The sequence below is a fragment of the Ammospiza caudacuta genome, chromosome 9 (genome assembly GCF_027887145.1).
Source record: "Ammospiza caudacuta isolate bAmmCau1 chromosome 9, bAmmCau1.pri, whole genome shotgun sequence".
NCBI lineage: Eukaryota > Metazoa > Chordata > Aves > Passeriformes > Passerellidae > Ammospiza > Ammospiza caudacuta.
This window is the reverse complement of record NC_080601.1, coordinates 10,648,949-10,793,127: the sequence shown is the minus strand read 5'-3', so window position 1 is coordinate 10,793,127 and position 144,179 is coordinate 10,648,949. Positions and strand designations below refer to the sequence as shown.

General features: G+C 41.4%; 2 protein-coding genes across 5 annotated transcripts; one reads left to right on the top strand and one right to left on the bottom strand.

Moving 5' to 3' along the window:
* Nucleotides 1–37,023: 37,023 nt before the first annotated feature.
* On the top strand, nt 37,024–91,914 carry PHYHIPL (phytanoyl-CoA 2-hydroxylase interacting protein like). Of its 3 annotated transcripts, none has more exons than XM_058810565.1 (5): nt 37,024–37,142; nt 81,067–81,263; nt 86,090–86,264; nt 87,202–87,319; nt 90,667–91,914. In XM_058810565.1, exons 2-5 carry the CDS (start codon nt 81,099–81,101, stop codon nt 91,199–91,201), a joined length of 993 nt encoding a protein of 330 aa, XP_058666548.1. In that variant the 5' UTR covers nt 37,024–37,142; nt 81,067–81,098; the 3' UTR covers nt 91,202–91,914. The 3 variants fall into 3 exon arrangements, with proteins under 3 accessions (XP_058666548.1, XP_058666546.1, XP_058666547.1); XM_058810563.1 differs by lacking the exon at nt 37,024–37,142 and adding an exon at nt 52,239–52,427; XM_058810564.1 differs by lacking the exon at nt 37,024–37,142 and adding an exon at nt 60,728–60,931.
* FAM13C (family with sequence similarity 13 member C) lies at nt 91,713–139,598 on the bottom strand. Of its 2 annotated transcripts, XM_058810561.1 has the most exons (15): nt 139,537–139,598; nt 134,666–134,722; nt 132,186–132,384; nt 127,499–127,620; nt 119,956–120,019; nt 114,237–114,387; nt 108,443–108,653; nt 107,342–107,480; nt 105,946–106,027; nt 103,901–104,112; nt 99,270–99,353; nt 96,913–97,008; nt 95,491–95,687; nt 94,422–94,523; nt 91,713–93,648 (listed from the first exon to the last, which is right to left on the bottom strand). In XM_058810561.1, the coding sequence occupies exons 1-15, from the start codon at nt 139,596–139,598 to the stop codon at nt 93,525–93,527; spliced, it is 1,902 nt and encodes a 633-aa protein (XP_058666544.1). In that variant the 3' UTR covers nt 91,713–93,524. The 2 variants fall into 2 exon arrangements, with proteins under 2 accessions (XP_058666544.1, XP_058666545.1); XM_058810562.1 differs by lacking the exon at nt 99,270–99,353 and having other exon boundaries at nt 95,491–95,690.
* Nucleotides 139,599–144,179: the final 4,581 nt, after the last annotated feature.

Below are 144,179 nucleotides of genomic sequence, written 5' to 3'. Positions count from 1 at the left end.
GAAAGCCTTGCTGGCTTTCTTTTTTTCCTGCTAGATAATGAAAGTTTGATTTTATTTTCAGGTTGAGAGTTATTCAGACCAGTAGTTGATAATTCAGCATGTCCGCAAAACATCCCTGACAGAAACAGAGGTTCTTCCCTGGAAGATGGGCACTGGGTACTGGTAAAGAGGGTGAAATTCACTTTGTGGTGCTGGCAGGATGGTAATCAGTAGAGGGGAGCTCCCCTGAAGCCACTTTAGGATTTCAGAATCTAAGCAGTAATTGCAGCAGAATCAGTGGAGTCCTTTCCACCTGGTCACTGTGTACTGCATACTCTGACCTACCAAAGTGCCAATTACATATTTTGCTTTATCCAAAAGTTTTATTTTAGTTCAAACCTCTCCCCTGATAAATCTGATAGCAACTCTCCCACTCAGCTTTTTTCTTCCTGTAGAATTTTAATATGAATCCTTTTGGAGTTGGAGATTTTAGAGCTCTGTGCAAGCTCCCCTGTGAAATGAGCACTCTGCCCCAGCCTTGGAAGCAGGGCAGCCCACACAAGCAGGGGACTCACTCTGGTTTGATTAGAGGACTCTGGAGACAGGAGAAATCTCAGAGGTCCACAAAGCTTGTCTTGGGTCTTGATCTAAGGAACATTGGGGGTGCATTATCTCCTCCCAGGAGGATCTCTGTGGACACACACACTGCACAGTCACAGGGCAGCTGATCTCTCTGTGAAACGGGAACACTGTTGGGGCTGCCACAAGGGCAAGGATGAGCCACCTTTTGTGCAAACCAGCCCAGCCTCTGTCCCCTGCTGCCCAGCTGCTGGGCACATTGCATATTTTGTTTAGGCTGGGTGCCTCGTATTGCCTTGTAGGATTCATTCCTCTTCCCTATGGCTGATACCACTTTGCTCTGAGACTAAACCTGTCATCCTCCTGCCCCTTGACAGCTACATGTCCTTCCTGAGCAGGAGGACCACTCGAGAAGAGGTGTTCCAGGAATACTCTTGCTTTCCAGGAGTAAACCACAGCCTCAATCCAAATATGCTGTAACATTGCTTAGGCTACTCCCTCCCTCTGTAGGCAATAAGTAAACTGCTCACTGAGGTGATTTTCTACTAACAAGTTTGAATAAATGCATCATATTCTGCTTTGGGTTTGTTACCTTATAGCTGGGATCCACAGGTGGGTAAATGTGGCAAATAAATTACTGACAGTGCTCATGGGCTGTAACTGCAGGTCTCTCTGTGCGTGGGCTGACAATGCCACCTGGACAGGGAGCTTGTTTATGAGGAGCTGGATGATGGAGCTGCAGGAGGGAATTCGATTCAATGTCTCCCATACCTGTTAATTGAATCAGGCTGGGGTGCTTGCAGTGAGAGTTCCCTTAGACAACATCAGGGCTTGATTTGCATCCGTACAGCCCTGGCTGAAAGCTTGAGCTGTGCCTGTGAAATCCCGAAGGCAGGTGATGAATGAGCTCCGTGCATCCCTCGCAGTGTCGGTGTGTGCTCCGCAGAGGGGCTCTGCCCGGGCCCCGCTCGGCGCTGCAGAGGATCGGTGCAGCACGGGCTGGGGGCGGTCACGCCTCTCCCAGGACCCAGGAAAGCGCAGCAGAGCCGCTTCTGCAAGGTCACGCTCTCCTGGGACACAGAGCTGTCAGCCCCATTTAGGGTTGTGCCGGCAGATTGGCTCTGTGCATGGTAGTGCATGAGCTCCTGTAGAAATCCTTCCCTGCCAGGGCAGAGAGAGCATCCATCTCTGCCAAAATTAGCCCGAAGAGAAGGGCCCTTAGTGCAGAGCACCAGTGGGACGATCAAGTCCTTTGTTTTCAGGAAGGATATGGCTGTCATCTTATAATTAACTTCTGGAAAATGATCTGCATCATTAGATGGAGGTTGTAGTGAGGACACAGGTTTTTTGATCTTAAATTTGAGTACATTTAAGCACATGTGAATAATTTGTAAACAGCTGTTAAATACAAATCCTTGTAAAAAGGCTTAATGTAGTAATCATTAAAACCAATATTAGGTTATATGCAGAAAAATCTATTTGTGTGGCAATAGCTTTCTGGTTTTATTTTGGCATTCTTTCTTACAATTATTTTTGGTTTACTCTTAACCTGGAACACTAAACTTGATATTCACAAATGTAAATAACATTGTATAAGACTTGGAGAGACTGTCTGGAGAGCCTTCAGTACAACCTTAAGACAACCTATTTACCTTTGAGAAATAGTGGTGTAACCTCTTCTTAAAACCTTATACAGAGTCCCTCAACTATCAAAAAAGAAAATAGTGTGTCAGGCAAAATTGTGTGTCAGGCCCTGGACTGTACTTATTCCAACTGAGACCTTACCAATGTTGAAGAAAAAGGAATAACAACCTGCCTTATTAATGCAGGCCATGAAATCTGCCTCCTGCTCATTGGCATTGCTTTGCAAACTTCAAGATGACTCCTAATCCTTTTCTATGTATTGCTGCTTGACTAGCCATCACTGACGTTGTACAGCATATTTGATTTTTGTCTTCCTTGGTGTAGGGATTTGCATGTGATAAAACACTTTGAATCATGTCAGACAGAAAAGATATATATCAGAAGCAAATATGGCTTTGAAAGTCAATGTAGTTTGTAACACACAGTCAGTTACTCAGTGATGGCTGCTCCAGTGGCAACAGAGGGATTTAATTTCCTTTCAGTAGGTGCTTTGTGTTTTGTTTTTAACAAGAACTGCAGCAGATTCATTTTCAGTAAGCCAGGAAGCAACTGTGACCTGTTGTTATTCCCAGTACACACCTGAAGGTGGATATATTCATATCCCAAACCATAGCAAGTTTTGTATATTTGTTGGTACAGTCATTTGGGGGTTTGTGGCATACAGGACAAGCCCATGAGACAGGTTATATTCTGATTAGCAGTGTCTTCTAATCAATTGCAACTAGCTAAAGTAGTTTTCATTAGTTTTCCTGACATAAGCTTCTATTAATACTAAAACTTGAGCCAAATGACATACAGATTTGTGACACAAACCAGGGGAGAGAAATTGCAGTGAACATGGAGAAATATTTTAAATGTGATTGAAAGATATTTCCAACACTTGAGGAAACAACATGAGATAGTTTCAGACTTGCTTGAATTTCTTGATATGATCTCCATGCATGGAGCTTTTGTTCTGGTTTTGGGTGTAAAAACACCCTGGTAATGTGCAGATGTGGGTGTTAACTTCAGCCTCAGACAGCTGCAGTGATAGTAAATAGGAATAGGATGGGCTACAATAATTTATCAACAGTCTTGTTTTCAGTGTGCTGTTGCAGGCTGAAGGACCCCTTTGTGCAGCAGCATAATAACCAGCAGGCAGATGACTTTGACTCTCTCACTCTCAGGGGCACATGAATAAGTCCTAATGAAAATAGCTGGGAGACAGAGCGAGAGCTGCCTCCTGCTGCCAGCAAAGCCTGGCCCTTCTGACACCCCACACATCTGTAACAGGCCACGTCTACAGCACAGCACACAGAGCCAGCAACTGTAAACAACGGTGCTGGAACACAGTGTGGGCTGTATGCATGTTTATTCCAGATCAACTAACACAGGTCTGTTCTTCACTGCAGCACAGAAAATAAAGCAATTCTTTGTCACTTTGTAACAGCCTGTTTTAAAAACAGAAGTTTTAACCAAACAATTTTAACCAAGTTTTAATTTGAAAATTAAACAGTAGTGGTGAGGAGAGGATCTCCCAGAGTTTTATATTTTATTGTCATCCTTATTTCCTGGAAAGATGGAGGATATCTAAATATGCCACTCATGAGAAAGGCAAAGGGACATTGACAGAAGTAGATCCAGTCAAAATTTTTGGTGATCATGTCTTTATAGTCTCTAGCAGAAATGTTTAATTCCCTGAAATATTTGCTTTTTTGCTCAAAAAAGGGATGGTCTGCTATCATAGTTAAAACCTACAGCCAATATTAAGACAAATAAACTGAGGAAATCCCTCCCTAGCAAAATAAAATGCCTTTAAAATGCTATGTTCAGTCTCATAGCTGAACTCCAGCTGAATGCATCACAGTCAATGGAATATTTGCCTGATAGGTCTCACCAGCCACTAGCACAAGCAGACACAAAACTTGCAGTATAAATTACAAAATGTAAGTGCAAAAATAGTTCAGTTTTACAGAATACAGTTGTGATAAATGTGCAGTGTGATGACAGTTTATGCAAGAGTTATCCTGGAAAAATATATGGTGCCTTCATCACCCAGGTACATGAAAGGTACATGAAAGAGGATGTGAAACAGGATTAGGTGTGAGGTAATGATGAACATTACCTCAGGTGGGGAGTATCATATGGGAGCAAACCAGAAGGGCTTAATTTGTGCAACTTGGAAAGGGCAAGAAGAGCTGTGATCACCTTAAATTAGATGAATCACAGAAAGAATCACCATGGAAAACTATTTTGGTTCAAATAAAAAGCCATCATGAAGAGAACTCAGCATAAGGTAGCCACATATATAAAATGGAAATAAAATCATGATTTTCAGCCTTCACAAAAAAAATTGATGAGCAAATAAGAATTTTTAAAGCTTTTATGAACTGGAACAAAAGGCATAGTGGGAAAAAACCTCAATAGCTGTTCTTTGTTAAGGAAAACTTGAAGACTTTCTGTACTTTTAAAAAATAGTAGGTGCAGCAGTTCTTGAAAAACATTCACAGTGGTTTGAGTAACATTCATTGCTTATTGAAGAACCTTTTGTGCTCAAGGGACCAATCTGCTTAATGTTAATAGGTCTGCAATAGCAGAGCCTTTGCTTGTGTCACGGTTCACGCTGAATAACAACCCTGCCACTCTTTGAAATACGTGGGAAAACTTCCACTGGCTGTGCTCGCAGTAGCCCTCCGCTGGGAATTAGGGAACAGAGCATCCATCCCTGTCGGCTCTGCAGCCTCGGCTGCGTTTGACAAAGTGCTCAGAGCAGGCAAACACGGAAGGGCTGCGGCTGCTGTGGCAGGGCCTGGCAAAAAATCCATAGGAAACAATCTGTTCAGCTGGTTTTCCTCCTGTTTATTGTGATCAGATGGTTCTAATGAATTAATTCAGCCTTCAGAATTCCTTCTTAAATGCTGTATAGCAAAAAATTGCAAGTCTGAAGCATTTGCTTTGACTTTGTCTTGACACTCATCCCAATGGTTTGAGCCCCATCTCTGTGTCCTGGTGAGGAAGACCGGAGGACTGGAAGTGATGCTGCAAGTTACAGCCTAAAGGCAGAAGAGACAAATGTTGCAAGCATCATGGTCCCCGTTTCCATGTTTTTGGGAGACACTCCCATACCAAATTGGACTATACATTACCAAAGCCTCCATGTAAAGCTCAGTTGTGCACAGTTTGAAAAGCAGCAGTAGTTATGCTAAAATTAACTGAAAATATCAGCTACACAAGCAAGCATATGCTGTAGTTGTCTTTTGATGCTACTAGTTTTTATGCTCCTGTAAAAATTTATGGTTGCATTTAATTCCATTAAATTAACAAAAATTCAATTTCACTAAATTAATATGTTGATTCTAGCAAATATTTCATAATTGTAGTTAATTTACTTTAATCACTAATTTGATTTCCTTATTCTTATATCAAGGACGTTTTAGATTGAGGTAGCTTTCCAACAAAGAAAAATACCTTTAGCTTTCCATCTAGTCATCTCCTAGAAATTAAATTAGTGTGTTCTGAATAGACACTTTGGAAGTAAGTATTCAAAGCAAATTTGTCAAATTATTGTTTTCACAATCCAGGGACCAAGATGCTAATTACTTTTCTTTTGCTATCAAAGCTGTATCTGAAAATTGAGCAATGCATTTATACACAGGTTTTCCCCCACACCCCACAACTAGAGGAATATCCAACATAACTTGTGGAAGATGATTAGCATGCAGGGAGTCACCTTCCCCTGTGTTAGCACAGTGCTCAGAACAATTAGGCACCTGAGCGCTACTATAGCAGGAACGAGTAGCAATGGTGTGATAAGTAGCCCATTAAAATGACAGTTGATGCCATATGAATAATTTCCTTCTCACTTGTCACCAGTCGCTGCAGGAACTTCTTTGTCAAGACAGATCCCCCGGAGATCTTGCCTGGATGCAGGGCCCCGAGAGCAGGTTTGGGCTGCAGCGAGCATCTGGCAGCAGCACTGCTGCGCATCCAGCCCTTGCAGCTGGCCGGGGCCAGCGTGCCTCCCTTGAGTCGTTTTCTGTCTCTGGCGTCTCGGTGGCACTTCTGAAAGCGATCGTGGGTCAGCCTGCTCCTGCTGCACTTCATGTGTTTGTGTGTATTTAACAAACACGGCTGGGAGTGCGAGAGAATGATGTGCCATTTCCTGCTGGCCTCTGGGAACGGTCTGCTGATGTGTCGTGTAAAAGCAAGAAGAAAATGGGGGTAACTTGGTGCGGTTTACAATCCCCACGCCTAGGCAGAGTGCAGGTCTGTTTCTGTGCAGCTCTGCACACCTCACCCCCATCCCGGGCTGAGCACAGAGCACCGGGGCTGTCTTTGCCCCTGCAGCTGTGCCGGGCTCCGGGCAGCGCTGGGAGCGGCCCGGGGTGAGCGCGGTGCCCGCTGCGCTGCGCCGAGTGCGCGGCGAGCTGAACCAGCCCAGCGGCTCCTGGGCTTGCCAGGGGCACGCTCCTAAAGCCAGGCTGCTGGAAAGGTGATTATTACTCTGCAGCACAGTAAGAGCGCCTGCTCCTTTCCCTCCGTGATTTGGGTGCTTTTTACCAACGCAGTTAGGCTGGCACAGGTAGGGACTGGAGTAGGAATCATGGTAGGCGAGAGATAATCCCTCTGTCTGTGCGTGGTCCTGGTGGAGTCTCAGCACAGCATTCGGGGAAACCTGTGGAGTCTCCCCAAAGGTTTTGTACATTATGTTCCTGATGTGTACAAAACTCGGAGATAACAGCTGTAAGGAGACCCTGACTCTCCGCAGTTGTTAGCTCTGGAAGAAGTGGGAAACCGTAGTCCAGTTGCTGTTTGACATCTTATCTTAGCAGAATCTCTTAACACGTAAGGTTTGGCAGGAGCCTGGCTGCCGCTGCTCGGCCCCACGGGCTCTCTGCTGATAACTGCCCAGAGCAATGAGGCATCGCTGGTACCCACACCTGCATTCCAGACAATCCCAGACAGCCCCACCCTCCTCAGCCAGTGCTCGACAGGTGCAGGATACAGAGGCTGTGCAGCCTGGGAAGCCTCCGGATTGCAATTTATGTGCAAAGGTATATTTTAGTTCAGGGAACCGGTACTTATCTATTGATTACAGCTCACAAACACGCAATCTCTCAGCCATTAATGAAGCTATGGATGCTTGCTGCTTGATTTAAACTTTGAAAAAAACAACTGGCTCTAAAGCCTAAGCCTATATTTTGCAGAAATAAAGCACCCTTCCTCTCAGAGTTCTTCAAAAGTACTAATTGTATAATTTGCCCCAGAATTACACAACATTAACCTTTTTTTGCCCCAGAAAGGAGGGGTAATTATGTGAACATCCAAGGGAATTAGTTGAGAGAAATATGTCTTGTAGCAATATAGAAAAACAAATATTGTCCTGCCTTGATGTAATGCATCAGTTCAGAAATTGTAAAGCAATAAATGTATCAGGCTTTGGATCTAAAAGGGCTTAGTGGGAAAAATGAGGCTGTTAGAGTCACAGTTCTAGAACTGTTAAATTTTTCTCAGATACCAACAGGAGAGAACTCAACAGAAAATAGAAACAGAATATTGATGTTGCATGCCAAATAATTAAGAAATCAATAACAATACTCAATGGTATGCCAAGCTCAGCTGCTTCTGACATTTCTAGGACCTGAGACTCCAAACTTCTATGTAAACCTGGGGTTTTATTCATATCAGCATTATCGTTGTTGTCAGGGAGACAGTCGCTCATGTATCGTTGCCACACAGAGCATTTTAATCATCCCTTCTGCAGACAGAATTTCTGTGTTTAAAATAGCAGACAAAGGTTCCTTTCCTCACTTACTTTGCATCTAGATATTGCAGTTAGACAAAAGTCCTGCGTCAGATTATGTGCAAAGAAGGGAAAAGTCATTTCAGAGAGAAAAGAGGCACCATTATTAGTGCTCCCAAGACACACTGTTGTAAGAAAAAAAAATTGATTTTTTCATTCTTAATACATTCTATGCCATTGCCCATTATTTTAGTAGTTAGCTTTTCACATTTGCTTGACTATTTTGTTACATTTCTATTACAACTATAACCACCTATTACCAAAAAAAAAAAAAATAGATTTAGGAAAAAAAAAAAAAAAGACAGGTAGAATGTCTTTTGAGTCTCTCGCTGAATTCAATAGAAATTTCCAAATACTAGAATGTCACAGAATTGTGGGAACCCTGACTGCTGCTCATGTGTTTTTAGTATTACTGAATAATTTATAATTTCAGGGAAAATGTGAGGTCTTTGTCACCTTTCATTTTTGTCTTCTCTATAAATTTAAATTTCTCAATGAGACAGTGTGTAACTGCCAGGAATATAATCAGAATTATACCATAATTTCAACCCTCACAATTTAAAATTCGTACCCTTTAGTGCAGAATAATTGCTTCTCCAAAGACTATCACAATTCACCTGCAAGCTCAGCCTTTCACAGCCCCACCACTGACTCCCAAAGGCATGTGGGCTGGGATGAGGCTTGGCATAATTCAGGGCTGAAATAAACACACAGAAATACTCCGGAATGGAAGGATTCTGCCGTGGCTGTGCACTGTGTCAGTACAAGTCAGTACATTACTTGTCTTGTGGGCACATCCCAATGGTTGTTTAGCTAATACATGTGAAATGTTTTGAATGCAAAATGTGTTGGACAAGAGGCTGTTTCTTTCTCAACTCTGTTTTCTGAGGTGACTAGAAGCAGATATTGGGAGTGTTTTTTCAGAGCTATGCAGTTAGAACAAATAGCTAGATTGTGTGCATTTACAGTTTGGATATTTTTGTTTCCTTTCCTGCCCCAAGTTATTTGAGTAAGTTCTCCAGGAGGATGACAAAGAAGGGAGATTTGAGAGTCCCACAGGAAAAGCTTGTCCAAAACATTTAAGAAAACTGGGCTAAACCCCAGTATCAATGTCAATATTTCTTTTCAACGTTGTTTTGGAAAGAAGGAATTGCAAGGATAAATGCTTTAATTTTTCTTTCAGGGGAGAATCTGTAGGAAAAAAAATTGTTTACTGCCTTAAAACTATAAATTGCATCATTTTAAGCTCATATACAATGTTGCTCTATAGAACCATACCAAAGAGAGAGGCTTGGCTGGTGTACCAAAGTGATCTTGGGGGCACAGTGGATCTTGTCCACTGAAATGTGCCATATATGCCAGTTCCCCATAGAATATAGTCATTTTTCCTTGTGCCCACTGTGTTTATCAGACTGTAGGATTTTTCTGACGTAAACTCCCTTTCTGCCTGTTTGGCGTTTAAGACTATAATTTTCTACTGTCCAGTAACCAGTGCTTATCTCTGCTCACCCACCTTCAATCTGGCAAATTGGTGCCACAATTAATGCCAGGGTCCCTGTTGTAATCTGCTCAAGTACATGATGGCACTCTTGGCAGAAGAAACCCTTTTTCCCTGGGCAGTAGACTTTCTTGATAACAAGGGTCAGGAAAAAAAAAACAGTTGTGCATAAACAAAGCTGTCTCCATGTTTAGTTTGGATTTGATTCCTTGTATAAGGAGGGTTTTGGGCTGAAACTGTACAAATGAAATGAACTTTTGTCTTTCTTTTAGGGAAGTGTTCAAATGAAAGGCAAGGAAAGATCTCATAAGGAACAAAAGCTTGATATTCCATTTCAGGTGAAGCAAAACATTTCAGGCCAGGCAGGCATCACAACCAAAAGAAAAATTTTCACTCTACTTCTTATTTTCTCTTTTGTCTTCTTCTTAGAAGTAAAATTTTCATGGTGTGGCACTCTGGCATAACTTTTGCAGAGTATCCATTTTGATTATCACCTCTGGGCAGACTTGTCCCCAGGTTCCAGGTGTAATTTATTGCTCAAGCAAGAAGAGAAACATGTTACCTGCAAAATGCAGAGCTGTTCTTATCCTAAGTGTAATTCATCTCATTGCAAGGCAAAACTTTCATGATTCTGAAACTAATAATATAGTCATCAAAATGTCTTCCAAAGTACATGAAATGGCAAATGTCTCTGCAGATTCAATACAAACTGAGATTACTTTCAATAAAAAGCCACCAGAATTTTCCAGGCCAGTGGGGACCCACATACTGTGTAAAAGTGTAGAATGTCAATAAAACAAACTTGACAGCACCATTACTTTCCATTCCATATAAAACCTGGTTCTGCTGATTAAGGAGGTCAATGAGGAATTCTGAAGTCTCCAAACAATTGTATTTTTTGTCTTGGCTGTTTGTCTCAGTTGGTAACATTGGCAGACTAGGAAAAGCTACTTTGTACCTCATCATGTAACTGCATTCTAAAGTGCAGCCTAAGCACTGAATTTCTCAGTCATGTTGTATTTTATCAAGCTAGATTATCCCCCTAATTACACCAGCATAAACAGTTGTAGCTTAATTGAATTAAGTCGGATTGGATAATTGCTGTAAGAAAGCAGATCTCATTGAAGTCACAGTCCAAATTAATGTTTTAAAACCCAACCCAGTACACTCAGAAGTTATGCAAAGTGCTGAATGTTCTGAGTTCCTGTAGAAGTTCAAGAAACTTGCATTACATTGGTGACAAGTCCTCATTTGGAGCACGTTAGTAACCTGCTAAGTCAACTGTGCATTTTTATGTGATATTCTATAAGCACTAGAGATGTGTGGATATGTTTATAAATCAGATTAATTTGCTCATCTACCAAGAGAATTTACTCCCCTTAATTCTTCTGAGAAGCACATTAGACCATGCACTGCTACAAGAGATTCAGGAGCATGTAAGGTATAAAGTGTGCAGCTGGAACCTGATCCTTTGGGGTAGCCAGCTCTGGATATGGACTTGTCCTCTGTTTTCAGAGAGAGCTCTTGGAATAAAACCTGTCCCAGTGAAGGCCAACACAGCATAGTGATAGACACAAAAATGCATCATCAGTCAAAAGGTAAAGGAGTAGCAGGCAAATCAGTAGGCTGCAGCTATAATCTTTCATGCAAAGGGCTTTAAAAACATTAGTTCAGACTCACAGCCTCCCTTGAGGAGTGAGGAAATACAATTATGTCAGAGACAGTTGCTCCTTGTTTAGGATCATACACTTAGTGGCAAAGGGGGGACTAGAACTTGGAACCCCCCCCCCACACACACAAAATGCTTGAGGATATTCCTGGTAAAATAGCAATGATCTGATTTAAAAAAAAAAAATCAAATATCATAGAACTGTGTGAACGACTTTTTAACATTCCATTGAGATGCATCAAAGTGAATGTGAAAGATGAATATGATACAAGCAAACCTTACCCTTAGTGGATAAGGGTGTTGTTATTTTTGTTATTGTTCACTCCCTCACAGGCTCACCCGAGGCACTGAGCAGAGCTGGCAGGATGCTGAAGTGTCCTGGGGAACATCCCAGCACACAGGCAGCTGTGCATGCTCTCCTAAAAAAGCCTCTCAACAGGCACTGTGTTCCCTTCTCAGCTGCCCCAGGTGCAGCAGGAACCAGGGCTGCTCTCACAGGGCTGTTGAAACCCCTAGCAGGGGCTAGACATGCTGTGCATGCAATCAGCTGCCACTCAAGTTTGCTCATAGGACATCTCCTGTGGAAATAAACAGATAAATTATTCACTGTGCAGGCAAGATGATACTGAATACCATGGCAGCTAAATATTGTAGTTACACTAAGTTCTTGTGAATAGGACATAACTTATTCATAGTCAGAAAGTGCAAGAACTCTTTCACAAGCTAGATTTTTGTCAGTCATGATGATTTTCCATGTGTTCTGTACTATAGGAAGTCCTCTTTGAAAAGGGGACAGTAAATAATTTACTGTGCAGGGAGGATGATCCTAAATGGTACAGCAGAGAAACCATGTAGCTGCAATGAATTCACATGAGCATGATGTGCTGCTCACAAACCATTCTTTTAGCCTGCCTTCCATGCCAAACTGGTGATCACTGACAGTCCATGAACGCTTTCCAGCTGGGATACAGAGCTGCCTTCTGGAGAGCAGGCACAGGTTAGCCCTTCTAAACCTGTAGCACCTTCACATCTGAGCAAAAACAAGTTGCTCTTGCCTGTGTAAATCCCCAGGAGGTATCTAAGTCATTATGGTGTCTCTTGGTAGGGCTCTGCTTTTTAATTTGTTGTCATCTGGGGCCAGACCCTGCCCCTGGTGGCCAGAGGCTTCATGGAAGGTGATGTATGTGCTGCTGGGTGCTGGCTGAGGGGCACGGTGCTCTCAGGGGCTGTTTTGAGCTGGAATTGAACCCTGCAGCTCATGTCCAGCACACTGTGTACATGGTACAGGCTGCCACAGACACTGATAGAAGGTGACATTGTTAACCAGAACTACTGTTTAGAAGGAGAATGAGAAAAATACCAGCAAAGACAGCAGATGGCATCTTGAATACTGAAGCGAGTGGACTCAAGTGCTCATCCACTCTGATGGCAGAATATTCATTTTGAACACCAGATTCTCAAGCTGCAAAGGCTTGTTGTCATCAAAATAATTTTCCCTTTGTTTAAATAGAAGCATTTTGAGGTATCTGTGAGAATTATTGTGGCTCTTGCACCATGTCCCAGGGCACCTGGAGCCTGGCTCAAGGAGGAAGCTCTCCTTGCTGCAGCCCCTAAGCCCGTGCTTTTGTCCCTCAGTATGGCAAGAATATGAAATGTCATTGGTCTCAACATTTTTAAAGAATGAAACAAGGGAAATTCACTTTCCACTTTCTCTTTACACTTCTTCTGATTGAAGGACTTCTGCATCTCCTGCCTCTAATTTGTGTTGTGCTGGTACTAATTTACTTGGGAGGCTCAGAGCTCCCATCTCTCATGCACAGACACAAGAGGTGGCACAGGGAAGCTGAGCAACACAGCTAGTGATTATCTCTGGTGACTGGACAAAGCACCTTTCCCTCTAGTACTGCTGAGGAAAAGGACTTGTCACCCACTTTATAATTTATTGTAGATAAAGCAGTGTGAGAGTCAGTGTAAATGCAAATGGGAGAACATTTACCTGCAGAGAGTTAAAATCTGCTTGTCCCCTTCATTCATGTAATCCTACATATAAATGTGTTTGTTGAAGATAAATTAGCTATCATAGTTAATTTATTCTGCATGCTTCTTATTAGCTATGTTAATTCCCTTAACTCATCCCACCACATTTCTCCTCTTTGCATCAATTCTGTTTTGATTTTCTCAGCACTGGTTAGAATAGGTTTTACAACATGACTGCTGTGTAAAGTACTTTCTAGAAACATCCCTGTGCTTACTCTTACCTGTGTAGCTTTACTGTCTTACAGCATGGAGGTTTTACTTTTTTTTTTTTTTCACTACATGGACCCTCTTGAAAACATAGTGTATTCTGGTTTTCCCTTTTAATTTCTGGAAGCACTTGTATTTGCATGCTTGTCAATTACTTTTATACAATAAAAGCCTACACTGAGGCCCTGAGCCCAATCTCAAGGGACTGTGCAGGCATTTCTAGGATGCAGCAGGAAGACAGGTGCCTTGCTGAATAACTGTAAGAAAAGGTGCCATTTCAAGCAGATTAGAAGAGTGTATGAAACAACATTGGAATAATTTAATGAGTGCTAAGACAGCACTGCAGTCCATGCAGTATAGTTAGGGAGACAGCATTCTTCTCCCACTTTGGAAGTGGTAAGGGGATTTTGCACGTGTGCTTGTTGTTCTGTTTTTGACTGAATGCCTTGTACAAGCAGATTCCTCCAGGAGATTTCTGGGGAGCTATGTGCTGCTCACTCACCCTTGGGTGCTCCTGTGTGTCTGCTGTGGGATGTCTCCCCAGGTTGTGTCCCTGTGTGGTTTTGCAGTGCGACTCCACACCTGGGAGCTCTGGCTACCTTCCCATGGGCTGCAAACCATTTTGGAAGTGAGGCTGCTTCACCTGTCTCAGGGAGCTCCTTAAAGCCTTGCATTATGGAGTTGTTGGCTAAGTGCTCCACTGTCAGAACCTAATTGCTGTAACCAGGCAGAGCTAAGCTGTGGCTGTCCCTGCAGATGACAAGGCTGCTGGCAAGGAGGTCACCCTGGCAACGCCGCTTGTGGCTACCTGCTGGGGATGGCTGATGAGGCCTTGCCAGGGAGCTCCTGCACAGCAGCAATGGATTTTGCTCTCTTAGGTTATATCCAGTATCTCAGTGACAAACCCAGAGAGGCAAGGAAATCCTGCTTTCCTAAGACTGTCAGACCCTCAGGGACTAGGAAAGCAAAGGAGACTTAGTGACAACACTGCTTTTCCAAAGAGTGTTGTTTCTGACCTGTCCTTCCCTTGGTAAAAGCTGTGACACATTCAAAATGTGTGAAAAGTATTTTAGTTCTCAGCTATTACAGATTTTCTACAGATTTAGCTGGAAACCAAAATCATCCTCCAGTGGGAAGAGGGCATTAAAGCATAGCAGGGGTCCAAGACTCAGCTGGGGCACAGCCCTGTGGGGATGCAGCAACCCAGCACCTCACAGCAGTTTGGTGAGGGACTGAGGCTAAATGCTCAGCCAGTGCCTCCACAGCAGCAAGTGCAAGTCTCTCTGCTGAATACCTGGACAGCCTGACCTTTATGAGCTGTAGTTTAAGATTTTATAGCTGTATTTCAGGGGCTTTGTTCTGCCTATTTTTTAGCCACATAGGTGTTTATTTCCCATTTTTGCAAGGAGGGCGCAAGGTTTCTGATGCCCTTTCCATGGGAAAAGAGGATTATTTCATAGCTTTGACCCACACAACACACTGTTATCTATTCAGGTAAACATCCTTCTGGTCAGTTTGAGTCTCCTGTAGTGCAAAGGTGTTAACCATGATCATTCCATGAAGGACATTAGACAGCCTTTCAGCACAGCAGAGCTTTTCAGCTCTTTCTCTAGAAACAGTTAAACCACTGCAGGCTCTCAGCATCTGAATAGGGCATCTGCATAGCTGCTATTTCAAAAGCATCTTCAGCTTCAGAGCAGAGATCACAGATGGCCCAGTGAGACACTTCAAGGCAAATCTGCACTGTGGAGCAAAGCTCTGCTCCTCCTTCAGATCAGGAATCTGCCCCTCTTTCAAGTCTGCTCTTACAATAAGCTAGAAAAAGCCAGTTGGGGTGTCAATTCATATTTGCAAAATATTTCCATGAGAAGAAAAACAACCCAGGAAAAGAAGCAAAACCAGTCAGCCCTGTGCCTGTCAGGTGCAAGTGCTGCCTGAGTATGTCAGGTGAGGGGAAGATGGGGCTGCAGGTAAATTTTCACAGGTACCATGTCACCTCTGCTCAGCTGGCACATGCAGGTGCACATCTCTTGCCACTTGGCTGTTCTGAACATGGCCCTCTGAGATCTAAAATCTCTTGCTGTGTTTAATTTACAAAACTCTTTGCTGATATTATCCCCAAATGCTTCTAATGGAATTACTTGAGCTTCAGTTTCACAGATTGTGATCTGTCTGTAGAAATGCAGCTTGAGAGATAATTTTGCAACACTGGAGGTAAAACCCACTGGCTTGATTCTAACGTGTATTTCCAAGCAAAGTGAGTGGTACTAACAGCTCTGGTCTATATAGTCCTTAATTTAAACACCCTCGAACATAAACTTTGATAGGTAGATTATAAATGACAAGTGCCATATTTTAATGAATTTACAAGGTAGAACTAAAGACTGTTTGGGTAAACTGGAAGTCATTGCATTCATAAAAAGCATGAACAGATTAACAGATTTTTTTTGTTAATGAGATCAAAACTGATATATGCTAGAGGCTTTCTAATTTCACTGAGGAAATACATTTTGATCCACATCCCTTGCACATCCCTTCTTAAAAGGCTAGGCTTTTAATCAAACCTGTAGGAGCAAAATATTGTCCACATGGATATTTAGAAAGGTTGTATTCTAATAGTTATACACTAGACAGGACATGGTATTGATGATACCCTTATAATTATTTCTCAGAAAGGTAACAATATCATAGTTTTCAACGGCTGAATATTTATCTAGACAGGGTTATGCACAGACCCCAGCAGAATAACTCTCTTCTGTTATTATGAAAAAGAAAATAAAACTGTTGTGTGCTTTGATTCATGGGCAGAGTGGGAAAGTTTCAAAACAGGCACAAAGCATTGCAAAAATTTAAATTGAGAGAATCGCCTTGCAGGCTCCAGTTTTCACAAACAACACAATCTAGTGAGTTGGAGCAATTAGCAATTGTGTGAGGATGTCCTCATCTTTAATGAATCTCTGATAGCTGCTGCTTATCCACAAGAGCTCATTAAAGACTTGCAGGCTTGGAGCTAGGAAGAGCTTGGCTTTTTGGGCTGGAGTCTTTGTGGGTCCTTGCCAGATGACCGGCTGCTCACACCCCAGTGAAACAAGCTGTCATTCACAGGCAGAACTGACAAAACAGAGCAGGGTGTACCACCAACACACTGCTCAACCTGCCAAAAGGGAACAGAAGAGGACAGAAAACAGTGATGTTTGGGGTCAAGGCATTTACCAGAAAACTGTCAAGAGATGTGCAAAAAATGCTGTCTTTCCCTTGTGGGTGCAGAACAAATTTATTTGTGTTACTAACACAGCTTTTTTATTTTTTTTCTCTGGTGTCATGGGAGGCTTTTTCAGAAATTCCTTTTCTGCTGTCCATCAGGAACTAGCCTGAGAGCAGGAGTTTGTTTCTGTTCCTTGCAACGAGTGCTTACTTGTCATGCCTGCAGCTTGTGAAAAGAAATCAGCTTTTTCTTCAGATAGCATGAGGGCTAGAGGAGGTTGGGATTCAAGACATCCTGCCTAAAGTTTGTCATGTCAGTTACAAGTGTCCAGTTCAATTTAAAAAGTCATAGCTGAAAAATTTCTGCAAACAGCCAAAAATAATAACAGCCTTGAAAATCACTCATGTAGCTTGTTTTAGATTGACTGTGGACCATAGAGAAGAGTGATATCTCTGCTAATCACTGACTTCTAAAAGGAAATATGCTTCGAGTATTGCCAATTACAGCACAGAAATTTCATCCCAACTTTTGATCAGAGCATATATTAAAAGGAAAAAACCAAACCCCATGTTTATTTCACCTTATATTTCCTCTCTGGCTAATACATAAACAAGGTTTGGGAAAGGTGGAGGGTTAAAAATTAGATCAGATATCTGTCTGCTCCAGCACATATTTTGCTGAACCCTGCTTCTTAGGACTTCCAATTTGTTACTTTGGCATGAGTGCTTCACCATTTTATTGAATTGAATTGTGGTTTCCCAACTGAAATGCAGACAGCACAGCAGGCTGAAAAATACACGAGAACCTCTTTGCTGTGACTTTCTGTGGCATACATGAGTAGAAAACTTGATTTACTTGTCCAGGCATGCAGTCATTTGTCAATGTCATTCCCTCAAGATTCCTGGTGCAGGGCAAAAGTGCTGATACAGTGATACAGGGATTTCTGTCTGGGTACATCCCTAATGTCTAGGGTACTTCCTCTGGTATTCTCAGGGCCTCTTTATTTGCCAATGTACTTTGCTTACACATATTTTAAGTAATATCATTTTAGTTCTTGCTTCCTTTGGCAATTTTTGCTTCCAAACTTCTCCTGCAGGCAGCATCATTAATCTTGCATCGGGTGCTTATACCTTTCTTGTCATGGCTCTCAATGAGTTCAGCAAATCTGCAGTCACAGTCACTGGGCTGGTGTTCCCTCACTGCTTTTTCTGCTTCAGTGCAGATGCTGGTTCCTGTTCATTGTTAGCTGTAATAAAATCATCTGTCTCCTATAATGTTTTTATTATGGGTGTTCAGCTCTTTCTTTGCCAATTTGCTGCATTTTATGCTGTCAGTTTAACCTCTGACTTTAATCCCATGATGCAGCTTGATGACATCTGTCCTTGTCTGAAGGCTTGATTACATCAGGTGTTCTGAAATGGTTTCCTGGTTGATGCAGTCTCCAGAAAAACAAGCTCTGGACATCAGGCCTTGTGTCCACCCTGCTTACCTGTCTCATCTGAAAAGCAGGTAATTCTCAGTGCATTTTTTTGGTGGTTAAACACTAAGCTGCTTTCAAACACAAATCACCCTCAGTGCTCATCAGGCAGCATGGTCTCAAAGCACACAATGATTTCCACTGTCAAAGCTGGACAACCCCAGCTCTCTCAGCCTGCCTTTATGGGAGAGGTGCTCCAGCCTCCTGATTACCTTATTGGCCTCCTCTGGGCCCGCTCTTACAGGTCTACATCTTTGCTGTTCTGAGGATCCCAGAGCTGGATGCAGTGCTCCAGGTGGGGTCTCACAAGGGTGGAACTGAGAGGTAGAATCCCCTCTCTCAACCTGCTGGCCCCTCTCCTGATGCAGCCCAGGACAGAGTTGCTCCCCCTGGGCTGTGAGTGTACACTGATGTGTCTTGTATTCCCTGCTCTCTTCAGTGCATGTTTATCAGGTCTCTGTACACTTGCTGTCACTTGGCACTGAGAATGAAAGAAGAAAATTACAGACGGAAATTACATTCCTAATAGATCATATTGTCTCCCTGATCTTACCTTCACACACTGATCTGAGCCTCCTTCTCCTCTTCATGTTAGCTCTTCCCTGGGATCATTGTTTCCTTTGTTGAGCTTCCAGAATAACCTGCTTGAAAACTCAGCTCTCTTGTGTTGTATGTGAAGCTGTACCAACACATTTATATAATCTGTCAGCTGAAACAGGGAACAAAAATAGAAATAGTCACGCAATGTACTAGTCATTCATAAAATGAACTGCACAGCTTTGCAGCAAGGCAGTAAAGAGAAGTTCCCTGGTGGGCTCTGGCTTAGCAGTTTTCCAGTTGCACTTCACTTGTGCAAAGAGCCCTGACCACAGGTGGGGGCATGGCTGCCTAAGCCCAGCAGGCTGCTGTGCTGTGCTATGCTGCCAGGGAGGGAAACAGCAGCTGCCCTCCCAGCTTTAGCTTGTGCAGGGAATTTTCTCTTTACCCCAATTGCATAAATAACCAGGAGACCCAATTCTAGCTGCTACAATTGACACACATGTGGATTTCCTCCAGGAAAAAAGTCAAATTCCTCTGTAATCTAACATGACTTTCCAACTACCATAAGCAGCTTATCTTTTTCTTCTGTGACAGTGTTTCTAAGTCATAGGATTTTGCAGATAGGATTTTAAGCCATGAAGAATAGAGCTATCTGCACTGAGGTAGCTGGAACCATTTAATTTGCCAAGTTTATCAAAAGCCTTTGGTTTGCACAGAGTTCAGATAATATTTTGGTAAAATTAGGAGCCTGGAAGGGGATGAATCTGAATGAGTTTTCTGATGATGCACGTGTCTGCTAATTGGGTATTATAGAGACCTTTGCTTGTATTAATTACATTGGTGAATGAGAACAGATTAGTTCTGATTCAAATGCATTACTGCTGCAAAGCCCATCAGAGGGTACTGGTGGAGAACCTTTTGTGGATGATAAATAAAATGAGAGAACATGATTCATAATTTCCCAAGTTCTTCTCCAAAATGTGGTGAAAAGATCAAGGTTTACAGGGGAAGGCCAGTTTGACCCTTAAGCTTACATATCATAGTTCTTAGGCACCTAAAGTGGAGCATTATTAAAGTTCCCAATTCTAAAGGCATATTTCTATTTCAAAATTTCTTTATCTTTAAACACAGTAGCTGCAATTGGAGTCTAATTTATATGGAGTAAAAGGAGTCGTTTGGTGAGCCAGAAATCAGTGTTTACAGAGAAGCTGATGATCATGTCCTGATTACATCAGTAATGGATATGATCCAGTGGAGAGAGAACCAGTCCCAAGCACTGACGTCTACAGTGACTGACCCCAAGGTCTGCTTTATCAGGGCTGAACAAAAATAATGACAACTATGACGTGTGTGCACACAAAACATCAAAGAAATCTCAAAGATCTCTGAGTTTTCTAGATGGACAAAAAGCCAGTTTTTTGGCTACATGAAAATGTTGTTCTACCTAAAAGCATATTCTACTTTATGAGAAAACAAAGTAAGAAATTACAAACATAGAAAGTAAGAAGTGGGGGGAAACTAAACAGCATACATTAAAAGTTTTGAAATGCAAAAGAATAGCAGAAGAAATCACCATCATTGTGTAAGATCAGGGAATTTACTTAATGACATTTCCATAAAAATTGTATAGTTCTCATTTTGCATAGAACAGCAAGAAAAATCTTAGGAAAAAGATTTCTGACACTGAGAGAACTGAAGTCTAACAGTGTAATTCTTGTGGTCAGACAAAGCTGATTTCAACCTCTGGGTTAAGTTTACTTTTTTACTGCAGTGTATATTTTAATCATCATAGCAAAATCAAGCCTGTAAAGTGCACCTCACTGCACAGGTTCAATGGGAGGTGCAGTTTCTCCATAGTCTGAAAGTAAGCATTAAAAATGGCATAACACGGTGACTGGTAGAATACTAAATAACAGGAGGAGCAGAGTGTCAGGCAAATATCTGAACCACTTCCTAAACTGTTTGAGTGATTCAATGGAAAAAATCATCTTTAGGAACAAGGATTGGCTGCTACAGCTGTGGAAAGGGGTGCTGTGTCTATTGTTGGATGTATCAGGCAACTGAGACAATATTTCATATGTAACTGCTAATATGTATTCAGCCCTGGGGAAAAAATGCCCAGATGGCTGAAGGAGGCATAATAATTAGGAGAAAATGTGTGATATGGTTTTGTATATTCTTGGTAAATTGGTATTGGGGAAGATGGTCTGATCAGGGTTTTAAAAAGAGGACAAATTAAAAAAAGAAAACAAATAAAAAGGCCAGCTGTTAGGAGGCAAGCAGAGTCATGCAAGTATTCCCAGACTCACTTGAGGGCTAGAGATAATGCCTTCCAGGGAGAGATTTTTTAAGGTGCTCAATCTATGCAGTACATCAGGAAGATGCTTGAGGGGCAACTTGATTACAGCATATAAATACTTTAATGGTTTCTAATGGGCTCTTGAATCTAGTGGAGAGAGGCATGAGGAAGATCATCAGCTGGAAGCTGCAGCCACATGAATGCAAATGGTAAGACAGGACTGTTTAACAGTAACAGTCACAACTGGAAAAAGATATCCAAGAAAGTGTCATATTCTGCTATCCAGAAGTATCCAGTTCCTTACTGGCTGCCTTTCAGCATAGCATTCATCAGTCTGACAAAAAGTCACTGGATTCAGTTCTGGAGCTTTCCATAATCAGGTCTGGCTATAATGTCTGCTTTTATTCCCATCTGGCCCTTTGTTTATATCCTTCTAATAGATAGATGAGTGTATAGATACACTCATACTGAGTAAAGAACACTGGAAACATCACTGACCATAATAATGAGCTCCAGCACATTCATTATTGTATAATATGTTGAACTGATTGGAACATGTGTTTATTTTTCTGTTAAAAGGAAAAACCAAAATCTTGTAAAGCTAGAAAAATTTGTACCTGCCTTTAAATATGCTTCTGATAAATTCCTTCTCCCTCTCCCAAAAGCTGCAGTAAAAATGGGGTGCCTTGTGTACTGAGGGTTTTTTTAAAGTATTTTCAGAGCAAAGACAGTGAATAGGATCTTGAGTGATGCATTGGGGAATCTCAGACAGCTCATGATGCACCTGTGGCATATGGCAAAAGAAATTTGTGGTGTATAGATTCTCACATTTCAATTTTGGGATTTGTGCCTTCTGCAAAGCCCTGCATTCCCAACCCCAAAGCCAGATCACCCGAATCGTGTGTGTTTGCAGAGCAGCTGCTCTGAGTAAGCAACACTGTAGGTTATCCAGTGTTTCTGTCCTGACCACAATAAACCTCCCATTGCACTGCAGAAACTGGCAAGGCAGGCAATAATTCATGTTAATCGTGATAAATTTCTGTGTCAGTGTTTTAAATGAGGTGGTCTCAAGCAGCGCGCTGTGCTCCACGAGGCGCACACGGTGTGTGCAGACGGGAGCTCCCCTTGCCGCCGGCTGCAGCTCCGGGCTGGGGCTGGCCCTGCCCCTCCCGTGCCCCTGCCGGGCTCTCAGGAGCGGCACAGCAGCGTGCAGCCTGAGCAGCGCTGTAAATGCTGACTTTTGTTATGTACACTGGGAAACGAGTGCCTGCCGCTGTGAACGCACCGAAAAATTATTCAGCTGAACCAGGCAAGCTGAGTTTAAAGGCTCTGACTTACTGTCCTGGCTCAGTTCACTACAAAATGCCAAAGCACACCTGGGAATGTGGGGAGAGTCAGTCCACAGGCTGAAGTCCATCCAAAAATGGATTTTGTTTTTGTTAGAAAAACCTGAACTCCATTTTTGTAAGCCAGACATATATTAATTTACCAGCCATTCATCTAATCCAAATCTGCTCCAGAAGTGAACAGGAAAACACTGTTCTTGGATAAATCAGTGTCAGAGATTCATGTGCTTAAAGGCTGAAATGGATCTCTTCTGAATAGGCTTGGGGTATGGGCCTCAAACCTGTTGGGATTTCATTGCAAGGCTCTGGTGCTGGAGGTCAGCCTGTTTGCACAGCACAGTACTAAATTTGCTAAGACTGATTGGGGTACTTAGGTAAACACGAATGAGTATAGAAATTTCTGGAGTTTGAACATTAGGCAGAGTCTTCCTGCTAATAAAATTAATGGTGAATAGTTAGCTTGTGCAGGAAAATGCATGTTAAAGCCATTACAGGACAGTAGAGTAAATGTCTACAGAGGTTGCTGGAAAAATCTGGCATTGATATCTTGCTCTGCAGAGCAGGCATTCATGGTGAAACTGTAGCAAAGTGATCTATTTAATCTGATTTATATGTATTTTCTGCTTTAAAAAAAGGCAACGAAACTATGAGTATGATTAGAATCAAAATAAATGCTAAAAGGGCAAATATTTATATGGGCTTCAAGTCAGAATTTTAGCTGTGATGAGGCCAAAATGAACACAGTCCAAGAGCCAGAAATTCTAATTGTATTCAGAACAATAGTTTTAAACAAAATAATCTGATCAATTTACTGTATAAAAGCCCCAGGGTCTATCTGTGCCAAAATTTTATGCTTGAAGAGACAGCATGTTTTCAAAGTACAAAATAATGGTTAGTTTTTCAAAAACATCCTAGCAGTGAAAATGAGGACACAGAGCTGTCCCTTTGCAGGCAGAGGAAGGAACTCAGCAGTATTTATGAAGAATCAACCATGGCTGAACTCTAGAAACCCAGAAGCTCTGATTTACTGTGAGTGCAGAAAATGGCTGCCTGGGTACATTTGGTACCTCTTGCACACAGTCAAGACTTTAGATGAAAGGTTGTGGGGACAAGATAGAATTTTGTCATTTTTCCCATGTACAAGCTTTCTTTTTGTTGGAACAGAGCCATGGAGGGAGATGGCCCACTGTGCAGGAAAGGACAGAGCTGCAGCTGAAGCACAAACACTCAAAACAAGAAAGCAGGAAAACCAATTGTGTCAGCAGGGTAGCAAACATTGCTTTGAACTCAATTGAATCTACAAAGCTTTTTGAACATCCCATAACCTGTGGTGACAGGTGATTCCTCTCCTTTTAATCTTCCTTTGATTTTTATTGTTATAATGAGCAAAACACCTCTAGGTTGGGCTAAATTTTCAGGTTAGGCTGGTTAGGGGCTGTCAGTTCTGGGACTTCCCCCAGCACATAAGGCAAAGTTCCTGCCTTGGTGAGGGTGAAAAAGGAGATACTGGGCTCTTTCACCTTAGAGTGCTGCCTGGACAGCCTTACAGCCATCCTCTGCCTCCCCAGCTGCAAAGCAGCAGCTCCAGCTGAGCTCCTGAAGCTTTAACACATTTCTGATTTGTGTTTGTTTAAGCTTCTCTTTAAACACTGCAGTGTTTCTTTCCTGGGTCATTTATCAAGGACTTTGCTATCCCTGCTGTTAGAAACACTTTTTTTTTTATTTGTAAAGTTGTGAAGTGCAAGGTTGAAAGTGTGTGAAGTGACTAAAGGTGGTTTCTGACAAAATTTTTCTCCTAATGTTTTTGCACATTGATCTAAGAACACAGAGTATCACTCCAGGATTTGAGGGTTATTCCTCAACAATCTCAAGAAAGTATGAAAGGCAGCTTCAGAGCAGAAATAAAACCCATCCTTGGCTCAGACTTCCTGTCCTGTGTCTGAATAATTACAAGCCAAAATTCACATGTTCCTGATGCACAGACACAAACCACAAATAGCACCATTCAGGAGTTTTGTTACTGTCTGGGAAAAAAAAATGCCACAATGCCCTCAGTGGTTTTGGGGTATTTTTCCTAGTTCTGCTTCATGATAAAGACCTTGTACATTAAAACTGACACTTACTCTGGGATACCATTTGATCTGCAGTTTTTTTCTTGTAGACTATGGCAACATTCTCAGGCTGAGCAGTGATTTCTTGCCAGAAAAGCAGCCAAAGTTAGGTTTAAGCTTTCATGGCTTGTCTGTTCCTATTTTCCACCAGTTGCTTGAAACTGAAACAAAAATACTGACCACCCAACTTGAGTATTTCTAGGACTGCTGTGCCTTTAAAAAATAATGCCAAGAGCACTTTATGTAAACCACAGTTTAGTAACTGCTTTTTATTTTTTCAACCACATGTATAAAACATATTGACCTCACAATATTCTCTTACCAGCATCTCGCTTTTTCATACTACTTATCTTCTCTTGTGTTGGGTGGGAAGGGAAGAGGTCATAAACAGACATTTTAAGCACAGGGCTCAAAAGGCTGAGAGTGCCCTACAGGTAACTTCAGGTCCGAATAATTTCTTTGGGTCTGCTCAAGCTCAGCAGGTAGTGCAGCTTCTTTGGTAGGTTATGCCAGCATGGTGCTCTGGGATGAACCATTCCACACAGTTCTTCTATAAACCAGAGAGCAGTTATTCAGAAATGTCTTATAGTCAGCTGGGTTTTGGTGTTCCTTTGAGTCAGCAGGAGGATTGTACAGCACCAAGGACATCACTGTCTGCCAGTCAATGTGGATTTGGCACTTCCCTTCCCGTCCTCCTTTCTGAGTGCCCAGGAGCTACAGATCAGCAGGGCCAGCATCTGCCGTGCTCACAATTCTGCCTCAGCAGTGAGGTGTGTGCAGGTGAAAGCACTGAGGGTTTCTGTGCAGGCTTTCAGGTGGTGCTGATGTTGCTGGGGTGCCCTCAGTGCAGCCAGGGTGACCACTGGCAGCTGAGTGGGCACAGTGTGTGTGCCAGGAGGATGTGCCTGGCTCTCCTGCCCCGCCACTGCAGAGCCTCCCAGGCTGAGGGGTCGACTCTTGTTGTGCTATAATCAAGAAGCTCCTGTTCATTGGTAGCTGAATGGTCTTGCTAACACTGCATGTTAAATATCTTTCAAACCCTTTGTGACAAGAGATGCTGTACAAATGTGGCAGACTGATGCTTCCTGTACAGATCTAATTCTTCTCCCTTAATGAGTTCTCTCACTCCAGTGGGAGCAGGGCAGGACAGTACTTCTGAGGAGCATTTCTTGTTATCCATTGTGCTTGTGGAATAACACTGCTTTGACCTGCTCTGTTTGTGGAAAGAAATGTATTTTTTACCTTTATTCATTTGCTCTGAAAATGCTTTTGCTTTACCTTAGCAATGCATATTTGAAATTTTACAAGAACTGCTGCCTTTGTATTAATTGTTGCCCTGGCTGTGGACTTGGACCTGGGTGGTTCCCTTCCAACTCACACACCATGACTGTCCTTACATGGCAGCTGGGATTCAGCTTTCCTTCCCCCTTTCCTAGCTGTGTGTTTTGAATATCCTTTTGTCTCTATCCTTTCACAACACCACCACCAAGCTGAAGTCACATTTTACATCTGAATGCTTTCCTCAAACAACTGGGTCCTGTTTTCCCTCCCAATTCCACAAATGAGTAGAATGAACTTTATCAAGCACTATTTATAATGATTCCCTTTTAAAGAGCAAAATGTTTTTTCTGGCTCATGTTTGTGTAACTCCTGGTGGCTGAAAGATCTGTAAAGTCTCCTCCTGTGGCAGGCTCTCTCTCAGTGGGATGTTTTAGCAGTTTGGATGATGTGAACAGACATGTGCTGTTTTCCAAGGCAAGCACCCATTTGTTAGTGAGAGCTGCTCGCTCTCCTCTCCACAGGAGCCCTTCCCCACTGACCTTTTGAACCACCAGAGCAAATCGAATTATGTAGCTCTACAAAATGGAAACCGGCATTTGGGCTGTGTGAGGGAAGTGTTCCAGCTTCAGTGCAGTTGCCCAGGGAAGCAAAGAGCTCAGCACATTGTCCTGGATGAGCAAAGAGCAAGGACCTGCTAAACAAGTTTTGTCTCTCAAGTTTGTATTATCTTCCTTGTGTCGTCTCTTAGGCAAGACTTCATAGGCAAGATGATAATTTTTTTGCAAGATTTTTCATGTTTGGCTGTGATTGATGTAATCTGTGCAGTACCTGCTCATAGAGTTTCCAGGACTGGTGAGATAGCGGGAACCAGTGCCAGAAATAACAGTTCTAAGTGCATAAAGGCCATATGAACTTTCAGTCTTGTGACAAAGGAATGTACCAGCTCTTGTAAATGGGACACCTGTGCCCCTCCCAGCTTCCCAGGCTCTGAACACACCTCCATGTCCCAGGCAAGGGTTGTGTGCCACCCTGGGAGCCAAGCAGCTCCTCTAGATGCATCAGGCAACACATGGGGGCACAGCCAGCAGCCACAGAGAGGGGAGGGGGCCTTGGAGCAGGCAGGGCATCTCTGGGCTCCCAGGGAGTTCCTCTCCTCCCCTGGCTGTCCAAGCAGCTGGTATGGCTGAGCAGAGGAGGACAGCAGCAGGGGCTGGTACCCAGCCTATGACAGCCATGCTGTGGGGTTTCATATGAGCACACATTCATCCTGATAGGTCAAGTTCAGTGAAAACTGGAGGCAGGGAAATAAAGTTTCCTTTAAAATGCAAATAATTAAAGAAATTGATCAATCTGCTATTGTTGAAACAAACTCTTAAAAATATTACCATGAAACTTAACTTCCCTTTAGTGTGTGTTTCAGACTTATCGTTTCCCTAAAATGGACTTGGAATGATCACACCTTTCCTCAGAAATGCTGCATGACTGGAGTTGTAATTCAAAAGGATCCTGACCAGAGGATTTCCATGGCCAAGCTGAATTTTAAATTGAATTAACAAATACTTCTTAGCTGATCTTTGGTGAATTTCTTTTCCAGTAATGCTGTAGGTCAGATCTTGTTGCATTTCAAGTCTGTGTTCTTCAGAATGACGTTCTCAAGCTTGGGAGGATGGCACTGATTCGAGCAGGCTCATCTAAAATGCCTTCATCTTTCACGGAAAGATGCTTACAAGCTTACACAACAGCAGTGAGTCATTCACATGGGATCATGCCTTTATTCACACAGCAAAAGCAAAACTCTGGGTATTCTCTGTCCCCAGCTTCAGCTCTGCTAATATGCAGGAGACATATGATAGATGTACATTATGCCCTGAAAAAATGAATTTTTAGTGGCTAATGATGCCTCCTTAGTGGACAATCATGCTGTCATTCATAAGTATTAACTTATATTTCATGTTCTTTTTCCCTTTTTAAAGGAGAAAGAAATCTGAATGATATTTCTGCGCTTCAAGGAAAGGAGCAGGACAGGTCAAAGGTGCTAAAAGCTCCTCTCTTATGTTAGAGGAACTACAGCTGTCAGTTTGCTCTGTCCTTAATACTGTGTTAGTTAACCCCATTGAGAATGTTATATAATTTATAGGGTTTAACAAGTGAACATCAGTATTTCTTTTAGACTGAGGACATGATTCAGCAAGTCCCTTTTGCTTTTGCCTGTCAGTAAGAATGCTCTAATCTCACGGAAGTAGCCTGTAATGCATTGCTGAAGGGAGGCACTGGGGCTGGGTCAGACCTGTGAAATTAAGCAGAGTTGATCTCAAGTAAAAGCAGCGGTTTTCACTGCAGCTGGGACCCATATCTTTTGTATCTGGCTTTACAAATTTCAGCTAAATAGTCAAGGTGAGCTGTGTAGGTGGAGCTAGTCCCTGGACAGGACACCAAGCTGGGGATGGAGTAGAATGAGGTGCCTTTCCTGCTCCTTGGACTGTGGAGGGAGCCTAGGCAGTTGTCAGACTGAATCTCTAACATGTGCATGCCTGTACATGGCCACTGAGGTGAATACTACCTAATTCCTGACTCTGGTGATAAGCTTATGTCAGATGTATAATTGGACCATATTGTTCAGGAATACAAGAAGAACAAGGCATATTAAACAAAGGATATATGACAGCACAGTATGTGGGCTTTTTCTTTGTTTTAAAAAAAACAGCTCTTTGCTTTTTTCAACTAATTATCAACACCACAAGATAAATTAGCTTTTAATTTTAAATCATTTAAATATATCTAGAAATAGGACATCATGTTTAAATCAAACAAACAGGCATTTTATAAATCCCCACAGAGCAAGGACATTCAGATTTAATGCTTTTTCAGGGCTCCAACTTTGCACTCAAGTAGTCATCTTTGCATATTAAAAACTCGAAATTATAACATAAATGTGTCCTATGCCAATATCTTTCCCTAATCATCTTCCTGATATTACTCTGGTTTTGTACTGCATGACATTTGGATCTACAGATCTGCTGCATTGACTGTAGACAAAAGAGAAAACACGTGTGCTAAAATTTGATACACAAATCAATAAATCGTATGTCCCTTTAAATATAATGAAAGTAAAAGCTCACATTGATCTATATCAACTCTGATTAGAGCTGCCTGGTATTCTCTTTGGGAAAAAAAAAAAAAAAAAAGCAGAATAGCTGCTGATGAGTGAATTGTAGGCATCAGACATTACATAGCTGGGTTTCACTGCAGTCAGGGAGAGAAAGCAAAACAACCAGGGAGCCCCAGACTTTACCAGGTTCTATAAAATGGCATCTGTTTGAAAGTGGGGGTCTGCAATGTATTTTTTACAGCTCAAGTTCCTTAAAATTTTCATCAGTAAGGAAAAGATTAAAAAAGGAAACCTAGAAGAGAAGCCCATCTCTGAGCTGAAGAAATACTGGCGTACGTTGCCCATTGATTTAAGGTTTTGATTTTAGGGAAACTTGCCAAGTGCACAATATCATGCTGCCAGAACATTCAGAGCAGAAGTAAAACTCTTCCCAAGATGCATCTATCTTCACTTCCCCATGACACACAATTTTAAAAATGAGGTATCTAAGTGCTTTGTACACTTCCGTGCTCTAATTTGCTGTAAAGTGCTGCTGTTTCTGCCCATTTTCCTGTACCTGCCCTCTGCAGCCTTCCTTCAGCCCTCCCTGTGCTGGACAGTCCTGGTAGGTAAGGCAGCCTCTGCCAGCTCAAAAGCTTGTCAGCTGCCAAGAGATCAAGAAAGGCAAAAAGTCAAAAATCCTCTGGCTTCCTTCACAGCTTGTTAATTCATACTTCATTTTTATTTTCTGGCTTTGGCTTGAGCAGGTTACATATCCAGATTGTTTGGGTTGGGAATACCTCATCATCAAAACTCACTATTGATACAGTGTTGCTTTGCCCTTGACTGTAGGTTTGTTTGATTGCCATCCCACATTTTGTATCATGCTTTTTCCAAAGTGATGTTGCCAAGAAGACTGGAACAGAGAGGAGCCAGTCTTCAGACTTGTAGGGCATGTAACACACTCCCCTCTATGTGAGGAGGGTCTCTGGAGCTGGGGATGCAGGGCAAAGTGCCAGCCCTCTCTGGGGGCTCAGAGTGCCTGCTTACCTGGGAAATTCTCCAGCTTCTGTATCCCAAAAAATCTGCAAATGCCTCAAGCATGTCCTCCTCAACCTGGCTATCTCGTACTTACGATGAGGATAGGGAATGCTGTCAAAGAATAAACAAAAGCCTGGTGAGAAAAATAGGGAAGACAGTGGTTGAGCAGCACTTATTTCTCTCTTCATTTGCTCTCTTTTGTAAAGTAACAACCCTTTCCTATGGAAGTGAGTGCTGCTTGGACCTGATAAGTGAGCTGAGGTAGCAATGAACAGCCCTACATGCAGTTACACAGATTCCTGGTGCATCCCATCAAGTAATTTACCATCACTACTTCTTGTGACTACTACTAGCATTCTTCAGAAATTGAAGACTGCCTCTTCCCACAGACCAAACTTCTCCAAATCACAGAAACACAGAATATTTTGGGTTGGAAGGGATCCACAAGGATCATCAAGTCCAACTCTAAAGTGAATGGCCTATACAGGGTCTGAACCCACAGTTCAGTCAAGATGACTGAACTCACAAGATGAGACGTGGGTAGAAAGCAGGTGAGTAGCTGAGCAGAGCTGGCTGCAAGTTTAGAACAACCTTTCCTTTGGAAGAAAGCTACCAGAGCCAAGTGTGTCTCTTGAGCGTGCTACACAACCCTGAGGAGGATGAAGCATTGCTTTCCTCCATCTCACCCCTTCCCTTGCTGTGAATTTAGAGAAGCAACAAATTTCTGTCACATGTAGTACCCTCACTGCTAGGGTTGTGCTAAGGGCCTTAGACTTTCTCCCAGCCCTGGTGTCTCACACAAATTCTTACTGTGTTAGTCATTAGGCAATACCATGGCTCAGTGCAAAGTGCTGTGCTGGGTTAACTGTGGTGCCACCAGTGCATCTTGCTCTTGTTGATTTCTGTGGAAGCTCTGATTTCATGTTGCCTGTTGTCAAAGGATATCAGGTAATCCTTTACACCCAACTTTTTCACAAGTTAAATCAGTGCATTTTTTCAAACAGGAGCAAAAGTCTCATTTCCTTGGCATGCCCCAGCAAAACTGCTTTCCTGACAGGATGCAATTGAAAACATTTGTAAGGATGGAAATGTTCACTGGTATATTTTATTGGCTTATTTGGAGCTTGAAATGGAGGAGCATGCAGAAAAGTAGGACACCAGTGGCTCATGCTCCTGCCTGACATCGATACAGAAAAACACTTTGGGATTTACTTTAGGAATGGACAATGTGAGTAGGTCTCTTCTCTGTCCATGAGAGTACAGCTGAGGAATTCTGTACACTTCATTCTCTCCATCTTCAGATTTTACTCTTAATCCTCTAAAAAATGTGGGGAAATTGATTAATAAAAGCTGCATTTTGGAAACACTACATCTTCTCTTCCTTATCAGAGATAATTTTTTCTTACCATATGTTCAAATGTGCTAGAAAATCCATGCTTTTGTATTGTCACTCAGTGTTTGTGTTTATTATTGAATTCTTTTTTACACTGATTAAGAAGTACTGGCTGCCCACAAAAGATTAAGAATCCATGTAGGTGGTTTATCTAAGCTCAGATCTTGTATACAATTAAAATCCTTCTGCAATTTTCTCTATGCTTTGAAATTCACATGATTAAGAGAAAAGCCCCTTAAGCAGATGGCAGCCAGTTAGATATTTTATTGTATATAAATTGTAAGTACATGCTTACAGACAGATATGCATAATGTGATAGTGTATTTTGCTTTAGCAGAGTCATGTGTGGATTGAGAAAAGTCTTCATTTCCAAACTAGCAGAAAGTTGCACAGGACCTCTCCCTGTGCTGTATATAAGATCCGTATTGTGGCCTTGTTCTTGAAAAATCACAGATCCCCACTGTTTGTTTAAACTCATTACAGAGGCTGTGCTTCATGTCTCATAGCCTTCAGAGCAGCTCACTGGAGTTAAGGGGTGGAATGCTACTGAAATTCAATAGGAACTGGGCATCTAGATCCTTCAGACCCCTTGGAAATTGCTGTCCAAATGTAGAGGAATAAACAGCTGCAAAACAGATTATAACTTTACTTGGAACAACATCTGAATGTGAAGTATTCTGAAGGCCCTTCCTGTCCCGACTCTCCCCTGTCATTCAGTGCTAAACTCATCCTCAGCTCTGTGGACCATAAAAACCATCATGTTTTAATGTATAGAAGAGCCCTTTTTTTTGGCCCAGGATTGAAGCTAACTTCTCTGGGGCTTTGAATCAGTTTTTGTTTTCAAAAAAATCCTATATTTTAATGTAGACAGCAGGCTGGAAATGCCAGCTGTCTCAACCTATTCAGCAGTATAAAACTTCAGAATAAGTCCCAAGACAGAATGGTTACTGGCCAGAGAGTAGAACAGGTATTTAAAGATATTTAATAGGTGCATTTAACAAATAGCTCTGTGGTTTATCACTTAACTCTACAGTTTATCACAGGAATATCACTTCCAGGCATTCCTGGCTGTGTATATAATATTCATGCTAGCCCTGGCTTGTATTTTTTTTTTTTTTCTGCTTGAATATAATGTTTCATGGGAACAGCAAAACCTGTAGAAGTCAGAGATCAAAGCTGAATGTTATTTCCAAAATACCAGTGATACACAGAATGCTGTCATGGAAACCTTCCTTACAGACCCTTAGCTGTATAATGGGCCATCATCCCACGCTGTGCTGGGGAACTATTCATCTGTCAGCACACCAGAATATGTGGTCTGTAAACTGTAGTCACAATAAAAATACAGATAGCATCTCATGATGCTGCTTTTCATGGACAATCAGCAGAGCCTGCTCCTCATGCCTGGATATCTGTCTGTACATTGCAAAGATGTGGGATCAGATGGGCTTTGTTTCCTTAAGAAAAGTGGAATTTATTCTTTCCTCTGAAACCTAATATTAAAAGAAGATATGAAGTTTTCCAATTACATAACAAAAAAGATTATATTGTGCCAGCCAGACTCATTTCCAAGCCACATATCTCAGAGAAAATCCAAATTCTTGAATGAGAGACTACAAAGCTCTGCAGATAGATAAGCTCTGAGAATGCAGGCATCAACTTCCTCTGGGTTGGGATATTTAGGTGAGAGAGACAATGCATTCAGTATGGTTTTAGTTGTGTCTTCAGTTTCCAGGTGGATTAAAAAGACTGAATCCAGACATTTGGCACTTATTATAGGGAGGAAAGAGGTAAATCATTGATCTTTTCTTGGTTTCGATTTAGATTGTTTCCAGTAGCTGATTCCTACAACATGTAAGTGAAATTATTTCTTTTTTTTTGCCTTTCAATGCCTGTGGTTCAGTGCCTAAAGAGCATTGATGAATATTTAAACAGCTTGCACTAATTATACTGCATGTTAAACACAACCCTCAAATCCCTCAAAATTTATATGATGGAAATATAGTCTTTGTTATCAAACATGATCAAAGAAAAATAGAAATACATATGCTTCTCTATGCCCATATAGGCACTGGAATTAATCTCTGTCCTTTACAGGAGCTGCATCTTCTCAAACAGTCTCAGGCAATGCTGCAAGTTATTGTAACCTAAAATTTTGTTGAGATTGTCCATTATTGTAGGTCTGTGTCAAAATAAAAAGTGAAGATTATGTCAAATATTGGCTTTCTCATGCAGCATGTTCACAATCAAGTGTTAGGAATTTAGTCCTATAAAGTATCCAGTTTGGTGTGGGACTTTCCGAGGTCTCACTGCACAGTAAATAAGGGCTGCACAAAAACAATGACCATACAAGGTCCTAGCACAAATTAGTGTTCTGTGAGCTGGGCTCCAGGGAATAATCAGCTAAGAGTAGGAGATAATGGTCTAGGGAAATCTCTTAGCAGTTAATGGTACTTATAACACTGTGGTATCAGCTAAGCTCTGTGGCCTTTTATAGAAATTGTCACACAGGAGGGACAAGGAAGGAGGCGTCATCTCTGGACTAGTGGGGAGCACAGCAAAACCTGCTTTTCACTTTCTTTTTTCTTTTACTTTCTGACATTGCATTTGTGACTGTGCCTCTTTCTCAGTCTAGGAAATCTGGTTTCAGGTGGATGAATACTACCAAGATTTGTGCTAAAGGTGTGAGGTGATAAGTTTCCCTTGTGTTTCTATACAAATTGAACTAAGTGAATCTTGAGAAGAATAAAACTCCTAGTGTGCTTTCAGGCTGAGCAGGCATAGCTGTTCCGTTCTTACTTCATGCTGTTGTACTTACTCCTAAGCACAAACCATTTTTGATTACTCAGCTTGGAAGATCTCACTAAGCTGACTGACCACTGACCCATATTATCAGCTTCTGATTTACTCATGTTATGATAATTCCAAGAAAATGAGATTTAAAAAAAAAAAAATTAAGTAATTTGTATGAGTTTCCCCTGATTTTGGAGGCTTTCCTCATTGTATCAGAGAAAACAGTTGTTCTACCTGACTTAAAGCTGTTCATGGGATGTATTGGGAAAAAATGTCTCTTTCTCAGATCACAAACAAGAGTTTCTGACTTTCTAGCCAATATTTAAACTACTCAGAAGTTTCAGTAACTTTTGGAAGAGGTCTTCTGCCTTCTGCTTGCATTTCCTCTTTTAATAGGAAACTTTGTTCCTGCATCTGAAAGTGAAGAAAAGCACACTTCATTTAGCCTGCAATTGTTTAGAACTCAGAGGTGTGGGTTGATTAGCAAACACTCTACAATAGCTCTTATAGTGGAGAGCTTTAAATAAATGGGTTTTAAACTATTCTTACAGTTTCTAGTGCTCTTTATACAGTCCAAACATGCTGTGTACACTATTCTTTGACTCTGCTGTGTTCCTGGAGGGGAATGAATTAGAATATTCTGAATGCCTTATGTAATGTATTTAGAGAACTTTTTTGTTTGTATCTTTGTTTGAATTTCTTGGACGGAATTAATTAATGGCAAAGTATAAAGGCCAACTTTGAAATCCTAGCTGACTTATACACTAGAGCTCAATTTGTATTCTACATCAAGGAAATGTTTGGATTTGAAAGAAGGACACCATTATCAAAAAGATTTCTGTAGATGCGTCTGTTCATCAGAGTGCCATCACTTTGCCACAGAAGCAGAATTCAAACATTTGTAATTCAAAAGGAAAATAATTTTTTGATCAGGATACATATTTAATTTCTTATTAGGAATTAAATGCAGAGCAGGAAATAGCAACTGAATTGGGATAGGAAAAATAATAAAGATTGCATTTGTTTAAAACAACATTAATTTCAGGTGAAAGGTAGAGAGAATAAAGTCTGTAGCCTGAAGACTTCTACATTCCTGTGGAAATCTGATGGGGTAACAGCTTCTAGGAAAGAGAAAGATTCTTTTTCTTTTCATTTTCATATTTACATTTGTAGCTGTATTTCTTTGTCCAGTTGTACATCACTGCAGTAATACATAAGGATTCGTTTCCTAGTGGGTGTAAGTTTGTCTAGTTTCATTGAAGTCAGTGCAATAAAGATAATTTACATGCATTTCCAAAGAGTTTAATCAGCTGGTCTCTGCAGCGTTAGGGAAGTCAGCAGCAAAATCCTGCTTTTGTCTTTGTGGAAAAGAGGTTATTCATGAAGTGCCATGTTGTGATGCAGACAAGTGAAGCAGCAGCTGAGAGTGTTCCTGTGTGTGCCTCACCCCTCTGCCTGCTGCACTGTGGGACAGGCAAAGGGGAGCAGATGGAGGTCCTGCCTGCACACCTATGCTTTCCTAAATACCACATGCTGCAGACAGGAAACGGCTTTCCTTGGGCAAAGCAGCTCTGCCCAAGTGGTAACACAGAAATGAAAAAACCCCACATCATCTGGGGCTGTAGGAGGTACACCAGCTTCTGTTCAAGCTGCTGGAATTTCCCCCATTCCCTGTAGGAGCAACATGAGCTCCTGCTCTGTATGTGGTGGGGCCCAGGGGGAGGTGGACACCCCATGTTTGTGGCAGACTGGACCAGTGCCTGTCCAGCTGGGGCTGAAGAGGCAGAAAGATCAGCAAGGAAGGCCAGAGGGTTTCAAGTTTGTGCATTAAATTCAGGAAGTGCAGTGGAATTTATTTCCAGCCTAGAGATCTCAAAGCTTGGAGAAGACCAGCCTTGATGGGGTTTCTCTGATCTATTTCTTGTGTTCTCAGGCCTGGAAATTTGTGTGATCACACAAATCCATGCAAAATCAGCATAATGGTCCAGTATCTCATAGAAGTAGCTCATATACAGTGCCTAGCCTGTAGGGTACTAAGACTTCTAGGTAGATGAAAGATCTTGTCTTTATGTTTTACAGAATTATTCTCTCTGTCAAAGAGAAATTGGACAGGAAGGAGTAGAGTATTGATAACACAGTTTATGCTTTTAAATATTTATAGTGTAGGGAAAGGAATGGTTGAGATTTTATTTTCTAGTTTCGAAATAATTTTTCTCCTCACACTAACAACTCACTTTTTTCTTCTCAAACATTATTTTTTGCCTCAGTTATATTTCTCTGTGGCACCTTGGCATGGTCTTGAGGAATGTTAGACACTGGCCAGTTTGAGTCTTTAGAAATAGTGGAGCATTAAAGAAAATGTTGTAGCATCAAGCCCTGAATGAGAATATCACAGTAACATCATGCTGTCCTATTTCTCTGATACCAGCAAATTTCCACATTCCTACAAGAGTCAGGGTATTAGGATAAGGACAGTAGCTGGTGTACAGAAAGCCCAGCCTCTCTGGCCTATTTGACACTGGGCAATCATGGATTTCCTCCAGAGCTGTTGAGAGCACTGTGGACAAGCCTGTGTTTATACTCCTGCAGTACAATGTGAGCAGTGGCACAGAAATGCTGCTGGGCTCCTGCCAAAGGGCCACACAAAGGCAGCCAGATCATCTCCCTGCAATGCAAATGCGATGACAGTGGCAGCAGGGGAAGCCAGGCTGTGCAGCCACCTCCTCCTCTCCCTTGCTCAGCCTCCCCAGCTCTGGTACTGGGAGGTTACCAGGAGTGCTGCCTGCAAAGAGATTTTGGTAGGCACAGTGCCTTCAGAGCTCACAGGTCATGCCCATCTGCCTTTGGGACAGGAACAGTAATATCCCAGATCCTTACTGACCCTTCCCTTCAGGTGTCTTTGGAGTCTGGCAGGTGGCCAGAGTGGGCAGGACCATTCCCTCATGAGGCCCCAACACAAGTTTGAACAAAACCTCTCTTCTCTGAGTCCAAACTAGGGGCTGGCAGGAGCAGGGGGAGGAGCAGCAGCAGGGCAGCGCGGAGCCCTCGGTGACGGGAAGGGCCCAGGAGAAGTTTCCATCTCCAGCTGGAGTGAGTGACGGCAGCTCCCCCAGCCAGGATCCCACGGGCACCCTGAGCACGAGGTACAGCCCTGCTGGGGCACTGCGAGACAGGTGAGCAGCTGAGAAAGGAACAGGCTAAAGAGAGCAGAGAAACTGGGATGGAGGGGCTTGGAAGAACCTGACCCACTGCCTGAAGGGAAAATAAGATTCAATGGGATGCTCATATATGCAGAAGCTAGGGAGTGCTGATCCTATGGGGAGCAGAAGCAGAATTTACTGTACAGCTAAGGGTTTGATGCAATCCTGAGTATGCAGTGACTGAGGGACTTGAGTGGGAATACCCATGTTATGAAGACAACTACGATATGTATTTTTTTTCAGATACATGACTTAAATTTATTTTGTCTGATTCCCACTTATCTCCAGAATTTATCAACATACAATTGTATTTTCTACATTATTGATCTTCTCCCAAGCCATGAAGTCAGAAAGCTCTCTAAAACCAACTTTAAAAATCAGAAATATCTCTTCCTGAAATCAGCAAATAAGGGATTCACTGCATCCCAGTCCATCAGGTTTCCCATCTGTTCAAAAGAATATGGCTGTTTCCATGAAATGCATACTTTTCAATATTTATTTTTGGAAGAGGGGAGAACATGTATGTGATTTGGAAATAAGATGTAAGAGATGGTGCCCTCTTCTGAAGGGATGGTTAGACCTGCTCTTTGGTATTTGTACAAAGCTCAAATATGGTTTGTTTTCTTGGACTTGAATGTCTTTGGATCACGGGTGCTCTAGGATAAAGATTTACTTGTTTGCTTGTTTGTTTGTTGCTTGTTTTCTGAGTGGAAGTTCATATTTTTATTTATATATGTGCAAAATGCTCTGTTCTACAAGGAGGGATGTCAGACACCTATTTTAAGAAATAGGTGCTTTTACTCTGCAGCTGAAGTGGTTTTGCTTAAAGTTCCCTTAGCATTCAAAACCCCACCAGAAACTATAAAACAAATAGTTTTATAGTCTACTTGGCTTTATAAATTTCATAAATATAACCTTCCATTTTCATGTATCTCACATGGGTCAGCATGCTTGGATTTACTGGGTTTTTTCCTTCATTTTAATTCTTATTGGAAAATTAGTTATGTGGAGTATTAAGTCCCAGCTGTCTTTAATTTGATACAAGATTATTTACTGCTTGATTAAGAAACTTAAGAAACATAGACACTTTAAGAAACCAGGGTCTCTGTTCATGGCAGAATACTCTCTATGCAAAATGCAGTATTTCCCCAGTGGTATTTGTCCCAAGACTTGTTTGGTGTTTGGAAGGCAGGCTGAGGACAGCTGGCCAGCACAGCCATGGCTGCAGCCTTATCTTGTCGTTATCAAACACACAAACCACGCAGCAGCATCCACAGGACAGATGTCCACCCAGGGACTGGCTGCAAGCCAGGCCTAACTCAGCAGGTAGGATCTGCTCAAAAAGAGCTTTCTGAGCTGGAGCAGCAGCCATGGAGATGGATCTCAGCCCCCTTTGGGCAAAGAGTGAGTGCACAAATTCCTGCTCTTCTTGGGGCACTGGAACACCACAGGAGAGAGCAGGTATGAGATTCATCCCTCAATTTCAGTGCTGTCCCACCAGTCCAGTGATGGCAGCATGAGGCTGCTCTTCCGCCTCTTGGGTAAATACAGATGAGGCAACAACAAAATACAGCCTTGCTCTTCAACTGGAAGAGGTGACTTTGCAGAGTGCTCAGGTTCCCCACTCCTCTGTCCCTTTTGGAGAAGATCCAGACCCATCCCTGTGAGCTCTTCACTGCTCTGTGATGGGCTGACCCCATGCTGGCAGGAAAAAATTATACTCACCTCTGCCTTAGCCTTTCTTGGCCACCTGCTGCTAAAATCAGCCTGCTGATGTCTCACTTTCCAGAGCAACATTTCAGGATCTTCATTTCCATTTAGAGGGTGCTATTTTATGCTTGGGTTTTGCTGTGAGGCAGTGTTGCTGTTTGATATCTCTCTACAACTATAAATTTCAAGTTTTTAGGCTTGAGAGATAGGGTGGAGAAAGTATCTTCCCTTTTTGTGTGCTTATGCCAATAACTGTGAATGTAAATAGCTGCATTAATGAGGCTTGTTGAAAGTGTTTTATTAGGAAATGTGAAAGTCACTAGCTTTTCAGTAAGAAAGTGTAAATGGCCCTTCTTATATTTGCATGTGAAACTATCAAACTCAATTTCCTATGCATACAAGAGATTTTTGTCCATCATAGAACCCAAAGCACTTTAGTAAGGCATTATGTCATTTTAGTTTGAAGTAGCACTGTCATTTAATACTGTCTTTTTTCCTACACCACCTTACATTCCCAAATCCTTTCATAAAAGACAGTCTATTGCTTATGCCAATGTGAAAATAAATGCATGGGTGATGTTCTGTGGGTAGAATCCTCATTTTGTTGGCTGGTTGGAGAGTGAATAGGCATCATTAAAACTGAATGGAAAATTTTCTCTACCTGTGTAGCCAGTTGATTTTACAAATGATTTGCTTGGACACTTTGTTACATAGTATATATTTTGAATTTTCTACAGCTCTGTTTGTTTTACTTGTATCTATAAATCAAGATTTTTGAGTCTTCACAGACAAAAATTCTTTAAAATCTCAGTGGGTTTGATTCTTCAGAATGATGACGTTTCAGTTGTTGATGTCAAGATAAATTTTTATTATAGAGAAATTTCTTCTAAGGGAATGCGGCTGTGGGATTTACTCAGAATTAATAGTTGTGTAGGGATGACAGAAGAGTAGCAGTGGTGGACAGAGGCAGGGGAAGAAGGGTTTTGAAGAGGTGGAGAAAGGGAGGGGCACACTCCTCACAGAGATAAATGTCATGACAAAATGAAAAAAAACATGACTAGAGGACAGAACCCTAACACCAGGTTTTTTCCCTATTAAAAGAATTTAGTGAATCATTGTTAAGTGTTGTAGAAAATCCACAGGAGGAAACCTCATGGCAAGAAATATCTGTAGAAAAATACCCCAAAAGCGTCTAGTGCCATTTTTATCTATAGTATCATTTTTGCTGTTTAACTGCAATAGTTACAAGTTCATGTGTAACAGAAACAATTTCCTTGGTCCTAAAATAATAATTTTAATGTCCTTCCTATTTCTAACAGAAAATAAAAAAAAAAAGCTGGAAATAACTTAAGTGCCTTTGTGGATGCACAAATACATAATACAGAATCCAAGTCACTTAGTAACAAAAATAGTCACATGCACTGGACAACAGGCCTGTGTATTTTTCCTTAAGGCCTGAATCAGCTGAGAAAAAGTGCCATGTTGAACATTACACTGTTTTTCTCCAGATAATTCAATGTGTGAATTATTACATTATTATTTCACTGCTTCCCTATACACTTCATTTCAAGAAAGCAATTTTATGTCTACAGTATTTAAGCACACATGAAGGCCTGCTGAGATTTGTTAGGATTACACTTAAAATCCTGCCACAGATACAGAGAATACTCAGCTTCTTCCTCCAAAAGGCTAGTCACATCTTCACATATGGGGAGATATTTATTGAGTGCAACGTTAACAGCTACCATATTGCTGTACTCCCACGTTGACACAAATGTTGGCAAAAGCTACTGTGCCAGCTGCCCACTTTACACACTCTAGTGGCACCTTTTCTCCTCCTCGAATCCACAAATTGCCATTATCATCCAATTAATGCTTAAACAGTGATATTTTTGCTGCCTCACATGTTTCTTAGAATATAAAGATGGATAGGCAGGAGTCTGTACACCAGAACAAACCCAGCAGCTAAGACTTGTTTGTTGCCAGAAAATACCCTGGAGTCCTCTGTGGGAATAATATTATAGAGAACCAAGGATTAGTGTAGAGATTGAGGAGATTAAAGCTTAATTAAAATGAGCACTTGTGCACAGAACATAGAGCAGACAGCCATTGTTTTAGTTGTAGTGGAGCAGGTCTCCCTGCAGCTGCCCAGCTCATCCCTCCCATCCTGCCCAAGGGGATGGGTTCCTGCAGTGGCTGCTGGAGGACACATTGTTTAGGGCACTACAGAGACACACCGGGCTCCTCCAGCCATGGGGCTGCTTTGCAACAAGATGAGGTGACTTCCATAATCAGCATTTGTACCTAAACTGCACACAAGGCTTTTGTCCTTCTGTTCATGGACTGTGCTGCTCCAGCCCATGATGGTCTTTTCACTAACAAGACAAAGCATGGGAGCTGCATTTCCCTCCTGAGTGCACAGAACTGGAGGTGAGGATCATTTCTAATAAATTTTCATCTTCAGATGTATTTATTTCAGATCTAAGATAGTCTCTGCCTGCTTGCCTCCAAAATATGCTGCAAGGGTATATTCAAAACTTAAATTTGTGTCCCTTTTTACTCCTAAGGATGTTGACACAATTTTCTAATGGAGTTATATTTCTCACATTTAAAAACCAAATAAATCAACCTAATTTAGAGCATATAATTTCTGTGATTGCATAGTAATTTTTCCCTGTTCCTAAGGGATTTTGTATTCCTCAGACTTGTGATGAATAGGAAACATATAAAGATCATACTGTAGTTTACTAATCATCAAAATGTGAGGAAAAAAGCTTCAGCTCTTTATGTGCATTCTTTCAGAATTTAATGATCATTTCAAATACTTTGAAATAGAAACACAGAATACAAAAATATATCTAAATCGTGTATCAGCATCTTTCTAAAATGCCACCAGTACCATTCTTATGTGGAGTTTGGGTATAGTGTCTAAAGGAGTTCTTCAGGAGTGTCACTCTTTGAATGCTTTCAGAACTCCTGATGTTGTAATCTACTGTTATCCAGTATTTTATTACTCTCAGTAGGACATTTACTGGAGAGATGAAACCTGAGCAGGGCACAATTAATCCTTTCAGCAGCTCCTATTGGGTACTCATGGCTATGTGGAACTATTTACTTTTGAGTGGAGCCCTGGAGGATCTCTGTATTGTCAACATTCCCTTCTGACCTAATCTGTGTTTTGGTGTCATGTTATTATAGGGACATATTTGTTAGCTTAGAAGAAATGTATAGAAACAGATATCAACATGTACATCTCTTAAAGCAGAAGGGCTTCTGCTGCTCAGACTCTCTCATAACTTCATTCCTTGAGTTTATTCTGGGTTTGCTGCACTAAAAGCATTCATCCAGATAATCACCAAATTATTTGTTTATAGCTTCAGGGCATATTGTTTTTTAATTACTTGAGGTGGTGTCATAACAGGTATAAAGTAGTATTGGTTGTTGTTATTATTAGTATCATCATTATTGTTGAAATACAGTGCCATCAAATTCCAGATCTATTTATAGAATGTTTTCCTGTGAGAATCCTTTTTTTACTTATCCACCAAGTGTATTTGAGCTGAATCTCTCTGTTTCATCTCATGTGTTGGAGTCAGTGAACTTCCTTTGTGCTGTCACTCTGGGAAGAAAGAACATAATCTCTGTCTTAGGTGACTTCATAGGAGATTCATCTTTACGGTTTTCCTTACCCTCTATTACTTGGAAAATATTTAGGTGTTATATATAAATAAAGAATAATTATATTGTGTATGCTATGTCATTAGATGAATGAATTTAAAAGACAACTTGGCAAAAGAGGTTTGAGAGGAGAAGTAGAACTATGACCTCAGTGCAAAAGGAAAAGCAAAAACTTGGCAGAACCAGAGAAAAAAAATCTTCCTTCAGAATTTTAGTAAGCACTATTAGTAAATTTTAAAGTAATAGTGTATGCTGGGGTATGTGCATAGGAGCACTGAGAAAGCTCAGCTATCTGGTGACCACCAAATGACACTGCTCTGCAGCCACTGCCTCCAACACAAACAGCCCAGCTCCATCTGGGGAGCCCTCCTGGAGCAATCAGTCACATACAGAACACAGCAGTTATAAATAAGGTCTGCACTTGATATACATTCAGTGGTTTTTGCAACTAAGCTGTATTTGTGTCCAAAACAAATATTTGGATGACTTAATGTCTCCCTCCTGGGAGTGGAGGAAAAAAGAGTGCACATTGTCAGCACAGGTCAAGAAATAAGTGAAACTCAGAGTTGTATGCCTGGATGCATTTTGTCTTCTGAATCAAAGCATTGCCACCCTGCACAACCTTCTGAGAGCTGTTGGTGCCTTAGGCTTAAGTACCTAATGTCACAATGAATGAAGAGAGCCAGACAGCCAACTTACTGCTTAGCATGGAAAACAACACAGCAACTGGAAGGAGGAGCAGCACTGGAAGAACCTTATGAAAATTGCAGAAATAGTTTATAGAAAATTGTTAATAGGAAAGATAGATTTGAGAAAAAAGTTAGCTTCTTGAAATTCCCCTGGCTCTGTGTTTCTGTGTGATGAGAGCAAAATAGTTTTTAAACATATTGGGGTTTAGCTTTGGTTTTGTTTGTGCTATCATTGTCTGCCTCACAAAGAACACTTCTTTTAGAAATTGCAGATAAGCATGTTACACTATGATTTAGTTACCAGCTCTCCAGAACTACCTTGAGGAGTCTGTCTAAAGAATGATGAACTTGGATGCCAGTGTAGCACCTGTGAGAGACATGAGCAGGTTCTCTTGGTGGGCACAGCCCAGCAAAGCAGACTTGCAGCCCTGGTGTGTGCAGTGACAGCACAGAGCAGCAGGGACAGAGCCCAGTGGGGCCCGTGCCATCAGCCACCGTGCTCACAGGGCTGCTCTCATTTACTGCTCTCATTCAATAACAAGCACAGGAAACTCTCAGTTTTTAAACTGACTGGATCTAGAGATTATCAGTGGGTCATTACTCCTTTTCCACCATGAAACAAAAATATGCAATAAATTTTCCCCTAGTCTGGAGTTTTTTTCTTCCTTACTCTCTCTCTTTTTGGACATTTTCTCTACCAGAGCCATTCTGCAGGGTATGCAGAGAAGATGGCTGCATCTATGGTATTAGGATTTTTTATGTCTGTGGTTTTTTATTGTGAAGTCAATGTTAGGATCTTTAACAATTTTTTCCTAGAGTTCAGTCTTCATCTTACTGCCAAGAAAATGTACCTCAACCAAGATTTTGCATTTTAAGGAAAAAACAGAAACAGAAAAGCAAAATGAAAAGTTTTTGATAAAATATGCATGCTTAGGCTGTGTTTTCCATTTGAGAGACTGATCAGGTCCAGCAGGGAAAACATTTTAATATTAAACAATTTCAGAATTACCACTTTTAGAATAGGACAAAACCCTCTGTGGATAAGGCCTTTTGTTTATATCTAGTGCATCAATGGGGAAGAGATGAAATTTCATTAGTTGCCTCTGTCTTTTAGGAATCCACTCTTAACCAATGCATTATTCCAAATCCTTCACTGAATAATTTGCATAATGATTGCACTGGCTATGAGTCTCATCACCAGCATATTTGTTCATTAGAATGCATATGAAGGACAAACAGAGCTAAACTGAATTCATTTAAAAGTTTGAGCAAATGCTGGTGGAGGGTTTTTCCAGTATTTCCTCAGCTCTCTTAAGAACTCATACAACTCTCATCTAAAAGCAATGAAAAACTTCCATCTCCTGAGTTCTGTAAATCTGTGAGCCCTCTATCCCTCATGCTCAGAGGACAGGGCAGACCTTCTCCTGTTCGTGACCTTTTTTCCGTAGACATGAAATTTCTCACATTATGCAAACAGCCCCCACCCGTGAACATTGTTCATCTCTTTGGCATTTTCAGGTCCTGCATGTGTTGGCCCTTTGCCCTTGTATCTGAGCGCAGTGTTCTAAAGCTTGCAGTATGCCACATGATACAGCAAAGAAAGATAAAGGAAGGAACAGAGCAGACAGTAATCAATAGGAATGAAAAGGACAAAAGAGCCTCTCAGCATTTTCCACCCATTCTGCTACTTTCACTTTTTTTCCATTCTCTTTATCTTGTTTTGGTTTTTTACGTTCCTCACTCTCTTCCACCAAGATTTTAAACAATTTAAGCCAGTCCCTCTGTCTTTACTACAAGCATAAGTTATGAGGAATGAGCAAAAGGAGCTACAAGCAACACACAGCAGGAGTTGCTAATGCTGCACATGAAGAGACTGAATGGAATATCATGGCTTGAAATCATAAATCAGCATGCAAAAAGTCTCAAAATGTGTGTTTCACCATGAGGTAGCTGGTTAGGAAGTGCAACATGGTTTTCTCCAACCTAAACCTAGGAACAATCCATTCACAATCTCTAAGCTCCAGTTTTGAAACTTTTTCGTTCAGTTTTGTTGATTTTTACTTAGATTAAAATTGACTTGCTTAGTTACCTCACATATTATTCACTGAACATCTGATTAGTAAGTACCACATAGTGGCCTAACACACAAGGTTCTATGGTGATGTGCAACTCTTATTTAAGTTTCTTGTATATATAAGAGGGTGAACTTTATTTCTGTTGGCTTTTTATTAGCTTGGAATAGTCAGAAAATACTTTCAAGATGTTGAGCTCCAGATCCACTGCTGTTTTGATGTTCAAATTCTGCACTTCACGTGTTTTCTTTCTCAGTCCTTACGTAAGAAGATTACACAAGAGAAGACTGTAATCTCCAAAATCATTCACCATATTAAACAGCAGCTACCACCAGTGGATCTTTATCAGCAGCCTGGAGCAGAAAGGAGACACGTGGCTGTACATATGGAAACTGGTCATTTACAGTACTCATCAATGTGTGCTGCCAGTCGTGGGCAGATGTCATCAACAGTCATTACTCAGCTCTGAAAATAGAACCAAACTTGACCTGGACAGGTCCTCAAACAATTGATAAACTGCCTCTGAACAATGGAAATATGTGGAGTCCACTCTTTCCAGCAGCCTCTTGCTGCTCAGTCATCCTGCAGACCCAGTGCTGTGGCAGGGTGGGGAGGGGACACTCAGTCAGGATGTGCACGGCAAGAAGATGTCTCTTGACTCCTCAGATTTAGAGTTTCTCTATAGACAAGGAGAGGAGTATCACTACCATGTCCTGGCTGGTGTCTGGAAATGACAAGTTTTATTTGCCCATTGCAGTTTTTCCTTTTTTTTCTTTTCCCTGAGAACCACTGGTAAGCTTAGTGAGTAGGAGAAAGCACTTTGGGAAAAAAAAAGGGCAAAGTGATTTTAAGAGTGGGATCTTAACATTTAAGAGTGCAGAGCCAAGAGCCAGACTTGATGATCCTTGTGAGTCCCTGCCAGCTCAGCATTTTCTGTGACTCTGTGAGAGCACCTCTGCCCTGTGTTTACATCTTTGTCTGTCCAGGCACTGTGCTATGCCCTAGGAAGGGAAGGAACAGCATCAGGATGCAGAGGGGTTCCTGTGCCTCCACCTTGCTCACTTTCCCAGACTGTGTGAACTCTGCATGGAGAGCTGGTGCCATGGCCCTGACAGCACTCCCTCAATTCCTGTGTTGTGTGGAAAGGGACAAGCAGCCATGGTCTCACATTCACACACTTTCCTAAACCTGGCTTCCTCTGCTTAGCTCCCACGACAGGATAAAGAGTATGGGGGAGTTCCTTCCCCCTCCCTTCCCTGCCCTCAGCCAAGGCTTGAGAGGAACACTGGCTTCTGGTTTCCTTGGAGCAGGGCTGGCGAGCACAGGCTGTTACAGAGCACACACACAGTCCTTGGCAGCACCAGTGGTCAGCTGCCCCCGTGCTCCTGTTTGCTTGCTGGCATGTGGCAGAGGGCATGAGAGAGAGGAAAGCAGTGCTGCACTTCTGAGATGAGCTCTAGCAAGTGCTGTGTGCCTGCAGCTCCAGCCAGCCTGCCAGGGCTTGTCTGCTTGTTAGTTAGCAGGTAGAACATTACAAGTGACTTGCACTTAGCTGCTCCCCTGTGCCAGCCCCTCTGATCTCCAGCAGGACTGGAGACATGATTGAAGGCACCAAGAAATGTGTTACTTAGCCTTTGTGGAAGTGCACAGCCAGTGTTTGTGCATTATCTTTGAAACACAAAAGTGCTTTGTAAAGGCTACCAATACTGCTACATGTAATGACAGCAAAAATAATTTTTAACGTGTCTCTGGCAGAATGAAAATCTGATTGTCAGAAATAGCCACCAGCCCTCCCCCAATAAAGCAGGAGGAGCATCTCTTTGCTCCTCCTTTAGTCTCTAGAAGGGTGTGTGCATAGGGGCTTTTATGTTTGTCTATGTCCCAAAACAAAGAGGACACCACAGCAATAATCTTTTGGTGACAGAAATGACTGAATCAAACTTTTTTATGCGCTATACAGCAGAACATGTTATGCTGTATCTGTGCAGGCAGTGATCTCTTTATTTAGCAGAAGTTGCAGCAACAAATTTTTCTGACTATGGGTTTTGTTTTTATCCTTTTCCAAGCATTTTTCCTTTTGATTGTTCTTGAAGTTGTGATATGAGATCAGGAAAGCTTAAGAGCTTAAGTGACTTCTTAGAGTGCCATCATTTCAAGATGAATAAGCATTCATGAAGACAGCCTGTGGGAAGTGAATTGATGTAATATTTGAATGCCCTGACTTTATAATTCATACAAAACTCTCTCTGCAGGAGTGTGCCCAGTGCTGAAAACTTTGCCTTAGGGTTCAGCTGGATCAAGCAGTAATAAGACTCCATCAGTAGTTGAGGGGGAGGAAGAGGGGAAAACAACTTTAAAGCAGTGAAAGAAGATACCCATGATCATTGTTGTAGCAAAGCTTTTGCTCCCACAGTCTGTGGAAGCACCACATAATAGGCTGGAGAACTGACCCTGCTCTCACTGCCTGCCTTGCAGCTGCATGTGGTATTGCAACCTTGGTCTGGGAACAGCTGGCTCAGGCAAAGGCAGCTAGCTGCCCTGCTCAGCTGGGTTTTGAGATGAGCTGTTTTCTGTTGAGGTCAGTGGCAGTTTGACAGTATAAGGAGTTCAGACCACCATCCCTCGAGAGGATGGAGAAATCCAAAATGAGAAAATAGGGATAAGACTTGTTCTCTCTAAAACTGGTTGCATGATCTATTTCAGCCTGAAAAGTGCTTTTGCTAGCAAGATACAGGAAGGAGATTTTACTCCAGGATGAATTCACCATTTGCATAACATTTCCATTTAGACAGTGCTGTCAGGCAGTCATTTTAATGAGTGCTCAAACCCCCAAAGTGACTGTAGTCTAAGCCCACTGCTTGTTCCCGTGTCTTTATTGACACTCCTCTTAACTCCCTGTATTTGCCTCCTGCAGCCAAAGAGCCACATTTGGAATGAGCATTTTGTCCAGACTGACTGTGAGTTCATAATGCTTCCTGACAGCAACTGTTTCCAAAAGGGCTGCATGGCACCATTTCAGCTGCAGAAACTCTGCACCAAAACAGAACCAAGACCCAGAGAGCTTGTGTCTCCCCACCTTGTCCATCATGATCACTGCACTCTTTTTAATCATTTTCTACAAGTGTTAATTATAAAGGCAATTTTGAACTCTCTGGTGAGAGCAGGCGGGGGGACCAACCTCTGCTTTGACATCTGGGCTTCCCAATTTTTATCTTATTTGTCACTGAGCATCCCTCATTCCCTCATGCCTCCTAAGCATGGGAGGAGGCCCTGAAGACATTAAGGAGTGCTTTTCTGTCTTTTGTCTCTGAATTATTTGCTGCCACATTTTTGTCAGACATCACTGCTCCTGTGTTAGGACTAGAAAGGTATGTTTGCAATTCAGGTGGAGGCCAGTCATGTGCATTTTCAGGGTTGTGATACCTCTGTAATTAACTCCTGAGGGCATAAGGCTTAGTGGTCAGTTTATAGATAGCCTATGGATCTGATAGCTGCTAATCTCATTAATCCTTGAATTTAGCTTAATTTATACCTCATTTGTTTCCCCTAGTTTATAGTAATATATTACTCAACTTCAAGAAAGAACAATAAAAAAGTGGTAATGATTTTTTTCTCAGGCCTCAAACTGTCTGCAGAGAGTGGAGGATTTGGCACTCATTTCTATTGCACTATTAAACAAATGAAAACAGTCATTGGTTAGTGATAAAATATTTCCATTTTCAATCTCTCCTTAGGCTGACTCTGTGTAATATCTTTCTTTTCTGAATACTTTTGCTTCATAAATTTTATGAATGCAAACACATATGTAGTAATACATTTCTAGAGATTTTAATATACGTGAACATTTGGCTCTCCTCCAAAAACCCATACAGGGCTCAGTACTGCCTTAATACCAGGTCTACTTCATTCCTGGCAGGAGCAGTTTGGTGGTACACAGAAATTAAGGGGGAAGGCTGTCTTTAGATTTGGTGAACTGTAGCTGTGTCACTGTAGGGGTGTGTATAATTAAGCTGGTGCAACCTCTACATTAATTTGATGGAGCTACAGCATTAAAATAGCTTTAAAAATATAATGACTGTTTAAAAAATGCAAGAAATTAAATTGCAGTAGTCTAGTTTTTGCCCACACAAAATAGTAGGGCTAATCTAGATTGGTATTTAAGGTACAAAACTGTAAAGCTCCACCTCATACCCTTACTTCTGTTGCTGTGCTCGATATGGTATTAGAAAACTTTACTGTCACTTATGTGTACAAATTAATACTTCCACAGCATGACAGGCAATGTGTTATAAGATTGATAAAATCCACACAGACAACTTTCTTGCCAACTGGCAGCTACTGTAAGTAGCTTGCTAAAGACCAGAGACCAGAAAATTTTTGTAGTGGGTTGACCCAGGCTGGGTACCAGGTGCCCACCAAAGCTGCTCTGTCACTGCCCTTCTCAGCTGGGTAAGGGAGAGAAAATGTAATGAAAGGCTTGTGTGTCAAAATCAGGGCAGGGAGAGATCACTCAGCAATTACTGTCATGGGCAAAATGCACTCAGCTAGGGAAAATTTGTTTAATATATTACCAATCAAACCAGAGTAGGATAATGGGAAATAAAAACTAAATCTTAAAACACCTTCCCTCCCTCCTCTCCTTTCTTCCCCATCTTCCCTCCTGATCTTCTCTATTTCCTTCTCAACCTGTGACACAGGGGAATGGGAATTCTGGATTTGGTTGGTTTATCACACATTTTCTCTGGTGCCCCTTCCTTCTCAAGGGAGAGCTGCTCTCTCTCTTCCCTTGCTCCAGCATGGGGTCTGTCCCATGGAAGGCAGTTCCTCTAGAACTTATCCAACATGAGTCCTTCCCACAGGCTGCAGGGGAATCTCAGCTCCAGAGCTTGGAGCACCTCCTCCCCCTCCTTTTCCACTGACCTTGGTGTCTGCTGCATTGTTTCTCTCACATATTCCTCCCTTCTGATTGCTCGTGCACAGTCTTTTCCCTCTTCTTACATCTGTTATCCCAGAGGTGCTGCCACCAACGTGGGTGGGTCCACCTTGGAGCTGGCTGGGTTGGGCTCCATCAGACCTGGGGGAAAATTCAGCAACTTCTCCCTGTAGCAACCAAAACTTTGCCATGCAAAGCAAGTAAAATTAAATTTCATTAATTAAAATCAACTGCTTCAACACAGAAAGCAACTTATTTTGCTACTTTTTACCTCATTTTCCCTCCTCATCCCAGAAATAACCAGGTGGATGTCATGTGATCAACCCAAAAATGTACAGTCAATGGCTAAATTGAATTTATGTGGAGATGCATTAATCAGAAGCTGGCTCTCAGACAGGTGGGAGTAGGGGAGGTTAGACTGAAAATGGATAAAATAAGAACAGAGAGAATCAAGAAGAAAAATACTGGTATGTGAAAGAAAAATTAGATAAATAACCCTAGCAAATTTGATTTTAAAAACCAATGCAAGATATTGGGTTAGCAGTTAACTTATTTCTATGGAAGAAATAGAGGAAATCAGAGGAAAAGAATTTCCAAATGATGAGCATTTGATGTGGGTTCAGCAGGTCTCAGATAAGCAGTGATCAGACAAGTCTGAACACAGCCCCACATTCCATCACACAGGAGCCACTGTCGGACCTCTGTCATCAGGCAACAGCTGTGCTGGATAAATGAACACTTGTTCTGCTTTGCAGGCAGCCCTGTCCCTATCAGCATGTGGAGATTAAGCCCCCTGAACCTTGGAGAAGAAGCTGAAGAGCTTGTGTCAGCCCTGGAGAGAGAGTTTTGACAAATTTGTTTGCTGCTCTCATTTCGCACTCCAGAATACAGTGCAGGTTATCAAAGATGGCTCTTGCAAACACACATAGGAACAATTTAGAGGGCATTCACAAAGACTAAATTTAGCCTCAGAAGGTTTTTCTCCCCCTGCTTCCTGTAGGATCAAGAGGAGGCATTTCCTCTGGAGCAACTCTGAGCACCCACAATGAACTCCCTTTGAGACACAGGTGAGGATTTTTCTACTCTCCACTGACTGCAGAAAGATCCTAAGGCAAATAAACTCCTTAGGCTAAAGATGGCCTTTGCAGTTATCCTCCTGTGCAGCCTGGTTTAAGAAGCAGGAGCAGTGAATCAGTCACTAACAGATTTTGAGTCAGTTCTAAGATTTTCAAGCTCACAGAAAGCCACAACTCCTCCACTGACTTTAAACACTCCAGGGCACTGTGTATGTACAGCAACTGGAAATCTGTAAGGATTGCTACACTACCAATAAGTAACATACTGCAGGGCTGACATATATTCAGAACACAAGTAACAGCAGTAGGACATAATTCAGAGCACAACATGGTTTAATTAAAATGCTTGTGGATGTTGTTAAAGAAACAGTGCTACAGACAAATGCTCATTTTATTGTTTATTTCTTTATTTAATCTGCCTGTATGTGGGTGCAAAGAGGACATGCATTCCTACCAGAGAAAACCTATGGAAAATACAGCTCTTCATTGCTGTTTTTAATGTGAAATTATTTCCTGTGAAATTTTGTGACATTTTAATTGTGGATCACATATTGCATTGGGTCTGTGTAGCAAGGCTCTGGTAGCAGGGAGGGGACAGGAGTGGCTTAAGGGAGCAGCTGCTGGAAGCTTCCCCCATGTCCAACAGAGCCAAAGTCAGCCAGCTCCAAGACAGACCCACTGCTGGCCAAGGCCAGGCCAGACAGAAATTGTAGTAATACATCTGTGATAACATATTTAAGAAGGAAAAAAAAAAGTTATTGTGTAGAAATAATTGCAGACAGGGAAGGGAGGACTGAGAATATGTGAGGGAAACACTCTGCAGACACCAAGGTCAGTGCAGGAGGAGGGGCAGGAGGTGCTGCATGTGCCAGAGCAGATTCGCCTACAGCTTGTGGTGCAGACCATGGCAGGGCAGATTGACCCCCAAGAGCTCAAGAAAATCCTCAGGGAAGAAGAGACCAGCCTGCAGCTCATGGAGAACCATGCCAGAGTACAGGAAAGCCCTAAAGAGCACTGTGAATCTGTGGCAAGCCCATGCTGGAGCAGGTTCCTGGGAAGGACATGTAAAACAGTGGGGAGAGGAGCCCACGCTGGAGCAGGTTTGTTGGCAGGGATTGTGAGCCCACGGGGGGCCCATGCAGAGCAGACTGGTCCTGAGGGACTGCATGGGACAGTGCCCACTCTGGAGCAGTTCAGGGAGCACTGTAGCCTGTGGGAAGGACTCACACTGGGGAGGTCTGTGGAGAAGTCTGTCTCCTGTGACAGGGACCCCGTGCTGGAGCAGGGAAGGACTCTTCTCCCTGAGCAACAGCAGAAGCAATCTGTGATGAACTACCCATATCCCCATTCCTGATCTCTCTAGATCACTGGCTGGGGAGGCAGTGCAGCCCAAAATGAGGGTAGGATGGGGTGGGGGAAGGCGTTTTTAAGATTTGCTTTACTTCTCATGATCTCACTCTAATTTTGGTTGGTGGTAAATTCAATTCATTTCTCTAAGTCCATTCCATTTTGCCCATGACAGTCACTGCTGAGTGATCTCTCCCTGCCCTTATATCAAGCCACAAGGTTTTCTGTACATTTTCTGTCCCCTGTCCAGCTGAGGAGAGCAGTGACAGAGCAGCTTTGGTGGGCACCTGGTATCCAGGCTGGGTCAATGCAAAACATGCATATAAATAATCATAGATCTGAAAAACAGTATGAGAGCTTCTAGTAAGTGACTGAACCAAATGAAAGAAATTTAAGATCAGTCTCACTACTCATCCAGTCTCTGGGCTAAGGAGTGGGAATGCCTTGGTGTTCCTGCTCTCACTGATTTAACCCAATCTTCCTGGTGTTTCCTCAGTGGTTAACTGGCTGTGTTCATGGTAGCAGTGGGGGATGAGGCAATGGTGTCAGTCCTGTGTTGCCACATCAGCTCAGTCACAGCAGATTGTGGTGGTACAAAAGCAGTGACATCAACCTAGATCCCATTTTCTGTGCTTATGCAAAATGCTTATAGTTCTATAGTTAGAAGAAAATGACATCATGAGATGACCCTCAGGAACTAATCATTTAGACTTTCTTCGTTATCTTTATTAATGTACATTCTTCTTGGCTATCTGAAGAGTTTTGGTTATCCAGTGAGAGGGTGCAGTATTATGAGGAAAATCTCATTCACAGGATCAGTTGAGAGAGTTTCAGAAAAGGTTTTGTGGAAAGGGGAAGGGCAGTAGGGGGAACATGAGAGGATACTGTCAGGAAAAGCCAGCAGAAATGTGTCTAGTTCCAATGAAAATGGGAAACATTGAAGAGAGAATGGGTCACTGTGGGCTATTTAAACAAGTAAAACTAAAATATGAACTGTGCTAGAAACAGAAAATTGGAGGGTCACCAAAACAGGGTTTACGTTCCAAGTTTAGTACACAGGAGAGAAACAGGGACAGCATGAGGATACACTGAAACAGCTGCCAAGAGGTTAAAAATAATAGGAAAAGACTGTGTTATAATTCTTGAAGGCACAATAACATAAAATTACTTGACCAAGAAAATATTAATTGTAATTAATTTGTAATAAGGAGATAAATTTTGAGACCAGTTCTTATTCTCCCTAAGACTAATTGGACTTTTGCCATGAAGTTTATTGGGAAGGAGATTAAACTTTAAATAATGGCTTGCTTAAGAAATCATTGATGTAATTATGAACTGCTGGGGAAAAGTAACTAAGAAATACATAATGAAATATCATCACTTGAACAAATGCATCTGAGGTATCCCTTCAGATATTTAAAGAACTGATGGAACAGCTAGTTGCTAAAAAACCCCACAGAGAATTGAGGAAGTATCAGGAGACTAATAAAGTGTCAGCATGCCAGAAGTCTTAAAAAACTGAATTAAGAGTAACTATGGAAACTATTGTCCTATAGGCATGGCTCCAAATTTTAACAAATACTATAAATAGTGAAGCTGAAGGGGGCAATGTATTTACATGGAGGTGAATAGTGTAATGAGACCCTGCTAGGGCCCAGGTGTGCTGCAGCACACCAAGGCAGGCCAATCAGAATGTTTATCCTCCACATCTTTTACAATGAAGCCACAAGATAAGCAGAGGACAGAACAGCATCAAGACTTTACAAAGGCATTTGATGCTGTGCCACATAATATCTTAAGGAAATTACTGAAACAAGTCAGCTGGGGCTAAAATTCACTTAAAGGTATCAAGGCTGGCCACTGAACTGTAGACAGAAACTAAATCTGAATAGCAGTCAGCATGGTCAAGGTTAAGCAGACAGTAGTATCCTTTAAAGGTCAAGATATGGTCCAATGTCTGGAGGATAAGGCATTAATTAAATGTGAAAGTGGTTACAATAGTAGGAAGACTGATTTACAGCACAGAGGAGAGAGGTTCAGATTGTTCTCTAAGGTTACTCTGGATCTCATAAAGGGAGGCTAAACTTAAAATTAAATTAATAAGTAATAATGCTAAGCATTAACAGCACTTTGTGACCATTAAGGGACAAATAAATTTTATGAACTACAAATACTTTTTTTTTGCATATGAAAGAATGTCTTTCTTAGATGCTTATTCAGACTGTATAATCAGAAAACTCAAATTCAGAAAGCAACAATAATAAAATGATAATTTGCTTGATATCTTTCTTGTTCTGAGAGGAATATTCCCTTTAGATTGTTTGTATTGCTCAGATTAGGTTGAGATTTGCACACCCAACTGGTACCATCAGAGGGCTCCATACTCTGAAGTTTTCCTCATGAATGAGGACAGTGGCAGTAGTGGGTGGTAAGGAATGAAGGGCTGGATAGCAGGGCACTTCTGTGACTGTCCTGGGTCAGACCAAGGGCTTAGCCAGGATAGTGCAGCCCCTTTAACAGTGGCTGAAATAGATTTTACAGAAGATGAAGGGCATGACAAGCACATATAACAATTTTCAGTAACTCTTCCCTGGACTCTATTGGTTTTCAGCTTAGGGCTCAGTCACTCTCAGCTCAGTCACTTGTGGTTTTAGTAACTCCAAATGATTCCTTTTGCGTGAACTTTTCCAGCCTTCCCTTGAATGAACAAAAATTTCTAGCACTGGCACTGTCCTTTAGTCTCACAACAATAACATTCATTGCAGGAAGTACCACATCCTTTTGTTTGCTCTGAAGCTGCTGCTATTAACTGCAATTGACACCCTCTAACTCCTGTATTGGGAGTCTTGGCAGAGCCAGACTCTGGCCATCCCATTTGTGCCACTTGTGCTTTGGTGTATTTCTATCTTGTATGCCCTTGGTTGTCTTTTTCATGGACTGATTATCTTTTTCTGCAAGTTGTCGACTGGTTTTGCCTACACTGAAGCCATTTTTCCAGATTCATGAGTAGGTTCGCTGGCACAAGATTGCCTCAGAATTGTATCTTTGATGTCTCAAAGTATGCTTTATGGCCTTTCAAGAGAAGCCTGAATGCATAAACTGAATTCAGTTGCTGCAATGAAGCCCTGTGAACAGGGAAGGAGAGACATTTTGAGATGTATGAGCCACTGCATGCACCTCACTGTAGAGTTCGCAGAAGCTGTGAGGTTTCCCAGCATCTCAAACAATGCTGAAGCAGAAAGCAGCAGGCAGAGACATTTCCAGGAGAGCTGGAGCCTCGCTGCTGGACTTCGAGTTACTTGAGCGTGTCCAGAGGAGGGCTACGAGACTAGTAAGGGGCTTGGAGCACAAGCCATATGAAGAGCGACTGAGGGAGCTGGGGTTGTTCAGCCTGGAGAAAAGGAGACTCAGGGGCGACCTCATCGCTCTCTACAACTTCCTGAAGGGTGGCTGTGCTGAGCTGGGGGTCGGTCTCTTTCTCCGGGCGACAACAGATAGAACAAGAGGACACAGTCTCAAGCTGCCTCAAGCGAGATGTAAGTTAGAATTAAGAAGGAAATATTTCACAGAAAGAGTGGTCAGATACTGGAATCATTTACCCAGTGAGGTGGTGGAGTCATCATCCCTGAAGAATTCAAAAAAGACTGGATGTGGCACTTGCTGCCATGATCTAGTTGAACAGTTAGAACATCGGCTGGACTTGATGATCTTATAGGTCTCTTCCAGCCTTGAACTTCTGTGATTCTGTGATTCTGTGACTTGGTGTCAGGGTGCCTGGCCATGGGTGCTACCTTTGCAGAAAGAGGGACAGAGACTCACTCTAGAGCTAAGAACAAACACTGCTGCTCTGCCTTGGATTTTCCTAGAGTGTAAAAGGGACCACTGCCATCATCCTCCTTGTTTCAGCACTTGTGGAGGCTCTTGCTTTGTTATCTGAGAAAAAAAAAAGAGGTTCCTGGTTAGATACTGCACCCAGTGCTCTAAATTGTCATACACCAATGTCTGTCTGAGCAGGATGAGGTCTCACACTGCACATTAACTCTATGGAGTCATGGCTTTCACTTAGGGTCTTCAGTTTTGGGACGGGTATTTTGTCTTTCTGTCACCAGTCTGTGGATTTTACTTCAGTTCTATGGTGGTTCAATGATATTTTGCACACAAAATATCCTTTTTCAAGTGTGTGCCTTTGCACTCTTGAAACAGTTGACATGTCTATTAAAGACAGAGAATGACTGTGAAATTGCAAATAATTTATTTCCATGAAACTTCAGGGATTAGTTGCTAAGTTTGCCCAGTGTATCTTTTAGGACTCATCCTCAATACTGATTTCCATCCTTCTTTCTATCTGTCCTTTATTATTTTGCTTTTCTCATCAAAAGTGACATATTATTAGGAGGAAAATAATCCCAAAATGCTGTCTTTAATTCCTCCCTGATTTTTCTTTCCTGAAAACCATGTCTGTAGCCTTTTTGCCTTCTGCTTGCACAGTTGACTGAGCAATAACACAAGTAGTTTTTTATTCCCAAGTGGGAAGGTAGAGCTGGAATGCTGAGTCTTGCTGAGGTCTGAGAAAGGGGGTTTCTTTTATAACTTGCAGATAAAAACCTGCTACAATAAAATACAAAAGAGTTTTCAAATAGTGAGAATGGGGTTGCCCAGCTCTGTGCTGTGCTCTGCTGCTAATGCACAGCAATTTTCCCAAAACAGAGTGCAACACAGGTGGGGCTGAACTTTGTAATTGTGCAGGAGGGGAGGAAAGGAATACCCAGGAATCCCTTTTCCCCTTGCTTTTATGGCATGAATGAGGCTTTGCCTTTTAGGAAAGAAGCCACACACCTCTCCAGCTGGCTGGCAGTCTCTGTGCCTTTTTGCTGTAGAGTGTAGCCCTGCAGCAAAATCTTGCTGACCTACCTGGGGCACTGTGAATGCCAGGCTGAGGCAGGAGAACTGAGATTGTTGGACCTTGCCAGGCAAGGGCTGTGTGTCACAGCTCACGTTTCTGGGTGTGTGCATCATGCTAGAAAATGCTGCTCTGCTCTCCTTGTGTGAGGGTGCTGTAATAACAGACACACTGTTGTTGTTGAACTACAGAAGTTGGTAAGATTCTGTTTATCTAAAGGTTGGAAGTCTGAGAGGTTGCTGTTGTGGTAAATTCTTTGCAAGCTTTTGCAGTCCTAAGCACATGACCCTCTGCTATCTCTAACGTTGTGCTGCCATTGGCAGACTTTCCATTACATAATGTTGACCCATATTTGTGATATGTGACATTTTTTGCTAAAGACTGTCAGGGATAATCTGTCACAGAATAAACTTTCTGATTATATGCTGAGACTGTCATCCTTTAGCACAAACATAACTTGTGCCTCAGACAATGATATTCCTTGTTAAGACAAGCAGAGTATAGTTCTCTCAGGTGAAAAAAACACCATGAGAGCATTGTGTGCTCTGAGACTGAAATACCTAGGACTAAATTCATTGCCAAGTGTTTGCATGGAATCACATCTGGGAGGAATTTGAGCTTTAAAAAATGTTGATCCCCTGCCCAGGTGATGGGAGTGGTGATAGGCTGAAGGAAGCACGCAGCCTGAAGTGTGACTCTGCAAAATACTGTCTCAGGCAGGTCTAGCTTTAGAAAAGCAGAGCTATGGGAAAGGTTTCTCTGCTCTACACTTACACTGAGGTCTGCTGGTAGTTGGAGAGTTAATCAGTCTTTTCTTTAAAAGAATTGTAATGGTGTGGAGAAAGAAATAGATAGAGCTCAGACAGGGGTTATTGCTACAAGGTAGCTGAGAAATGAGAGGCCTCTGAGGAATGGGAATACCCCCAAAGCTGTGTGCTTTCAAAGAGCTATGCAAAATCCATCCATTCTTAAATACCTGATTTCAGTTGCATAGAATAAGAAGTAGAGGAGAGAAAGGTGTATAAAATAGAGGCAGAGAGAATAAAGTGGGAATTCGCTCAGTATTCAAGAACAGTGTCTGTTTCAAATGGACTTTATATAATGTTATAGCAAAGTAACAAGATTGTGTGAGCTGCTGAAGTGTCTGCCACATTGTGGAAGGGAATGAATGTGGAACATAAGGCTGAGAGACTAAATACACCATCTTCAGGGAAAGAAATTTTTCAGCCTTACGTAGGAGATGCCTGTGTGCTAAGAACAGTTGCAATATCAAGGAGAAAGGTTTTGATTCAGCACAGGGAATTAATGCCTGTCAGAGACAAAATTAAAACCTGATGAATGCAGTCTCACCCACTTTAATTTCTTCCCTTTCTGATTCTAAATTTGTCCTCATTCTGTCTGTGCATTCATTCATATATTCCTCTCCCTTCCCACCTCCCCATTGACTCACACTCTCCCTTCCTGTTATTACTTCCTTTTCATTTTCTCTTCCTTTAGGTTCCCTTCCCACTCATTCCATTTCTCCTCTGCCTGACCCCTCTGCACTCATTTTACATCATGATGAAAAACATCAGAGACATAAAGAGCAGGAAGAAAAAAAAAAAGATGAACAAGAAAGAATGGAGGGTGGGGGGTGTAAAGAGTACATAGTCCCAGAAGGGTGCTCAGCATTGCTCTTTCTCCCCAGGATGTACTACAGATTTTTGAAGGTGTCAGAGGAATCCAGGCTCCTAAAAACTGTTCCTTGCCTCTAGGCTGCAGCACTTGTCTGTGGCTTCATGAAGGGCAACATCAGAGTTCATTTTCTGAGATTAGTGTCTCTGGAAACCATCATAAAGCATGGAAGGATCCCAAAGTCCAGTGTTAGTCTACACAGACATCCAGCTGTGCTTGGAGCTTGCTGCTGTGCCAGATCAGTGAGGGAGAACTTGGGACTGCAGAAAGAGAAATGGGAGTTTTAGGGACTCTCTGGACTTGCTGTCACACAATGCTGACCAAGAAACATCACAGCCTCAGTCTTGGTGGGAGCCTGCATGCAATGAACTGCTGTTTCTCAAAGCAACCACTGTTGATATCTAATGATCAGTGGCTAAACAGTGTCAATTTTATTTTGGTGAAACAACAAACCGGTGCCAGGAATGCTTGTTGTTAATGTGCGGTAGGAAATGGGCTCAAACCACTTTGTCTGGAAATTGGTGATCCCATCCCAGCACAGTGAGCTTGATCCCACAGCCAGTCCATAATCTGGAGAAAGCAGTGCACTCCTGCAGCCCCAGGCCCACAGGCTGCTCCTTTGTCCAGCCTGCAGGCCTGTGGTGGGCAGGAAGCTGCGCTGTCACACCTGATGATGGCACAGAGCTACACAAGTTTAATTTATTATCCTATTCCTTTTTAAATTTTCTCATTTTCTTGCCCCATTCTTGTTCCTGAAGGTGGAAACTGATAAATAAGTACTTTTCAAAAAGACCTGATAGGAATGGTACCAATACTATGTGGATTATTTCTCCTTCCCACAAAAAAGGCAGGTGGGAAGTGTGCAGGGCAGATAGCAAGAAATTGCTCATTCCCATACCCTCTCTTGCAATCAGTTACCTTCTGCCAGCTTTTCTAGGTTTTAGATTGATAAGCCTAAATATTTCTTTCTAATATTTAGAAAGGCTAATATTTCTTTCTGCAAATTCTTCCATAATCAGGAAGGATCAGAGTGGACGGCAGACCCTTGCAGCTAGGTGTGATTGCACAGCGCGGTCATGGTGGGCTGTGCGCTTAGGGAACGGCAAGTCGCTAACTGTGGCTTGGGGATGGTTTTGCCTTGGGGACTCTGTCGGGTTATGGAGTAACCTCGACAGAAGCCACGCCGCGGCGGTGGGAAGCTGTGTTCGAGGCAGGCCGGCTGGGACCCGGACCGGCCGCTCGCAGGGCCTGACCCGGAGGGGTTGGACTGGCCGGGAGCTTCCCGTGGAAGCGCGGCTGCGGTTACATAAGGAGCGGAGGGGGAAGGGACGGCTCCGAGGCGGCGGCCGCGGCCCCTTTAAACGCGGATCCCGGGGCGCGCCGGCCGCCCGCCTCGCTGCTGCCCCCTCCCCGGCTCGCTGCGGTGACAAATCCGCTCCTCGCCCGCCTCCTCCGCCGAGCGCTCGCAGCCGAGCCGGGCGGCGCCGGGAAGCGCTGCCGCGCGGCTCTGCACCCGAGCCGGCCAGCCCCAGCCCCAGCCCCCGGCCAAGCCACAGCAGGCAGCGGCGAGGGGCGCGATGGAGGCTCCGCGCCTGGCGCACACCATGAGCAGCCCCACGAGCCCCTGCGAGGAGGTGATCAAGAACCTCAGCCTGGAGGCGATTCAGCTCTGCGATAGGGACGGTAAGCCCGGGCTCGGCGCGGCTAATCCCTGCAGACGTAAGATGCTGCTGCCCTCATGGATGCTAATGCAAATTAATCCGCGCGTCGTATGGTCCTTTGTTATCCCCCATGAATTTGTAGGTGCAAGTGTTCCCCACCCCTCCCGCCGCTGCCGCCACCCTCCTGCCATTGAGAACAAAAGAAAAAGAGAAGGTTGCACCTTGCTGGAGGGAAGGGAGGGAAAACCGCCGCTCCCTAAGCCGTGCCTGGCGTTGCGGCGCGATTACCCCGGGCAAGCCTGATGCACAACCCTGCCCCTGCCAGGAATGGACGCTGGGGCTTGTTCTGGGAGAGGCAGCCACGGGAGCCAGAGCCCGAGCTGCGGAGAGTCCGGAGCTAGGGATGGGGTAGCGGCCCTGGTGGGGTTTTATTGCCCGCGGTCTCCAAAGTCCTTTGTATTCCAGCGCAATTCCCGTGCTCCAGGTAGACGGGCGGCTGTGCCGGCTGCCGTGGGCAAGCGGCCAGACTTGTTGCCGGTCCCTCGTGAGAGCCATGAGGCGGCGAGCGGACCGAGCCTGGGGCTCGCAAGATGGGGCTCGGGGGGAGACCGAGCGGGAGGCGGTTCAGCACCGCGGACAGCACCGCACCGACGGGCCCGGAGCCCCGAGCCGAGCCCCGAGCCCCGAGCCGCGCTCCCGCCGCGCCGCGCCTGGCGCCCGCACCGCCGCCGGAGACCGCAGTGCCCTGGGGACAGCGGCTGTCAGCCCGGCCGCCCGTCTGTTCCCCGGCAGGCACGCGAAGTTCGGTTCCACGCTAGCAGGGGCGGGTGTTAAAGGTTGTCTGTGTTGAAGCAAGCAGATAAATGTCAGGTGGTGACGGGGGACAGCCAAAACAAGTGTACGTGCTCGAAGCGACGCTGACGGCTGACTAGGGCAGAAGAGAGACATGTCGTTTGTACCCAGCTGTGACTGACAAAACTAAACAGACTCGCTGGCTGTCGAACAATGAACTAATATTTTTTTTCGTAGAGCAGTATATCATTTTTTTCTCATGTATCAGAAAATTTCTATCTTGTCGTTTCACATCGAATTATTAAAAACCACTTCTCATTCTTGGATGCAAATTGTGCTTTGGGTGTGGAATTTGTAACCTAGTAAATGTACCAAGGAATGGGGATACTGTATCAGTGACTGGTACGGCTGAATTAATGAAACTCTTTCCTTGTGGTGAGCATATTTTTGGAGCACAAGAGTTAAAGCTGATGGCTATAGAGAGTCAGGCCAGTTTTCTCTGTTATTTTTTACAAAATGGCATTAAATACTTCACTTTTTTGACCTAGGCAGACTCTAAGACCATTTAAGAACCTGAATTTTTGTAAGCTCTTATTTTTTCTTGTAATATTGGGGGGAGGGGGAAAAAAAGTAAGGCATTGAACATCTTATCAGTATCAGCTTTTTATCAGTATTATTTTTTTAGCTACATTAGAATTTCTTGGATTTTTTTTCTTTCAATGTTGGAATTATGATATATGCACTTCTATCCATTCATGCCTAACTCACAGGAAGCTGAACTATGTTTATAGTAGTGGAGATTACACTGGGTTTTTCACATATATTCCTTTTAATTAATAGTAGATATAATTAAAAATAGTTAAATTATGCAATCTTTCATATCTGTGTACCCTAAGTAATTGTAGTGAAGTAGCCCATGTTAATCATGACAAACTCTATTTGCATCAACACACTATAGAAAAGGATTGCTTGATTCCTATGGATTAATGTCATACAGACCAGCAAATGGAAAAATGTAGTATTTTTGTTTCAGTTCCTTTTTGGTTAGACTTGAAAACAACAACTTTCCTGTAGATGTGGCTTTACAAACTAACCTTCATCAAGCAAGCTGCCATCATCCAGGGCTGCTCCTCAATGCACGTCTGAATTTCCACAGGAGCTGCGTGTGTTGGGGATGGCAGGGAAACAACTCGGTGCCTCAGTTGGCACAGGGCTGCTCTTGAGCATACTCCAATATTTCCTACAGGTGGCACTTATGCATCAAAAAGCTTGTTTTAATGGAAACACCAAACAAGGAAGCAAAGGGTAGGGCTTTCATCGTTGAGATAAGTGTACAGATGTACACACCATACGTTTAGATCCCTGCACATGGGTACATTTGTATTATAAATACTTTCAATTTATTTTAAGGTATCTTTGTTGAAAAGGGTGATGTTCTTAAGGTGATTGGCTTCATTGAGGTCCAACAAAGTCTTGTGATAAATAGCAATGTATTGCACATAGTAAATTATAATCATGCTAGATTTTCATATTCTGAAAATGTCCTTGGTCTTTAAGCTGTACTAACTGGAAAGACAGCCAGTGAAACCATAACATTATACATCCAACTATGACAAATTCTGCAATGCACTTAGTTGGAATTGCAAGCACTGCTGCAGTAGAAACATAAGCAGTAATGAAAAATTTATGTAGCTAGCAAAATATTTTTCTTATTTTCTAAGACAAGAGGATTAATATTGAGATGTTTTGTATTCAGCAAATTTGGTTATACCTTCTGTGAAGGTTTATACAAGAGCCACAAATCTAGAAATTGGAGTAAGCAATTAATAATATCATGGCAGTTCATCTTTTTTTGGATTTTTTTTCTGGGTTTCTTTCAGTGTTGGTTTTTCAGTCATTGTCATCTTTCTTAACAAATCAAAGCAATTTAAAAACATACAAATGTTAAATAAGAGATAAGAAATATGTGCACTTTGGAAATTTTTTTTTTAGATAAAAACTCCTGATAAGATTTGGTTCAACATGAATGCAACATTGCAAATCCATTTATGAGCTGTTATTTTCAAAGGCATCTTGCATTATTTGCTCCTGTTCTTTTACATGGGTCTAATAGCACAGCTCAGTCTGATGCACAGTCTAACCTGTAGCTCCTCAGAACTCTCTTGAACTCATTCTGTGTATAGGAAAAGTGTAGCATTTGTTATTTTTCTTTGACTTATTTAAACATTGTAGCCATACTTCTGTAAGCTTAGGCTAGGAATGAATGTTTAATCAGCGCTGAACATTCTGTTGACCTTTTTATAAAATTTGTATTAGTCTTACCTGGAGATTAAACCTTGAGTAGATGAATGGATATCTTTTGTGTGATAAGCATGCCAATGCTATAGAAATATAGCTGATGTCAGAAAGTCTTGGGGAAAAGCAAGCTTTTCCTGGGCTTGGTAGAACAGTCTTGGATGTCGGCAGCTGAATGTCCCGAAGCTCCTCTGTGGCTGTGCTCCCCCTACAGACGATGCACCATGACCGTGGGTCCCACCGTCACCCACTGCCCTGCCCTTCCTTGGCACAGGCAGAGGGAAAGCAGGAGACACCGACCCAAATGACACCTGTCAGAATGCAGAAAGGAGAGAAGCACAGAAACAAACCTTCAAAGAGGATGCTGGAACTTGGGGCATGTAGATGAGGGAGTGAGGCAAGAAAACGGCTCCTGGAGGTGCTAACAGACAGCAGTGGCTGGTTAAGGGGGGAAGAACAGGAAAGACTTGCAAGATGGGGATTAGGTTAAATGGGAATTGTACAAAATAACCCAGAATGGGAAAAGAAGATAAAGGAGCAAGGAAGGCAATCCAAGTTCATGCTCAGGGAAGTAAAGCTGGGGCTGGGGAGGGAAGTGCGGGCATGTTCACTCGGATTAATTTGAAGAATGAGGAAGTACAAGATGGGGTTACTGGGCAGTTTGGACCACAGAGCTCAGGAGTAAAGGAATGAAACTAGGACTTGCTGAGCAGAGAGACTGGCACTGAAAGGACAGCCTTAGGAATGAAGAACAAGACTGTTGAAGTGTGACTGGGAAAGAAGAAGGAAGAGGGGCAGGAAGAAGTTCAAGGAACAGGACAGAAGAGGGCATGCTTTGGTGTGACTACCAGAGAAGGGTCAATGTGTATCAGTGCATGACATCTTCCAAAGTCACACAGGACCCCAAGATGACAAATTCTCCTTGTGCATTTGCCAGCAGAGAGGGATGCCATGGAGTACTCAGACTCAATGGCTGCTGCTCACTTCTGTGAGAGTAGGACTTAAAAAATAAGGCTTTGAAGAGAACATCAAGCACATTAAGTAATTTTCCTGTGCCTTAGTTTTCCATGTGTATAATGGAAGGCATACTGCTGCCTCCCCTCACAGCAATGTTTTCAAAATAAACTAATGAATGTTTGTTAATCAGACAGACGCTGTAGTAGCCTGGAAAACCCATGAGGTGCATGGAAAAACCCATGATGAAATTCATAATTTTGTCTTCAGAGAAGAATATGAATAATGTGTAGCAAATAAGTCCTGGGACTACACATTGAACAAAAGCAACTGGCTGTTACAAGAAAAATAGTTCATTATGAAGGCACTATTCATTATGTATGCTGAATGAATCAGAATTTATGTGGAAAAATTAGTACGTAATCATGCAGTTAAAGGCTATATCATAATCTAAACAAAGTGTCCAATGTAAGGTTATTCAAGTGTGCTTCATTCTGGTAATTTCTAAGCACTGATGGCTTGAGCTATACAATCTCACTAATGTGCTTTTACACTTTGCCTTATATATTTGAAGATAGTTCTTAGGAATCAGGATCAGAGCTGGAACTGGTGTCTTGGCCAGATTCAATTAATTTCATCACCTTCCAAACACTTGGCACCATCACAACTGTTTAGTCTACCAGGCTTGTATAAAAACATTACATCATATAAGCTAAGGTGTCATTTCTGGTTTATGTAAACAGCTTGCATCTTTGGCTCCTCATGTTATTCGAGTATGTCTCATGTTTTCAGATTTATTTCAGGAATTTATTACCATGCTGGATTTATTGGAGGATTCAGAAATATTTTTCTGGAGTTCATTAATTGTGGTTTACATTGCCATATTGTGTACACATTCACCTTTCAAACAGAAAGGATAAAGTGGCACCATCCAGTCTCTGGATGCAATCTTCAAATCCTCTTTTTGGCATTATGGAGCAAGGTCTCTGTTATTTCTGAAATGTCATGCATGTCTGAGAGATGGGAAAAAATCAAATATCTAGGTAGACTCCCACATGAGGGACAACTGAGAGATCCAAAAATTTCACAGCAATTCTTAGTGTCCTGAAGCTTTGTTGTTGAATAGTTTTGTTATTTTTTTTTTAAACTATGACAGTTTTGAGCACAGTTCATATTTTCTACATCCAGCATAAAAGAGAAGTGCTTGTACTTGTGATATTTTGATATGACACAAAATTCAGGGTTATGCTTATTTTTGGTCTGTTCCTCTCCCTGGCTGCAAATCTGAAGATTTAAATTAATTGATATATTTCTTCCATAAAATTATGTCTAACCTGGCTGAACTTGAGCATTGTGATTTTTGATTTTTTTTTTTATGACAAATGATAATTCTGCTTCAAGTAGGACTTAAAATCTAGTGCATCACTTCAAAAGCTCTCTTGCTGCAAAGAAAAATGCTAATTAATATTTTAGCTTTACATTCTTGCTAGAGACAAAGATTTCATATATTCCTCATTGTTAGAACAGAAAAATACTAAATGGAGCAACAAGTCTTCATGAATGATCTTTAGAGTTGTGGAAGAAAAGAAGACTAATGATTTGCCTGTTTTCCACTTCAGCAAGTATTTCATCCTGTCTTGGTTTATATCATAAGTAATGATGTCACTAAGTAGCAAGGCTTTGCTGGAAACTGGCTATTCAACATCCTGGTGTCAAGAAATGTAGTCATCCAAATTCTTCCTTTATATTCATGAATTTTTGGGATTATTTTCCTTCCTTCTTCCTTCTCATCTTCTTTTAGAGCTTTATGATGCCCAAACCTACATTATTGATTATGATTTTATCAGTTATTTTGTCTGGCAATGACCAAGTTGTATATTATAAGCTGTTTATGTTTTGCCTGCCATTCTATTTCATCTCCTTTTCATTCAATTATTTTTTCCTGCAACTCCATGAGATCCTTTATAAAGCTACTGAAATGCTTGATGTGTAATTATGCTAGATTCACCTACAGAATCACTGTTCTTTCCCAGTGCTGATATTGCTAGCTTGAAACTCAAACATATAATATAGCTTTTGTAGTTAATTTCAAGTCAATTTTATACTTAAAGCATTTTAATCATCACTGTCTCCTGTGTGTGTTCCTTCTTCTTGGTATTCATTTCAGATTAGAGATCCCAGATGCATTCTTTTATTTATTCTGTAACAGAATCCACTGGAGCACTTCCTGCCTGTGCTTGTAAGCCATCTTGTGCTTGCAGCTCCTTCTGTTTAAGGTTGTCCTCAATACAAAAATGTGATCTCTCTTTAGATCATTCACAGACACAAAGCCTGGAACCAGGCTCTATGGTACCCCAGTGGGCATGTGAGCTCCTTCCTTGTTTTCCCATATGTCAGTCTCACCTCTGCCAGCCCTGCTTCAGCCCTGCAGATCAGCAGCTCTCAGTGAGTACAAGGACAGGAGGAATCATTTAGGGAGAGAAATTCTAACCCCTCCAGCATCTGAGAAGCAGGCCCCTGGAAGAAGAAGCTGAGCCCACCCCTCACTTAAAATTTCATATATCTTCTGCAAATCTCAAAGACTGAGCTGTTTTTATTGAGGAAGAGATAAGCCATTACTATCTGATTCATTTATTTCATCTTTCATCTTAAACTAGATTTTTCTATTCTACTAGCAATTTTCTTCTCAGCCTACTAATCTGGTGGCTCTATCACCTCTTGTGAGAAATGTTCTGAACTTATGTTTCCAAATTCCTGCCATTCTGCCTGTATGATCTGGGTCAGAGTACACTCAGAAAGCCAATTCAGTCTTTCCAACAGCTTCCCAGTGAGGTTCCTGGTACCAAAACCATAGATTCTAGAATAGGCAGAGAATCCCTTCTGTCATGTGAGGTGTGTTGAGGAAAGACTCTATCATATTCTTATTTAGATTTCTCTAGTATTTCATCATTGATTTTTGAATGGGTTCCAGTCAGGCATTGTTGTGTTCTGTTGTCTCCAAAGCCTTGCTGAAGCCTGTCTTCCTGACCTTGGTTTTTCATTGTGGGACTTCTCTGCCTGATTAGTTTTACATTTTTTCCCCTAGAATCTAGAAAGATCTCCTTGTTTACCCATTCCTTGTAATTTCCTGCATCTTTTATTGTTCATGGCTTCTAAACAGCAGGTTTGAAGGCTGTGCCTTTTCTGAATAAGGTAGATTTCAATCCCCTTGTGCTGCTGAAGTAGTGGTGTTATCTTCCACCCTGACTGAGGAGGTAATCTTTAAAAATCCTCCCAGTCTGAGTTTTTCTTAGACCATTCAGGACAGTAGGTACATCTTCTGTTCTGCCAGCATGTGTGGCCTTTCGTGCTTTTTGTGACCTGAAGGCTATATTTATTTCTGGCTGAATGCAGAATTAGACATGCTTAAACTATGTCTTCTGTTCTCTTTTGACAGAATTTTTCAGCATTTTTCTTGCAGACCACTTTCTTCAAAAGTTTGTAAACATATCTGGAGAAACAGTACTAACACTTCCAGTACAGGATATGTGTATAAAATATGTCACTTCTATAGAAAAGTACAACAAAGACAGTGTTTAGGCAGTTGGAACTAAAGAAAACTCTGCTCCAGAAACACTTTGTGTGATTTCTTCACTAGGGTTTGTTCCACAGTGGAGCATTCTTTATTTGACCTTGAAATGTTTTCCTTCAGCACAGAAGATTTGCTCAGAATTCATTGTAGCGTTTGTAACCGAATCAGTTTTCACAGTGGTGCTTGTAGCTGAATCATTAGTCAGTTTTGTTTTATTGTTCTCTGAGTGTTCTTGTTTGATTTCTGCTTGAATGAACAAGGTGTTTTGCATGGATGTTTCCAAAAGCAATGATTAGCTGTACTGTTTTCATAACCTAACAAGTGTTCCTCTGAGTCTTGACAGGTGTAGCTGCTGCCAAGAATGGGAGGCCTTAAAATTAGTTTGGTGTTGCTCTTTCATTCCTGCAGAGTGACAGAAGGTATTATCAGGGTTGCACTCTTAGTTCCACGTGGAGTGGAATCTGGAGTTTATTTCTTCGATATTGGAGAAAGTCATTCCCAGCTGGCAGCTCTAGGAGAAGCAGAGTTGAAGGAATTGCAGTATTAACCTTTGTATATCCAAGCACTCTTCTTAGGAGAATTCTTTGGTTTGCAATGATCTGAAACAACCCATAAATTTATTTCCTGAGCTATTCCGTTGACTTCAGTAAGAGTTTGTGTAAAAACCAATTTGCATTCATAATGTGGCATGATTAAGATCTTACAAGGGCTGTATTTTCCTGGTCTTTGGTGTGTGTGTTCTAGCTTATTTCATACAGATAGGCATCTCATTTGGAGTTTGTCTCTATAGGTTGCAGTTTGTCTGAATTTACTCTGTCTTTTTTTATAAGATAGATTTTTATACCGTATTTATAATCTGCATTTAACTTCCGGCTAGAAAGAACACTTTTAAAAGATTATTCTTTTAAAGCATTTTTTTACAGTTCACTTCTATGTGTACTCATAGTCAAAAAACATTTGGACTTCAAAACAAGCAGGATTAAAAGATGTTAAAAGGCTCTTTCAGTCTTGGCCAGCTGTAAGTTCTAGTGTACAAGTATCTGTGGAGTGACTCATGCTGTGTTGTTCTTTTTAATGCAACTTATGTAAAGGGAAATTATATGTGGGTTTATATAAAGGAAGGGATAAAATTAAACACAGGGTGTGCAGCAGATTGTATTTTCTAATGCTACTAAGGAACATCTTCCATGTGACAACATAAGGTAAATACTATGTACTTACACTTTTGTGATGAACTTTATGCTGGTAGCTTAATATAGATGTTGAGTAGAAAGCATGTGATTTTCAGAGCACTGCTTCTGATGAACTTCTAGTCTTTACACCTCCAGTGTAATTCCAAGACATATCTCTAAATATGGAATATGTTCCATATTTCACAGGAACTGAAAATCCTCTCAGGCTGCTGACTGATTCCAGTAGATCACAGGGAATTTATGTCCCTCTTGTATGGAACATACTGGAATTTTAGGCCATGTTACCTGTGCTGTGATGACACAGTTACCACCTTACTCCTCATGAAAGGACAGGTTTGGGCAGTAAGATTTCTCATGGCATTTATTCTGATTGTCTCACCTCTGCCCATGTGTAGATGTTGCTTTCTTTCCCCCATAGATGGAGGCACCTGAAACTCTGACTACAGTTCTTTGTTTGCTCTGTCTGTGAACAGCTCTGTGCCATGCTTTGGGAGCCTGACACAAAGAATGTGTCGCTTCTGTACTTCTCTTTGTCACTGTTTAGGTAGCATGGAGTTGTTAAATCATGCTTGATATCCAGAGATCTGAGTAGAACAGCCTTTCTAGAGCATGAGAGTATAATTTCAGGTTTTGTGGCACATCAGGTAGCCAGGTGGCCCAGCAGGGCTCGTGTGGTAGGAACATATCTAGTGCTCTGCTTTCTCACAACTGGACAAGTGCAGGGAAGACAGAACCATGATCTCCATGTGTAGTCATTCTCCTTTTTCTATTTTTGTATATTCTGTACTGCTCAGCTGCTTTCTGTGTTGCTTCCTCGAGCAGACCACCAGGGAGCCCCCCAGGCTGCCTGGTGGGGCTGTCAGCCCTGGTGCAAGCATGCAGTGCTGGAGATGGAAGCCAGAGAGGGAAACTAAATCCTTCAGTGTATCTCAGTATGCTTATTAGATTAGCTCATATGGTAGGGAGTGGGAACTGGAAAGCATTCCTTGAGATGCTTTTAAATGCTCTAAATCCAAAAGATGAAAAACTAATCTAAATATGAATTCTTTTTAAGTACCATACCCAAGGGAACTTGTTTAGCATTGTGAACTTGTAGAAGGTTGTGCAGCTATTCCTCTATAGCTAATCAATTTTTGTCTTGTCTTGATCATGATTGGTGCCATTGTTGCAGTCCAATGGCTGTTGATAGCCTGCATAATAAGACTACAGAAAAATTTATAATGGAAATATTGTAAGTATCCAACTGAGCTGTGCTTTTTTTAAAGAGCAATTTGAGAGCTATTGAGGACCGTAGATCTGATGTTTTTGGAATTGTTGTAGGTTTCTTTTAACTTAATTACATCAAAACTTCGCTTTGAGTTTTGTCCTCTCCATTAGACAATTTTCATTAGGTAACCTACAGGAGAGTTCTGTCACAAATGCCATCAGGACAGGAAGCTGATGAGCTACAGCTGAGACTTTTAATAAATATGCATGGTCAGTATGCTATACTGTGTCTGAGTGAGGGGTGAATTCCAGTGTGGTGAAGACTCTGCTGAAAGATTTCTTTTGGCTACAATATTCATAACTATGTCATCTTTATATTCTAGTAACAGTGAAAAGCTTCACCTCATTGCAGCCTTCCTCTTGATAAGGAGTATTTAGCAGGATCCTCTCATTTCTGCATGCTTGCCTGCCTTAATGAAACTGGCAGCAACCTATGTGATCTGTGAGCTCTCTGCTCTTGTCAGAGGTTCAGAAGTTAGAAACAGTCAACCAGTGGCAGACCTGCATCTAAAGGCCTTGGCAATGTTTAGTTTCCCTAGGAAACCAGCTAAAAATGAAACAGAACAACTCCTGCCAAAAAAGGACTCTCAAAACCCCTATATCCTTTATTTCTTAGCGTCTGAGAGAAAGTCTGAAATGGGCATACAATTCTGAAACGTGCATACAATTTAAATGTAAAATAGAACAGTACAAGTTACAAAGTAGAATTTCCTGAACTATTGTGACTATGTAATACATTTCAAATCACAGCTAAAAAGCACAAACTGGTGTAAACCAGAGCCAAATCCCATTCCTTACAGGAGATGTGTGTGAAAAGCACCCAGCAATTGCCAGTGCACTGAAGTAAAGAAATGCTCATTCATGCTGCAGGCTGCCAAGGGTACCCAGAGAGTTACAAAAGCCCACTCATGCTGAGCACCCTACTTTCCCAAGGAAAATGCTTAGTAAAACTATGTTCCCCAGCCTTGAGTTCTCTCTGCTGCCCTTCAAGGGATGAGTTTTGCCTTTCTGTCTGGGCTTCCCTTTGGTGAAAGGAAGTGGACTTTAAATGAAAAAATCCTTTTGTGATCAAGGCGCTTGCAGTTTCAGGGAAGCTGGCAGGTCACATTAAAGCTCATGTGAATACAAGGCTGCCTCATCTCATCTTGCTAGATTTGAACTCACATGACTCAACTTGAAGTAGAGAACACGTTTTTGGTTTAGATGAAGACACAGCTGCAGTAAATGGCACAAGTTGTTGCCAGCCAAAGAATGAGGTAAACCAATGTGAATGAGGTTCACAGTAATAAACCAAAATGGAACTGTTTGTCTCTCTCCTTTGTTTAGTGACATGTGGAGGCACAAATCATGAAAGGCCAGTCACTTCTCTAATAGACAGTTAATATTAAAAGCAATGGAAAACTAAGGGCAATGCTTTGCCTCAATTTCACTGTCAGCTGAAGAGCACTGGAGCAATTAGGCCAGTGACCCAGAGCAGTGTCACTTGGATCGGAATCTGGCCCCAAGCAACTTGTCTGGGGTCACACAGTCAGAGCCTTCATCTGAGATCTGTTTTCCTTTGTTGTTAGTCCTGGAGACATAGGCAGTCCCACAGTCTCAGACACAGCTGTACATTTTATTCACCAGAAGAGACAAACGTCATGCCATTAAAAGCTTTGTGTCCCTTCCTGCTCCAAAATCTGCTCCTTTAGGAATCAACAGGGTGGGAGTGTGCTGAAAAATTTTATTCCAGTTTTCAGCAGAACAGCACTGAGATAGCATCCTTACAAAAATACACCACAAAATGGGCCTGCAGTCTGAAGTGTGGTCAGAATTTCACATTGGCTAGATAATAATAGAGATCTGAATGAAGAGCATATGATAGGTTGATCTGGGAGAGATTTTGTAGTAGTTTCCAACATACTTACTTTCCAAGTTTAGAATTCTGTATGACTGAAGGTATGCATTGAACTCAAATACTAGTTGTCTATGTAAAGACTGAAAAGTTAATTTTAACTTTTAAATGGCATTTAAATTAAGTAAGATGGTGGTTTAGAGCCTTTTACATCCCTTGTTACCTTCTTTCCCTTTCAACAACTGAGAAATGCACATTTTAATTAAAATTTGTTTTTCAAATGTATCTTGTAGCCAGCACATGCTGAGAAGAGCCACTTACCACCCATGTACTGGAGGCTTGCTGTGCTGAACAAAATGGGAGTATTTAATTAGGAGGAAATACTGTGTTGGCTTAGTGTTTGTGGCCTGCGATAATGATGTCCTTTTTGGTTTCAAGAGAACAGAATTGCCCTTGCCTGGCTCTGATGGCAGAGCCATGAAAAACAATGGTTTGCCAGTAGGAGATTTTTTTTTATTTTTTTTTTCCATACTGCAACTGCAATAAATCATGAACTGACCTTTCACAGAAGGTCATAGAGAAGTTTGTTTAGCTTTACATGACAAGGTACAGTAAAAAATGAAGCCATGTTTAGTAAAAGCAGGCTGAGAACATTAGAGGGCACTGGGTATAAATTGTTTTGCAAACAGGAGTCACTCGGCAGCCAGATGAGGAGCAAGATGCTGATGGATGGTGGTGACATTTGCACTCAGCTTGTCTGGCCAATTCAGTTTGTTTGGGTTTGGAATTCATGGGTCATAAAAGGAGATCCCAGCACTTCCCAGCTCTCCACCCAGGGATTTGGTCAGTCCTTAGAGGATGGTAGGGTCAAAGGATCTCAGTAGATCTCCAAATCTTAGATACAGGGGAGAGTTGTCCTCATAGCATGGATGGCAGTTTAATCTTCTAGCCTAAGCAATTTTTCAGTCTTACAGGTTTCCTAGTGCTTAGTGAAGAAAAATGTGCCTACCTCATTATTTACAGCCTTTCAGTTGCATATTTCCATCTGAAAATTAAAGTCCTCCTTTTTTATATTTTCTCCATTTATTTTTGACACAGTGAGAACTAAATTTTGTATGAAGCTGTGTGTTTTTAGATTAGCATATTACTGTGTTAACACTTGTAATAAAATTGCACAAAGAAAAGAGGAAAAAATTCAATAATAAAGGCCCAACCTTGTGAGACGTAAAGTACTTTATAAAGGCATAGGGACCTCCAGTTTTTTTACAAATATTCTTCAAAAAAATATCTAATAGGAGTAAGGGGAACTCTAAAAAAGGTAATTATATCAACAGAGACTTCATCTATTTCCATTTCAGTATTCAATTTAGGGGTTTGGCTGCTGTTGACATTCTGAAAATGTGGTTTAGTTTTGAATGAGTAAGGTATAAATATTAAATACTTCCAAGATGTCAAATAACTTCAGGATATCAAATAACAATTAAATCTTAGTGAAAGAATAAGGTCAGCCTTGCCAATTTAGCCATTGATCTGATTTGCAGTCAGGGTTTGTGTTATGCTTTGGGTTTGTGGAGTTTATGTACATAGTGGTAACCACGTTTTCAGAAGTTCTTGAGTAACTCAGCTTAGATTCCATTGATTTCAATAAGACTTTTGCAAATAATTTAGCTATTTCTGAAGATGTTACTATTCATTACTTAAATTTTTGGTCTAAAGAAGGATAGGTCAAAAATCAAAGGAAGAATTGTTGCTGATTTAGACCATTTGGCTGATAGCATCAGAGGACAATGTACAGTGATATATCTGAATTTTCTCTATGGTAATAGCAAGAGAGGAAACAATTATTTTGAGGAATTAGTTTAATGATGCAATTAAATACACTATTTATTTAAAATAAATTACAGTTATTAAATAATTTGTCTATAATTGAAGTTAGCAAGTTATAAATTCATCCACATTCAAGCTTTAATGGTCCTGAGATACTTGATTCTATCAGTGCTTTCAGAAAAAATATTGTGGGAATAAATGATGTATTTGACACAGAAATTCATAAAAATTATTCTTGAAAAGTTTATCCCTTTTTAAGTATTAGTCAAAGGATATTTCTGAATCAATGACACATAGATTTCTTTGCTAAGGAGTTCAGAAATTGACTGCAATGTAAAATGTAGTATTTATCCCCATGATTTTTCTTTTTTCTCTGGCAGAAATCTTGCAAATTGCTGTTACATCATGAGAATCAGTCAAATTGACGAGTGTAATTTAGGAAATTATTATAAAGGGTAACTTCAGCTAGCTCTTAGCTTCTGTGACCTCCCTCTCTACTCTCTGAAAAGCATGGATTCCTCCAGGGCCAAGTTAAATGTGAGAGCTACCTGTAGGTACTCAGATACCCCATCTAGGAATCTGCCTCTCTTCACTGGATGCAAAGTGAGCTTGAGGAGGCTCACTGCCCAGGGGGGATGTTTTGTCAGTATTTTTGTCTTTCTTAGCATAGGAAAAGTATTAGCTGTTTCCATAATAGTCTGGAAAATTCATATATGTACATATATATAAATTCATGTATGTATTTTATGTACATGATATGAAGATTGTACCTATACATCATTGCAAGTCATAGGTATAAAATCGTTTGGAGAATAGCCTTTGCTTTTGGATTAACAGATGCATATTTTGTATCAAAATTATTCCAGGTGTAATTCAAGATATCTATGGTCTTGTCACAGGAGTGAATATTGTTGGTTTTGTTCTTGTTACTCTTTCTGCTGTCATATTTAAGAAACATTTAGGTTTTAAATTTGACTTAGAAGGAATACATATGGCCCAACAAATCCACTGTTGAGAATCTACTATCTATGCCAAAATTTATATTCCACAGAAATCTTATAATGTGACTATTTAATTTCTGCTTACTAATTATAGTAACCTTCTCTGTAAAGATACACTTAATTTCCTATTGAACATAATGTTGTATTTAGTGCCTGCTGAGAGAATGAGCTGTAAACCAAAGCCTTTCAGTGCTGATAGCATAACCACGTTCCAAAATGTGCCACGGTACCTTTGCTGGCTGCTGCTAGCTGTCAGGTTTGCCACTTGTGCCTTGTATATTCCCAGTGGTGTTGGTGCAACACACACATTTGAGGAAACAAAGCCCCTGAAGTCCCATCTGCTTTTGTCCAGGGGCATTTTGTTCAAATGAGCACCTGAGCTGGGTGGGTGATGGAGCACAGGGCTCACAGCCCACGGTCTCCCATGGGCACACATGGTCCCCCACTGCCGTGCTGCACCCCCAGCCTGCAGAGCAGGGCTGCAGGCCCCTGCTGACAGCAGGCACTGGGAAACCAGGCTTGGAGAGAGCAGGAGCTGGGAGCTGGGAGCCTGCACATCCCTGGCAGGCAGAGGCACAGTGAGGGATTGGGCTGCTGCTGATGGGAATCACGGCGCCACTTGCGGAGTGCATTCATGCTCTGGGTGAGAAGGAGGAAGAATCGAGTCCTTTGTAAGGGGCTGAGACAAATTTTTCAGCACAGAAACCAGGCACTCCAGAGATTGCTCAGTGCTTTGTTTATGTGGGCACTCTCTGGGGGGCATTCTCAGCTGAAGAAGATGCCTGTACTGAAGGCACATTTGTACTCTCAGAGTCCAGTTGTGCTCTCTTTGGTTTGTGTGTGGAATATTCCTGCTGAAGTCAATGTCCTAGATTAGCAGGAAACAGATAAATTAAGCTGTTAAAACCATGTGATAAAACTGTATATGTACATTTCAAAGCCACTCAGTATAGATACACATATTAATTAAGTAATGCTTTATTCTTGAAACTATTTTTAAAAAGTATTGGACACAGTGCACATTTCTTACTAGAAAATGCACAGCAGTAGTATCAGACAATGGGGAGGAAATGAGGAGAAGGTTTAGAGGGGTTTATCCCTCTAACAGGATTTCTAGGGTCAGGCATTCTCTCTTCATCTAATTTAGGAATTAGTTTTATAAGGATACTTATTTAGAAAATATTCCTAAATATGCTTATATAAGTATAAAAATCTCTATTGGGAGGTAGTTTACCAGGATTCTGGGGGAGAGAAGAGAGATACTTTAGAATCCAGACTCTTCACTCATTTTTTTGTACATGAAAAGAGGCACAACAAAAACATCAACATTACTTCTGTGGTTATGGATAAAAAATTGACCTTTGAAATAGAATAACTATCCTAGAGAAGTGCACTTACATAGCCTAACAAATAACAGCCTTGATTTAATATTTGTTTGAATGTTGTTGCATTTGTATTTCCTCTGTGTGATTTCACTGTCTCTCTTGAACAAGGTGTTGCTGTGAACATTGAAATGTTGGTATTCAGGTTAATTATTTGTTTGGTGGGGACATATAGTCCTGGCTCTGTAAAATAATTCTGTACTGCCAGCAGTTGGACTGGGAGCCATTCTTTCCTCAGCACAGGAGGAAAATATGAGACTGTATTTTTGCTTAGTTAAATTTAAAGTAGCAACTAATATGTAATTTCCTGGCACTTCCCTGTCATTTTTGATGGTTATACAGAATGAAGTTTTCTCCCTTCTGTTGAATTTTTGAGGAAATTAACAGTAAATTGGAGAATTGACTCTCAATTACACACTTAAATATTGTCAGTCTATATTAGATTTCTGTAATTACAATATTTTATCTCTATAGATCTGATATATAACCTATCCATTGAATTATCAAGACAAGTAAATGTAGAAACTTTTGTATTTCATAAAGTTTAAGGGTTTCTTCGTTCATGTTATGGGAGTTCCTGTTTGTGAGTTGTTCTCAGTTGTTAGCATCCACGTCTATAAGAGGATTTCTTATGTCATGGTACCTAAGACGTGTGTGCTCTTAGACATTGATCCCCTCTCATCAAACATTTCCTCTTCAAAATACCATAGCTAATATCTCTCATTGTATTGAAAATGTTACCTTGAGAAAGCCACATTCTGATTTCCCCAGTGCATGCATTTTAAAATCTGAATAAGGTGAGATTTTTTTTCAAATGTGATTCATGATATAAAATTCTGTTTGGCCTTTAGTGTGTTTATTACATGTGCTGTTGGTATCTATCTATCTATTTATCTATATCTATCTATCTGTCTATAAACCTAAACTTTCAGGGTCTCGGAAATTGCTTCTCATCCTCATCTACACATATTTTGATTTTCAGAGATCTTCCCAGAATGCTTTAAGAATCTAGCATTAGCTTTTAATTTTGTACTTTGTGAGTACAGTCTCACTTATTTCTGGCTCATGAACCTGAGTCACGTTTCCCTCATCACATTGCTGAGTTTTCATGGAGCTGACAGCTCACAGAAGTAGCTGCAGGAGTTAATGTCTTGTGTGTGTTCCCAGACACTACACCCAGCACTTGGTGCACCCTCTCCTGCATGGCAGCAGCCCCGGTGAGGGAAATTACATCAGTGTAGGGCAATATTGTGGTGGCACACAGATAGTGTGGTCACCATGGTTCCACTGACTTTCCTCCCAGTCACTGCTTGTGGGGTATCATCAGGGCTTTCCCGTGCTTTTGTCTTTCCCAGTTCATTCAGTGGCTTCTTGATGTCTCACACACCATAAAAAATTGCAGCAACCCAGAGGCTGCTTTGAGGTGCTTGGATGCAAACTGACATGGTTTGGGTGAACAGAGCAATCACCACTGAATCTGGGCTTTCTTTTTTGTAGCAAACTTTCAGTCCTGGGGAAAAGGGCAGTGTTAGAGATGGAGGCTCTCCAGGAGCTTGGCATGTTAGGTGTGCTTAGATTTCTTTGTGGTCTTTATACTTCCCTCAAATACGTGTGTTGTATCACCTAGTTTTCTGTCTAAGCACTACCCTACCCCTAACCCAGCACCATGGGATTCCAGATCACAAAGATATAGGAGCAGCAAAGTTGGGGCCCTGCTGGGATAGCCTTGGTGTGCCTTTAGCCCCAGTTTTCCTGAAACTGCAGGCTCTTTGACTCTTTCAACCCTAACCCCTACCCTAACGCTAAAAATTATCTGGAGATATTCTGCTTGACATTTACTTACAGCTATTTATTCAAAAGCAAAGAAATTAAAAGGAATGGGAGTGCAGATATCTGAAGATGTGTGCCAGATATTAATACAAACAGAAAATGATATCTATTTCCAGAAGCACTTTTGCTCTTTGCCACTCGTGTTCTCCAGAATGTTTATTTCTCTCTGTTAGTTTTTGTCAATGGTCATTACTCCTTTGCACATGTCCTGAGGCTGAAACTACCTTGGCTGTTTGTAACACAGCTCAGGCCCTGGGTATGGAATACAGAGGCTTATTTTTAGGTTAATAATTTGCACATTGAGCTATTGTGGATTTATGGCTTGTATTTCCTGGCTGCATGTCTGTTTAGGGTCTACGCAGTGTTCAGTGTCTCAGTCTGTCCAACTCTCCAGCTCTGAGAACCTCAGCATCCACACTCCATCTTCTACTTAAACACAGAGCCCTGCTCTTGGAAGAGCCAATCATATGAAGCCTTTTCAGTGTACCTGGCAGAGCTTTCAGTCATCTTTCAAATACAAATTGCTTGCAAAGGAAAGCAGTGCCATTTCCTCCCTGCTGGCTTTCTGAAATGTCATGTTGGGAAAAGCACTTACCACGTCTTTCATACGAAGAGAAAGCTTTCAATAATGACTGGTATTTCTGAGTGTGTTGCAGCCAGTGCAGCTGTTGAAAATGTCACTGGGTATGGCACAAATAGGGGGCATTTTGAGCAAAACCATGCACTAACTGATTTTGGTATTAGTTGAAAAAGAAAAAAAAAAAGAGCAATAGGATGTTTGAAGAATAGACAACCTTTTAGATATAAATGCATAAAATAAGACAAAAATTGAAAAATAGTTTTATTAGTTCTTGAAGTCATCAGTAAAAATACATTATTCACAATAGCTGGAGATCTATGAATTTTGCAGAGTCTGTGATTGAATTTCACATATCTATGAGCAGAATTTTGAACAATCAGGCCAACAGTAATATTCCTGCATTGAAGTGCTGAAATAATTCTTTGGCAGAGTATGATGAGAGGCTGAAATGTTCCTAATGTGTTCCAAGTAAAGTTTTTAGTTTTATTACTGCCCAAACACCTCTGAGTTTAGTTTTTTTGTCATTTTTTATCAGTTATGATGAAAGTATAAATGCTATCTTTTTCTATAATTAGATGTGACTCTGAATAATTCTGGCAATGCATTGCCTCACATCCCTGCATGAGTTTCCCATCTTCATCATTTGGGAGCTTTCCTGAGTTTCTTACAGAGACTCTAGCTTTGATTCTATCTGTCCTTATCTATATTCAATTTTCATTTTTTTCTGTTCTGTTTCTTTACTTCTTCTCTTACATCATATAGATTTGTTCATTTTTTTACCCAGTATTTTTTCTCATCTTACTGGGTTGGTTTTTTTTCCATTTGTTCGCTTTTGACTTGAGTGTTATGTAAGTGCAAGAACACCTAACATTTCTGAATTCTAATGTTCATGGAATGTTTAACTATAAAATTGCCTTGGGAACTAAGGGGAGACCTAAATTTAGAACCAGTGATTCTTTTTGGGGTCAATGGTCATTTGTTCATCTCCCATATGTACTTAGAAAAGAACTTCCCAAGAAAACTGCAGGGTCTCAGCTGGAAAACTGGGAAGGATAAAAAACAGAAAATGAAGTTTGCTTGTGTGTTCCTTTTGCTGTGGCTCATCAAAGTGTTAATTGTTTCATTTCAAAGGAGTTGCTGTTTTAAATATGTGCTCATATGTGTATATGCATCCACCATCTATAAACCTTGCAGAGACTGGCTGTGTTTTGTACTTGAAGTGTGGTTTAAGGATGGATATGATTTCTGCTTGTGTTTAAGTGGCTGACAGATATGAATGGGGCCATTATGTTGACTGTGGGCATTGCTGGCTCCTTAACTGAACCTTGGAGCACTTGATAGCTTCAGGTGCTTTGTCCTGTCAGCCTGCAAGCGCACACAGTGGTGATGGCAGCCACTCTGTGCACCATGTTATTACTGCCTATTCACCTGAGGAATTTCATCCCTTTCCAATGCTTTCCATCACTGACACCCAGACTTGTGTAACTGTACCCCAGTGGCTGCTGGGGACCCCCTGTGAGAATTTGTGAGAGGCTGGTCAGGGATGTGCTGGTACTGTAGCACACAAAATACTGAACTAATTGTCCTTATTTGGGTCCTTCACTGAACAAGTTGTGCTTCTTTTCCATGCAGGGAATAAATCACAAGATAGTGGGATTGCAGAGATGGAGGAGCTTCCAGTCCCACACAACATCAAAATAAGTAACATCACATGTGACTCCTTCAAGATTTCTTGGGACATGGATTCTAAATCCAAGGATCGCATTACTCATTACTTCATCGATCTCAACAAGAAAGAAAACAAGAATTCCAACAAATTCAAACACAAGGTAATTTTCATTTAAAAATCAAGGCACAAATGCTTGATTTTAAACAAATGAATCTCTGTTTTATTACCCTTTCAAAGCCAGGCCGTGGGAAACAGGAATTGGATATCCAGCAAAGGTGGGTTATGATTAATCTGGTGGAATTTTGGTTTACCAAAGTACCTTCTCTGTCTCCAGCCCATGTGCATGTACACAAAAATACATTGTTTCACAGAAAACTGCACATTACCTTTTCTGTTTCATTTGAAAGCATTTTTGGTACCTCTACAATGTAGTGCAAGACTGCCATTTTTATTCCTGACTGGTTCTTCATCATTATTTACAAAATGTGTGTATTCTCTGCCTGTCCTTATTCAGTGACAGACTCCTGAGAGCAACACATATCATTCTAACAGAAGAGCCACAAATTCTAATGCACTTCAGGAAGGCTTCCAGCAATTTTAGTTTGCAGCATTCAGCACTGTGACCTGAATATTCATCTGGCCTCTTTCCTCAAGCCTCTGGTGCAGGAACATATTGAAGGCATTGCAGGATCTGCAAATGCTTTACTTACCAAATCCAGCAAAATTTGCTTTGACCTCAGAACAATTGAAATACTGAGATGTCTAGAGAAACATTGAGATAGAAAATTCTTCAAATTTAAAAATTATGTTGGCATTGTCTAAAAGATAAGGTTTGCCAAGGCACAAATAACTGTCCAAACAAATGTAAGGGCTGTAATTTTCTCAGCACCTAAATAACTGTTGGTTTCTAAGCCAGTGAGATAAACAGAAGATATTGCCACCAATTTCTCTGAGGCTTTTTATTGTGAGAGTATTTTTCATGAGATTTCTGTTAATGGCAAGTGTATAATTTTCTTATTTGACCTTTTGTTGTTGTTGTTTTTGGTTGGAAGTAACATATGCAGTAAGAGTAATGAAAAATCACTTACTGTTTATTGAAATTGAGAATTTTACATTTTTGGCCATGTTGTTGCAGTTGCTAGGAACCAGTGTGTGAAGCACTACTAAACCTAATGTTATAATAGGCATGTATTATGCCCCATTTTTAATAGCAATAGCAAATAAAGTAGGATACTTTTGCTTTTTTCTTACTAATTTTGGACTGACTGCCTTTGAATTGAAATTCCCATTTTACACTGCAGAAATAAATATACTCTCTAAAGTGGGATAGATTCTTTCTCATTTCATGTATTTTATTATTCTATATGTTTTTTCATTCATGTGCTAACTGGTGTATTCTTGGAACATTTATTTTTGTGAAAAGTAGAGCCATCCTAGTAGAGCAAACACCACATACACTTCAGAATCTTTATCACAGAAATGAGACTAGAATGGAAGGGGGAGAAATTATACTGGTAGTAGAATAAAGAAAAGCTATTTGATTTATTTTGTGTTTCTCAGCAATTCCCTACCTTTTTATTGTGCAGTAGTGTTTAGTCAAAGGACAAAGGTAATTGGTTTTGTGAGAACAGGAGACTAAAATCTACAATTAAAATTATGAATAATTTGGATGTCTTGTCAGAATTAACTAAAAATTTATTGCTATTAATTTTGTTAGTGACTTGTTTAAGATTTTTTTTGTGTGATTTTTGATGGTTTTATTCCCAAGCTTGAATGACAGAGATCCAGAGAGTAGAGAGAGGGTGGACAATAGTAAAACATAGACTGAATAATCCAGCTTTGTGCCAGAGCATGTGGGTGTTGCTTTCATGCATCTTCAGTACTAAGCAATTTCTAGCACAACTTCTAGAATGAACTTTGGTTGATAATTGAAGTGCTCAGATTCCAAGTGTGTAAGCCAGGTGTGGTTCAAGACAAGCATCCTTCCTCCCTCTAAGGTTGGCCATAGGAGTTTCCCAGCTGAAGCTCAGCAGCAGGAGCTGATAGCCCAGCACTGAATCCTCACAGCAGGGAACTGACTTCAGTCTCCACCCATGCCCTGACTTCCTAACAAAGCTTTTGCATAAAGGAGGGGGATAGCACTGCCCTTGCTCCTAGTAGAGCTTTTTTAGAGACAAAACAACGAGCCCAGCTGCATAGATTTAAAACAGAGCATTGGGATTTACTCCTAGGAGCTATCCAGCACCCTGGCCTGTACAAGGAGAATCCATCCTTACCTAGCTTACAGGTAGGGTAAAGCACTGCAAGTGCCCATCTCTGTCACAGGTGTTAACACAGGGGACCTGCTTGTTTTCTAACTTAGACAGAATTAACATTAAGTATCAGTTTGCTCAGATGGCTATAAGTTACTTGGGATATGGACTTCACCTGATAGATCCATGCTGTACCTCAGGAAAGGGAGCTCTTTGATTTCTTGTATAATTGGGAATGATTCAACCTTCCAATGCTGTTTCTGCTGGTAAATATATAATGTATACTTGAGGTGCATAAATTTTTATTATTTTTGACTATCATCATCTCTGTGAAAGAGAAGGTTTGTATTGGTAGTGGTGTACAAAGACTAGAATTGCAATAAGATTTTTGTCTTCAATTCATTTTGCATCTCTCCTCTCTTTTTCAAAATATAGAAATATGATTACTCCCATGTAATAAGAAAAATACTCAAATGTTTAACAAAACTGGGACTAGAATCTGGGTTTGCTGAGTTCCGATTATGTGTTCTACAAGATGCCCTGGCAAAGGGAAGGGTAACATGAAATGGGAGAAAGTTGAAGACTGAAAGCTGCCTCTTTTCCCAAAAAGAAGAGTAGAGTGACTCATACATCTTGCTGCTACTTAGTTATTCAAAGCTCCCAGGCTGTTCTTAGACATTATTGCCATCCAGGTACCTTTGGAGCTGTCTGGTGGGTGCTGGTAGTGGAGCAACCATCTGCAACTCCAGAATCCTGGCTCTCCTTGAGCTGGCACAGTACCTGCTTTGCACTTCTTTGGTGGCTCAGCCAGGAATGAGAGCTGAGCAGAAGATGAAAGGGAGAAGTGGAGAATCCCCAGAGGATCCTCAATGTGAACATTTGAATATTTCTTCTCTATTGTGGCCTTTAAAAAATTGGTGTTTCCTTAGGAAAAAACCAGCAGATTAGAGTTGTGAGAAGCATCACATCTGCCCCTTCTCTCCAGCTGTGCAAGACATAAACCCCTCAGGTCTGTGGTGGTCTGCCCCCTTCTTTTTACCCTTTTCATTTTTTTGGTAGTCCTTCCCTTTTTTTGGTATGGTTAAAAGAGGTAGCTGATGCACAGCTGGAGGGCAAAGCTTTGACACATGGGGCAAGAAGGCTTTTAATGTTAAATGAAAACTGACAAAATTAATGGGGAAAAAGCCACCTCTGGGGTGTGAGCACAGAGATCTGACCCAGGTGGGAGCTCTTTTACAATAACCCAGGAAGAGGTGACAGGAAGAGCAATGACGTTAACTGTGGCACCTGCTGGCTGCATTAGCAGTGGCAGACTCAGTCCAGTGGGATGCCTTTTGGGGTGGTAGCTTCAAATGTCATTTGGTGTTTGTTTTTTTTTTTTTCTTTGTAATTTTTCTCTACATATTATGAATTGTAGCATGCACAACTCTTTCCTTTTCAGATAAAGTTTTTACCCAAATAGTATTTGATTTAAATGATAATTGGCAAAAGAGAAATCATGACAACAAAATTTTACCCTGGATTATCACTCAATTACATCAATTCTTGTCATATCCCAAGCTGCTATTTTACAGTTTCTTAATACAAAAACTGAAGATAATTTTTGTTGATAGGAAAACAAAAGGAGAAAGATCTTCTTCCATAATAGAAGACAAGGGGAAAAAAAATCCTTCAGATCTCGCTTAGAGATCATGACCAGGAAATATCTCCCTTCTATTCCTTTTTTCATTAAAAGTCTACTATGCTATAGGACTACTATCTACCTATAGTCCTAGTGTAGGACTACTATATATAGGTAGATGATTGTGGACTAGGATTTATAGGTGGACAGTTAAGGATATCATTTAAAGTGCCCACTTTTCACATGGCAGCTGTGAAATTATTATTATAACAATTCTGTTATTACTGGTGGATATTCAGTAATAAATATCTCTCATTCTATCACAGCTCCTCAGGTACACTACAGAGAATCATTAAACTCCATTGTGAGTCCTTTCCTCCGCAGGTCTTGCATAAAATGTCCCATTCTTCCATTTTTTCTGTCCTTTGGTGGTCTGTACCAAAGGCTTTGGTACTGTAGAAATCAAGTATTTCAACCACAACAAGCAGCTATTTTTCTTGGTTGCACCCTGGGGCTGTGATATCCTAGAAGAGCAAAATAGAGGATTTTAAGGGGCAGTGGAGGGGAAAGCAAGAGGTTCAATGATAGGCTCAAGCTGTTTGCTTTCTTCTGGCCATTGCTGTACAGAAGGGTATTTTGAAAGATGTGAACCAACCGTAGTTACTCTGCAATGTGTTTAATTATCTCTGTTGAAATTTAGTTTGGAAGGTAGCAGCAGCATTGTAGCTGGACTGATTGACAGCAGGAGGAATTTTGTTTGATTATATTGGCCGAAAGAAACCAGTGAGAGCACAAGAATCTCTTAAATTAAGCATAAATGACCCAAGAGAGCATTATATATTTGGGCTATATATAATGGTATTACTCTACAGTCACTTGGAACAAATAATTCATTCATACATGCAGGTTATCCCCATGTCTCTTAGAACAGGCCTTACACCACAGTCTTGTGGTACTGCTCACCTTGCTGCACCCACAAACTGTGGGAAATAACTCAAGTTTGCAGAGAAGAGCCAGGGTTGGGGGCTACTGCAAAAGCAGAGAAGGAAAGGGTGGCAGATTGGTTTGGTGTCACTGCTGACCTGTGTGTCCCTTGGTGTTTTGTTTGTGCAGGACGTGCCCACCAAGCTGGTGGCCAAGGCCGTTCCGCTGCCCATGACGGTGCGCGGGCACTGGTTCCTGAGCCCCAGGACAGAGTACACGGTGGCGGTGCAGACGGCCTCCAAGCAGGTCGATGGCGACTACGTCGTGTCCGAGTGGAGCGAAATCATCGAGTTCTGCACCGCAGGTAACAGCTGAGGGATCCTGGTCCACAGCCTGGAGTCAATGGGTGCTGCCTCTGCTGCCACCCTGGGCTGGGCACCTGCCAGTGCCAGCTGTGCTGGTGCCCTTCAATAGTCACCCCTGGAAACTGGAATTCACACTTTAGGCTTTGTATGTGCTGAGGTTTGGCACGTTAAGCAGAGGCAGCTGGACTGCCCTTTGCTTGTGCAATGCTTAGCTGTCCCAAAGTGCTGTGCCTGGCACCACTGCTTGTCCCAGGCTAGGAAAGGGCCACCTGTGTGCCTGTCACTGGCTACCAGCACCTGTGGGGTCAGGTAGAAGGGCAGCTCCCTGACAGCTTAAGACATTCTGCCTTCTCTGAATGCTGCAAAGCCTCAGCACCATCAACAGCCCATCTTGAGGGTCACTTTGGCCTGTATTTGATTTAAAAGGCTTCCTTTGGATGAACAAGACTTGCTGCCACTGTGTAAACCTGTGTGAAATCTGAGGACTGAGACAAGCTCAGTATGAATCCCATGTTGGTTGGGAAGCCATTTAAGCTGGGTCCTGAGCAAGCTTTGTTAGTACTGTCATTGGTTATCGGCTCACAACCATGTATATTGTAACTAACAGTTTATCAGCTGATATGAGCCAGAGAGGGCAGTCCTGAGCTCCTCTGCAGTCCTGAGCTGCACTGCAGTCCCAAATACAGGGAAACCAGCTCTAACACAGGAAATCCTGAGCTGAAAGTTGCTGCAGGCTTGCAGAGTCTTCATGAGGAAGGAGTGGGGAGAATCACAAACACCTGCTCCTGCCATCTGATTTGCTTGTTGCCACTGTTGAAAACTGGGGCATGATGTGATGTATATTACCAAGTTTTCAGTCTGCATGTGTCTGTGGCTTTTGGAGAGTGTTGTGGATTTTCCTGCCCCCTGTACTAGCAGTTTGTCTTTCCTTTCCAGATTATTCAAAAGTTCACCTAACACAGCTATTGGAAAAAGCTGAAGTGATTGCAGGCCGTATGCTCAAACTGTCTGTTTTTTATCGGAATCAGCACAAAGAATACTTTGATTATATCAGGTAAGAAACTCAACATATTCAAAGTCCTTTGGCAAATTAAAGGAGTAATGAAAATAAGTAAATAGAGACAGCTGTGCTGAAGCTGGAGCAGAATGCCTGTATGCTTTATAGCCCATTCAGAGGAAGGCAAAGAATAAAACACAACTCATTTCTTTCTCCTTGCTTAACTCAGCACCTCTATAGGCAATAAAAGTCTGTTTTGAAGCAGAAACTGAGGTACTCACAGGGACTCCAACCTCATAAAAGCATCTGTAACCGTAATGGAGAGTTTAGTAGCCAAATATTTCCACGGTACTGAGAAATTAAGAGTGAGGTGACTGACAGTAGGAGTGTACAACAATGTGCACAGGCGTTTGCCTGTATGTAAAAGTTCCATCTCAAATATTTGCTCTCCCATGTACAACCATCCTATTTCCATGCTCAAATGCAGTTATACAGACTCTGCAATCTGAATGTTGATTTATATGGAATGACAAAACAGGATAGCTGGAGGTAGGTTCCCTGTTCTGCTGGACACCCAGTGTGCCCTCCACACAAGGTGGGAAGCATAGGACAAGAAAAAAGCAGATTTTTTGATAGAAGGAGTCAAAGCTCGTGCTGCATGAGCAGGAGCAGACACACCAAGTAACCTTCTCCTGTTAGAAGAACATGGATGAGAGGTAAGCAGTGTGTTGGAAGGCTGCACCACTGACTATGCTTCTTTAATATTCATCAGGAGATAGGGCTCCTGCTGGGCCACATAATTTCAGTTCTGAGTGAGTGTCCCACTAGTACCTGCCTGGAATGGAAAGTTTTTAAAACAACTCAAGGCAATCCAGCTTCAAAGAACAGACTCCACTATATTTGGAAACATTCCCACTTTGTAGTCTTGGGTATGTAATTTATTCCTAGAGTGTGTTGGATATTGCAGAGCATGGGCTTGCTCTTCCCCTTCTGTGTTTTGGAAGGATTATTTTATTGCACATAGGGACACAGCTGCAAAACTCAGTAGAGGTAGAGAATAAATTGAGGTTCTTTGATAACCATAACCACTGCTGCCATCCTGGGCTGGATACCACAGAAGGGAAATGCCTGTGCTGTTCTGATCCTCACATTGCTTTGTTTTCAGCTATGTAATCATAGTGCATCTGCCTTTGTGTTCATTAGTGCTGAAAATTGCCACTGAGGTGCATTTATAGCTGTGGGTTTGGACTTATTCTGCCAAGTGTGACTCTAATTGATTGCAGTCTATCTGTATTTCTTCTTCCTGCTAAGTTCTTTCTTGGTTTGACAGCAATAGAGATGGGTTTGTTTTCCCTCTGTTAGTGAGCTGGAGACAAAAAGCTGTTTAACCAGGCCGGTGGGAAGCTAAACTACCAGAAGTGGCTGATGGTCCCCTCTTGTGATCAGAAATAGACTAACACAGTCACAAGGGCTAATGCTTCCCCAGTACACCTGTCTGTCTGTTATGTTATAAGCCCATACCACATGCTTCCTATTAGGAAAATTCCTTGTCATCCCATGCCTGCCATAGTCTCTGGTGCCATCACACAGCCTGGAAAAGCTCTGCTGGCATTGGCATACAGGCAGCTGCTTCTGGTGCTAAAGCAGCACCAAATGGAGGGGGTTGAGGTGAGCTCAGAAGGGGTGTTTGTGTCACTGCAGCTTACCTGGGCTGGGAGTACCAAAAGCAGCTGAGATCCCCCAAAAAAGGCAACCTATAATTAGCCTAATTGGCCACTGGATGTCAGTATCTTGCCACAGAAATGGAAAAGCTCAACTTTCTCAGAATGAAGCCTGACTTTTCAGGTTGCAGAGGTTTCAGGTGGTTATTTAAGCTTATTCAGCCTTTTTTTTCCTCTCTTTTTTTTCTCCCTAGTAACCTCTTCGGTCATAAAATACTAATTATACCCCCACTCCAATCAATGTCTTATGAAATTGGGCTTGAGACAATAAGTAGGTAGTATTTGAATGGCTCAGAAAACTTCTGAAATGTATCTTAGAGTAAAATAAAGATGTGCTGCTGAGATTACGAATAATGAAAAACTAATCACAGCTGGAGATATTACTGAGTTGATTCAGAGCTGTTTTGTAATTTATACACTGAGTTTGTTTGCTGTGACTGCTACCTCCCACTTTAACCAAGGAAAACCTTCTCCCACACACCACCATTTTACATGTATCTGCTGCAAGTTAAAAGCAGAGAGAGAACAGTCTTTCTTGGCTATTTTTCCCTTTCCTGAAAGAAGGAAAGAAAAAAAAAAAACAAACAAAAAGTAAAAGCAAAGCAAGAGGGGAATATAAAAATCCTAAGAATCTCCAGCCCCACAGCCTCAAGCATTTTTAGTCTGTCATAAAGACATTGTTCTAAGGGTGCCTAGCAGATATGGTGTTTTGCAGGACTTACAAAAGGACATGGTTCCCTTTCAGGTATTATTTGGCTGCAGGTGCAGAGGGAGCCAAAGCTGTCACTGGAGCATGTCCAGAGTTGTGTGGGACACAAATACTGGGGAATGCCCTGCTATACATAAAATTTCAGGTGCTAAGGAGGGTTAGAGAGGGTGTTTTGGAGTAATTTCCCAAATTTAGCAGCCTAATGCTGCTGAATGCAATTTGGGGTTTTAAAAAATCACTTGTTCGTTGTACATTTCACTGGAATAAAATTGAGCTAAGTTAAAAAAAAAAAAAAAAGTATTTTTTTCCCTTAGGACTAGTGACTGCAGAAGCTGGATACCAACCAAAATGGAAACTAACCAAATTGCCTAATTCTCTGTGCCCAGCTCTGCACTGATTGAAGTCAGCAGTAGACCAATTAGACTTGAAATGATCATCTGGGGACAAAAAATACTGGCAGACAATACATTCTTTCCTATAACCTCCCTAAAAGGCATCCTTCACAAATAACTTCCACTGGCAGTGTTCTACATGAACTATATACTGCCTATGCTAAAAATACATATTAACAAACAGTATATTCAGCATATGGAGACTGACTTGCAATTGTCAACATGTGTTTATTGTTAGAAATGTAGTGTAAGTCTGAACAAATCAGTTAATTAAAGATATTTGTGATTTGGGGGCTTTTTTGTTTGTGCTTTTTTTTTGCCTGCTTATGATACACAGACTGCTGACAGAAAGCAGGCTGGAAAAGCAGATTTTCTCCTTGAACAGGAATTATTCTAGCTCTTCCCACGTCTGATGGCACTTGATTTGCCTGGTCCTAAGACCCTGACACTAACCCTGTCTTTCAGTTTAATGGGTTTCTTTGTGTCCCTTCAGTCCTGTTTCTAAACAGCATAATGTCCTAACTTTACACTTTTTCTTTGCCATGTGTTACAAAATAAACAATACCAGTGCTTCATTTGTAGAGAGCATCATGGGAATGCTATGCAGCCCTCTGTTAAGGATAACAGTGGCAGCCACGGCTCTCCGATCAGTGGGAAGCTGGAAGGCATCTTCTTTAGCTGCAACACTGAGTTTAACACCGGCAAGCCACCCCAAGATTCACCCTATGGAAGATACAGGTATGAGATTGCAGCTGAAAAACTCTTCAACCCAAATACTAACTTGTACTTTGGAGACTTCTACTGCATGTACACAGCCTACCACTACGTCATCCTCGTGATCGCCCCGGTGGGGTCACCGGGAGATGAGTTCTGTAAGCAGCGCCTTCCCCAGCTGAACATAAAAGATAACAAATTTCTGACCTGCGATGAAGAAGACGGGGTCATGGTTTACCATCATGCCCAGGATGTTATTTTGGAAGTAATTTACACTGATCCTGTGGATCTCTCCCTTGGCACAGTTGCTGAAATTACTGGTCACCAACTAATGAGCTTGTCTACTGCAAATGCAAAGAAAGATCCCAGCTGCAAGACCTGCAATATCAGTGTTGGACGTTAAAACTGCCCTCGTTCCTTAGGAGCCTTCAAACCTCTGTTCCCATTTCCATAGTCAGACAGTTCTGTCGGAAGCATGCACATGCCGCTGTCACCAAAAGCAACTACCGGTCTTCAAAACCTCCAATAGCCTTCTTAGCATCTCTTCTCTCCCTCTTTCCCTTCTGTTCCCCCAATGCTTTAAATGATTAGAAGTCCTGGATTTCTTTCTGGCAACCATTTATACCTAGATGCTGCAAAAATTGTTTCTGTTTCTTGCCAAACATAATAAAATCCTATATAAACTGCTTTAGCAAAATAAAAATAACGGCTTATAAATGGTGTTTAAATATGCATTCATTTTAACTACTGAACAAGTACTGGGATAACTGAACAGCATGAAAGGTTGTAATTGCAGCATGATTTGAATTTCAGAGCCTAGAAATGTCAGCACTTCCAACGTGTTGTTTGACAGTGTTATTTATGTTATTTATATTAGCTAACTGAAAACAGAAACTGTGTCTCGACATAATAAATATAATAGAAAAATATTTTATTTGTACTGTTGTATAAAATATTATACAATCATATAGAATATATAGATTACATTTTAATATCAATTGTATACATGTCATTAAATCATTTTCCCTTATCAAAGATGTAGTTTGTAAACTTCAAATAGCTCTGTATCTGTTCCTGTTGCTCTAGATTACTTTAATTAAAACAGATTTATGAAGACCATTTCTGATTCATAAAAGTTAAGTTATAAATTATTAAATCAGTACACTGAAACAACAAACGGCTGCAAAATAAAAAATTCCTTTTTTTAGTGTTCATATTTTTTCCTCCATATTACTTGAAGATGTGTACATCTTCCAAATCATGCCATTACATACTAGATAAATACAAACATGGTTGGTACATAATAGGCTTTATAAAATCAAAATCTTCTTCTTACCAAGATAAAAAACAAGTTGCTTATACTATGTGGTCAATACAAAATGACAGGTAAAGCAAAACACTAAACATGATTCAACTGGTTCCAGTCCCTTTTTTTTTCCTTAAGTAGTTCTTCCCTTCTTTCTGTCTGGGGTAGGAATTTCCCAGAATCCCTGCTTTTCATTGCTAGTACAAAACCTGCTGATAATCTTTCTATTACTAGTCCCACTTTTCACACCAATGACCTACCATAAACAGTGACAATTCTTCTTAATATTACAAAGTGTGGTGCTCTGGAAGTTAAGAAAGATGCGTAACTCCAATGGAAAAATAACTTTTTATAACCATATTTTCAGTAAACAAGAAGTCTAGCAGTCCTCATCAGATAACTGTGACACTCACTTATATACCATGTACTTTATCTATCCAAAATATCTTAGCATAATGCAGTAATCTAGTCCTGTTTTATAGATATATGTGGCAATTTATAACACAAGAAGTACTTCAACATTTTACAAAGTGCATGCGTTTAAACGAGCTTTGGTAGTTAGAGAAGCGAATGTTATAGCGTCAGGCAAACCCAAGTGCAAAGGTTAATAGAGAAATCAAAATAACCATGTAGCTGATCTATTTACTGACTTCTAAATTCTGTGAGCCAAGCCCTGTGAACTAGTGAAAAGGACAGCAGCCAGTACATTTGTTCCATCTTCTCTCAGCAACCTGCAGCTGTTTCATTTTGCCAAGAACTCTCTCTTATTCCTGTAACACCACTAGTTCTGTTTGGCAGTCTCATTCTGGCCTTTTCCTGCCTAAGCAGCTTCACTGCTCTGCTCCCAGCCCTGGCACTGCTTCATCCTATGCACCTTTCTTTGAAGCCACTGGAATTGAAAGGCAGCTCTGTCTTGACAGCTAGAGTATGTTCTGAGTGTTTCCTTCACTCACTCAAATTCATTTCTTTTACTCTAGTGAATCAGCACCCTAATAGCCAACATTACTAATCAATTATAACACATGTTAATTCTGGAAACAAACTTGTGGCACTTTAGCATGTACTAAGATGTACTAAAAACCTGCAGAACATTTCCTCACACTTTTAGAGCAGGTCAAACTGAGAATCTACATTACTTCAGCATCCCTTTAATTTCTTAACAATCTCACAGTGCACTTCAAGGCTTTTTCAAAAGGAAAAATATATACTGTATTCCACTCACCCGTGCTTAATATTCTTGCATATTGCTGTCCTCTCTCATCACAGCTATTATAATTGGTAAAGTGCATCAAAAATCTCAGTGTGTCAAATAATCGTGCAGCAGACCAAGACCTGTAAAATTACTTTCTCTTTTTCATTACTTGTGTGTTTGTTTGGATTTTTTTCCCCTAGAGAACAATATCACAGCATTGCATTCACTTCAAATTGTTTTGGAAATATCATGCTTACTGATGAGAACCTCCAGGAGCCTGATTTTGGCTTTTGTGTGCTTGTATTCAGAGTATTCCTCAGCCATTGGTACTCGATCTTCTTTCTGAGGACTCCTATGAAAAACAAATAAAAGCACCATCATTTTTTATGAGTAAGAAGAGAAACGGTCTTAAAAATTAATTCTGCAACCACTGATGAGGATTGTTGTTTTTTTTTACTGACTGTAAATGACTGAGATAATTTGACAGGATCAAAAAGCTCTAATATACAGAAATAAAGTCATATTTAAAACACTGAATTTTCATATACTAGACAACTTTTTTGACAGCTGTGGAAGCATAATTACTTGATTCTTATATATGAGGAGAAGTCATAATAATGCTTTGAAAATGGTTACCAGTTACCACTGTTACCAGTGCCCATGTACCACTGTTACCAGTGCTCATAAACAAAAATGTTTGCTAAATTAAGAGGAAAAACAGAGTGAAAAATGTCCAGTATTTAATTCTGGGTAAAAAAATCCCAGTGGCTTCTGGTTTTAAAATCTGGATGTTTAAAAATGGCCCAACTGCCAAGTCTACTCCCTACAGACTGACATTCTCAGAAAGAGACATGTAGCAGCCTCCCTTCAGCTCAGGGAATATCCTGTGCTGAGGTATAAACCCATTGCAGGCATGTCCTGGAAGACGCCCAAATCCTGGCTTTCCTCGTGGCTGACCACATTTTGAAGGAACTAAGCAGAGAGACAGATGGACATCTCCAGAGACCAGACATCTCCAGGGTATTTTGCTGCCCTTAGGTGCAGCCCCTTTGGCCTGGTCACCCCAGAGTGGCCACCCTCACAAACAGGAGCAAAGGGGACAAGGAGAGGGCTCTGCTGAGTTACCTTCCTGTCTGTTTGTAGAACTGCTCCTCAAACTCTCGGAGAGCCTTGCGAAGTCTCTTCTTATCAGCTCTTGTTTCTCTGAGATGTTCGAGCAGAACTGGCCTGTGGAGCAGAGACAGGAACATGAACCCCGCTTCTGCTTGGGAGGGTTGTAAAGCCCTGGATTTGAGCTTCTGCTCTGGGCCCTTGGCAGGCACTGAGCAGAGCCCCAAGACATTCCATCACACTCCATACACAGCTCTCCTTCCCTTTTACTGGTCTTCCAGCTAATAAAGGGAAGGCAGAGACTCTGGTCCATGGAAGAGGGGAAGCATTCAGGACTGAGCCTTGCTACTGGCCTAAATTCCCCATGGAATTAATGGAGTTGACAGGGCTCGGTATCTCACAGGAGGAAATGCTGTAACTGAATTACAGTCAACATGCAAGCCCTGCTCCTATTTGCAGCTGTTCCCAATCATTACTGGGATGTACTTGAAATGCTAGTGGTACCCAGAAGCATAATTTTTGGAGGCCATGTTTTAGCTAGTGTTCAAAGGATAAGGGTTTAAGCAGAGAGAGAATTCTGTTATGACATTTGCTCCTGGTAATATTTTTTTTTTTTTTTTGCATAATGACAAAATGCACAGAAATATCCTCCCAGCATTTATGAGCAAACTATTGCGCACATAGTTGAGTTACATAGAAATTAAGTAATTTTTATTTGATCTCTAGAGTGTTAGAGTCTAGTTAGCTTCATTTATTCATCTAAGACCTTCCAATCAAAACACAAAAGAAAGATACCATCCCCTAAGATATGAGAACATACCTGTTCCTGGAAGGCACAAGTTACCTTTCACTTCCTGGAGACAAAAAGTTGTTTGAATAAACAGCTCAAACCACCAGTGTGCTGCCCAAACAATGAATCTCCTCTGCCTCCTCTCTCCCATGACAAAGCACTAAATCACTCCTTTATATAAAATACACCTTTGCAACAAGTATGGCTCATATTTCTCTTAAAGGCTTGTATTTCACTTACAAAGTCTACAAGAAATGTTGTAAAACATTTCCAGGGGGAAAAGAGAGAACTTACATTGTTGCTTCATGTAAATTGGACATTGACAAGGCTGTTTGCCTGTAAACTTTCTTTTCATCCAGAGGTGAAATATGTGCAGGCTCACTCTCCTCCTGTGAGTAACACAGGTGCTCTTCAACAGGGAAGCAAGACATTGGGCCAGATGATAACTCATGGCTGCTTTGAGAATGGTCTTCATCTGAGTCTTCTTCCTCCTGCTTGGGAAATGCAAAACATTATCCAATTACTTGTTTACATTACAATGCTTCCAGTAACAGACTGACAACATAAAGAATTAGGATCTGACTTCCTGGGTGTATTCATTGAAACAGAACACACGTATTGAAAGGTTTACCAGGTCTGCCTGAGGTTGTTCATGAAAGCACTCCTAGGGTCACTGGGTTGCATTGCCTACCAGGAGTGAAAAGGACAGAACCTGGCACTGCTCCCAAGCATCTCCAGCCAGCAATTTATTTCTGTGTGCCCAAAAGCCCTTACATGTAGCAAAGACTTAACTAACATTCTGTATTTATGTCAACAGTGCAGTCTGGCTGGAACTTCTATCCTCTTATATATACACCTCCTGTGTATATATTATATCCAGATGTTTTGACTGTAGAAAGAGTTGGAGGAAGAGATTCCACAGTTTTATAGCCACTAATGTTAACTACTGGGGTAGACTGATATTGGTGTCTTGCTCACATTCCTCCATCCTCACAAAAAAAGCTGAGCTATTAAAACTAGGGCTTAAACATAAAAACTCCATAGGGCAAAGCTCCTAACAAGTACCACTTAGGGGGAATTTCAGTGAAATTTCTCAATGAAATACCTGTGTGCAAGCATGCCAAGCTTTGCACTGTGGTTTTTCAAAGAAATGTAAAATTACGCTATCATCTAACAAGACAATAATAATTTTTAAAATTGACCTACTAGCCCCAACTAGTATTAGATTAGTATTTTTTGTAGACATGCTAATTAACTTCCATTGTCTTCACTCACTATGAGACCAGTACTGTTCCATTGCATCAATATATTATTAAAGTACTACAAATTGCATATATGTGCTACATGATTGATAAAAGCATTGTTGATAAGATATAAAAGTTAGATATAGTGACAGCAGGGTCCCTCATGGAAAGAGAGAGGTTTCCTTCTGTGTTGCAGATGTTTTCCACAATGGAAAACTAATGCCAGCCTTCAATGTCTTACGCAGCACACTGAAGTTCTTGCCTCAGAAAGTGCTGCTGTACATTGGAACCTCTAGCATGTACAGAAGTTTAATTTTACAGAGCACTTGGAAGTATCAACACCCTGTATTAACCAATGAGCAGGATTTTTGGTATCAGTAGTTCTATTGTTGCTAAATGGACAAACAGGTAGAAATCAAACCCAGCATTTAGTATGGTTTTTTTGACATTGGATGAATTCCTTCCAACTTACAATTGTTGTGATCAAAGATGGAGCAGCCAGAAGTTTCTTGATAATTCTGTATCTGTCGTAAAGAGGTTTCATGAGACTCTTTTCTTGCTTAGTTACCTAAAGAAAAATCATAACAAAACATAGCCCTCAAAAATTTAAAAAAAAGTACATTTAAAAGATTCTCATTTTCTCCTGTAAAGCTGAGACAGGTATTAGAAGAGTATGATCAGATGTGTATTTTGCCTCAATAGATATTCCATAGGAACTGTAATTTAATCAGTGCAATTTCTGAAAAGGAAAATGACAATCTATTTTCTAACGGAGAATACCCAGTAAGGTTTCTCACTTTTCTTGAGCCACACTGCCCAGACAGAGGAAAATTATTCTCTCTCTGAGGCTGCTGCTAGAGCAGGAGGAGTTCAGGTGCGCTGCTGCTGTGCCTTGCATTGCCAGCTCACCTCCTGAGCTGTGGTGACAGCAGCAGCAATGGCACAGCCTGCCTGGGACAAGGCTCTGCAGGCTGCACGTGGAGCTGCCTCTGTGCAGGACTGCTGCCTGCATTCCCCACCTGAGCTGCCTTCCACAATGGGCATTCACCATCTGTTCTTTTACTTTGTTCTTGACCTTTCATGAGCACTTGCAGCATTGATTTAGAAGGGAATATGATTTTAAATCAGGTGCTAAGTGCCTGATCCAGCCACAAATGTTCACAAATACAAAAATACACCTTAAGGAAACTAGCTGTGCACTTGATTGACTCACTGCATTAAGGGGAAAAGAAAAAGGAAAAATCAAATTCCACAAGGGAAAAAAAACACCCCAAAAACAAGACAAACCACCTCCCCCCCACCCCAGCCAACCAACCACACCATGCCGTGACACCAGATCCCCAAAATAGCATTTTTCTCAGTGGTGAAATGTCCAAACAGAGTCATTTGCTCCCTAGTCCACCATCAGCCTCTGCCCATCAGCTCCCACACCTATGAGCACTCCTTAGGTGCAGTTTCACTGATTTTTGGCACTGCAGAGAGGCCCAGGTGCACCCACTCTGATGAGTGAACACATGGTGGATCTGAAGAGACACAGAGTGGCTGATGGCACAGACAATAGTCCAGAGCTGCTCACACAGACAAATGCCTGGTCAGCAGGAGCAAGGGGGACAGTAGACAATCTCAGGCTGGTGACTCTGCACACATCTGGCTGATGGAATGCTTGGGGACCACTTCCAGAGCCACCCTTCACTGTGCAATGTCAGGGCTTGCCTATCCCACTTCTCTTCCCCAGGCATCATGTTCCATTTAACAACAACACATAAGAGCTCCAGGGAATGCCAAACAAGCCAGAAGAGGTAATTTGTTTTGCTTTAAACCTGCTCGGTGGTCTCTCTGTCAGACCTTGTCAGGTAATTCTGGATAGAGATGGTGCTGAGCCATACCAGACATCACAGGGCAAACGTCAGCCCCAGCACATTGCACTGTGTTTCAAGGCTGCTGTTACAGAGCTGCTTCAGCCCTCAGAACACCCTCTCTGAACCCTGTGCTGCAAAGGCACCCTGTTATTCTCTTTCCTATCTCTGAATCAAGTCTCTTTCATCTCTACGTGGCACTAATAATTTATTTTTTTGTTTTCCTTCTTAGGAAATATAATTTCTTCATACCCTTCTTGCATACTCACTCCATCCCTCAGCTCTCATTTCAAGCCCAAAGAAGATGAACAAAAAGGAGGTCAGAGTCAGATCACAATTTTAACAGCTGGCATTTTTTTAGACAAACAGTGTTGCAAGTTCCCTTTACCACAACAACTACTAGCCACAAACAGACATTCACAAGAATACAGACATTGATATCAAAAAAGAATTTCCTCAGCTGTGTAGACAAATTTTCAAATCATCATCTCACCAATTTTGGCATTTTTTTATTTGCTGCTACATTCAGCAATGAAGTCCCTTGAAGAGATTTTAAGAAATAGTTTAAGTCCTGCTGTGTAGTAAAGGCAAACATATACAACAGGTCATGTAATTTTGTAGTTCATATCTCAGCTGGTGCCCTATATAAAACCTTCCTCAGCTGAAAAACATTCTAACCATACATGATAGCAGAGTCAAATCTCCTGTGAATATATAATCTTCCAATTAAATCCTCAAACCTTGCATTTTCCAATCATGGAGAGATACAGAGCCACTTTTTATTTTACTTTAATTTCTAACATATAAACCAAATTCATCAGTATCAGAAAACAACATTTCTACCTGAAAATTAGTTTCAAATAACTAAAATTATGTTGTGTAAAATTCATCTAAATATATTTAATATACCAAAGATATTGGTGAGAGAAGTTAGACAATTTTTAATTTACCTATCTTTCCATGGCATACTTACAGGTTGTCCATGAATACTCTCAAAATATAGTAGACATTTCTGAAGATTGATTTTTTCCAAAGCCATTTGCTTTTTTGTCATATCCTATTTAAAAAAGTTATTTATAAGATTGTGAGTCAGGATTTCATGACAAGGGTACAGGTACATATCTGTGTAATAATCTCTTCTTCCCAGATAAACATTAATTCTATTTCTGTCTGCACTGAGGTCAATGGGGACTTGGCATTAACTTAGCAAGAACAGAGTCCAGAATTACATGACATATATATTAAGTATGTTTTGTTGTAAAAAATGAGAACAGCCAACATTCCAGCAAAATACTCAGAAAGCTGAAAAAATTCATAGAGAGCATTCCTCAACTTTTTAATTATTTAAGAAAGAGAAACAGATTTGCCTTGGCTGGTCAGGATGTAGAACATGAAGATCTAGCAATGCAAACCCAACCTGCAATGGCAAACAGTTTATTTCTGTTCAAAGATTGCAGTATGAATCACTGGTACCAAAAGAACGCTGATTTTTCAGTGTTGGTGAATATCAGTACTTGCCCAGGTGTGTGCTGTGGGGAGCACACAGTGTAACAGGTATTTGTCTCCTCCCTCTCCCCAGCTAGACCTGCTCCTGACAGTTGCTGATTTTCACCTGGGCCAGAACACCAAGGCACACATGAAGTGAATGTCTCTGCCAGGTCACAACAGAGCCACTTGGGTTAGGGCCAGGTGCTCTGAAGTGTGGGAGAGATGAAGTCTTGTGAAGATCCATGGACTTGGGGCACACACACACACACAGCCTTTCTGCATAGAGCTGATGACAAGGGGGCTTGTAGTGACAACTTTTACTAATTAGACCCTATCTTTAAAAATAAATCAACCTTGAAGTGACACTCGTCTTATATCAGAGCACCTTGCTATTAACTTCAACAGGAGCAAAACTTTTTTCTTTGATACTCAAATGCAAAAACCTCACAGAGCCATTAATCAGAACTGCTAATCACATTTTCCTAAAAGGTCTGCATGAGTTAATCACTCTAAAATCATCTGTCATTCATGTTAAGAGATGAGCTGCTAACCAGAATGCAGGAATATTATAAATCAGCTAATTTGTTTATTTATAGCTAGTTCTGCAATTAATACAAGGTTAATTCTTTCAAAAACTATTAAGCCTGGAGCACCTGAGTGGTTAGGAAGAAATGGGGTGATCATTAATATTGATTTTACACAAGAGAAACGATCTCAAGAGGGCTTAGCATTTGAGCCTATTTCATTAGCTCATTTTATTAGCAATCTCAAGACAGGTTGGTATTCAGCTAAGTTTGAAATAGCTGATAATTTCAAAATGAGAGAAGGCAGCTGGAGTCACAAACTACAGAATTGTCTGAGACATCTTAGGGCTGTAGGCTACATACAGCAGCAGGAGATTCAATGCTAATTAAATAGAAACACTGCTTCATAGCCAAGGAGAATATGAACTGAAGTGGGTCAATGATGAGAAGACAGATATATAAAGGGAGCCAGTCTGAGAAAAGCCTTGGGGGACAGGCTGCAAACATTCATACAGAAGGCAAAAGTTATTTGTGATCTATAAAGAAAGAAAAGGAGGACTTCACCTAAAGATAAGGTAGTAGTATGGTTTTCATAACTTGGAACAGAGGCACACAAAATGTTGTGTACAGTTATCTCCTTACTAGTCTGTTCTGTTCCCTGCATGCTTATGCCTTAAAGCTTGCTGTTGTTTTTCCAGACAGAAAATACAAACTGGGGACAGAAGGACAGACAGTCCAGTGAGGGCTGGGCCTGCCCAGAGCCTGTCAAAGGCAGTGCTTTGTTTCCATGCAGGCACAGAGTCAGGTTCCCAGGGCCTTGGTCTGCCACTTGGGGATGTGTGGTGGCTGATTACAAAGCAGCATTTGACACAAACTTAGAAACAAAAAGTATAAAGAAAGGCAGTGAGTGACATGACACCTCCATAGAGCAGTGCCAGCTCCCATCAGGGCAGCTCCAGCCCTCCCCCTCTGGGAAAGGCTGTGAGCCAGAGCTGAGCAGCACAGAGCTGCTGCTCCCCCAGGCACTGAGGCACAGTCACCCAACTCTCACAGTGGATGCCAAGCTGGGAGCTGGGTCTTGGATTTGTTTTTGGGGGGATTTGGTGCAGCTTTTTCAGTAGTATTATTAAAGTTGTGTTTATTTGCCTTTTATCTCTTGAACTCCTACATTTATACTCTTAACCTTATTTTTTTTCCTAAAGCCTTGTAGCTAAACCCAAGATGAGCTATTACATAAATTACCATCTCCCAATAATATACTGGGAGGTGTAATTTATGTAATACAAACAATAAGAGGTGGCCACCCCTTTGTGGGGTACTGAGCCATGCACAGGCCAACCCCAATTTTCTCTTTGCTTTCTCATTCAATGACTACTCACAGGCTTTTTGCAGGAGGGGTGTTTGATTCTGGAAACCATATACTGTGTTTCCTATTCAGGTCTTGTGCTCTGTACTCTTTAGATATACTGGGATTTTACTCTGTACCTTTCTTACGACACACATGCTCCCACATGTATTTCAGCTGGGTTTTAGAGGTTTTCCACAGGGAACTACAGGGGAGAACCTGGCAGGCTTTTGTGGAAATCCTATCTTTGGCCAAAATAACTAAATATCAAAAAAAACGTTTAGCTGCTGCCTAGTTTACTATTAATCTAGCTCAGATTCCAGTGCAGGATCTAAATGTTATATGGAAAACAAAATGTTGCACATAAAATATATCTACAGTAAAACCAAAGTTGTTTGTAGCTGAAATGAAGCCTTTGATCTTTGCTGTTACCACAGACATCCTTGATTCATTTCACATCATCGGTGCCACAAACCTCATTCTCCCCCAAAAGTCCAGGATGACTCATAATCAAAATCCAATCTTTTTTGATATTATGCTTAGGGAGCTACTAAAATATATCATTTTGGAATAGATCAATTTGATTTCATGTTATTCCTGCTCAAGTCTCTGTTCCCCAGCAGTTTTGATAAGTATTACCAAGCACCTTTGCTAACAGTTTTTAAAACACAAGTTCTCTCCACAGTAAAACAAAAAGAAAATTAATAGGATCTTAAAAAAAATTGAAAATATTGTCATGTGCAAACATTTAATTTACATTACTTCCTTGTTTGCGAAAATATTCCAAGCCTGCATTGCCATTTCTTAAATTTAGAAGGTTCTCTTGGAAAATTAGGGGGAGTTCAGAAAAATTGAAAAATGAGTGGGACAGATACCCACTTATTTTTATAAGAAAGATTTTTGAACTGGATTTCATCAGAGAGATTTGTTTTGGTGTCATCTGATCTCACCCCATTAATAAAAAAATTAATGACTGAAAATATTATCCTACAGTCTGCACTGTTAGGATGTTAGAGCTATATACAGAATAGCATGGTTTTGTTGCCTTTTTTTTTGTTTTCTGGTTATGAAACACATTTTCCATTTCATTTCTCTTTCTAAAAAAGTAGCACAGAAAAAGAAACAATTAAAAAATCAGTCATGTATGCAGCACCCAAAATGTGAGAAGCGTGGCATTGTTATGCACAGTCCTGGTTTTAATATAGCAACTAGTTGTTTGAGAACCAAGAATAGAAACAAAACAAAAATTAAAAATTATCTCTGCTGGATACTCTCTGGTACTGAAATCCACCCAGAATAATTTCTTAGTTCTCACATAGTTTAACATTTAGTTCTTCACCCTCTCACCCCTTCACCTTTCTAATTCACCAGCCAAAGTCTAAATGTTACTGTCAACATTTTGATTTTAGGTACCTTTGAGGGCAAAATTTATTGTTCTGCTTGGCTATAATAGCATCAGGACAGCATCCTCTGACAGCAAAAACAGCCCCTAAAAGAGTGGGGGTTTGGGTGGCACCTATTGTTTTAGAGAACCCCATATTGTGCCAGCAATGTGAAGGCATAGCAAAAATTTAAGGTATGTACTTTTTTTTTAAACAAAAAAACTGATTTTAAAACAAAAAAACTGATTTCTCAGCCAAGCAATCATGTTCCATGGAATATTGCTCCTACATTCAGAAGAGTAATTGAGAACATGGGGGAGCAGAGGCAGGATCAGCACACATGTACAAGCTCAGGAGAGCAAAGCAGTCTGGATGGTTGTGCTGTCCCTGTCACCTCAGTGCATGCTACTGACTCTGCAGAGGCTTTCAGCATTTCTCAGCTGAGAGGGGATTTTTATCATCAAAATACCTTCAGGAATGTTTTTAGTCACACAGTTTCTGTGGACTCAAGGTGCTTGTGCTGCCACCACTTTCAGAACACCAGGTATGCAGTTCTGGGCACACAGCCTCAAGTCAGCAGGTTCCTGCAGTGCCTGGCAAACAGTTTCACATGAGCAGAAACATGCTCAGTTTCTCTGAGCAGAAAATGCTTAGCACTGCTTGAAAAGCCTTCTGCACCTCAGCAATTCTTCTCAGAAGTGTCACTTCTGGGAACAGCACTAGAGGTCCCACCTCATTAGAGAGAAAATGCACTGCAATGCCAGCAGACAGAGGATGTGCACTCCCTGGCACACCCTGAGCCAGCCACACACCAGTATCTGCCTCAGGTGAGAGTTCTGGGGGAACAGCCATGCTTCTTAAATACCTTAATAGTCTCAGGGAGGTTGAAGTGTTGTCTTTTCTCCTTTAGTCGTCTCAACACACTGTCCATGGTTTCTTCCACTGAGGGAGCTGGTTCCATGCTGGTGGCCTCCTGTGTGCCAGCCTCTTTAGAGGTGCCACTGCCTTCACACTGCTCATTTCTTTGGGGCACTGAGGAGGTACAGTTTTGCTCTTCTGACATTCTGAGTTTAAGCTCTGAAAGGCAAAATGCATGGCAAGTAAATAGATTAGAAGAATTTGCAAAGTAGTTTTCTGTGACACTACTAGGGAAAAAAACCTGAAACTTTCCTACTCCTTGCTAACAATTATTATCATACCACAGGCATGTAGGAAAGTAATTCTGCTTCACTTTAATGTGTAACATCTTTTGCTTCCTAGAGCAATTTAAACTGTCCCTCTCCCTTCCAGAGGTCACCCTGCCATGCTGCTCAAGTGGTCCTCACAAGGAGAAGCCACCCCTTTCTTTCTTAAATGACTTCCCTTGGCAGAAGAGCACCTGAGCACCCCAGCAGAAGACAGAAGCTTCCCAGTCAGCAGCCTGCCTGGATGTGATAAAGCATGTGTGACTCTATTAACTTGACACCAAGCCAAAGCCCCTGGAGCTCCAGGGACCTGCACAGAGCAACAAGGAAATTGAATTAAAATCTGAATTAGCTCCCATAAAACCAGATTTTGTTCTGAGCACACGCCTGTCTGGTGAAGGACCTTGGGCAAGGCAGGAGATTGATGTCTCCAACTGTGCTAAATTTGTTGAAATCCATGCAGAAACAGTAACATAATTTTTTATTTGTGACAGTCTGAGGATATAGGCCAGCTTTGAGGGGAAAACCAGTAATTTTTAGTAAACCCATAAGAGCTAGAAAGGATAGACAAGCCTTGCAAATTTGAAGAAGGATCTACAAACATTTGAGTGTTTTCCATTTCAATTGTACTTGGCATGTGATCCTCATGAATCTGGCTTCATTTAAAAGCAGTGCCATTATCCAAGATAACAAAAATCAAGGGTTGTCACAGGATTGAGGCATTTGGGGTGTGAAGGTGAGGCTGATCTATGAAGCCTAGACCCTCTGGACAGGAGATTCAGTGGATGAATCAGAGATACAATCTTCAGAAAATAACCATGCAGATTGGCCATTTCTTCGCATTTGCCCTTCCTGTATTTGCAACAGAGTTCAACGGGAAATAATAATAGTAATTAGCATCATCATCTCATAGTCATATAGGATAGTACTCAAGGGAGAATTTCCAGAAGAAATTTACTGAAAGATAAGTTTCTACTTCTTTATTTACCACAATCACATCCTCTATATCTACATTATTAACTACATCCAGAACAGAGATGAAAGATAATACTACAATTTATTTAGTAGTGAGAATCCATTTATAACAGAGCAAAAAAAAAAAAAAAAAAAAGATAAAAAAAAAGATTTAGTGAATTATAAATAGCCTTCAAAAAAAAAAAAAAAATCAATCAGTCTTGGCTACAGACTCCCCAAGGGAAAGCATCTGATACACCCACAGACGTAATGGAGTGGTATGCTGACGGTCAAGGGCAAAACCTGACCCTCAAGGCCAAATTTATTATCAAGTAAAAATATGTTTTTATGATCAAAATAAATTAAATACTTAGAGATATGTATCCTCAATCCTAAAGAAACAGTTGCACCTACATTTGTGCTATTGCAAGGAAACTTTTAACTTCTGTGTTTTAGACCCTCATGAAAGGGCTCAGAACAGCACTGCCTTTTTCATGAATGTTTATAGTGATGAGGGAGAGATGATGGCGTTTCCCCCTTCCCCTTTCCAGCCTTGGTATGGAGGCTGAACTGGCTCACTTTAATCCCTGCTTTCAGGAATCAAGGCAAGCCATATCACATAATATCTTTCTTGCCATTGGGAGACTTATTGCCACACACTGTGAAAAATAAGCAGAGCAGTGAGGTTAGAAAACTGACTTGAAAAGGTTCCAGGTACACTCCCACTTCCAAAAGGCTCAGCAGCAAAGGAACACAACACTCTATTATGTACCTTTGAGCTGCTTCCGACCTTTGGCCAGAGCATTCATCCACTTCAGAACCTCAGGATTGGAAGTCTTGTCACCATGAGAAGGCTGAATGCAAAGGAAAATGTAAAGAATGTAAAGAAAGAGAAGGAACTGACAGTTAAAGGATCAAACAGATAAAACCCTCCCCATCCCCAGCGTGCTACAAAATGTCCGTAGTTCTGACTGCACTCTATCAGAGCCATGCAGAGCATCTGGCTTGAGCATGGCATTAATTTGTCATGGCTTATCTCTCCCCATTGTGACACAGTGCCACAAGGATCTGAGTGTTATGTCTCTGATCCCAAAAAGGACAGCAATGAACATTTCAATCTCTGACTAATTGAATAAATAACTTCGGTGACTTCAAAAGGATTGATCAAATACCTAATTTTAGTCAAGTTCCTAAGTGATTTCCAGGATGCTAACTGAAGCTCTCTGTCCTTTGCAGGAATAAGCTCTTACCATAAGACTGGGATTCTCTTGGGATACAGCATTTTCAGAATTTCAACTGATCTGCTTAATTAATCAAATGAAAAATCCTGTGCAAGAGTGATTTCAAAAGAAATAAATAACAAAGGCTTTGTAGATCAGGGGTTATTTTGCATTTAGAAATTGTCTGCAAATTAAAGTGAATTTACACAAAACTCAGATATATAAAATTGCAAAATAATTTCGCAAAATCAAGCTTCTGAAATAATTTCTTTTCTGACCATATTGTGAGGGTTGTTTAGGTATGAAATTGTCCTCCTAGGAGCATATGATGCCCACAGTGCACAAGGTTCTGGCCATTAACAGGATTAAAAGGTAATGTATCATTTGCTTAATTTTAATACAGTCAGAAAATGTCACAAACTTCCCTGATTTGTGTTGTGCACCTCCTTAGCATCAGGTATGTTTTAATATTCTTATACTGCACAATTCCCAGCACAGCACTCACCATTGACCTCAAACAACCCCCACAAGTTTTATTTCTCTGATTTTTACCATCAGCTTGTACAGAGCCCCAGGCTTTGGATGTTCATAGGAGCCTGCCTGAATGAAGGGATCTGCACAGCAGAACAAGTTTCCAGGCAAATGACTCCTACAAAGCAAATAAGTAGCTTTTCACCTTTTGCACAATTTTGTTTCACAAGCCTGTCAGCTGTGTTTCACTGATTCACACTTCTCAAAGATGGAAATTTTGCAACAAAGGTAATTCAAAGAAAATTAAAAGTCTCAGAACTACTGCATGCACTGAAAGATGCTGAAAAGCTATTCATTGAAGTTTTTCCTATTTCATTTTACCAGAAATACCATATCTCACATTGTTTGAATAAGTTTAAATATACTGGGATTCTTGCCTCTCTCTTGGAGTATTTACCTTTTCAAATATTGTCTTACCAGGTATTTTTTTTCTTGCTCAAACTTTTCTTCATACTTCCTAATTTTTCTCTTGAGGCTTTGAAGATGCTTGGTAAGCTGTGTTACTGTCTGTGGTTCTTTGCAGTCTTCACAGCTACACCTGGAAGAACTTCTTGGCCTGCAAAAGCCAAAAGCAGAGTTATGGGATCTAAGAGCTATAACAGACCATGCCTTGTTTTCAGGCACACTTCACACTTAGCATTTCAGAATTCATGGCTATTCTACTCTTTCACTGGACAGAGACAACTTAGTTTTATAAAGTAAGCATAAAATAATTGCTTTTGCTTGAAGGTACCCCTAGAGTATTCTAATGGGTTCACCATCTGTCTTTCATTCTCTCTTTTTTTTTAATTAATCATGGGATTTCTGAATATATTTCAAAAAAAAAATCTACTAGGCAAAAGCCTGATCCAGTATTTACATTTAACACCCACACCTTTATTCACAAAATCTTTCAAGTATAACAGGAGACTGTAGTGACATGATTTATAAAAGTAAGCTCAGGGAGTTCTTCATTACTGGAAATGAACATTATCATTTGGAAGACAGTTTAGTTTCTGATTATTTACAGCTACAAGTCAATAGAGTTGATTATTATCCATATGCAGCTGAAGCTAAAGCTCTGTATATCAGCTTTTAAGAAAGTTTGATTTCTCTCTGAGACTCACAGCTTGGTTTCTGGAAATCACATACCTGGATTGTTCATATGCTTTATGTCACTGTCACCCCTCATCAGTGACTCAAGCTGCAGCTCAATTACAGCTGAATTTTTTAGTATTATACCTAGAGAGCCCTCTCTATCTTGTGCTCACTCTCATTCTAATTACTAACATTTAAAACTGTCCTTGCTAACTGTAATTAACAAAGACTTCAAAAAAAATATCGTACAGTGTTATGACTGAGGAAACACTAGTTCCTATTTCTGGTGTTGCAAATCATCCACTTCAAAATACACCACAATAAAAACATTTGTTTTTTATTACATAGCAACAACTGAAAAAAAAACCCATGAAGAGTCAAAGGTTGTGAATTGCAGAAAAAGTCTTAAAAATGCATAAGAATTAAAATAGATTTTCTTACATCATGAAAGGTTGAGCACTTGGTGGAGAAGGGGCAGACTCTGTGTCTAGGTTAAATCTCTGGCTTTGGCTGAAGATAGAGCAGCGTGGTGACAGGAGAGGATTGTCTCCATCTGTGATGTGATACAGCAGTCGGCTGGTCCCTAGCGAGTGGTGCTCCTGTGGGCTGCTCTCCATGTCATTCTGCCAGTCCCTGTGCGCTGGCACGGGCTCTGGAAAGAAAGCATAAATCACTGAGGACTGAGGGGCACTCACATGGGGTACAGCTACCTAGGTCAATAAAAACTTGTCTTTACAGAGGTATTCCAAGCATGAGTATTCAAAGTGAGCAGCAAACAGATCAGCAAAGTGTTGCATGCAGGGTGGACACAGCACTGAGGATGAGAAAATAGAAGTACTGCCACTGGCTTCACAAAAATCCTTTCTGAGTTCCACAGGAGGAGGTGGATGGGTGTATTTATAAACTATGAAGTAAAGATGGAGAGTTTCCCAGAATAGAAGCATTACTTATATTTTCATAGATCTGTTTGCTTTTGAAAACCACTTTCCTGAAGAAGATGATGACTGCCCACAACAAGTTTAATTTTTTGATTTTTCATTTAGTCCCTTGGTGAAGAGAAAAGAAGGTAAAAAATATAATATGTCCTGGTGGTAAGAACCTCCAGGGCTGTTTGCACATCCTGCAGAATTTTGTTGGGCAACAGTAACATAGCCTTGGCTCAAAGAACACAAGATAAGAAAATAACAACCACCACCAAGAACATTCAGTTTATTTACTCAAGGTCATGGACAGTGTCTGCTCCATGGAGGAGTCATGCTTGTGGTACTAACAATGCTTGTGGTGTTAGCAATGTCTTGGACTGTAAATGCAAACCTCACCACAGATGCTTAAAAGGTAAAATTTGTTTTATAATGACGGTCAAGCTAGAAAAAGTAGGAATTGATGAAACTCCTCACACTGGTTCTGTTTATAGGTAACATGAAAAATAATGGCACATTACAGGGCCTACGTAGGGAACATCAGGGGTTCATCTTCCTGTACTCTACCCGAGTCCATTGAAGGGAATATTCAATATTGAATCTTCTTCCTCACCCTCAGTAGGTGAAATGCATGATGATGATCAAACCTAATCAATATTTTTGCTATCAGATGATTGAGATTTAATGCAGATTATACTTTCTAGGGAGAACCTCCATAATCTCATAAAAGTTCTTGCCTAAAATATTTTCTCCTTTGCTTTGCTAAAGCAAAGTTTGTACCCTGACTCAGATTCTCCTACAGCGGTTTCCATAGTACACTATATTTTGCACCATCTGCATTATTTTCTTTTTTTTCTAAGCTCATTCATATATACAGCTTTTTAATTAATATCTATTATTTTGCATTTCCAGGCAGCATGTATGTCATTCTAACCAGTATTATATTTGCCATATATCATGCATTCTAATACATTTCACAGAATCTTTTTATTCAATGCAAGACTAAAATTGCCCTGAAAAACAACTGTGCATGAGTTTACTCACAGAAGAACTGGCAGGTTTAGGTAAATTCTTTTACCTTCACTTTCGATTTTCTGCTTTGCACATGGGACATCACATTCCCATGCTGAGTGAGTATTTTTTCCAGGATTTGAATAGAACCTTTGTAGTACATTTTTTTTGCCCTCTTCCCAACTAATACCAAAACTGCAAATCCCTATTGCTACACTGTGGCAGTGGTGAAAACCAGGTCTGAATGAAACCCTTCAAAAAAACCCCAACCCTATATTTCTCTAAAAAATAGAAATTACAATGGCTTAAATATAATTTTATTGGACATTATCCAACTGCTTTTGCTTTACAAACAACAACAAAAATCCTATTTTATATTGTATAATCACAGTTTAGTCTGCCAAGCAAAAGTTACACAACTCTTGTATTTACAAGCTCATCTACTCTTACCAGCATCATCAATTAAAATTATGTTAAGCATTTTCACAATGAGACAATGTAGTTGATTAATCCTAACCTTGCATCCTTCCTCTAAGTACTTGATCCTCTGTAGGTCAGATTCAGCTCTCCAAGATACCAGAGCAACACCCCAATCTCCTAAACCTTGTATGAGATTCAAATCCTCCCACAAAGAGACCCCAGGAAGGCACCTGGGAAAGGCAGGGGTGGAGCACTGAGCAGTCCTGGGCAATCATGGACACTGACAACAGGCAGTGACAATGGCTGGAATAATTGGTGTTCTGCAACAAAAGTGTACCCTCTTTCCTTACTCTGTAAAATTTTTTGTAAAATTAATACTTTTGTTTGGTTTTTGATCTGTTGTTGTTGCTGGGTTGTTTTTTTCTGAAGAACAGTATTGTCAGTGAGAAGAACCTGGCTTCCCTTGCTTTAATTTCACCATCTTTGAACTTCAAGAAACACATAATCACTGGGAAATAGGTCGACTAAGAAAAATTGCACAGTTTTTCATGTTCTGTTATTACAAGGAATAAGTATTAGGTAGCAGTACCCTGACTGTGAAAGGAAAATGATGTTATAAAAAGATCAGCTAGTCTGTGTTTGATAAGTGAAGGAAATAACTTTCCAACATTTGAACTCTGACTTCCTGTGGACCTAAAAATGTCCTTCATGCAGGAGACAGCCTGTACCACTGCTAAACCATATGGTGACAAACATTTGCTGCTCCTCACATCTACAGCCAGACAATTTCATAGGCACAGCCCAGGCTCAGAAATGGAAGAAATGCACAGGTTCAAGACTAAGCACTCCTGGAAAATATATACACAGGAAAAGTAGTGGCTGGTGCAGCTCCAGTGTAAAACCAAGCACACAAAGTTCAAGGAGGTTCTTTTATTCTGCTAGCAAACAAAAGGGAGACAACCTGCATGTTTATAATTTGGGAATATTTCCCAAAGGCCAGGGCACTTTCATTTCCTTGGCCTTCTGACAGCAAGGCTTGAATACTCATGCAACTTTGCTATGGCCCAAGAAAGAGTTTAGTTCCAACTCTACTAGAAGTGCATTAAATTACTACCAAATAGTCAGAAGTGGTCAGCAAATAATTCAGACTGATTCATTTCAGTGGCACAACTACTGAAATAGTAGGACATCTCAGGGTGATGACAAGTTCTAATCAATTCAATTTTTAATTAACTTAAGGCCATCATCCTGATTCCAGTTCTGTGTAGATCCTAAACAAGACACTAAATATTATCCTAAGAGTAGCCCATGAACTGACCAAAATTCTACCTGTCTTCATGTATCTTGTCTAATTTTAGCCTCTATTTTTGCCAAAACTGGGAATTAAAGCCACGTCTACCCAAGCAAGTAACATGCCCCTTTTAGCATCTATTCCATCCTATCTACTCCATGCAGCTTAGCACTGACAGGAGAACACCACAGGAATTAAAGCCAAATTCTAGTGTCTGATAATCTGCAGCATGGTTCAACAGGTGGACTTCATGTGACAAGTCCTATGGTACAATCCTGCATTTATTTATACCTGTGATATGCTTCAAGTGAAACAATAATACACAGAAATCTCTTGTACAGAAAAAATAATATTCAGATGTAGTGTGTTCAGTCCTAAACACATTACATCTGTGAATGCCTCTATCAGAATTTTTAATTTGAAAGTAATTTAGAAGTCATTTCCTGTAGTTAGGTTCAGCTGCTCATTGCTGCAGGCATTTCTGTGGTGTAATCTCATATCCAAAAGTTACAGAAATTGCACCCTACTTTTCTATAATTACCCCTTTAAAAAACTAACTTTGGTACCCATCACAACTCTTTACAGACTCACTCTGGCAACTCTAATTCAGCTCTCAATTATTCAAAAGTAAACTGGAAATTGCTGACTTTTCTCAGAGATAAGTTACTGCTCATCCCCTTAAAACTGAGGCACCCTGTCATCTTACTATACTGTTGTATCTTCAATCTCCATCCATATGATGTACACTTTCTAAAATTTGTTGATTGAAAGGATTGTGTTAATTTTCCCATATCCACTGAGGAAAGGCTGAAAACTAAAGATGTAACATGCATGGCACATCCTCTAGAAACTCTTCCCAGCCTGGTACAAATCCCTGGACTTCCAGCTAAGGTGGAGCTCAAATAGCCAACAGTGCCATGTGACAGCTCAATGCATCAGAAGATTTCAGCAGCAATTTAAGAGACAGAATTAGGACCAGCTCTGTCTGTGCAAAATGGCAAGTTACTAAAAATGCCACAAACCACAAAGCAGATGTTAAGAGGAATGAGGGCACAATAAAACCCATTAAATAGATAAGCTCTAACTAAAGCATGAGTTTGAACTGCTGGAGTGGCAGAGCATGCTCTGAAACTGTGCAAGAGAAATGCTACATCATGCAACATTTCCCCATGTGGCTGCAGAGGGGAAATGGGAGTAGAGAGAGGATTGGAAGCAGCAGTCACCACCAGCATAAATAAAAAGAAAATCTAATCAAAACAGCAAAAAATAATTAAGGGGAAACAATTAAGAACCATCCTAACAATGAACTATGAAACCACCAGAGCAAAATAATGCAGCAAACTACTGGGAAAGGAGTCCTTTCCACCCTGACACAAAGGAAAGGAGTCAGTGCAGGTTTTGGGTGAGCTGCAGAATGTCTTTTCCTGTGCAGCACACAAATGAGACCTGTTTCTGCTTCAGATACCCATCAAGGTTAGTCCCAGTCCAGGCTCCATAGCTGTGTTCAAGAGCTATTAAAGTAATTGCCTGGCTGGACTAACACACCCTCTTTTTAAAAAGAAAACAAAACCAGGACATTTAGCATTTTTAGATTCCTTCATCTTCATGATAATTTGATTTTTACATGCATCGTTCCTTGATTTTTCCAGTGCCAACCTCAAACTTTGAAATTTTTAAAGTAAAACACTATAATTTGTGTAATACTATAATTTTTTTTTGTAAATAACCTAATGTTATTTCTCGCTGAAAATGCTGAGCAAGCAGCTCCTAAAATAAGTTCTTCTTAACCCAGATTTTTTTTCTGATATGAAACAACAATTGCAAAGGGATTACTGACCTACCTGCCTTAATTTGAACCATACATGGTGCACGACTTAGGTATTTGTGTATTCATGTCACTTGTCTGTGAGATGTATTAGTCACACTGCCTTTGACCTATTTTTCACGAGCAGTGACTCCTCTTCTATTGAGCATCACGACTCTGCCAGCCCTGTGACTACAAGCCATGAATTGACAAAAACAGTGCTGAACCTTAGGGCTATTTATTTCTCTATTGAGGGAAGAGGGAGAGATAACACACCACAGTTTGCCCAGCTGGGTAATAATACAGGATCATGAATGATTAAAATCCACATGCTGTAAAACTCACCTTCGCTATCTCTCTGCTGATGCATTAAATTAAAATCAATAATAGGAGAAATGAAGTGATATTGCTCTGACAAAAAGAATGACAAAAATAGAATTACATGATATGGCAGGTGATCTCACACAATACAGACATAGGAAGTAAAGAGAGTAAATTTACTTGTGGAAAAATAACAGATTAAAACTAAAAAATAAAATAATTTGGATTCTTAAAACCTCTCTGAAAAGGAAAATTCCCTCTCAGAAAACAGGACAGTTACAGCTGTTAATTTCCATTCTTTTAACAGGTATCACCCCTTTTTACGTTACACAGCGTTTGCAGGAGGAAATGGTGCTTTGCATTAGCTCTGCACTGTTTCCCAGAGGGCTGCAAGCCTGATTTTAAAGTGCAAGTCACAAGGCTTTTTTATAATTGCAAATGAGAGCACATCATGGCACGCTGGCTTACCTCCACAACTGGCCCCATCAGCTTGCACGCTGCTGTGGGCTGGAGAAGGGGCTGTGTCCTTGGGTGCCGGCAGCTGGGGAGTTTCCTCCTGGGCTGGCAGAAACGCAGAGCACAGATCACTTTCCAGGGCTTGCAGCTTCAACAAAGAATTCTGCAGACAAAAGCAGAACATTGGGCTGGGTAGAGAACAACGGGGATCAGCAATTGCTCTTCAACTCCCGGAGCCCATCGGCAGCGCCTGCAAAGGGGTGTTCCACTGCCAGCTCCGGGAGGACGTGGGGGAGCAAACGTGCACTATTCCATGAGTTTCTTGACTCCTGGTTATTTAAGTCCCAATTTACATGGATTATTCATGGCACGTGGGAAAGATGACTTTGTCAGCAAGAGGAGATTTATTCCAGGCAGCCAAGCTGAGATGGTGTCCCTCCTCCTGGGCTTGAAGCAATACATTAAAGAAGTATTTCATTCATTGGGCTGACATCACGATCTGATGACATTATGTCCCTCCCCATTTACCATTCATAAAAAATCCAATCTCCCTCTCCAGCCTGTGAGTGCAGTGCACAGCCATGAACAAAGAGTTACTGACAACACGATCACTCAAGGGATTCTTGGGAGAGAGATTTTTTTAATTGGCTGTTTTAGAGATACTTCATTGTGCAGACAGGGCTTTTATGAGGGCTGCTGCCAGTTCTCCAGGGCAGCAGATCATTTGTGATCCGCTGCAAAGGTAAAATCAACACATCTTTGTCACTGGCTGCAGGCAAATCAATGACAGGGACAGTTATGTGCCACCTCACTTCCAGCCTCTGTGCCATGCGTGGTCCAGCTCTGATCTGAATTTTTAATGCTGCATGCAGCACTGAGCTGCACGATCTGACACAAGCATCTCGCTGTGATGGAAATGCTGTGAAAGCCCTAATCACCATCTGACTGGGCAAAATGAGTCACTCCCCGCACCCCACGCATCCAGCTCCCCCATCTCGAGGGAAATACAGCTCAAAACATAAAACAAAACCACACAAGGCTGTCCTAATAACCACACAGCTGGCGCACACAGAATGTACATATTACATTAAGTCACTCAAGTGATACATATTTATGAAGGACATTTTCTGAAGAAAATAATCTGAGATGCAAAAAATAAAAAAATCCTCAAATGTATACCCTGAAAAGCCTTTCCCTCATTCTGTCAAACACCTGAAACCAATTTCTTGATTCATTTAATGAAAAATGAATTTATTTATTGGTCTGATTTCCTTTGTGTGACAATACATCACCTACATGACGAGTAGTTTAATACATCTTTGCATAATTTTTGTTGTAAGGCACTCCTTCTGTAAAACTGAAGATAACTTTTGGTTAAAAAAAAAAAACAGCTTGGTTGTCTGAGAAGATCAGGGATGACTTTCTGCCTTTATCCTTTCATTCCTTTTATAAAATTCAGGAAAATCATAGAAACCTTCTTGCCCTTAAAAGCTTTCAGGGGGCAGTGCATTTCCTTGTCAAGGAAAGGATGCTGACTTGCATCATACCTATGGCACTGCTTTGGGAAGTCCTCATTTCCCATTGTCTGTCATCCCAACTAAACCCAAACAAAGTGGCTGTGAAATTATCACAGACAGGCAGAATTTTACAGTCATTAATGTCATCTAGCAAAAGATGACAGTTTGTACCAGTTACAAACCAGTGAGGACTCTGATGACAGCATGGACCTTACCAGGAGAACAGCTGAGGAAAATTAGGGAGAACACAGATGACAACCCAGAGGATGTGCCAATAAGGAAAATGTAAGTGAATGTCTGATAAAAGGACTTAACCTTCATGGACTATTACTTTAAGCATTTGACAAGAAAAATCCCATTTCAAGAAAACACATTCACTTTGCATCACTATTCCTTTTGACACATTGATATTTATGGGAAGTTCAGTGTAAAAGCATTCTCACAGACTGCATTGTTAAACACTGCATTTCAGCAATGCTTATGCTGTTCTTCACCAGCTGGTTTATATTCGGTTGCTCTAAATGATATTTTTCACCCATCTGGGGAAGGTGGGTGGATGGCAAATTTCCAGCCACTGCCATAACACTAAAAGAAAATCATATAATAATGATATTAGAAATACCTTATCTATTTTCATGAGTGTGCCCTTGACAGGGATTTGAGAAAACACTAAATAGTTTTGATTGTCTTGATGTTACCAGGGAGATGATGAATCTGGAGTGTACCACCAACCCCATCTTATCCTCACCCACAGCAGAGTGCTACAGCACTGCCACACTGCACTGTCCAGGAAAAAGTCACCACAAATTAACAGGAAATGTGGCAGGGTACACAGCTGAGAGCAAAGGCCAGCACATCTCCTCTGGAGGAGAAGCAGCCTGTGCACATGCTGCTCACAGCTCTGCCATGGCCAGACCTGTCCCAGGGACTGCCTGGGCCACCTCTGCTCATGGCTGGTCAAAGGAAGCAGCTAAACATGTTAGAAGCCAGTGCAAACAGCTGAAACACACAGAGGGAAAAGTCAGGCCATGGTGGGCATCACCATCAATTTGAGAATGCCCCTACATGGAAATCCAGTGTGACAGAAGTAATTTAAGCTGTGGTGTCCTATATCAGCTAAGATCTCAGTACAAATACTTCAGATATGGTGTTCATTGCAGGTTCATTATGGTGCCTAGCATGAGGTTTCCTGATGCAGTAATTACTATCTCAAATGGATCCATAAATTGCCTTGGAAAAATAACCATATTGTTTTCTCTTAAGAAGAGTATTCCAAAAATTTGAAAAAGAAGCAATTATAATTGTCTTGGATGAAGGTTTCTTATCTCTTCTTATGTCCTCTTTAAGCAACTGACAATTCAAAGATCGTAAGCTAAGCCAATTCCCCTAGTGAAGAAGCATTGTACATTATTATAAATAATGGTAAAATGGAGAAATTTATAGGAAGTCAGAGAAACACAGGAAGAGAAACAGTGTAGTCCTTCTCAGCCATTTGTTATTTTTGATAATACCTTAAGAAAACAGAGTCACTGACGTGCCATAGCCTTTGCTGGAGAAAGCACAGTACAAAAGGACTGCCACTCCCAGAGGAAGCTCAGCCTGTAGTAGAGACACCTTCTCTACAAACTGAGCCAGGACCCACTGATCATCACTCCTTCCAACCAGTGATTGTTGAAAAGGAAGAGGGGAGGCCTTAGGGTAAGGAATTACTGAGATAACAGATAATCTCTCACATCTAGATGAATGCCACACACTGTTATATCCCTCTGGAGAGTGGGATACTGAAAGAGCAAATTCTCCCAGTTCATCACCAAAATGCTGCGGCACTGAGAGGCAGTACCCTGGCATGGCACAGGGCCATGCCCAGCGGGATCAGCACTGAGGGATGTGTTGGTCAGCATGTCCAGGAGGCCATAGCCTGACAGGAGACAATGTGACAAATGAGGAAGAATTTGCCTTTAGGAAGAATTTATTTCCCAAATAAAGGATTATTATTATCAGCACTCTTTGTCTCATTCTTGTGGACACCAAAGGTTTAATAAATTGAAGAACCGAGGGAAAAGGAAAGGACCCAGGTGTGCCCCAGCCATGAGCTCTGCTCCTACTCAGACAGGAGGGTGAGGAGCAAAGCCAGGCTTGGTGCTTCCTGCATAAACGGATACCACCCTGACCCTCACACAGTGCTCCTGAATGAAAGGATGCCTGCAGCCTGCCCCTGGGCCTGCCCCTGTGCCTCCCAGACAGGAAGGCAGCTATTCTATTATATCCAGTTTATTGATGGATTTACTGGATTTATGAAACCGGCTGGGGCAGAGAAGGAGAGTAATCCAAGCTTTCAGCATTTAATAGCCTTTGAAGTGATTCATATTGGAAAAAAAACTGAGCAAATTTCAACCTGTTCCATTTTTTCACTCTAAGGAAATTAATGCTTTTATATGTCACACTGGAACAGCTTTTTAATCTGAGAGTTCAGGTTAAAATAAGATAGGCACATTTTATGGGAATATAAATAAATCTCTGCAGTATCCGTTAAGGCAATATTTGTGCCTTGAGGCATATGACATTTTCAATTCAGAACTTCCTTTATGGGGAACAAACAAGCAACAATAAGATAGAACAAGATATGCCCTGGGTCTGCATAATGCCAAGGGTGAGCAGTGAAGAGAGACACCATTTTCTCTATTCCAGAAAGAGAATTTTTCTTATGGCACAGATTTGCAATGGACCTGAGACACAAAAGAATCTAAGATTTTGCAAAAGAAAGCACCCGGTTGTAACCCTTGCTCATTCCTCATTGGTTATTAACAATTTATTTACATTTCTAAGCTAATAATTGGTTTTATTATTTTACACTGATTTATTACAATATCTTTATTTTAGCCTTTAAGGAATCCTTTGCAAGGATTTTAAATGGAAGCTTTCAAGCGGAAGCTTGAGTGAATATTTGCATTGGGGCTTCTCAAAAGAAACAATGACTTAATGATTTCTCCCAGGGCCTGAGGTGGCTCTAGAGAGGCTGAGTGTACTCTCTTGTATTGTCACTGAATGTGCCCTGCCTGTCAGCATTGAGATTTTCTACAGTGAGCTGCACAACAGTGACACAAAATGCAGAGGAAACAATTCACTGCAAGGAGAAGATTAGGTCTGAGTTCCTTTAAAAGGACACATTGTGGTCTTCCCCTAATGCAAGTCAGGCATCTATTAATAGACATAGATGCACTCTGGCTCATTATGGAAACAAAGCCCTCTTTCCCAGAGTTTTTCAGGAATGGGCTCCTCTTCACCCAGCTCTTTTCTCCCACTGGTTTTGTTGTGTTGTCTTGGCCTGCACTAAAAAACCCCACTGCTCCCTGTGTAAGTGCCGTGTCCCCCACTGTCCTTGCAAGGTGAGTGGACTCGTTGCTGGGGTGCAGGGTCCCCAGGTGTGGGGAGATGCTTTACAGGGTTTCCCACTTGGCATTACTGCAGAGCTTGGCTTTACCCCCTGCCCCTCCCAGGGTATTGCTAACTGTGAGGACCTCACCCAGGCTCATCCATGGTTCAATGTCATCACACCAACAGCTTTTGTGCTTCACCCACACTGTGCTCCTGACACAATCCCTGTGAAAGCAGCCTGTTCCAAGTCTCTCTGGTGTTATTTGGCTTTCCTTGATTCCCCTCTTCAGTTCTCCCCTCCTTCCATCTTACAACCAGAGCACCTTTTAGACTCCATTGCACTGCTCCTAGCTTACTGCAGGATGTAGCAACTTTGAGAACTCCTTATTTTTAAACAGAACATATTTATGGTCCATATTTATATGACATATAACATATAAATATATTCTATAAAAATATACTATAAACATATGATAAATAACGGTTCACATTTAACAGACGAACAGTTTTGAGCTGTAATAAGAGGAAAAAAAAAATCAAATGTTTTTGAAAGATGTCCCTTCACTCAGTCAGTATTGAGTGTTTGCTTCTTTTCTGAGCATAAACAAAAAGCGATCTAAAGTTGGCTTAAACCTCTTGCTTCTAGCTTTTAAACTATTTTAGCAGTCTCATATCACATTTTTAAGCTTTTCTTCAAAAACATGACTACAATCTTTCATTAAAAAGCAAATCTAAGATTATTAAGCAATTTCGTTATTTCAAGACCTTGAAATTAAGAAAAAACCAAAACATATATTCAAAATTTATAACATCATATTTCAACTTTTGGTTTCACTTACCTCATTTAAGCTGTTAAATTGATCAGTTGCTTCTTTTGGTGAAATGCTTGTGCTCTGATCTATTCTACAAAATAAAATTTAAAAACTCATTCAATAGATTGCCTATCTGTGCTGCAAATATCTCAAGCTTTTCATCATGTATGTATGTAATTTATAAATTACAGAATTAATCTGTTTAAGAAACAGCATTTCTATGAAAGTAACATCTCTATTTTTTAACCCATTCAAAACAACAGTGATTTTATTGGAATCCTAAATAATACATTTAAACTTGTAATGAAGTCCTGGAAACTATGACATGAATATCTGGGCTCACTCTGTCGTGTCAAAAACTTCTACAGATGAATGATCTATGACTTGGTGAGCTAACAGGGTTAATGCCAAGAAAAAGCTCAAACACATGCTTAAATCTAAGCACAATTTGTCCCACATGCTTTAAAACAGGAACAAGAGTTTTCCCATATCACAGCCATAAAGAATAAAGCTTTCCATATTTAAATTTGATGGCATTTCAGGCTCCCAATCTTCTGCTTTTGGAAATTTCAGAAAGGCCCCAGATGCCTGTAAGAGAGATGTCCTCATTTTCTAGTGAGTGTCACTTGGCTGCCATCAGAGATGCCCACACCTTGGGTTTTCTCTCAGTGTGTTGCTGTTTCTCCACACGAGAAGAGGAAAGGAAGGCCCTGGCCTAGTGAGGGGCAGATCTCTTCCCCCTGGCTGTGGCCACCGAGGAGCTGTGCCCCACCCAGCTCCCAGCCTCAGGGTTAGCTACTAATTCAGTACGCCAAGGAATGAAACTGAAGTCTGGAAACAGCTTCCCACAGACTGAGTGACCCCAGTAGCCTCCCACCAGCACTCTGTCCATCCCCAGAACGAGCTGAGGCTTCCCACACCTGATCTCAGAGCCTGACATGGGGGAACAACAAGCTGACCCTTGACTCAGGGGAAGCAAGAAAACTGCAGCTGTCTCAGAGAATGAGATTTGTCAGTGCTGAAAAGGTGCTGATGTCTGCTGGACCCTGGAGACTCACTCAGAGATGTGATCAAACCCAACACAAAACCCAGATTTCTTTGCACAAGATAACTCATATTTTTCTGGGCATAGCATCATCCCAGCAAAAAGAAATAGCTGTAAAATCCTCTAGAGACCTCAAAATCAGAACAAAGAGATGCAGAGGTGTTTGTTGTAGTTCTTCCTGGATTTGTGAGGCATTTAATGACTGAAATGATGGCTGTGCCACTTCTCTTACCAAAGCAGACACACTAGATAGCTACACCAGGATGAAAAACCACTTGGCTCCAAACAGGATCCAAGATGTGCAATTCCCATAGGAACAGAAATGAGTCATGAGAACAGCAAAAGGACTAATTTAATAGGAAAGAGTGAAATATTTATAGTTTGGTTTAATAAAACGTAAGGAGGCAGCTGCAAGGCTACAAACAGCTGAAGAACTAATTCACTAATGAAGAAAAAATATTTAAGGTGATTTCTTGCATTGAACTAGAGCTAGACATGAGGGAAAGGATGAAAACAACATGTGTCAGACTTGCACATTTCTAGTCTTTGTTTCAATAACACCTTTCAGGGTGCATAACAGAGCAAATGGGAACTCCCTTTAATATTAAAAAAAACCAACTTTTTTTAAAAAATATAAAAACAAACAGTAAATGCTAGCAGCACTCTGTACAGGAACTGTACAAAGTTCTCCATCATTCACAGCTGTACACCTCATGAATCTTGCACTCTGGAGAGTAGAAGGTTTACAGCAGCCATGAGGTACCACATCTCATTCAGGCTGATGCTCTTGCCAGATGTTTTAGGATGCCCTTAATCTTTCATTTTACTGTTCCCTTTTACACTAGAAATACTGGAGTAAGATGCTTTTATTTATGCATTATTTGGATTCTGGAGATACTGAAATCATTAAGATGAGTAACCATTTCTGGGTGATGAGCATTTGCATTTTCACTCTCCTGTGTGCTGAGCTGATCTTACTCTACACAAAGTTTTGGGGAGTGCTTTTTCATTTTCACCAAGATTAATTGCTCTGCTAGGCAAATGCAGATTTTCTGATTGTCACCAGGCAACACAGGGCTTACAATTTAATAACTATGGTTTGGATTCTACTCTCATTAAAAGTCAATCACAAAATATCCATTAACTTCAAAAGCAGCAGGAACAAGCCCTCATTTTCCATCTGTGCTGAGTACATTAAAATTATTTCAGGCCTTAGCTGAAATTTTGAATAATTGCAGGCACCCTTATTTTGTATAATTTACATCCTGTAAAATAATGAAATTTTAATTCTCTCTGTGGCTACTACTCAAATATATGTCTCTCACCCTTCTTTATAGACTGGCTTTAGCAGAATTATCCTTTTCTCCATGACAGAGATGGCAAAGATGCAATAAGTAACATGTACATTTGAGGTTTGTGGATATAAGTAAAAAAAAAAAAAAAAAAAAAAAAAAAAAAAAGAAAGGAAAAAAGAAAGGAAAAAACCCCACCTAAATTCTAATTACTGTAACAGAGCTCCTACTTGACTTCAAGGGGGAAATAAATTTGCATGAGCACTGTGCTGTTTAAAATACAGACCAGGACACGTGAATTTTTGAATTATGCACAACATCACTTTTAAACCTGAATAAAATTCAAATAAAACCACATAATTTTAAAAGCTGGGGAAGATGTTTGAAGATAACTTAAGCAAATCCCCACCACATTTCCCTTGTGAAACCCAAAAAGGAGCATTACATTCTGTAACTTGCAAACGTCACTGCAGCCCAGCTCTGGTGACACAAACCCCATGCCCAGGCTGTTTATGTGTTTATGCATCACAACACCACATGTGTGGTGTCTTGGCATTGGTAATGCCAGTGTGAGGCCTGCCCCTCAACCTCACAGTATTGTGTGGAATGAAACTCCTTTTGCAGAGTCACCTGCAGCGTACACTGGCCCAACCCTCGTCCCCTGTGTCCAGTCAGGAGCCAGTGAGGGTGGCCTGGGTGGTTGACAGCTCAGCAGTGGCAGTCTCAGCTCCCTGGCAGGGCGCTGATTCAGCCTGTCCAGAGCTACAGCACAGCACACCACCAGCACCTCTCAGCACCCAGAAAACAGAAGGTTCCTTTCTGAGACCTTCCCAAATGGCAAAAAGCATTTTGAAATCCAAACTGCTGCAGGTGGATGCTTCACAAGCACACCTATGATTGATTCCTTAGAGAGCAATGCAGAACTGCAACAGGCTTTGGGGTGAACATAAAGTGCACACCTGCAATGAAAGAGAAATCCACCTTGAAGGGCCCAAGGGCAGTCCCTGGGCAGTCCCTGAGTGCTGGAATGGGAGGTCAGACACAGAGCCAGTGTAGCAGTTCCTGTCTCAGGAGTCCCAGCCCTTGTGTAACCCAGCCAGCCCTTGTTATTCTTACCATGGCAGCTCTCATACTCAGCAGGTGTGGCCCTTACTGGGGCTGCAGCAAGAGCTGCTCTTATCTTCTTCCTCCTCTATCCTCTCCCCATCCCCACTTTTGCTTTGTTTTCTTTAATTGCACTGCAACCCAAAAGCTTGCTCAGAAACTTTTCCCTGCCTTGGTACAAGAAGTATTACTGGAACCATAAACACCAGTATTTCAATGCCACCATCTCTGAAGAAATTGTTCTTAAGAACCAGTCAATCATTTCCCAGCTTTCTCCTTGCTCACCTGGCTGCCTGTGCAGGTGAGGAAATGCAGCCTCTCAGGCTCTGCCTCAGCCATGCAGGTCTGCATGGGGACATCAGGACTTCTGCAGCTTCCCTGCTGCCTCCCTCTCATCTCTGAGTTGTAGCTGTTCAGCAGAAACCAGGGAAACCTCAAGAGTTCCCACCTGAACTGCACTCTCAAAATATACTTGCCTTGCAAACTTAAATACTGAAAGCCTTGCTAGAGCTTGGCCTCCCCTCAGGGAAGCACAGAAACCTCGAGAGGCTCTGGCTGACCCCAAGATCCAGGGCATTTCCACCTCTACTGCAGAACAATCATAGCTCTGACACCAAGAGCCACTCCACAGCCTCTGCCAAAAATAGAGTTACAGAATCACAGAATAGGGACCAGCCGTGGGACCAGATAAATCCTGATAAATGAAACCACTTCATTTCCAGTTTATTTGGGGAATGGTGAAGAGGCAGAACTTTCAGGAATTTTTCTTTGGCAGAAAACTTCACCCCAAACTGTAGTTCTGAATTCCACACTGACTTGACATGCAGCCTTTGCTGAACCATCAACCTTCCCACTGCCCAGGGGTGCTTGGTTTCAGCCTCCTCTCTCTGTAGCAGGCACCTGAGAAAAGCACCAGGCTCTGCTCAGGTAACTGCACACAGCCTGCAGCCCACTCCAGTTTTGCTGATTGCCTTTGAGAAAGCAATTGGCAGAAGCAGCTGTTGTAATCATGTGTATTGTTCCATACTGGCTTTTCTAGTCTCTGTTAAAAAAAAAAAAAAGGCAATTCCTTTATTTGTTCCCAGGACCTGTTTATAACTTTTATCTGCCTTCTATCAAGGTGCAGATTATATTGCACTCGTATCCAAACCCAGCTACACACAATGACCAGAGCAGTATTCAGAGTAATCACTGGCAATAGTATTAGAAATTCATGTTCTGGAAAAAAGGTGAAAAGGTTCCCTTCCATGCAGATGGCATTTCATCTACTAAATTGATGCTGATTTTCATAAATCATACATGATAAACACCTCTTGAGGTTGAAATCCTTGCTTCACAGGTCAGGTACAGCTTAGCCAAAAACAAGACACTATTCCCTTATATTTCTGACTGCAAATCTCTTCAAGTCTACTCTCCCATTTCCTTCAAATCCCACAAAACTTTCCTTTATTGTTTCAGTGATTACCATAAATTGAAATTACCCCCTCAAAGAAACAATACGCATTTTTAAGCCAATTCTGTGGATTGTTGCCCTTACATGGCCTGGTTTGTTCTTCTCTGTCACACATCTGTTTATGAGAATCCCTTGTTAGAATATCCTAAACTTGGATTATTCTGCTTAACAGGAACTGTACTGAAAAGCTGTTCATGTTTCAGCAGTCTTTAATCCATATTTAGACAAGTTAAAATGATCTGGTTTTTAGCTGCCTCACAGATTTCTTAAAAACCTCGGTAGAGTTCAGAGGTATTTACACCTTTAATCCCCAATGAGACTAAAGGCAGAGCTGTAGCCCTCTGCAGCAATTCAGTTAAAGCAGAAGTAACAGCAGGATGCACTGGAAACAATCAACCTTGATCCTTTATTTGAGACAGAAATAAATCCTTCTCCTGTCCTCCCCCTACACATCTGATATATGAGGAGAGGTGTATAGGAACACTCCTGCAGCAGTGTGTCCGTCTCCTCTCAAACCCCAGAGAGCTTTTAGTCTGACCTAGGGACACAGGCAGGTGTCATGTCCCAAAGCATTGCTATTTTTTACCAGCAGCCCAGCACAGTGAAACCTGGGGTTTTTGGTGCTGACAGATGTGTTCTGCCCAAATCTAGCTGTGATTGCTCCCTGTTGCCAACACTGAATGCTTAACCTTTGCATGTCCCACAGCAGAGAAGGCAGAAAACAAGGCAGGACATCATGCCCTGGCAGCAGTGTCCCAGCCTGTGCTGGAGTCAGTGCTGTGAGCCTGGTGCAGTCACCAGAGACCCCTGTGAGCTGACACATGGACTGGCACCTGCTGTGGCCCTGCCAAGGCAGCACAGGGAGGGTCACCAGACACAGCAATCCTCAGACTGGAGCTGGGAACTCCAGCATCGGTGAGTGGAAGTGCCCTGGGTGGTGGGAGTGCCAGTTCAAGGACAGTTAAAATAAATAAAGTGTGTGTGTGAGGCCAGAGACCACATGTCAACGCTTGTTTATGTTTGAAGTTCCTTATTTGAGAGTAAAGTCACCTACTTTCTTTTTTCTTTTTCATAATGTAATCAAATTGAAACATGGCCAGAATTGAGATGTGATCACTGCGCTTGCACAGCACTTAGAATTGTAAATCCAGGCATCTTTCTTTTACAGATTTAGCCCTTTTGGATAGCAGGCTTTCTAAGGAACTACCACGGTGTTAAAAAAGAATAAATAGCACAGTGAAAAATGGTTTAATACCAGGCAGACTAAAAAGACCAAACAGTTGAAGTGGACAGGGGAACTTTGCTGTGGTTGCTGTTTTATTCATTCACACGCCAATCTGGTTCCTGTCTTTAAAGTCCGTGTGTCTTTCATCATGTTCCTTTCAAAATTAACCAGTTATTTGTTACCTACCCATACACAAACATCCCACCAGCAGAGCCACTGGGTAGGTCTGATACTACACTCAGGAAGCTCCTCTTTACTAGTCCATGGGATTCTTTTCTCTCATAAGGAATGTCAGAAAAGGAGAAGGCAGGCTTCCTAATTAAATATTCTTCCTGAGATGCAGTGTTTCAATTGCACATGCAGGCATTGGAGGGCAAAAGCACTTTGTTGTCCAAGCTAATTAAATGCTTTTTCATTCTGCTAAACCTTCCTTTGAGTGCACAAATTAAAACCATTTACAATGTTGCCTCCTAAAAGCTGTGGAGAAAGCCACCAGCTGATGTCACATAAAGCACCAAAGTGCCATTGGATGTCAGCTGTCACTGCTGTCCCTCTCCTGACTGCAAACAAACCTTGAGCCAGTGAGCAACAGCTGTCAGCCAGCTGTGCCCTGGGCCACTGAGATGGACTGCTGCTGCTGCTTCAGACCCTCCAAAGGGAGCCAGAAACTCTGCCACAGGGCACCAAGGCTGTCATGCACATCAAGGCAAAGAGCAGAGACCTGCCTCACCTGACAAACACTCTGTGCACAGAAAATCAGAGCCAAACCAGTACTTGAACATGGGAAATTTGTGCCCCTAGATTTAGTAAGGACTAAATCTTATCCTTAGGACACTCCTTCACTGGTCAGTTGGGTGAGTTGAAACTCCATTTTTAGCCATTTGCAAGGCCATGATATATGAAAGCAGAAGCTGTGACTTCCAATACTTACCAGAGCTGAGTTACTTCATCACCTGCTGAGTTACCTGCCATCAGGACATGGTCAATGCCAGACCTGAGCACACAGTGCCCTTCAGCACCAGAACAAGCACAGCTGCCACAGCACCCAGAGCCTAAACTGTACATAAATGGATACTCTTGCTACAATCAGGTGTGAAGGTTCCCTTTCCCATTGCTCAGACAATGCAGCTCTGAGAAAGAGAGGCAATTCAGCACTGGGGGGAAAAGGAAAGAAGTGGAGAAGTATTTTTGAAACTTGGCACAGAGGAACTGAAGTTTCTAAACTAAGGATGTTCTTTCTGCTTCAGCTGTAAGGGATTTAAAGAATGATGAAATTTGCATTCTTATCTTTATCCCTTTCACTTTCTCCAAACAGTCCTAGATGTATAAATATAGAATACACTGCCAACAAGAGCCAGAAGCCTGAATATTTTATGCAGTAGGCAGCAGATGAATTAGCCTTTCCTACAGTTCATCAGAAGTGAAACGTGCTGTGTTATCCCAAGCCTTACCTTGGCTGCAATCTCACCACTGCTTCCTGGCATTTCAAAGCCACATTCTGTGCATAGTTATTAGCTGAGCATCCAGCCTTCCCCTGCCACTCTGACAGGCCTGGCAATGCACACTCCAGCTCCTGCACAAGAGAAACAAAAAGAAAAGCTGAATGCGCCCTGTCAGTACCAATCCAAGCTTGGCTAAATATTTTGCTTCAGGAAAAAATGCTCCATGAGACCAGGCGCTGGTTGAGGATCTTAGTTATTTTTTTGTAATAATCTTGAAACAACTGGAGACCACTGAAGATAAGAGTCTAAAAAAAGTAGTATGTTATTTCACTGGAAAACAGTTTCTGAAACCAAAGCAGAATGTAACTTTTCTGTTTTTTACTTAAATACCAGATTTCAGCTTCAGAGCTAAGAAGTTCTATACAAAGAATTAATTTGAAATTATTTATTCACACATCAGTAAGATTTTATTACTTGGGTATCACAGATTTCAGTGTCAGAGCTAAGAGGTTCTGTACAAATAAGTCATTTGAAACTATTTATTCACATGTCAGTAAGATTTTATTACTTGGGAATCATCAAAAAAATCTGGCTGACAAAGGTGAGTGCAGTTAAATATCACTTAAATAAAATATGTAAAATTTAACCATTTGCCTCTTTCCCTTCCCTAGCATATGTGTAGCTTTATGAATAGAGTATTACACTGGGAGGAGGGAAAGGCAGTGAGGGGGAAAAAGCCACATCACCCAATCTGCTACACAGAAAATAAAAAAGGCAATTTAGTCCAAAAAACTGAGTCACAGAACAGGAATGAGAAAAGTGTCCATTCAAATCCAAGCTTTTGAAAACCAGTTGTAGGGCTGTGAAAAGATGTGTTTGGTACTTCCTCATTTCCTTACCTAAGAAATGGGTTGCAATATTTCCTTTGCACTGCAATGAAATAAATTTTTTAAGATCTTTGAAAATGTGGTAATCAAAGTGGGACATTTTTTCTACCTCTTTATTAGCTTTTGGAATCAAATATTTTAGTCTAATAGTTTAAAAAAATAAAATACGATTCACTCTGCAAAACAACAGAGCTCCCTTCCCTGCTAAAGCAATGTACCTGACTTTGCTCCAGTGTCAAAGCTTGTCTGGATGCATGGATGCAAAAGTTTGGGTAGGACCCTTCAGATGGGAACTTGCAGGGCAGAGAGTACACAGCAATTCCAGGTGCTTTCTGCTGGATGGAGGGGAAGGCTGAGGACAGGAGCACTGGCCATAAGCCCTTGCTTGCAGGGCTGATGTTAGAGGACTTGGGTGGATTTGGGTTGTTTCTGTATTATTTTTTCTCTTTTATGTCTTTGTTGCTGCTCAAAAATCATGTCATTAGGGTGTTAACAAGTAACACTAGGGAAACAGCCTTGATGGAATCTGTTTTTAAAGAGCAGTGAAATCCTGATGTGCCACAGGCACCTACAGCAGAGCCCCATCTTCTACTGCATTTTTGTTTCTTTTCACTAAAGAGGGTGACTTCTACAGTGAAATTTCATCGTAATAAATATAAACAGAGTATACCCAGAAACCAAAGCAGAACTTCCAGACTGCCTGATGCGTTCATGTGTTTTTGCTGCTGATGTGCCAATATCAGCTCTGGCTTTTTGATTCCTGTGCACTTAAAATAATAATTTTAATGTGAAATTATTGGAAGTTCTTTGACATACAAGCAATTTACACGCTTTACATATACTCAAAATACAAAACTTTACTCAGCAAGTTTCAGCGTTGTCATCTTTAGGCACTGATTGTCAGGCCACTATTTTTATAGCCATTTACCTTGATAATAACACTTTAAAACTGAAATTTTATTGTTTCTGCCTATTGGCTAGAAAGTTTGGTGTTCTTTTGTAAATATGTCCCTGCATCAATAAGGAGTTTGAGGGTGACTCATTCAAGAATCCATACTCGTGACTGTGCACCAAAGGTGAGTGACAGGAGAAAGGATTGGGCAAGGAAAGCAGACTTTCTGTTCCTCACCATCTGTTCCCACACTGACTCCCTGGAGTATGTTCTGGGCATATGCTTCCTCACCTCTTGAAGTCAAATAAATCCTAATTAATTTGATTTCCTATAGATGAGTGCTGCAGAATTGATAAAGAAGCTGATGGAACCATGGAAAAGATGAAACCAAATAGCTGGAATACAGTGGTGGAGTCACATTCCAGCAGCCTCCTCTCTTCCCATGTTCTGTTTGGAAAGGTTACAGCTGCCTCCAGCGCCAGCTCCTGCCCCCAGGGAAATAACTGCAGGCAACATGCAAAGTACAGCTTTACCCTGCTGATATTTTGCTATCTGATAAGTGGTCAATTGAAGTCACCTGGTGCTCTTCTTTTATTACACTTGGGTTTTTTAATCATCAGTGTAAATCTAATAACCTTTTCTTCATGAAGACCAAAGGCACATGACTACAGGGCTACAATTGTGCCAAAAATATCAGAGGCACAGGAATCACACTTCAGCTGAGAGCCTTGTGAAGCTCAAAATCCCATCTTCCCTCTACCTGATCACAGCTGTCTGTTCCCTCTCAATGATCTTTCTACAGTGGAAACCCCTTGGATTCACACAACTAGAAAGGCACACAAAAATGGTTCCCATTAATCCTTCCAACACACACAGCAAACTTATCTCCCAACAGCCTCTTCTAATTTTAAGGGGACAATTTTCTTTAAAAGAATCTTATGGGCTTATAACACGTAAGAGGGAATAGCAAAGAGTTCCTTGGCTTATCAGAGCAACACCTTTAACAGAGATTCTGTCATTCACTGCTCTGGTGTCACTCTTTCTGATACCACAGAGAAGTCAGCTGGGGAAGTGAGGAGACTGCTGAGAAAGCACTCTGCCAATAATCCCAGGAAAGCAAGGATGAACAGTTCAATCACCATGTGCAGTGCATCCTGCTTTTCTTTCATAAATGCATGTGCTCACAAAGTGCTGTTTGTCAGCTCCTTGGGAATACATAATTTACCCCATCCAGAGGCTTGGTGGCAAGGGGTTTCACCAGGGAAGGTTCATGCAGTTACAGTGTTTCACCACTTCTGTCTCTCCTCATTCAAGCCCTTGAGCCACGTGAAAATTATCTGCCTGGCACTGTTTTTCCTTCCAGAGGCTGCATACTTAAGTCATGCTGGTGTTTTATGGCAGCCTAATTATATACTCAAAAAGTTTCCCATGAAAGAATTTCACCATTTCCAGTTAACCCCTCTGGACCATGTAAAATGCCACAGAGCAGCAAGTCTGTGCTGTGCTGGCTTTCACTGGGTGAGAGGTACAGGCAGGACACACACAGGGGGCTTGGAAGAGGCTGAAAAAGCAACAGATGACCTCTGAGACAGACCTTGCCCCATTTATGGCTTCTTCATGACTCTTCTTCTGGATCTGCTTCCACTTGCACTTCACAGGGCAAAATTCCCATAATTTTTTTCCATTCAGCTGATAAACACGCACACCTCATCTCTCTGAAGGTTAAATAATATTTCCTAGGAAGCAGTGAAGTGGCAAAAAAACCTCCCAGTTATTGCTTTATTTCTGAATCAGCTCCAGAAGAACAGGCAGGAATTTTAGGGCAAGAGTTTGACATTGGTATTCCAAAAGAGACTGTGATAATACCATTTGCAATTTGGTTTTCATTTTCCTTCAGAGATTCAAAAAGGACCTTCAAAAAGGAACTTCAAAAAGTTCTCACTTAGAAGGTAAGACATTCTGTATAAAATTATGAAATCCCATTCTAAACTTGGTCCAAAATAATTCCTAGTCTATGACAGGCTTGAAGTACTTGAAGAAAGAGCTCTGCAAATTTCTATCCACAAGGAAGAAGAGAGGAGAGACAAAAAGTAGCCAAATACATTATACAGCCAAGATATGGAAATACAGACATCTGTATTTGTATATGCACAATTTTATGTAAATACAGACATCTGTATTTGCAGATGTCAGGCCTTGTGCCTACTACAGAACAACAAATCCACCAACATTAATATTAACTATCTTGGATATGAGAATATTTCCAGCTGAGGGGTTAAATCTGCAGCAGAGCTCAACCCCTTACACTGCACATCCAACACAACTTGGGAAGCACCAGAGGCATTTTCAGCAGCTGCTGAGAGGTGGAATTCTAGAGTCAACAGAGCAAATGTACCACCAGAGGCAGCAGCAGAAGTTTCCTCATTTCTACTCTTCCTTAGCACCTTTTACAAAATTTACAGTTCTGCTCCCCCCAGCTCCACCTAGGAAGATGGTGTGGGATAGCACTGCTTCCAGTGTGCTACTGCACTGCTATGGTCTTACTATTTAAATATGAGAAAAACAGAAATTAAGATGAAGGAAAACAGTGAAATCCCTCTATTTGCAGCCAAAATACAGTAAAGGAGATCGTTGATCAAATAAACAAAACAGAAACTGTCTAAATAAATATTTGCACATCTTCAGCTATGCTCTCCACTCGCTTCTGAAAGCAGTTGCAGCACAACCCTCTGCAATTCCCTAGCAGAAAGAAACTGTTATTACAGGAAGGTTGCAGACTGCAGGTCCCTGAAAATCAGAGTAGATTACTGTGGGGTCTCTAATCACACCATGAATTACCAGGGAGTCCCTCTTTGCATTTCAAAACTTGCTTAGACATTGTGCCACAAGCTTCCCCCTGGTAAGTTTAATTTTTTACCTGACTTTCCTCGTGGCTTTTTCCATTTTCCAGCTTTGCAATGGGCTTAGGTTTCCGCAGCTTTAAGTTGCCCATTTCAGGCTTTAGAGCACAGTCAGTTAAAACCTGCTGCTTGTGCTGCTGGGTGTCTTGCAAAGGCAGCTGCCTTTCCTCTAAGACAGCAGAGTTGTCCGGGTAATTTTCTTTGTTATCATCGTCTCTGTAAGAAAATAAAATTGAAATGCATCAGGCAGTATTTCAGACATCTGTCAAAACATTATGAGGGAAGAAGAGCAACAAGTTCTTAGCTATTTATGGCATATAGCTTTTACTAAATTTAGTGGTCTACACATCAGTTATAGATCTAAGTTAGCATTATTACACACTCAACTGGGAAGCTACTTAAGTGATAGCTTTAGAGGCACTCTTGGGCTCCAGACCTACAGTTCCCATTCACCAGATAAAATCTGAAACTCTTTTTTTCATGCAGAAGACTTCCCCCACCCAATGATTTGCAGTAACCTCACAAAATATCATCACAGACAATAATTCCTCTCAACAGCACACTTCCCTTCTGTTGGTCTCTAGCTTTGAGGGCCATTGCACAGAGGTAAGGAGGAAGCCACTCAAAGCAAGGTCTGAACAGCCAGGGATGTGTTTGGAGAAAACATCCCCCTGTGTAAGAGACACCTGGTGGTTTAAAATACAGTGTTACTCAGGGATGCTTAATCTGGGACCTGGGGCAGACATTTTCAATCCCCACCCAGACTACAATGTGCAAGCTCTGTCCAAGGACACTTGCTAGTGTCACCCACAGCCAGTGCCTCCAGCCTCAGCCTGCTCTCATGCCTTCCACAGGGAGCACCTCGGTGGCACCACGAGGTTACCACAGTGCAGGAGGCAGGGCTGCTCCAAAAACCCTGGCTGCAGCTTGGTGTAGATTTTCATGTTTCTCTTTGCTGATTTATGTCCGGAGATAGCTCAGGGATGCCACTTGCTCGGTTTCTCGGCTGTTTAGGTGGCCTGGAAAGGCCCAGGGATGGCCTTGAAGAGCCGACGCTTCAAAGGACGAGAAGAGACTTCTGATCTTTTCTCGGTCTTGGTGTTTATTAATTGTTTATCTAAAAGATTTTCTTTCAGCCCAACAGAGGTCTGCACAGCAGCCAGCCATGGGCACACTGCAAGCCCCCGGGCGGTCACTTATCTTTATACCTGAAGTTACGTGTACAATATTTATCATTTTTCCCCAATACCTTCTACCCTTATTAACCGGTGCACTTCTAGTAATAACCAATCCCAAAGTGCCACCATCACCACAGAAGATGGAGGCCAAGAAGAAGAAGAAGAAGAAGGACAGGACACACCCCAATTCCTCCATCTTACTTCTTTAGACCTCCCTGTACCGAAATCCTAAACCCTGTGTTTTACACTCTAATCAACTTATCCCTTCACCATTCACCCAGTGAATTCCTCCTATCCTCATACAGGTGTCGTCTCCTGTGTAGGATCAAAGTCCAGCCACCAGACACTTCTGGCAACATTCCAGGACTCCCGAGCCCCCCAGGGGTGTTCTCGGCCACTCTGCACCTCCATCCTGAGGTGCTGAGATCCCACAGCTTGGGATTTCAGATGTTAGCTCCAGCTGGCAGCATTCTAATGGTCAGCTGGGAGTGACCTCTCTCCTGACGTGAAACTTCCACGGCTGAGGGAGTCAAGGGCTATTGAATTAAATCCCTCTGAGATTCATTTCTTTTTTTCCAGAAAGCATAACTTGCTAGTTCAATGTTTTCTCCTAAGGATTTTGAGCTGCCAAACTCACTTTCCATCTGTGGCCCATCCGCATCCAGATGGATGCTTGCAGGGTGCCTGTGGAGCTGAACACCATTGCTGCCCATGTCTTCTGCAAGTGTTCTCCAAGGCAGTTGTTATAGTTACAGCTTTATAGCCCACGAGCACCCCAACAATGTGCACCAGTGCTGCTAATTTTAAGGTATCCTCTGATTTTAAGATCTTCCTGAAAGGTTAAATTGCATACCTTAGCAATCAATTTGTACTAACATAGCCATGAGAGAGGCATGCCTCAAGAATACTTCAGTTAAATTACAATTTAAAGGATTTCTTTTTACCAGACACACACAGCAATGAGCACATCCTTGCACAGTTGCAAAACTCTGCTTACTACTGCTTTGCACCAGCTGCTGTACAGTAAAATTCAGTGTATAAACACCACAGCTGCCTCTGAATGACAGGAGTATGATGTGAAGTTAAGAATACAGACCATAACATATTTACATATATAATAGCAACAGTAAATAATCTCCATATTGATCACACAAAAGTGCACAAGATAAATATGTATTCCCAGAAATACTAACAGCTTTTGCAGGTAATACCCTAGAAATTCTGCATTCCCTTGAGAATAAAGGCTTTTTTCTAATGCAGAAGCAATCACAGTTTCAATTGCTCCCAATGGATTTCAGACAAAGTTTGTAGGAGAGTACCTGGGACTGGAGCTGCCTGCTTGATCTTCATGCACAGAGTCTGAATACCCGTCACACCTTGAAAATGAGCACAAGATAATTATTGGTTCTCTGCCAGCTGCAGAAACTTAGCTTTTAATAACATTACAGTGCAGCTCAAAACTATAAACACATTTCTTCTTCTCCTCACGCTTTAGTCAGGTCATTTAATGCCATAACTGCTCCATGATAGTCCAAATCTCAGAGGAAGAAGAAGATTTGAGACATTAAGTATGCACAATTTGGTATATCATGTTCAGACAAATGGAAATAATTGCAAGGAATTCAGATGTTACCATAAAAATCACAGGAAAATTCACATCACAGTGAATAGTATACTTCACATCAACCTCAAAAATAATTAGACACAACTAAGGATGTTTTCTCACAAACTCACAAAAATATTAACTTTGATAAACCAGTCACCCTTTATGCAGCAGGAAAAAGAATCCCCAACTATATTATGAAGAGAGAGTTAGTCTTAAAAAGTGAACTAGCAGTATTTTTTAAGAAGCCTGAACAGCCATAATGAATTACTTCCTTTAAGTCACAAACAAAAGAATTGTCCCAAGGCTGCCTAATCAGAAGAGAAGTCTGGATAAATATGCTAAACCACAACCACTAAGAGCTGAACATGACACTGTGGCTGCATGGCTGAACTTTGAAGGATGATTTAACCTGCAAAGCCCATGAGCAGCCTTTCTTCAGATAAACATGCATCTATAAGCATGCACTCCCAAAGTATGCAAACACAGAACCTGGTATTGCTGGGGTAAAGTCAGGGCCCTCTCCTCACCCTCAGTTAATACTCACAGGGCACAGACACTAAGGAGGCCTTGATCCCTTGAAGTTTTCTGGCAGAGGAACCTCTTCATTATGGGGGAAGCAGCCTGTACTTCTGCTGACTTGTTAAATTTTGAGAAGAACTGCCCCACTTAGAAGAGAGTACATTAAGTGACACATTCATAGCTCTGCATTGCAATTTGATGGCAAGGGTTTAATATATTCCTTTTCCCCACCAGTCTTCTGCTGGTGTCTATATCAAAAGTCAGACTGCAGCAGAAAATATTTAAAGGGCCACTCAAGTGTTTACACTTCCTGAATACATCAGCATATGCATGAAAGCATTTGCTGCTCACAACTGGAGCAGAGAACTACAGTGGCAGATCACCCTAATCACACAATATTCCTGCAGTGAGTGTAGCTTTCCCCACATGGCAAAGTGGGATGATGGGTGGAAGACCAGGCTTGATGTGCAAAATGGAAAAATTCACTGTAGAAATCTGGTTACCTCTGGATGCCAGTCACACCTTCCCCTCTGCCCAATACCTGACTGCTTCACAGGAAGCAGCAAGGACACACTGGGAGTTTGAATAAGGAAGCCCAGTGTGAAAAGAACCAGGAACCTGGCTCAAGAACTAGAAGGAATATTTCAGAGGGACAAAACAACAGAAAGAAAATGTGTTGTGTGAGGAGGCAGTGCCAAGGTCAGAGAGCTGGATGGACAGAGCTCCCAGCACAGACACAGGAGAAGGTGTCACCAGGTGCACCACGGGCCAAGCCATGGCCAGCAAAGTCCAGGAATCCCCTAAAGGGACAAATTCTCCCTCCTGGGTGTGCCTCAGAGAGAGGAGGTGGGAGGAAGCAGCTCTGCCACCAGTTTTGCTCTCTCTCCTGTCACCAGTCACCTCACTTGGCAGCCTCCTGAAAGACCGCCTTGGCAATGGGGAACGCTCTCTGGAGGGACAATGGATGGCTGAGCACAAGTCCAGTGCCCAAGTCAAGTCCAGTTAAGGAGTACTTTCCTGAACTGGGGGAGCTGGGCTGGCTGTAAGGAGGTGATCTTGAGAGGAAGAGCTCCTAACTCAGCACCCAGCAGCTGATAGAAGTCATAAAATATGACTTCTACAACTTATAAACAACATAAGTGAGTATGACAAAATGTATTTTAGTAACTGGATGGCAGCAGATAGGAAAGAGAAGCAATAATGAGTCAGAGAATACAACGACCATCATGAAATTTAAAAGATCCTGAGGAATTTCAGAAGCAATACACTCCAAAATTTCCCACCAAAATTTTTGTCTGTGCAAGAATAAATAATAACCAGGAGGCTGAGGAGCTCACTCAAAGAGGACCATGTTTGAGACTAGGACCATAACAGGACCTTTAAAAAGATGAATTTGTCATGCAATGCAAATACCCATCATTAAAGCATGGAGTGTTTTTACCATGATTTCTTAAAGAAATGTGTCTTCTGTGTTCATGCCACCTGCCTGCACATATCAAAACAATCATGCACACCTTCCTTTCGTCTCATCAGTAACTTGTAAATCATGTTGTTTATCTTTAGCTGTATATAATAGGGTGATATTCAAGAGTTTGGTACATTTTTTGATAGTTTGTGGCCGTGCAGCAGAGAGACAGAGAGACTTTTCACCAACAAAAAACTGCAGCAGCATCTTCCTCACTCCTAAACCAATAGAGAATGTTCCACAGCAGCTTCAGGTCAGAAATCCAAATGGGTTGAGGCTTACATTGGGTAGGAGCTGTCTTTCAACCAAAGCATTGATGTGAATCATCCCTTCAGTGCCCAATCGAGCTACTGACTGATGGGTATCTCTCATAAGTAAGAACATGCATTATTGATGTTATGGCACGGGCCAGAGTCAGGTCAGAGATAGGATCCCAGCCTGGATGGAGTGCTGCTCTGACTCTGGCTAGTCTGTCTCTGTGCTCCTTCCAGGGGCTCTGGGTTAATGGCACCAGTTTCTTTAACTCCCTACCATTTTCACCTTCCCACAGGAGCCATTTCAGACCAGAGTGAGCTCTGCTCCCTTTTACTGACTTGACCTTTGAGGAGCTCACATGAGCAGTCCCAAACCAGGCTGCATGCATGGCTTGCTGGGAGCTTGGCACCCCCAGGCACTCTCCTTGTCTGGAGAAATGTTCCTGAAGGTGCTTTACCACTGCCTTGATTTTATTCAGGAAGCCCTGGCTTTGCCTTTGTCACAAATAAAGACAGAAATTGTTAAATGAGGATGTCTAGATGTGCGTGGCAAACTCTTTCTTCTGCTAAATAAAAGTAAATCTATTTTCATCTGTTTTCAGACATGGTCAACACAAGCAATAAGTGCTGAAATCAGTAAGAATTGTGTATCCTCAGCAGCTCTCAAAAGCAGGTGTTGGGGGACAGCTCCAAATGAGATTTAGGAAAGAATGAGACTTAGGGAACCAAGTTTGTTCAATGGGACAATGCTTTTCAGATACCATTGTTCACTCCCTTTGTTTTCTAAAAGCACGTTTCTACCCCTTTGTTCGGAAATATAAGATGAAACATGAAGTCCCACAAACAAGAACCAAAAGCAGCTGAAATGGGGGAGATCCAACCCCTCTCCATCTCTCCAAGGGCAGGGCTGGTACCACACTCTCAGATTTTATACCCTCCTGGTTTAACATGAAGCCCCACAGAGAAAGCCATCACCTCTGGATCCCAGAAACCTCAGGGGGGAGGCAGGCTTAGGGACTGCTCCAGGGGAATCTCTACAGGAAACAATGGATGTACTTAGGGACAGAGGAAAGGGAAGGAAAAAAACATGAAAATATAATTTCTGTAATCTGGCTATTTTTCTGTGAAGGGGGAGCCACCCATAATTTTACAGACCAAAATTCATCACATAACTAACAGGAACACAGGAAATGAAAACAAACAAGCATGCAAGCAAACAAAAATCCCTCCATGATTTATTAGCTTCAGTTTAATCTTTCCCTATCTGCCCCAGTCACACAAAAAGTGTGACTAAATTCAAATATTAAATAAAGCAAGGAAGTATAAGCAAATAAAGCAAAGCAGTATAAGAGAGGGAAATTCTTTAGATCCCATTGAAATATTACTTCTCCTGCAGAGGTTATGACAGCACTTAGAGATGGCTCAGATGATTACAACTTGGCCTGCTTTCAGAGTGTCCCCTGTCCCACAGCACTCAGCAAACAGCTCACTGTCCAGCTGAGATGTTTTACATTATGTGCATTTTAACAGTGTAAAGCTCACCTAATACACAAACAAATCCATACATCATTTTCCTCCTGAAAAACAGCTTGGCTCCTTACTGCTGCAGAATCTTCCCCAAAAGCTTTTGAAACAATCAAAAGCATGCAAAGTAAAAATGCACAGAACACCAATATTGAAGTGGTTTAGACTAAAATAAGACAAAGACCGTTTTATTTGCAATAGTTCCTAGAGGGTTTGCCTTCCTAACTTTCTAATGTCCTCCCTTGTTCTGCTGTCTCTGTAAAACAACCAGAAAAATCAACATATACATCCTTTTGATTATGATATATACAAAAGGCCATCTAAGGAGTTTATGGAATTGATAACAAAGAAATTACAATTTTGGTACTTGGCCTGTCTAAATAATGTATAGGGATTTTTCAAAATATTTCCTAATGATTTTTTGTTTCCTAACAATGCTTGTGGTAAGTACAGACCATATGTCCTTAGAAAATAGACATGCTTGTGTTTGACAGGATCATCAGTATCAGAAATGAGCAATATTTTGACAGAAGGTTCATCCAACACTGCAAATCATGCACTTAAACATTTTTGATGTGCACCCAGCACATATTCTCCCAAAAAAGGGATTTCACTGCTAAATAGTCACAGAGCATTTAAAAGCAGCTGCTTTATGCAATCCTTCCCATACAGGCAATAATATATTTAGATTACAGAAAACTCAATCCAAATATATGACAGATAGCTTGGGACTTCTCACATACCACTTACAATTATCCTGTACGGTAACTAAACTCATCATTCCTGTTTAAAAATAAGGACATCTTTAAAGTGTTCACTTACTCTGCTAAAGCTGTCGTGTTGAAGGACTTATCCTGAATGCTGAAACAGAAACAAGAAAACATCAGATAAATCAGCAAGGCAGGCAGGCTCCCTGTATGCTCCTCAGTTGTAGGAACACATGCACAAACATGGCATTGCGAGGCACGTCTGTGTGCTCGCTCTGCATGCACGGCTCTACCTTGGGCTGCTCTGCACATGCTCATAATCAAGAAACCACAGGGATTAGTCCTACAACACTCACAAAGCCCAGCCAGCAGCACCCAGGATTCAGGCAGGGGTGCAGGTAGATTGTGAGGCTCAGATCATGATCATTTATAGCTGTAACTGTGCTGTTAATAGAGGCTTAGGTTTGCAAACAAGTATTTGGCATTCTGTCCTTTTAATATTTGCTGTGTGTAATTGGCTCATGAAATGCAGGGGTTTTTTACTTAAATAGGGTTGCCCAGCTAGCTGTGTGGAGGTTTTCTTGTTTAGTGCTCTCTTACATGCTCTCTTATGTGGCCAAACCACAAGGGATTCTATGGAAAAAAAAAAAAATCTGGCAGAATGGACAGCTCAAGTAGGAAGAGGTTATTAAGCTAACAGCAAGCAGTAGATGAAACCATCGCTGTGAAAGGAATAGGCTGCTGTGCTCCTGCAACAAAATGTTTCTGACCTGATGTAATATGTTCAACAGGGTCAGCTCAGGATATTGCAAACTGCTGGGTTTGAGGCAGCAGTGGAATTCCCCCTGCAACAACACCCCTCAAATCCAGTGAACAACACTCTTGTATCATCCTGAAATCTTACAGCAGCATAAAAGGAAAAAAAAAAAAAGTCCAACCAGCAAACAATCTCACTGCTACACAGCAGAGATGGGATTTTGTTGCTGTTGTTGTTGTTTGGGCTGGGGGAGAGAAAGCAAAGCAGACAACGCCTTGTGAGCACTCCTGTTTGTGACAAAGGCATCTCTGAGGCGCCAGCATCAAGCCGAGCAGGGATAAAGAGGCACCTCCTCCTCCTCCCCCAGCAGCAGCTTGTGCCTCTGCGTGGTGTTGACACACATTTCCCAGGCAGCAGTGGCAGCCAGGAATCACAGCCTGACAATGGCTTTCCTTTAGCAGCAGCGCTGACAATGCAGCACATCTCCCCCATCCCAGCCTCCCTGCCTCTCACACAGGCTGCCTGCTCTGTTCTTATATTTGTAAATATATACCAATGTGGATAATGGCATGAGTTACCTGGGGATCAGAACATCACAGCCAGCCTGCAGGGAACTCTGCCCTTCAGAGAGGACATTTTGTGAGAGAAGGATGAGAAAAACCTAAATTTAATGGTTAGTAATTAAATCCTACCTTAAAACTGAAATGCCGAGTTTTTTCTCCTCCTGTTTCCAGTTCTATTGCTCTGACCATACAAATACAAAGTTCTTTATTGCTATTCTATTTGCAGGACAGCAACTGATCAAAGGTATTCTTCTAGGTGATGTGGGAAGCAAAAGCTTAATTTACATGCTCAATAAGTAGAGTGCCATTAAAAATAAGTGGGGTTTTTTTAAGGAATATATTCCAGAATGCCTAAGTGAATGCTTTACTCTTATTTGGAATGGTTAAGCAGGGTTCACAGCCAGCACTTCAAGTGTGTCATGGAGGAATCACTGCATTTATCACAAAATACCAGTGACAGGCATCACAGCTTGACTAGAGTAGAATTTAAAGGGCTGGGTACCTGCACACACCCCACAAGAAAGGGAGCTCTTGCAAACATGACTTCTCCATCTGTGGGTGCCCAAGTCAAGGTCTAATTCTCTGTGAATTCATTCCCTGTGCAAACGCACTGCAGTGTTTTGATGTTGCTCCTGGGAAGATAACAGGACTGAAGATCAGTTTATAAGTCAGGGATGCTTTGGACTGAGGCCAAGTTTAAAGCATCATCACTTTCCTGTCATTTGTCTGGACTTTGGTGCTGAAGAGCAATTGCTACATCTCCTTTAGGGAAGCACTTCACATTGCAGCTCACTCCCAAACTTGCACTAGTTTTAAAGATAACACTGATCACTGTAAGTGGAGAGTCTCTTCCTGTAAGGTGGTGAAACCATTCAACAAAATGAAATTTCACCTAAAACAGGCATAGCAATAACACATGCATATAAGTAAAGGCCAGGCAAACTCAGGAGCCTGTTTCAGAGCAATGCCCCAGTCAGATAAATGGAGCCACTCTTCTCCTGGGCAACACAAGAGAGGAGCTACAGTAGGCTCACAGTAACTTTTCTTCTTTTAACAGACAGAAGTAATTTGTCTTTAGGGGCAAACACTCATTTCAACAGTGATGTTGGCTTGGGCCCTCTTGGCTGACTCCAGCTCCTTCCACCTCCTTCCCATCCATGTGCTTGGGGTGAGACCAGAGCAGGCAAAGAGACTCTGCCCTCTCAAGGGAGAGCCAAAGGTGCTTGAACCTGCATCTCTGCTTCCTTCTAAGTCCCAGGCACAGAGAAAACCTAAAACAGTTGTTACCTCCTTATTTTCAATAGTGACATGCAAGCCAATTAGGTCCATAATGCTATAGGACATCACTCTTTAGTACACTGAAATTCTCAGTGCCAGATGTATTTCACCACCACATTCAGATGACATGCCAGACTTCTCATGTCCTGAAGTCCCAATGAAAAAAAGCTACACCTATGTGTGAAGTGGGCTTTGAACTTCCCCACTGAATAACAGATAAACTTCAAAGGACTTTTTATCTTGAATTCATCAGAATATGTATTTCTGAAATTCTGAAAATAAAGGCTTTTAAATCAGTTTTTCCTTTTTTCTTCTAAACAGCTTCAGTGATTCATATTTTTGCAAATCCTATGTCTAGGAAAAGACACTTGCTTTGCAGAAAAGCTGCCCATTTTATACCCAATTTTGTTCTTACCCTCTTTTGCCAAGTGCTGCTCCAGCCAACATCAACATCACGTGACAGCCCTTAGCTGATGACAAAAATGCCAGAGATCCCCAAAGCAAACATCTACATACATTTTGGAGATACCAAGACTCAGAAATATGTTGCTATTCACTTCTGTAAGTTTGACTAATATATTGTCTATTTATGGCTGACAAATAGATTGGCATAGAAATTCCATTCTTTATTTGGTTTGTACCATCAGGAGAATTACTGGTGGGTCAGGAAGGAGCATGAAACAGGAATCACAGCATCCAGCTTGGTTTTGCATGTAACAGAGACACATATTCAAAATAAATTATATGTTCATAAGCTCAGTGTTAGCTGGCAGTGTGTGCCTTAAAGGCAGTGTAAGTCTGCAAAAGAAGAGAGGCAAAAGTGGGCAGAAGTAGTTCTGGCTTCAGCAGAACAGGAGAGAACAACAATCAAAATGCCGTAAAAAAGGAGGAATAGTGAAGCTCTCCAAGCTGCAGTTGTCTAAAAAGTTACACACACCCCCCACACCCACATCCCTGCAGGCTTTGTGGATCTTTGGGTTCACCTGCAGAGCAGAACCTTCACCTCAATTTCCTGAATTTGCTCATCTCACTAAATGACTGTTTTCTTTTCAGGGTGTTTCTGACTCAGTCAAATGATGAGGTCTTTCAACCCTAACTACAGAATAATGAAGAATTTGCACTGGGAAATAAACTATATTTTAAAGGGGAAATTACACATTTACAAAGAACTCTAAGCTCTCTAAGGTTCTGGGAAAGTTACTATTTTGCATGTAATATCTACTACCTAATGAAAAACTCAGTGCAAGTCTATAGGGTGTGATCAGCATTTATTGCCAGACTATTTTCTTCATTATTATTTGTTATCCCACAGAGTCCAAAGGGCCTGTGCTGGAATTGCTGCATCAAAGGCAATTATATTTTGCAGTGCAGTCAGGCCATACAAGGGAGCTGCCCTGGGCCCCATGGAAGGATGTGAGAGGCACAGTGTGACACTCACACTGCAGGATGAGGAGCCCAGGGCAACACCCTCCAGCTCGGGGAAGGAGTTACTCATGTTCCACTGCCCAAATAAAGGGAAACTTGGAATGATCTCCCCACTACTGTCTGTCTGGATGAAGTCAAATCATCCCTGCCAGACCCGGCTGAGCTCAGAGACTCATAAAAATACTGAGCAAATTTGTTTTTCTTGGAGCATGTGTGCTCCTGCCAAGAAACAATACCCAGAAGGGCTCCAGCCATCCTTCACCTCCCTCGGGAGCTGTACCCACAAGGAGGTGCACTGAGTCCCACCTGTTTGCATGCACAGAGTTTGCTGCTGAACAGAGCACCTTCAGCTCCCCTGCTCTGAGGAGCAGCTAAATATGCTTCCTTGGCAGGTTGCACTGCTCCTTCTGAGGCCACACTTCTGACTTTTCTTTAGGCAGTGAGGCAGTAACTCATTTCTGACTTTAGCAAGTCTGTTGTCTTCCCACACACAGGATTTTCTTGAGGGGTAAAGGCAGGAATCATTCTGCAGCAAAATGTTAGCACTGGGGATGGCTCCAGTGCCTTGCCCTTTCCCCAGAAGTGATCCTGCAGGATACTTCTGCTGTTTTCCAGTCTGTAAGGCATAAACCAAGGAGCTGCCATGTGAGAGAGGAGTCACATGCTCTCTCCTGTAGTGATAAATACTGAGTGCTACATGCTGCAGCTCAAAATATTCATGTGTTCACCAACTTG

Excerpts from the sequence above, each read along its gene's own strand:
- PHYHIPL (XM_058810563.1), top strand. The coding sequence starts at position 52,301 with ATGGAGAACCATGCCAGAGTACAGGAAAGCCCTAAAGAGCACTGTGAA. Across the intron at positions 81,264-86,089 it reads CCAACAAATTCAAACACAAG|GACGTGCCCACCAAGCTGGT; the intron begins GTAATTTTCATT and ends TTGTTTGTGCAG. Across the intron at positions 87,320-90,666 it reads GAATACTTTGATTATATCAG|AGAGCATCATGGGAATGCTA; the intron begins GTAAGAAACTCA and ends CTTCATTTGTAG.
- FAM13C (XM_058810561.1), bottom strand. The coding sequence starts at position 139,598 with ATGTTTTCTTGTTTCTGTTTCAGCATTCAGGATAAGTCCTTCAACACG. Across the intron at positions 127,621-132,185 it reads AAAGCCACGAGGAAAGTCAG|GAGCTGGAGTGTGCATTGCC; the intron begins GTAAAAAATTAA and ends TCTCTTGTGCAG. Across the intron at positions 97,009-99,269 it reads AGAGTATTCATGGACAACCT|GTAACTAAGCAAGAAAAGAG; the intron begins GTAAGTATGCCA and ends ATTTTTCTTTAG.